This window comes from Antennarius striatus, chromosome 23 (genome assembly GCF_040054535.1).
Source record: "Antennarius striatus isolate MH-2024 chromosome 23, ASM4005453v1, whole genome shotgun sequence".
Classification (NCBI taxonomy): Eukaryota; Metazoa; Chordata; class Actinopteri; order Lophiiformes; family Antennariidae; genus Antennarius; species Antennarius striatus.
Window position 1 is genome coordinate 12584187 of NC_090798.1, and position 143544 is coordinate 12727730.

At 41.2% G+C, this 143544-nt stretch overlaps 10 protein-coding genes and 2 non-coding genes across 72 annotated transcripts in view; 9 read left to right on the forward strand and 3 right to left on the reverse strand.

The window, feature by feature from the left end:
- Window positions 1-8773: 8773 nt before the first annotated feature.
- On the forward strand, window positions 8774-22116 carry LOC137590878 (mucin-2-like). Of its 6 annotated transcripts, XM_068308705.1 has the most exons (37): window positions 8774-9221; window positions 9338-9402; window positions 9521-9699; window positions 9933-9974; window positions 10066-10110; window positions 10200-10244; window positions 10333-11420; window positions 11537-11601; window positions 11720-11898; window positions 12132-12173; window positions 12265-12309; window positions 12399-12443; window positions 12532-13619; window positions 13736-13800; window positions 13919-14097; window positions 14331-14372; window positions 14464-14508; window positions 14598-14642; window positions 14731-15812; window positions 15929-15993; window positions 16111-16289; window positions 16533-16574; window positions 16666-16710; window positions 16800-16844; window positions 16933-18017; window positions 18139-18203; window positions 18321-18499; window positions 18744-18785; window positions 18871-18915; window positions 19004-19638; window positions 19754-19818; window positions 19934-20112; window positions 20348-20389; window positions 20537-20685; window positions 20860-20924; window positions 21023-21171; window positions 21256-22116. In XM_068308705.1, the coding sequence occupies exons 1-37, from the start codon at window positions 8793-8795 to the stop codon at window positions 21348-21350; spliced, it is 7986 nt and encodes a 2661-aa protein (XP_068164806.1). In that variant the 5' UTR covers window positions 8774-8792; the 3' UTR covers window positions 21351-22116. The 6 variants fall into 6 exon arrangements, with proteins under 6 accessions (XP_068164806.1, XP_068164807.1, XP_068164810.1 ...); XM_068308706.1 differs by lacking the exon at window positions 16666-16710; XM_068308709.1 differs by lacking the exon at window positions 14464-14508.
- Window positions 22117-23857: 1741 nt separating this feature from the next.
- Window positions 23858-32774, forward strand: LOC137590760 (uncharacterized). Of its 50 annotated transcripts, none has more exons than XM_068308490.1 (21): window positions 23858-23981; window positions 24793-24858; window positions 24980-25923; window positions 26013-26077; window positions 26196-26374; window positions 28779-28814; window positions 28900-28935; window positions 29021-29056; window positions 29142-29177; window positions 29263-29298; window positions 29384-29419; window positions 29505-29540; window positions 29630-29665; window positions 29751-29786; window positions 29872-29907; window positions 29997-30032; window positions 30118-30156; window positions 30552-30694; window positions 30847-30908; window positions 31008-31156; window positions 31241-32774. In XM_068308490.1, the coding sequence occupies exons 2-21, from the start codon at window positions 24816-24818 to the stop codon at window positions 31333-31335; spliced, it is 2115 nt and encodes a 704-aa protein (XP_068164591.1). In that variant the 5' UTR covers window positions 23858-23981; window positions 24793-24815; the 3' UTR covers window positions 31336-32774. The 50 variants fall into 50 exon arrangements, with proteins under 50 accessions (XP_068164591.1, XP_068164597.1, XP_068164596.1 ...); XM_068308491.1 differs by having other exon boundaries at window positions 23895-23981; window positions 24799-24858; XM_068308496.1 differs by lacking the exon at window positions 29997-30032.
- A 5789-nt stretch (window positions 32775-38563) lies between these two features.
- On the forward strand, window positions 38564-42595 carry LOC137590820 (uncharacterized). The gene is made up of 10 exons (XM_068308617.1): window positions 38564-38685; window positions 39407-39463; window positions 39565-39812; window positions 39927-39991; window positions 40062-40234; window positions 40345-40392; window positions 40523-40641; window positions 41023-41084; window positions 41184-41332; window positions 41417-42595. Exons 2-10 carry the CDS (start codon window positions 39430-39432, stop codon window positions 41509-41511), a joined length of 993 nt encoding a protein of 330 aa, XP_068164718.1. The 5' UTR covers window positions 38564-38685; window positions 39407-39429; the 3' UTR covers window positions 41512-42595.
- Window positions 42596-55365: 12770 nt separating this feature from the next.
- Window positions 55366-59676, forward strand: LOC137590578 (uncharacterized). Its single transcript, XM_068308245.1, has 10 exons — window positions 55366-55501; window positions 56326-56385; window positions 56488-56660; window positions 56778-56842; window positions 56956-57125; window positions 57363-57392; window positions 57831-57934; window positions 58108-58172; window positions 58260-58408; window positions 58493-59676. The coding sequence occupies exons 2-10, from the start codon at window positions 56343-56345 to the stop codon at window positions 58585-58587; spliced, it is 894 nt and encodes a 297-aa protein (XP_068164346.1). The 5' UTR covers window positions 55366-55501; window positions 56326-56342; the 3' UTR covers window positions 58588-59676.
- Window positions 59677-68482: 8806 nt separating this feature from the next.
- Window positions 68483-97627, forward strand: LOC137590993 (uncharacterized protein DDB_G0283357-like). The gene is made up of 20 exons (XM_068308848.1): window positions 68483-68870; window positions 80285-80647; window positions 80924-81286; window positions 81563-81951; window positions 82162-82553; window positions 83109-83229; window positions 83440-83868; window positions 84079-84470; window positions 85026-85146; window positions 85357-85759; window positions 86036-86387; window positions 86805-87037; window positions 87314-87702; window positions 87913-88315; window positions 88592-88954; window positions 89231-89593; window positions 89870-90232; window positions 96218-96408; window positions 97010-97071; window positions 97399-97627. The coding sequence occupies exons 1-20, from the start codon at window positions 68483-68485 to the stop codon at window positions 97625-97627; spliced, it is 6309 nt and encodes a 2102-aa protein (XP_068164949.1).
- A 12081-nt stretch (window positions 97628-109708) lies between these two features.
- LOC137590920 (claudin domain-containing protein 1-like) lies at window positions 109709-113734 on the forward strand. The gene is made up of 4 exons (XM_068308781.1): window positions 109709-110219; window positions 111498-111605; window positions 111683-111820; window positions 112131-113734. The coding sequence occupies exons 1-4, from the start codon at window positions 109928-109930 to the stop codon at window positions 112349-112351; spliced, it is 759 nt and encodes a 252-aa protein (XP_068164882.1). The 5' UTR covers window positions 109709-109927; the 3' UTR covers window positions 112352-113734.
- A 130-nt stretch (window positions 113735-113864) lies between these two features.
- LOC137590918 (N-acyl-aromatic-L-amino acid amidohydrolase (carboxylate-forming) B-like) lies at window positions 113865-119062 on the reverse strand. Of its 4 annotated transcripts, none has more exons than XM_068308779.1 (7): window positions 119023-119062; window positions 117239-117494; window positions 116958-117153; window positions 116761-116854; window positions 116559-116666; window positions 116373-116485; window positions 113865-114299 (listed from the first exon to the last, which is right to left on the reverse strand). In XM_068308779.1, the coding sequence occupies exons 2-7, from the start codon at window positions 117481-117483 to the stop codon at window positions 114075-114077; spliced, it is 981 nt and encodes a 326-aa protein (XP_068164880.1). In that variant the 5' UTR covers window positions 117484-117494; window positions 119023-119062; the 3' UTR covers window positions 113865-114074. The 4 variants fall into 4 exon arrangements, with proteins under 4 accessions (XP_068164880.1, XP_068164881.1, XP_068164879.1 ...); XM_068308780.1 differs by lacking the exon at window positions 119023-119062 and adding an exon at window positions 118065-118345; XM_068308778.1 differs by lacking the exon at window positions 119023-119062 and adding an exon at window positions 117814-118046.
- Window positions 119063-119559: 497 nt separating this feature from the next.
- Window positions 119560-128543, reverse strand: LOC137590775 (oxysterol-binding protein 1-like). Of its 2 annotated transcripts, XM_068308556.1 has the most exons (17): window positions 128175-128543; window positions 127138-127308; window positions 126813-127021; window positions 126500-126668; window positions 126143-126254; window positions 125870-126053; window positions 124977-125094; window positions 124766-124823; window positions 124499-124663; window positions 122879-123124; window positions 122440-122560; window positions 122148-122251; window positions 121970-122065; window positions 121697-121884; window positions 121378-121613; window positions 121212-121250; window positions 119560-121125 (listed from the first exon to the last, which is right to left on the reverse strand). In XM_068308556.1, the coding sequence occupies exons 2-17, from the start codon at window positions 127269-127271 to the stop codon at window positions 120983-120985; spliced, it is 2322 nt and encodes a 773-aa protein (XP_068164657.1). In that variant the 5' UTR covers window positions 127272-127308; window positions 128175-128543; the 3' UTR covers window positions 119560-120982. The 2 variants fall into 2 exon arrangements, with proteins under 2 accessions (XP_068164657.1, XP_068164658.1); XM_068308557.1 differs by lacking the exon at window positions 121212-121250 and having other exon boundaries at window positions 128175-128537.
- Window positions 128544-129077: 534 nt separating this feature from the next.
- On the reverse strand, window positions 129078-129165 carry trnar-ucu (transfer RNA arginine (anticodon UCU)). The gene is given in 2 exon segments: window positions 129078-129113; window positions 129129-129165. It is a non-coding gene; the product is annotated as a tRNA-Arg (tRNA).
- Window positions 129166-129666: 501 nt separating this feature from the next.
- coro1b (coronin, actin binding protein, 1B) lies at window positions 129667-135523 on the forward strand. Its single transcript, XM_068308246.1, has 12 exons — window positions 129667-129963; window positions 130049-130198; window positions 130953-131158; window positions 131360-131482; window positions 131566-131695; window positions 132218-132399; window positions 132489-132608; window positions 132939-133043; window positions 133135-133280; window positions 133697-133754; window positions 133860-134189; window positions 134265-135523. The coding sequence occupies exons 3-12, from the start codon at window positions 130955-130957 to the stop codon at window positions 134385-134387; spliced, it is 1521 nt and encodes a 506-aa protein (XP_068164347.1). The 5' UTR covers window positions 129667-129963; window positions 130049-130198; window positions 130953-130954; the 3' UTR covers window positions 134388-135523.
- Window positions 135524-139560: 4037 nt separating this feature from the next.
- trnaa-cgc (transfer RNA alanine (anticodon CGC)) lies at window positions 139561-139632 on the forward strand. Its single transcript has one exon. It is a non-coding gene; the product is annotated as a tRNA-Ala (tRNA).
- A 280-nt stretch (window positions 139633-139912) lies between these two features.
- dtx4a (deltex 4, E3 ubiquitin ligase a) overlaps window positions 139913-143544 on the forward strand; it is a 9186-nt gene continuing 5554 nt past the window's right edge. The window contains exons 1-3 of one of the 3 annotated variants that reach the window (XM_068307986.1): window positions 139913-140105; window positions 140691-140905; window positions 141839-143030. In XM_068307986.1, the coding sequence (XP_068164087.1) occupies window positions 140698-140905; window positions 141839-143030 (1400 nt within the window). In that variant the 5' untranslated portion in view covers window positions 139913-140105; window positions 140691-140697. Of the gene's footprint in view, window positions 140106-140127; window positions 140406-140583; window positions 140906-141838; window positions 143031-143544 lie in introns of those variants that run through there. The other 2 variants (XM_068307987.1, XM_068307988.1) reach the window with 2 other exon arrangements.

Here is a 143544-nt window from a genome sequence, read left to right on the forward strand (position 1 = left end):
TCGAAGGTTCAACAGAAGGATCGGCTGTCATCGAAGGTTCAACAGAAGGATCAACTGACATCGAAGGTTCAACAGAAGGATCGGCTGACACCGAAGGTTCAACAGAAGGATCAACTGACACCGAAGGTTCAACAGAAGGATCAACTGACATCGAAAGTTCAACAGAGGGATCGGTTGACATCGAAGGTTCAACAGAAGGATCGGCTGACATCGAAGGTTCAACAGAAGGATCAACTGACACCGAAGGTTCAACAGTAGGATCAACTGGCATCGAAGGTTCAACAGACGGATCGGCTGAAACCGGAGAATCAATAGAAGGATCGGCAGACAATGGAAGTTCAACAGAAGGATCGTCTGACATCGAAGGTTCAACAGAAGGATCTGTTGACATCGAAGGTTCAACAGAAGGATCGGCTGATAACGGCAGTACAGCGGAAGGATCGGCTGACGTCGAAGGTTCAACAGAAGGATCGGCTGACACCGAAAGTTCAACAGAAGGATCAACTGACATCGAAGGTTCAACAGAAGGTTCGGCTGAAACCGGAGAATCAATAGAAGGATCGGCAGACAATGGAGGTTCAACAGAAGGATCGTTTGACATCGAAGGTTCAACAGAAGGATCAACTGACATTGAAGGATCAACTGACGTCGAAGGTTCAACAGAAGGATCATTTGACATCGAAGGTTCAACAGAAGGATCGGCTGAGACTGAAGGTTCAACAGACGTCGAAGGTTCAACAGAAGGATCGTTGGACATCGAAGGTTCAACAGAAGGATCATTTGACATCGAAGGTTCAACAGAAGGATCGGCTGACACTGAAGGTTCAACAGAAGGATCAACTGACATCGAAAGTTCAACAGAGGGATCGGTTGACATCGAAGGTTCAACAGAAGGATCAACTGACACCGAAGGTTCAACAGAAGGATCAACTGACATCGAAGGTTCAACAGACGAATCGGCTGAAACCGGAGAATCAATAGAAGGATCGGCAGACAATGGAAGTTCAACAGAAGGATCGTCTGACATCGAAGGTTCAACAGAAGGATCTGTTGACATCGAAGGTTCAACAGAAGGATCGGCTGATAACGGAAGTACAGTGGAAGGATCGGCTGACGTCGAAGGTTCAACAGAAGGATCAACTGACATCGAAGGTTCAACAGAAGGATCGGCTGACACCGAAGGTTCAACAGAAGGATCAACTGACACCGAAGGTTCAACAGAAGGATCGGCTGACACCGAAAGTTCAACAGAAGGATCAACTGACATCGAAGGTTCAACAGAAGGTTCGGCTGAAACCGGAGAATCAATAGAAGGATCGGCAGACAATGGAGGTTCAACAGAAGGATCGTTTGACATCGAAGGTTCAACAGAAGTATCAACTGACGTCGAAGGTTCAACAGAAGGATCATTTGACATCGAAGGTTCAACAGAAGGATCGGCTGAGACTGAAGGTTCAACAGACGTCGAAGGTTCAACAGAAGGATCGTTGGACATCGAAGGTTCAACAGAAGGATCTGTAGACATCGAAGGTTCAACAGAAGGATCGGCTGATAACGGAAGTACAGCGGAAGGATCGGCAGACACTGAAGGTTCAACAGAAGCATCGTCTGACATCGAAGGTTCAACAGAAGGATCGGCTGACATCGAAGGTTCAACAGAAGGATCAACTGACGTCGAAGGTTCAACAGAAGGATCGGCTGACATTGAAGGATCAACTGACGTTGAAGGTTCAACAGAAGGATCGGTTGACATTGAAGGTTCAACAGAAGGATCGACTGACATCGAAGGTTCAACAGAAGGATCATTTGACATCGAAGGTTCAACAGAAGGATCGGCTGACACTGAAGGTTCAACAGAAGGATCAATTGACGTCGAAGGTTCAACAGAAGGATCGGCGGATAACGGAAGCACAGCGGAAGCATCGGCTGACACTGAAGGTTCAACAGAAGGATCAACTGATATCGAAAGTTCAACAGAGGGATCGGTTGACATCGAAAGTTCAACAGAAGGATCAACTGACATCGAAGGTTCAACAGAAGGATCGGCTGACACAGCAGGTTCAACAGAAGGATCAACTGACACCGAAGGTTCAACAGAAGGATCAACTGACATCGAAAGTTCAACAGAGGGATCGGTTGACATCGAAGGTTCAACAGAAGGATCGGCTGACATCGAAGGTTCAACAGAAGGATCAACTGACACCGAAGGTTCAACAGAAGGATCAACTGACATTGAAGGATCAACTGACGTCGAAGGTTCAACAGAAGGATCATTTGACATCGAAGGTTCAACAGAAGGATTGGCTGAGACTGAAGGTTCAACAATCGTCGAAGGTTCAACAGAAGGATCGTTGGAAATCGAAGGTTCAACAGAAGGATCTGTAGACACTGAAGGTTCAACAGAAGGATCGTCTGACATCGAAGGTTCAACAGAAGGATCGGCTGACATCGAAGGTTCAACAGAAGGATCAACTGATATCGAAGGTTCAACAGAAGGATCAACTGACGTCGAAGGTTCAACAGAAGGATCGGCTGACATTGAAGGATCAACTGACGTTGAAGGTTCAACAGAAGGATCGGTTGACATTGAAGGTTCAACAGAAGGATCATTTGACATCGAAGGTTCAACAGAAGGATCGGCTGACACTGAAGGTTCAACAGAAGGATCAATTGACGTCGAAGGTTCAACAGAAGGATCGGCTGATAACGGAAGTTCAACAGAAGGATCAACTGACATCGAAGGTTCAACAGAAGGTTCGGCTGAAACCGGAGAATCAATAGAAGGATCGGCAGACAATGGAGGTTCAACAGAAGGATCGTTTGACATCGAAGGTTCAACAGAAGGATCAACTGACATTGAAGGATCAACTGACGTCGAAGGTTCAACAGAAGGATCATTTGACATCGAAGGTTCAACAGAAGGATCGGCTGAGACTGAAGGTTCAACAGACGTCGAAGGTTCAACAGAAGGATCGTTGGACATCGAAGGTTCAACAGAAGGATCATTTGACATCGAAGGTTCAACAGAAGGATCGGCTGACACTGAAGGTTCAACAGAAGGATCAACTGACATCGAAAGTTCAACAGAGGGATCGGTTGACATCGAAGGTTCAACAGAAGGATCAACTGACACCGAAGGTTCAACAGAAGGATCAACTGACATCGAAGGTTCAACAGATGAATCGGCTGAAACCGGAGAATCAATAGAAGGATCGGCAGACAATGGAAGTTCAACAGAAGGATCGTCTGACATCGAAGGTTCAACAGAAGGATCTGTTGACATCGAAGGTTCAACAGAAGGATCGGCTGATAACGGAAGTACAGTGGAAGGATCGGCTGACGTCGAAGGTTCAACAGAAGGATCAACTGACATCGAAGGTTCAACAGAAGGATCGGCTGACACCGAAGGTTCAACAGAAGGATCGGCTGACACTGAAGGTTCAACAGAAGGATCAATTGACGTCGAAGGTTCAACAGAAGGATCGGCGGATAACGGAAGCACAGCGGAAGCATCGGCTGACACTGAAGGTTCAACAGAAGGATCAACTGATATCGAAAGTTCAACAGAGGGATCGGTTGACATCGAAAGTTCAACAGAAGGATCAACTGACATCGAAGGTTCAACAGAAGGATCGGCTGACACAGCAGGTTCAACAGAAGGATCAACTGACACCGAAGGTTCAACAGAAGGATCAACTGACATCGAAAGTTCAACAGAGGGATCGGTTGACATCGAAGGTTCAACAGAAGGATCGGCTGACATCGAAGGTTCAACAGAAGGATCAACTGACACCGAAGGTTCAACAGAAGGATCAACTGACATTGAAGGATCAACTGACGTCGAAGGTTCAACAGAAGGATCATTTGACATCGAAGGTTCAACAGAAGGATTGGCTGAGACTGAAGGTTCAACAATCGTCGAAGGTTCAACAGAAGGATCGTTGGAAATCGAAGGTTCAACAGAAGGATCTGTAGACACTGAAGGTTCAACAGAAGGATCGTCTGACATCGAAGGTTCAACAGAAGGATCGGCTGACATCGAAGGTTCAACAGAAGGATCAACTGATATCGAAGGTTCAACAGAAGGATCAACTGACGTCGAAGGTTCAACAGAAGGATCGGCTGACATTGAAGGATCAACTGACGTTGAAGGTTCAACAGAAGGATCGGTTGACATTGAAGGTTCAACAGAAGGATCATTTGACATCGAAGGTTCAACAGAAGGATCGGCTGACACTGAAGGTTCAACAGAAGGATCAATTGACGTCGAAGGTTCAACAGAAGGATCGGCTGATAACGGAAGTTCAACAGAAGGATCAACTGACATCGAAGGTTCAACAGAAGGTTCGGCTGAAACCGGAGAATCAATAGAAGGATCGGCAGACAATGGAGGTTCAACAGAAGGATCGTTTGACATCGAAGGTTCAACAGAAGGATCAACTGACATTGAAGGATCAACTGACGTCGAAGGTTCAACAGAAGGATCATTTGACATCGAAGGTTCAACAGAAGGATCGGCTGAGACTGAAGGTTCAACAGACGTCGAAGGTTCAACAGAAGGATCGTTGGACATCGAAGGTTCAACAGAAGGATCATTTGACATCGAAGGTTCAACAGAAGGATCGGCTGACACTGAAGGTTCAACAGAAGGATCAACTGACATCGAAAGTTCAACAGAGGGATCGGTTGACATCGAAGGTTCAACAGAAGGATCAACTGACACCGAAGGTTCAACAGAAGGATCAACTGACATCGAAGGTTCAACAGATGAATCGGCTGAAACCGGAGAATCAATAGAAGGATCGGCAGACAATGGAAGTTCAACAGAAGGATCGTCTGACATCGAAGGTTCAACAGAAGGATCTGTTGACATCGAAGGTTCAACAGAAGGATCGGCTGATAACGGAAGTACAGTGGAAGGATCGGCTGACGTCGAAGGTTCAACAGAAGGATCAACTGACATCGAAGGTTCAACAGAAGGATCGGCTGACACCGAAGGTTCAACAGAAGGATCAACTGACACCGAAGGTTCAACAGAAGGATCGGCTGACACCGAAAGTTCAACAGAAGGATCAACTGACATCGAAGGTTCAACAGAAGGTTCGGCTGAAACCGGAGAATCAATAGAAGGATCGGCAGACAATGGAGGTTCAACAGAAGGATCGTTTGACATCGAAGGTTCAACAGAAGGATCAACTGACGTCGAAGGTTCAACAGAAGGATCATTTGACATCGAAGGTTCAACAGAAGGATCGGCTGAGACTGAAGGTTCAACAGACGTCGAAGGTTCAACAGAAGGATCGTTGGACATCGAAGGTTCAACAGAAGGATCTGTAGACATCGAAGGTTCAACAGAAGGATCGGCTGATAACGGAAGTACAGCGGAAGGATCGGCAGACACTGAAGGTTCAACAGAAGCATCGTCTGACATCGAAGGTTCAACAGAAGGATCGGCTGACATCGAAGGTTCAACAGAAGGATCAACTGACGTCGAAGGTTCAACAGAAGGATCGGCTGACATTGAAGGATCAACTGACGTTGAAGGTTCAACAGAAGGATCGGTTGACATTGAAGGTTCAACAGAAGGATCGACTGACATCGAAGGTTCAACAGAAGGATCATTTGACATCGAAGGTTCAACAGAAGGATCGGCTGACACTGAAGGTTCAACAGAAGGATCAATTGACGTCGAAGGTTCAACAGAAGGATCGGCGGATAACGGAAGCACAGCGGAAGCATCGGCTGACACTGAAGGTTCAACAGAAGGATCAACTGATATCGAAAGTTCAACAGAGGGATCGGTTGACATCGAAAGTTCAACAGAAGGATCAACTGACATCGAAGGTTCAACAGAAGGATCGGCTGACACCGAAGGTTCAACAGAAGGATCAACTGACACCGAAGGTTCAACAGAAGGATCAACTGACATCGAAAGTTCAACAGAGGGATCGGTTGACATCGAAAGTTCAACAGAAGGATCAACTGACATCGAAGGTTCAACAGAAGGATCGGCTGACACCGAAGGTTCAACAGAAGGATCAACTGACACCGAAGGTTCAACAGAAGGATCAACTGACACCGAAGGTTCAACAGAAGGATCAACTGACGTTGAAGGTTCAACAGAAGGATCTGTTGACATCGAAGGTTCAACAGAAGGATCGGCTGATAACGGAAGTACAGCGGAAGGATCGGCTGACACTGAAGGTTCAACAGAAGGATCAACTGACATCGAAAGTTCAACTGAGGGATCGGTTGACATCGAAGGTTCAACAGAAGGATCGGCTGACATCGAAGGTTCAACAGAAGGATCAACTGACATCGAAGGTTCAACAGAAGGATCGGCTGACACCGAAGGTTCAACACAAGGATCAACTGACACCGAAGGTTCAACAGAAGGATCAACTGACACCGAAGGTTCAACAGAAGGATCGGCTGACACTGAAGGTTCAACAGAAGGATCAACTGACACCGAAGGTTCAACAGAAGGATCGGCTGACACCGAAGGTTCAACAGAAGGATCAACTGACACCGAAGGTTCCACCGAAGAGTCAGCTGATGCCGAAGCTTCAACTGAAGGATTAAGAACATCAACTGAGCAACCAACAACCACAGGAGACTCAACAACATCAGCTGAGGGATCACCAACGGCAAGAGTCTCAACAACATCAACTGATGGATCAACTACCATCAGTACAACTGAACTATCAACAACAAGCCTTGTGTCAGAAACAACTGGTGGATCAACTACAACAACAAATGATGAATCAATTGACACCAGTCCCACCTCTGTCACTGATGTTTTAACTACAAGTCAAGAATCAACAACAATCAGTGAATCAATAATAGATACTGGCTCTACCACCACCTTGGTCACAACTACTACTACCACTCCAGCTCCCCCATTGGCTGTGGTAATTGCAGTAGTTTTGATAGTTCCATTTGAACCAGCACTCGAGGATCCAAACAGCCAACAGTTCCAGCAGCTTGAAGCTGTAATTGTAAATGATGTAAGTGGAATATTTTACCAATACTCATTTAGGAAGGTGCATTGAGGAAGTTTCAAATTTTTAGTTATTAATTGGAAAATACTGGATCTCTTCACCTTTCTGATTCTTTCACGCAGTTCACAATCGTCTACAGGAGTCGTTATGGCGATGTGTTTCTACGCATTATTGTCGTAGGGTTCAGGTAACACCTAAATTTGATAAGTCCTACTGTTTTGCTTCATGGCTTGCAGTCATGAATTTCCTTCATTTATTTAAACGATGACATCCTCTGCAATGATAAAAACATTTTTCATACAGACCAGTTGTGACCGGTAGACGAATGGCTGGAACTGAAGCAATAGTGGAGGTAGTGTTGAACAACACTGCACCATCTGATCAAATACCAACGCCTGATGATGTTGCACAAACCTTAGTTAATGCATCTAACGACGGTACCTTGAACATCTCTATTGATGCCAGCTCAGTCACTGTAATAGGTAAGTTATGAAGGGGCTGACACTTCATTCCTGTCGCTGTTGGACCAACAATCTGTCTCTCATGATCTATCTTTGTGTCATAACAGTCGAGGTTTTTATGGGATTTGTGTTTGTGTTTGGGTCAACTGAATGAACAAATGCCTCAATTAGAAATATGAATAGTTGGTACCATATTTTCAGCTGACTTTCTATTTACCATATTTTTTTATTTCATTCCATCTTTATTTTTTAATTCTTTTGTTTTTAACAGCTTTGACTACAACTTCAGCTCCCACGACCAATGCAACAACTGGTAAGTAAACTGTAACCGGTTACTTCACACCAGACGTTTAATTTTTTCACCATCGTTCTTTATATTGTTCAATCTTTATTTGTTTTTACAGCATCAAGTTTCCTAACTTCCGTTCCGACAACCAATACAACTACTGGTAAGTAAACGGTAACCTTATATTTGAATCTAACTTTAATAATTGTAGCATAGCTCTTTATATTGTTCAATCTGTATTTGTTTTTACAGCATCTACTTTGACAACTCCAGTTCAAACAACTAATGCAACAACTCGTAAGTAAACTGCAACTTTATACTTTCATCTAACTTTTATTTTTTCACCATAGTTTTTTATATTGTTCAATCTTTATTTGTTTTACAGGTTTAACCGAAGGACCGGCTGACACCGGAGTATCAACTGTAGGATTAACAACATCAGCTGAGGGACAAACAACCACAGGAGACTCAACAACACCAACTGATGGATCAACTGCCAACGAAACTTCAAGTACAACTGAACTATCAACAACAAGCCTTGTGTCAGAAACAACTGGTGGATCAACTACAACAACAAATGATGAATCAATTGACACCAGTCCCACCTCTGTCACTGAAGTTTTAACTACAAGTCAAGAATCAACAACAATCAGTGAATCAACAACAGATACTCTTATTTCTAGTCCTCTCACCACTGCTACCACTGCCATTGGGAATACTGTTACTCCTATTCCTATTTCTACCTCTACCAGTAATGAGGTTATCACTACCAGTGCCAGTACAAATATGTCTACTCCCTCTTCTGCCGCTAATGTCACCACTATGAGTAATATTCTGATGACTGATACTTCTACTCTTCCTATTACTACTAATGCTACCACTGCCAGTACAAGTACCAATATTACTACTCTTCCTTCTACCTCTAGTACAATTAATGAGACTACTGCTAGTGTCAGCACCAATACTACTACTTCTACGGATACTACTACGACCTCTGTTAGTGCCAATAGTACTACTGATATCAGTACTAAGAGTAATACCACCATGACTACTACCAGAACTACTTCTACTCCTACCATTAATGCTAACATTTCAAGCACTCCTGCTAATACTACTCCTCCTACTACTACTACTACCACTAATGATACCACTGCTAATGCCACTACCAATACTACTACTACTTCTACTACAACCTCTGTTAGTATCGATACTACTGCCACTACTATTAATAACATGACCATTATTCCCACTCCTCCTTCCACATCTACTATCACTAATGCAAACAGTAATATTTCAACCACTACAACCACCACCACTAGCTCTACCACCACCTTGGTCACAACTACTACTACCACTCCAGCTCCCCCAGTGGCTGTGGTAATTGCAGTAGTTTTGATAGTTCCATTTGAGCCAGCACTCGAGGATCCAAACAGCCAACAGTTCCAGCAGCTTGAAGCTGTAATTGTAAATGATGTAAGTGGGATATTTTACCAATACTCATTTAGGAAGGTGCATTGAGGAAGTTTCAAATTTTTAGTTATTAATTGGAAAATACTGGATCTCTTCACCTTTCTGATTCTTTCACGCAGTTCACAATCGTCTACAGGAGGCGTTTTGGCGTTGTGTTTCTACGCGTTATTGTCGTAGGGTTCAGGTAACACCTAACATCTTAAAATTCCTACCTTTTTGCTTCATGGCTTGTAGTCATGAATTTTATGCATTAATTTTAAACAATGACATCATCTGCAATGATAAAAACATTTTTCATACAGACCAGTTGTGACAGGTAGACGAATGGTTGGAACTGAAGCAATAGTGGAGGTAGTGTTGAACAACACTGCACCATCTGATCAAATACCAACGCCTGATGATGTTGCACAAACCTTAGTTAATGCATCTAACGACGGTACCTTGAACGTCTCTATTGATGCCAGCTCAGTCAGTGTAATAGGTAAGTTATGAAGGGGCTGACACTTCATTCCTGTCGCTGTTGGACCAACAATCTGTCTCTCATGATCTATCTTTGTTTTTATGGGATTTGGGTTTGGGTTTGGGTCAACTGAATGAACAAATGCTTCAATTAGAAATATGAATAGTTGGTACCATATTTTCAGCTGACTTTCTATTTACCACATTTTTTAATTTCATTCCATCTTTAATTTTTAATTCTTTTGTTTTTAACAGCTTTGACTACAACTTCAGCTCCCACGACCAATGCAACAACTGGTAAGTAAACTGTAACCGGTTACTTCACACCAGACGTTTAATTTTTTCACCATCGTTCTTAATATTGTTCAATCTTTATTTGTTTTTACAGCATCAAATTTCCTAACTTCCATTCCGACAACCAATACAACTACTGGTAAGTAAACAGTAACCTTATATTTGAATCTAACTTTAATAATTGTAGCATAGCTCTTTATATTGTTCAATCTGTATTTGTTTTTACAGCATCTACTTTGACAACTCCAGTTCAAACAACTAATGCAACAACTCGTAAGTAAACTGTAACTTTATACTTTCATCTAACTTTTATTTTTTCACCATAGTTTTTTATATTGTTCAATCTTTATTTGTTTTACAGGTTTAACCGAAGGACCGGCTGACACCGGAGTATCAACTGTAGGATTAACAACATCAGCTGAGGGACAAACAACCACAGGAGACTCAACAACACCAACTGATGGATCAACTGCCAACGAAACTTCAAGTACAACTGAACTATCAACAACAAGCCTTGTGTCAGAAACAACTGGTGGATCAACTACAACAACAAATGATGAATCAATTGACACCAGTCCCACCTCTGTCACTGAAGTTTTAACTACAAGTCAAGAATCAACAACAATCAGTGAATCAACAACAGATACTCTTATTTCTAGTCCTCTCACCACTGCTACCACTGCCATTGGGAATACTGTTACTCCTATTCCTATTTCTACCTCTACCAGTAATGAGGTTATCACTACCAGTGCCAGTACAAATATGTCTACTCCCTCTTCTGCCGCTAATGTCACCACTATGAGTAATATTCTGATGACTGATACTTCTACTCTTCCTATTACTACTAATGCTACCACTGCCAGTACAAGTACCAATATTACTACTCTTCCTTCTACCTCTAGTACAATTAATGAGACTACTGCTAGTGTCAGCACCAATACTACTACTTCTACGGATACTACTACGACCTCTGTTAGTGCCAATAGTACTACTGATATCAGTACTACGAGTAATACCACCATGACTACTACCAGAACTACTTCTACTCCTACCATTAATGCTAACATTTCAAGCACTCCTGCTAATACTACTCCTCCTACTACTACTACTACCACTAATGATACCACTGCTAATGCCACTACCAATACTACTACTACTTCTACTACAACCTCTGTTAGTATCGATACTACTGCCACTACTATTAATAACATGACCATTATTCCCACTCCTCCTTCCACATCTACTATCACTAATGCAAACAGTAATATTTCAACCACTACAACCACCACCACTAGCTCTACCACCACCTTGGTCACAACTACTACTACCACTCCAGCTCCCCCAGTGGCTGTGGTAATTGCAGTAGTTTTGATAGTTCCATTTGAGCCAGCACTCGAGGATCCAAACAGCCAACAGTTCCAGCAGCTTGAAGCTGTAATTGTAAATGATGTAAGTGGGATATTTTACCAATACTCATTTAGGAAGGTGCATTGAGGAAGTTTCAAATTTTTAGTTATTAATTGGAAAATACTGGATCTCTTCACCTTTCTGATTCTTTCACGCAGTTCACAATCGTCTACAGGAGGCGTTTTGGCGTTGTGTTTCTACGCGTTATTGTCGTAGGGTTCAGGTAACACCTAACATCTTAAAATTCCTACCTTTTTGCTTCATGGCTTGTAGTCATGAATTTTATGCATTAATTTTAAACAATGACATCATCTGCAATGATAAAAACATTTTTCATACAGACCAGTTGTGACAGGTAGACGAATGGTTGGAACTGAAGCAATAGTGGAGGTAGTGTTGAACAACACTGCACCATCTGATCAAATACCAACGCCTGATGATGTTGCACAAACCTTAGTTAATGCATCTAACGACGGTACCTTGAACGTCTCTATTGATGCCAGCTCAGTCAGTGTAATAGGTAAGTTATGAAGGGGCTGACACTTCATTCCTGTCGCTGTTGGACCAACAATCTGTCTCTCATGATCTATCTTTGTTTTTATGGGATTTGGGTTTGGGTTTGGGTCAACTGAATGAACAAATGCTTCAATTAGAAATATGAATAGTTGGTACCATATTTTCAGCTGACTTTCTATTTACCACATTTTTTAATTTCATTCCATCTTTAATTTTTAATTCTTTTGTTTTTAACAGCTTTGACTACAACTTCAGCTCCCACGACCAATGCAACAACTGGTAAGTAAACTGTAACCGGTTACTTCACACCAGACGTTTAATTTTTTCACCATCGTTCTTAATATTGTTCAATCTTTATTTGTTTTTACAGCATCAAATTTCCTAACTTCCATTCCGACAACCAATACAACTACTGGTAAGTAAACAGTAACCTTATATTTGAATCTAACTTTAATAATTGTAGCATAGCTCTTTATATTGTTCAATCTGTATTTGTTTTTACAGCATCTACTTTGACAACTCCAGTTCAAACAACTAATGCAACAACTCGTAAGTAAACTGTAACTTTATACTTTCATCTAACTTTTATTTTTTCACCATAGTTTTTTATATTGTTCAATCTTTATTTGTTTTACAGGTTTAACCGAAGGACCGGCTGACACCGGAGTATCAACTGTAGGATTAACAACATCAGCTGAGGGACAAACAACCACAGGAGACTCAACAACACCAACTGATGGATCAACTGCCAACGAAACTTCAAGTACAACTGAACTATCAACAACAAGCCTTGTGTCAGAAACAACTGGTGGATCAACTACAACAACAAATGATGAATCAATTGACACCAGTCCCACCTCTGTCACTGAAGTTTTAACTACAAGTCAAGAATCAACAACAATCAGTGAATCAACAACAGATACTCTTATTTCTAGTCCTCTCACCACTGCTACCACTGCCATTGGGAATACTGTTACTCCTATTCCTATTTCTACCTCTACCAGTAATGAGGTTATCACTACCAGTGCCAGTACAAATATGTCTACTCCCTCTTCTGCCGCTAATGTCACCACTATGAGTAATATTCTGATGACTGATACTTCTACTCTTCCTATTACTACTAATGCTACCACTGCCAGTACAAGTACCAATATTACTACTCTTCCTTCTACCTCTAGTACAATTAATGAGACTACTGCTAGTGTCAGCACCAATACTACTACTTCTACGGATACTACTACGACCTCTGTTAGTGCCAATAGTACTACTGATATCAGTACTACGAGTAATACCACCATGACTACTACCAGAACTACTTCTACTCCTACCATTAATGCTAACATTTCAAGCACTCCTGCTAATACTACTCCTCCTACTACTACTACTACCACTAATGATACCACTGCTAATGCCACTACCAATACTACTACTACTTCTACTACAACCTCTGTTAGTATCGATACTACTGCCACTACTATTAATAACATGACCATTATTCCCACTCCTCCTTCCACATCTACTATCACTAATGCAAACAGTAATATTTCAACCACTACAACCACCACCACTAGCTCTACCACCACCTTGGTCACAACTACTACTACCACTCCAGCTCCCCCAGTGGCTGTGGTAATTGCAGTAGTTTTGATAGTTCCATTTGAGCCAGCACTCGAGGATCCAAACAGCCAACAGTTCCAGCAGCTTGAAGCTGTAATTGTAAATGATGTAAGTGGGATATTTTACCAATACTCATTTAGGAAGGTGCATTGAGGAAGTTTCAAATTTTTAGTTATTAATTGGAAAATACTGGATCTCTTCACCTTTCTGATTCTTTCACGCAGTTCACAATCGTCTACAGGAGGCGTTTTGGCGTTGTGTTTCTACGCGTTATTGTCGTAGGGTTCAGGTAACACCTAACATCTTAAAATTCCTACCTTTTTGCTTCATGGCTTGTAGTCATGAATTTTATGCATTAATTTTAAACAATGACATCATCTGCAATGATAAAAACATTTTTCATACAGACCAGTTGTGACAGGTAGACGAATGGTTGGAACTGAAGCAATAGTGGAGGTAGTGTTGAACAACACTGCACCATCTGATCAAATACCAACGCCTGATGATGTTGCACAAACCTTAGTTAATGCATCTAACGACGGTACCTTGAACGTCTCTATTGATGCCAGCTCAGTCAGTGTAATAGGTAAGTTATGAAGGGGCTGACACTTCATTCCTGTCGCTGTTGGACCAACAATCTGTCTCTCATGATCTATCTTTGTTTTTATGGGATTTGGGTTTGGGTTTGGGTCAACTGAATGAACAAATGCTTCAATTAGAAATATGAATAGTTGGTACCATATTTTCAGCTGACTTTCTATTTACCACATTTTTTAATTTCATTCCATCTTTAATTTTTAATTCTTTTGTTTTTAACAGCTTTGACTACAACTTCAGCTCCCACGACCAATGCAACAACTGGTAAGTAAACTGTAACCGGTTACTTCACACCAGACGTTTAATTTTTTCACCATCGTTCTTAATATTGTTCAATCTTTATTTGTTTTTACAGCATCAAATTTCCTAACTTCCATTCCGACAACCAATACAACTACTGGTAAGTAAACAGTAACCTTATATTTGAATCTAACTTTAATAATTGTAGCATAGCTCTTTATATTGTTCAATCTGTATTTGTTTTTACAGCATCTACTTTGACAACTCCAGTTCAAACAACTAATGCAACAACTCGTAAGTAAACTGTAACTTTATACTTTCATCTAACTTTTATTTTTTCACCATAGTTTTTTATATTGTTCAATCTTTATTTGTTTTACAGGTTTAACCGAAGGACCGGCTGACACCGGAGTATCAACTGTAGGATTAACAACATCAGCTGAGGGACAAACAACCACAGGAGACTCAACAACACCAACTGATGGATCAACTGCCAACGAAACTTCAAGTACAACTGAACTATCAACAACAAGCCTTGTGTCAGAAACAACTGGTGGATCAACTACAACAACAAATGATGAATCAATTGACACCAGTCCCACCTCTGTCACTGAAGTTTTAACTACAAGTCAAGAATCAACAACAATCAGTGAATCAACAACAGATACTCTTATTTCTAGTCCTCTCACCACTGCTACCACTGCCATTGGGAATACTGTTACTCCTATTCCTATTTCTACCTCTACCAGTAATGAGGTTATCACTACCAGTACAAATATGTCTACTCCCTCTACTGCCGCTAATGTCACCACTATGAGTAATATTCTGATGACTGATACTTCTACTCTTCCTATTACTACCAATGCTACCACTGCCAGTACAAGTACCAATATTACTACTCTTCCTTCTACTTCTAGTACAATTAATGAGACTACTGCTAGTGTCAGCACCAATACTACTACTTCTACAGATACTACTACGACTTCTGTTAGTGCCAATAGTACTACTGATATTAGTACTACGAGTAATACCACCATGACTACTACCAGAACTACTTCTACTCCTACCATTAATGCTAACATTTCAAGCACTCCTGCTAATACTACTCCTACTACTACTACCACTAATGATACCACTGCTAATGCCACTACCAATACTACTACAACTACTACTACATCTACTACAACCTCTGTTAGTATCGATACTACTGCCACTACTATTAATAACATGACCATTATTCCCACTCCTCCTTCCACATCTACTATCACTAATGCAAACAGTAATATTTCAACCACTACAACCACCACTAGCTCTACCACCACCTTGGTCACAACTACTACTACCACTCCAGCTCCCCCAGTGGCTGTGGTAATTGCAGTAGTTTTGATAGTTCCATTTGAACCAGCACTCGAGGATCCAAACAGCCAACAGTTCCAGCAGCTTGAAGCTGTAATTGTAAATGATGTAAGTGGAATATTTTACCAATACTCATTTAGGAAGGTGCATTGAGGAAGTTTCAAATTTTTAGTTATTAATTGGAAAATACTGGATCTCTTCACCTTTCTGATTCTTTCACGCAGTTCACAATCGTCTACAGGAGTCGTTATGGCGATGTGTTTCTACGCATTATTGTCGTAGGGTTCAGGTAACACCTAAATTTGATAAGTCCTACTGTTTTACTTCATGGCTTGCAGTCATGAATTTCATCTATTAATTTTAAACAATGACATAATCTGCAATGATAAAAATATTTTTCATACAGACCAGTTGTGACCGGTAGACGAATGGCTGGAACTGAAGCAATAGTGGAGGTAGTGTTGAACAACACTGCACCATCTGATCAAATGCCAACGACTGATGATGTTGCACAAACCTTAGTTAATGCATCTAACGACGGTACCTTGAACGTCTCTATTGATGCCAGCTCAGTCAGTGCAATAGGTAAGTTATGAAGGGGCTGACACTTCATTCCTGTCGCTGTTGGACCAACAATCTGTCTCTCATGATCTATCTTTGTGTCATAACAGTCGAGGTTTTTATGGGATTTGTGTTTGGGTCAACTGAATGAACAAATGCCTCAATTAGAAATATGAATAGTTGGTACCATATTTTCAGCTGACTTTCTATTTACACATTTTTTAATTTCATTCCATCTTTATTTTTTAATTCTTTGGTGTTTAACAGCTTTGACTACAACTTCAGCTCCCACGACCAATGCAACAACTGGTAAGTAAACTGTAACCGGTTACTTCACACCAGACGTTTAATTTTTTCACCATCGTTCTTTATATTGTTCAATCTTTATTTGTTTTTGCAGCATCAAGTTTCCTAACTTCAGTTCCGACAACCAATACAACTACTGGTAAGTAAACAGTAACCTTATATTTGAATCTAACTTTAATAATTGTAGCATAGCTCTTTATATTGTTCAATCTGTATTTGTTTTTACAGCATCTACTTTGACAACTCCAGTTCAAACAACTAATGCAACAACTCGTAAGTAAACTGTAACTTTATACTTTCATCTAACTTTTATTTTTTCCCCATAGTTTTTTATATTGTTCAATCTTTATTTGTTTTACAGGTTTAACCGAAGGACCGGCTGACACCGGAGTATCAACTGTAGGATTAACAACATCAGCTGAGGGACAAACAACCACAGGAGACTCAACAACACCAACTGATGGATCAACTGCCAACGAAACTTCAAGTACAACTGAACTATCAACAACAAGCCTTGTGTCAGAAACAACCGGTGGATCAACTACAACAACAAATGATGAATCAATTGACACCAGTCCCACCTCTGTCACTGAAGTTTTAACTACAAGTCAAGAATCAACAACAATCAGTGAATCAACAACAGATACTCTTATTTCTAGTCCTCTCACCACTGCTACCACTGCCATTGGGAATACTGTTACTCCTATTCCTATTTCTACCTCTACCAGTAATGAGGTTATCACTACCAGTACAAATATGTCTACTCCCTCTACTGCCGCTAATGTCACCACTATGAGTAATATTCTGATGACTGATACTTCTACTCTTCCTATTACTACCAATGCTACCACTGCCAGTACAAGTACCAATATTACTACTCTTCCTTCTACTTCTAGTACAATTAATGAGACTACTGCTAGTGTCAGCACCAATACTACTACTTCTACGGATACTACTACGACTTCTGTTAGTGCCAATAGTACTACTGATATCAGTACTACGAGTAATACCACCATGACTACTACCAGAACTACTTCTACTCCTACCATTAATGCTAACATTTCAAGCACTCCTGCTAATACTACTCCTACTACTACTACCACTAATGATACCACTGCTAATGCCACTACCAATACTACTACAACTACTACTACATCTACTACAACCTCTGTTAGTATCGTTACTACTGCCACTACTATTAATAACATGACCATTATTCCCACTGCTCCTTCCACATCTACTATCACTAATGCAAACAGTAATATTTCAACCACTACAACCACCACCACTAGCTCTACCACCACCTTGGTCACAACTACTACTACCACTCCAGCTCCCCCAGTGGCTGTGGTAATTGCAGTAGTTTTGATAGTTCCATTTGAACCAGCACTCGAGGATCCAAACAGCCAACAGTTCCAGCAGCTTGAAGCTGTAATTGTAAATGATGTAAGTTGAATATTTTACCAATACTCATTTAGGAAGGTGCATTGAGGAAGTTTAACATTCTTAGATCTTAATCGGAAAATACTGGATGTTTTCACATCTCCTTTCTGATTCTTTCACGCAGTTCACAATCGTCTACAGGAGTCGTTATGGCGATGTGTTTCTACGCATTATTGTCGTAGGGTTCAGGTAACACCTAAATTTGATAAGTCCTACTGTTTTACTTCATGGCTTGCAGTCATGAATTTCATCTATTAATTTTAAACAATGACATAATCTGCAATGATAAAAATATTTTTCATACAGACCAGTTGTGACCGGTAGACGAATGGCTGGAACTGAAGCAATAGTGGAGGTAGTGTTGAACAACACTGCACCATCTGATCAAATGCCAACGACTGATGATGTTGCACAAACCTTAGTTAATGCATCTAACGACGGTACCTTGAACGTCTCTATTGATGCCAGCTCAGTCAGTGTAATAGGTAAGTTATGAAGGGGCTGACACTTCATTCCTGTCGCTGGTGGACCAACAATCTGTCTCTCATGATCTATCTTTGTGTCATAACAGTCGAGGTTTTTATGGGATTTGTGTTTGGGTCAACTGAATGAACAAATGCCTCAATTAGAAATATGAATAGTTGGTACCATATTTTCAGCTGACTTTCTATTTACCACATTTTTTAATTTCATTCCATCTTTATTTTTTAATTCTTTTGTGTTTAACAGCTTTGACTACAACTTCAGCTCCCACGACCAATGCAACAACTGGTAAGTAAACGGTAACCTTATATTTGAATTTAACTTTAATAATTTTAGCATAGCTCTTTATATTGTTCAATCTTTGTTTTTACAGCATCTACTTTAACAACTCCAGTTCAAACAACTAATGCAACAACTCGTAAGTAAACTGAAACGTTATACTTTCATCTAACTTTTATTTTTTCACCATAGTTCTTTATATTGTTCAATCTTTATTTGTTTTACAGGTTTAACCGAAGGACCGGCTGACACCGGAGTATCAACTGTAGGATTAACAACATCAGCTGAGGGACAAACAACCACAGGAGACTCAACAACACCAACTGATGGATCAACTGCCAACGAAGCTTCAAGTACAACTGAACTATCAACAACAAGCCTTGTGTCAGAAACAGAAACTACTGATATTAGTACTACGAGTAATGCCACCACGACTACTACCAGAACTACTTCTACTCCTACCATTAATGCTAACATTTCAAGCACTCCTGCTAATACTACTCCTCCTACTACTACCACTAATGATACCACTGCTAATGCCACTACCAATACTACTACAACTACTACTACTTCTGCTACAACCTCTGTTAGTACCAATACTACTGCCACTACTATTAATAATGTTACCATTATTCCCACTCCTCCTTCCACATCTACTATCACTAATGCAAACAGTAATATTTCAACCACTACAACCACCACCACTAGCTCTACCACCACCTTGGTCACAACTACTACTACCACTCCAGCTCCCCCAGTGGCTGTGGTAATTGCAGTAGTTTTGATAGTTCCATTTGAACCAGCACTCGAGGATCCAAACAGCCAACAGTTCCAGCAGCTTGAAGCTGTAATTGTAAATGACGTAAGTGGAATATTTTACCAATACTCTTAGGTGCGATGAGAAAGTTTAACATTCTTAGATCTTAATCGGAAAATACTGGATGTTTTCACATCTCCTTTCTGATTCTTTCACGCAGTTCACAATCGTCTACAGGAGTCGTTATGGCGATGTGTTTCTACGCATTATTGTCGTAGGGTTCAGGTAACACCTAAATTTGATAAGTCCTACTGTTATACTTCATGGCTTGCAGTCATGAATTTCCTTCATTATTTAAACGATGACATCATCTGCAATGATAAAAACATTTTTCATACAGACCAGTTGTGACCGGTAGACGAATGGTTGGAACTGAAGCAATAGTGGAGGTAGTGTTGAACAACACTGCACCATCTGATCAAATACCAACGACTGATGATGTTGCACAAACCTTAGTTAGTGCATCTAACGACGGTACCTTGAACATCTCTATTGATGCCAGCTCAGTCAGTGTAATAGGTAAGTTATGAAGGGGCTGACACTTCATTCCTGTCGCTGTTGGACCAACAATCTGTCTCTCATGATCTATCTTTGTTTTTATGGGATTTGTGTTTGGGTTCGGGTCAACTGAATGAACAAATGCCTCAATTAGAAATATGAGTACTTGATGCCATATGTTCAGCTGACTTTCTTCTATTTACTGTATTTTTCATTTCATTCCATCTTTATTTGTTAATCCTTTTGTTTTTAACAGTTTTGACTACAACTTCAGCTCCCACAACCAATGCAACAACTGGTAAGTAAACTATAACCGGTCACTTCACTCCAGTGGTCGTTACATCAAAGAAATGATATCTGTCTATTGTTCAGTATCAAAAATGTTCTGATTTTTTTTGTTTGTGTGTGTGTGTGTTTTTTTTTACTTTCTGTAAAATGTGTACAGCCACAACAACTTCATTTACTCCTACAACAGCTGTGGCTACCACACAGATTCTGGTGATTTTCACGTCTCTTGGGGAGTCATTCACAGTAGACTTATTGAATCCATCATCTCCAGCATTTATGAGTCGATCCTCACTGATAGAGACAACAGTAAGTCTCTCTCCTATAAAATATCAGGAGTCCTATTTCATTGATAATGTTTATCAAGATATATATAATGCCACAGTCAAGAGTCTACATATAATAAATTTGTCAAAATTGTGGAGACTCAGTAATCCATCACACCAAGGTTACTGTAACAATAATTTTATTGTTTCTCTGCAGCTTAAACCTTTCTATGATGCGGCATTCCCATCATCATTCATCTCGTTGATTGTCCTTGAATTCAGGTAACAATTTATTTCGTAATGTCAAGATGAAATAAGCGTTAGAGTTTGTCAAATGTTTTTACATTGATCATCAAATTTTGTCATGTTTCCTTTTGCAGAAATGGTTCAATTATTAATGAGATGGGACTTGAATTTGTGCCTGACCTTGTTCCCAATATCAATGACATTACAAATGTTTTGATCAACGCGTCTTCAAACATCACAGCCTTCAACATCTCCGTCTCCTCCATCACTGTGAATGGCACAGGTAAACAACACTGAATGCTACTTGATCAATAACGTACAGTAATACTGATCTGATCACTAAAGCAATGTTTCCTTTTCTCAACAGTTATAAGTGTTTCCAGTGGAGTGAGTCACAAAATCAGCCTCATCACTGCATCCTTCTTTGTGCTGTTGTCATGGTTACTGTCAAGCCAGCATTAGCATCTGTTTCCATGAGAAACCCCATCAGAAAAGGGGAGCTATCACTGCTATGAAGACGGACTTCATATACCCAAGAAGACCTCTGAGGACTACAACTGTCATGAAGCTTGTGTAGAACTTTCATTATTAAATTCTGTGTTAGTTATGACCACACACTGACAACAAAGGTTGATCAGAACGACACATTTATCCTCTATTGTGGGGTTAACATGTCAGTCAGCCCATCGGTGAAGAAGATTCCTCCTTTGGAGAATTGAAACAAAAGAATACAATAAAAAAAACCCAAGCAGAACTGAGATTTATTCCCTCAGAACAACAAGGAACAATGCAAACATAATCTGGCTTCTTGTACACAACTTTCATAAAGTGTTCAATGTAATGCCATGGATGACTATCCAGTGATGTTTGATAATTATATCTGCATAAAGTTTCATGCACATCAATCTTCTCTAAGGTTATCTAGTGCACAAATGAGACATCTATTAGACTGAATGGTTGATTCAAAACAACAATGTACCAAAATAAAATATTTTCAATGTGATATGTAATGTATGAGTTTGGTTGATGATGTGTCGTAATGAGAGAGATGTTTTTGATTCAGGGGACGGGAATTTTACAAGCCAATGGCTTCTATCCGTCAACCTTTTTTTTTCTTTTCCGATGTTGTTGTTGATGTTCCAAAACTGATTCAAGTGAAGTCTGCTGTAACATAACATGTCTGGAAAGATAAAAATACACTGACTAATTAAATTAAAAAAATCTATAGTTTTGCACAGTGTGAGAAAAATTCTGTTTCTATAAAATATGTATATACTCCCTGAGGGTTACCTTAAGAAGAAGAAGAAATGTACTGTACTTTATTTATCTCCCCAAATGAGCGGCTTGTGAGCGGCTTGTGGATTTTAAAAGAACTTATTTTCAAAGGAGGACTTTTTAATGTGAGACATCTTACAGGGGCAACAGTGAAGAACAAGTTTATCACAGCTAAAATCTCCACCCTTGGGCATGTGGGGGAGGTTTGTGGACCCATCTTTGAAGATGTTGCTGCTCTGTCCTCCACGGTGGCCGTGTCCTCAGTGAGGCTCATTGACAATCTACTGAGAAGATGGAAGAGCCCACTCACCGCACAGCAACTGACTTTGATCAGTTTTTATTCTACAGGTCTTTTAAATCCAAGACCTGTCGAGGCTCAGTGACAGTGATGGAAAAAAAAAATCTACAAACTGATGGTTAAAATTTTAAACAAAGACAAACTTAAAGATCGGGCTCACACACCATGGAGGGTTCACCTTCGTCTGGCACCGGGTGTGAACCCTTCATGGGAGTCTTTCTACAAGCCACCGTTTACCAAAAAGGTTGGAGATCTCCAATGGAGGGTTTTCCTGGACTGTCAGAGGCTCACAAGTCAGTTCCTGCTTTTTGAGAGAAATTTTTTTTTACAGATTTTGGAACTCAGTGTTCGATGATTTTGCGTAAAATAAATTATTGAGAAAATTCAAAGCTTTTAAGCACGCCTTATGGTGCATAAAATACAATAATTTTTCTTTTTTGTGAAGAAATGTGCTTTTAAAAACCGGAAAAAAGTGTTTTTCTTTCAAAAAATCCTTCTTTCTAACGTTCTTTCTCTATCTTTTCCCTCTCATTGCAGATTCTGTCTTCCTCACTTTGTGTATTTTCCCTCCATTGTAATTGATAACTCAACCCCTGATTTGGTCTCACCTGTTTACCCCTACCTGGTTTACCAATCATACACACTTGAGAATCATCTCGAGTGTTTTTCTTGGCACCAGTTTTTGTTTCCTTTTTGAGAGCAGATTTTATTCCTCACTATGAGTGTTTTTGTCGGTCAACTTTGTGTTAAAATAAAAGTATTTGTTCTGCGGGTTGTGCAGTTCCAACCCTGTGCCCCTCATGTTCCAACAGATTTGTCAAACTGATTGTTCAGATTGTCAGCTCAGTTGTACATACTGCTCCAAAAAGAAATGTGAACCAGATACTATCAGCATCATGGATTGTTGCATCAAGGACTGTCAAAGTGAGCTATGCACCGGATGGCTTCTTGTGTTATTTCTCGCATGTCTGTGGGGTGGTTAGACCAGTTATTCGCCCAGATTTCTTTTTTTTCTTGCTTCTTTTTACAGACAATGCTGATAACAAATCAGCAAAATGTTTCTTCAGTTCATGAAGATAAAAAAAAAAACCTGAAGAGAAACATAACATTTAATATATATTTATTACAATGTAGCACACAGTTCTAGAACTGTGTACCTACAGTATGTCACTTCTCTTAGGTTGACCCCAGTTTTCTTTCATGACTTCCTGGTCGGTTTTTTTTTTTCTTGTCTGCCTTCAGATTGTGTGTTTACAAGAAGTGAAACCTTTTCAGGTGAAATGAAAATATCAGTCAGGACAGACCAATGACTGTATCTGGCTTCTTTTATGGTGATGATGTCACAACATATCATTCTGGTTTCTGCCTATATATTAGGCTCAAACAAATGTGCACTGGGATTGGGTAACAGGAAGATGTTGGACGGACACTATTAAAGAATTTAGTGAAATCTGGAAACACTATCGCTGAACTGATATCTTCTTATTTTTTATTTTTTTTTATTTCAAGTATTAGTTTTGGTGAGTAATTTTCTCTCATTATATTTGATATAGAGATAATTTATTGAACACAAAACTTTACACTGTGATGTTTTCATCATACAATGTGGGTTTTTTGGGGGGGTTTTGACCGTTTTGTGATCTATTTCTTTTTGGACTGTAATTAGGTGTTGTGTGTCTGTAGTCTTTCAATTGTATTCATATAAGGCTGTGAAGAAACTCAAAAACAATGGCAATTTATGTTGTTCTTTCGTCATGGATTTTTGAAGTATAAAATATTTTCTAATGAATTATTATGCAAATTAGTAATTTTCTTGAATACTGAATGAAAACCGAATGGCCCAAAACTTTTTTAGAAAAATATTAATTGAAAACAAGATTTTTTTCTCATATATTTTGGTTACCACAATTAACTTTCTGTTAGTTTTGTTTTGACATATTATAACTGATATTTCAAAAGGCCACATAAAAAGAACAGCAACTCATACATGCTTTTTTTTGTTTGTTACTGCTGTGTCGCTGGCGCTGCACAGCAAGCCGGTTGCGGGTTTGAGTCCCGCTCTGTGCGGGGTTTGCATGTTCTCCCCGTGTCTGATTTTTCTTGATACTTCATGGTTTCTAAGGTTCTGTAGAACTTCAAGAAGAAGAATAAATGTCATTCACACTGGTATATAAAACATTTTAAATGGACTGAAAGATGAAATTGAAAAGCAAATATTCTTGTTCATGTTCCAGATTTATAAAATGATAGATTTGCTTAAAAATTAAAATATTTTAAGATTTTTGCCGTTCATATACTTTGTTAATAATTGAGTCAATGTCCTGTCAAAAGTTGCAGGTTCAAAAGTTGACAAAATGGGTGTTGGACCAAAGTTATCAATTTGGCTAATACTTACAGGTAAGTTAGTTTTTAATGAATAACAAAATAAAGACTTGAAAGTGTCAATAATGCTCTGGAAAGTTAATTTACAAAAGGATGTTATATTAAACAATTCAGTCCCTCTGTTCTTTACCCACAGTCACTGTTGGGCTTCATTTTATAAAGGAAACACAAGCCTCAGATTGGTCAGGTGACACCGAGGGTTCAACTTCAGGGTCAGATGACACAGAAGGTTCAACTTCAGGGTCAGATGACACAGAGGGTTCAACTTCAGGGTCAGGTGACGCCGAAGGTTCAACTGAAGGATTAACAACATCAACTATGGGACCAACAACCACAGGAGACTCAACAACACCAACTGATGGATCAACTGCCAACGAAGCTTCAAGTACAACTGAACTATCAACAACAAGCCTTGTGTCAGAAACAACTGGTGGATCAACTACAACAACAAATGATGAATCAATTGACACCAGTCCCACCTCTGTCACTGAAGTTTTAACTGCAAGTCAAGAATCAACAACAATCAGTGAATCAACAACAGATACTCTTATTTCTAGTCCTCTCACCACTGCTACCACTGCCATTGGGAATACTGTTACTCCTATTCCTATTTCTACCTCTACCAGTAATGATGTTATCACTACCAGTACAGATATGTCTACTCCCTCTACTGCCACTAATGTCACCACTATGAGTAATATTCTGATTACTGATACTTCTACTCTTCCTATTACTACCAATTCTACCACTGCCAGTACCAATACCAATACTGCTACTACTAATACAACTTCAGCCTCTGTTAGTATTTCTAGTGGCACTAGTATTGGTACTGTCAGTAATGCAACCATTATTCCCATTTCTCCTACCACATCTATTATCACTAATGCAAACAGTAATATTTCAACCACTACAACCACCACCACTAGCTCTACCACCACCTTGATCCCAACTACTACTACCACCCCAGCTCCCCCAGTGGCTGTGGTAATTGCAGTAGTTTTGATAGTTCCATTTGAACCAGCACTCGAGGATCCAAACAGCCAACAGTTCCAGCAGCTTGAAGCTGTGATTGTAAGAGATGTAAGTGCAATGTTTTATAAATACTCATAGGTGCGATGAGAAAGTTTGACATTCTTAGTTCACATCTCCTTTCTGATTCTTTCACGCAGTTCACAATCGTCTACAGGAGTCGTTATGGCGATGTGTTTCTACGCATTATTGTCGTAGGGTTCAGGTAACACCTAAAATTTTATAAGTCCTACTGTTTTGCTTCATGGCTTGCAGTCATGAATTTCATGCATTAATTTCAACAATGACATCATCTGCAATGATAAAAACATTTTTTCATACAGACCAGTTGTGACCGGTAGACGAATGGCTGGAACTGAAGCAATAGTGGAGGTAGTGTTGAACAACACTGCACCATCTGATCAAATACCAACGACTGATGATGTTGCACAAACCTTAGTTAATGCATCTAACGACGGTACCTTGAACGTCTCTATTGACGCCAGCTCAGTCAGTGTAATAGGTAAGTTATGAAGGGGCTGACACTTCATTCCTGTCGCTGTTGGACAAACTGTCTCTTGTCTGTCTTTTTGTTATGACTGTTGAGGTTTTTCAAAGGTTTATGTTTATCCTAAGCGGCACGGTGGCACAGTGGGTAGTGCTGTCACTGCTCTGTGGAGAGTTAGCATGTTCTCCCTGTGTCTTTGTTGGTTCTCTCCGGGTTGTCCGGCTTCCTCCCACCTCCAAATTGACCGTAGGTATGAGTGTGTGAGTGCATGTTTGTCTGCGTGTCTGTGTGGCTCCGCGGTGCACTGGTGTCGCGCCCGGAGTTTCCCCCACCTTACGTCCTAAGTCAGCTGGGATAGGCTCCAGCTCCCTACGACAAAGGATGTAGCAGTCGTGAAAATGAATGAATGAATGTCTTTGACCTAAGTGTGGGTCAACTGGGGTTATTGTCGTGCGGTACAAAGAATATTTTGAGTATCTCTTCAATCCTGCTATCATGTCTTCCACTGAGGAAGCAGATGTCTCAGAGGTGGACTTGTCCATCACAAGAGCTTAAGTCACCGAGGTGGTTGCCAAACTCTTTTATGGCAAGGCACTAGGGTTGAATGAGATTCTGAGTACCTCAAGTCTCTGGATATGCAGGGATTGTCTTAGTTGAAACATTTCTTTAACATTGCATGTCGGCTGTAGACAGTACCTTTTGATTGGCAGACCAACATGGTGGTCCCTCTTTTCAAAAAAGGGGACAGGAGGGTGCGTTACAACTCTAGTGGAATCACACTGTTCAGCCTTCCAAGGAAAGTCTATTCCAGGGTACTAAAGAGGAGGATAAGACCGATAGTTGAACCTCGAATTCAGGGGAAGCGATGTGGTTTTCGTCCCAGTTGTGGAACACTGGACCGGCTCTACATTCTCCAGCGAGTGCACCATGGTTTGTGCGAGTTTGACCAACCAGTCCATGTATACGTTGTGGATCTGGAGAGGGTGTTCAACCATGGCACCTCATGGTATATTGTGGGGAGTGCCTGGGAGTATGGGGTTTGGGGTCCTTTGCTGAGGATTGTCCAATCTCTGACTGAAGCAAGCACTTAGTTCACATTGATAGCAGTAAGTCAAACCTGTTCCAGATGTCTTTGGACTTTGGCAGAGCTGGCCTTTATCACAGGTTCTGTTCATGATCTTTATGGACAGAATTTCTAGGTGCAGCCAGAGATCTGGGACTGTCCAGTTTGGGGACCAAAGGATTTCATTTCTGCTTTTCGGACATGGTGTTGTCCTATTGGCTGTATATCATCAAACCTTCATCAAACCTGGATCTCCAGCATGCACCGGGGCACTTTGCAGCTGAGCGCAATGCAGGTAGGACGAGGATCAGCACCTCCAAATCTGAGGCCATGGTTCTCGACTGGAAAAACGTGGTCTGCCCTCTCCAGGTTGGTGGGGAGTTTTTGCCCCAAGTGCAGGAGTTTAAGTATCTTGGGGTCTTATGAGTGAGGAAAGGACGGAACTTGACATTGAGAGATGGATTGGTGCAGCTTCTGCAGTGGAATCGTATGTGTCGGTCAATCTATGTTCCTCTTCTCCCCGAGGACAAGACTCGGGATACAAGCAGCCGAAATGAGTTTCCTTAGTAGAGTGGCTGGGTGTACCCTTAGAGATAGGGAGAAGAGCTCAGACACCAGGGAGGAGCGGAGCAAGCTGAGGTGACTCGGGCAACTGTTCCAGAGGCCTCCTGATGCCTCACTGGGGAGAAGTTCCTCCTACCGGGAGGAGGCCCCTGGGAAGACCAGGGACATGCTGGAGGGACTATGTCTCTTGGTTGGCCTGGAAACACCTCGGGAGAGGGGATTATGTACATCCGCATTGAGATAAGAGGTTGAAGAAACAAGAAAACAAACCGTTGTGTCTGACGAAGCCGAAATGGCTCCGTGTGTTTGGAACAGATGAATGCAAAGACAAAAGCCGATTTGGCGTTACGGTTCGGCTATCCGGGTAGACGCCGGCTTCGTGAGTTCAGTCCTAGTGAATTAAGGATCGGGGTTCCCCACACGACAGCGTGAGGTCCGTCACAATCAAAGAATATACGCCACCATATTTGACAAAGTCAAAACAGCAACGTGAGAGACATGGACAAATGTGAAGACCAGAGCTAACTCGGCTAGCAGCAGATGCCGGAAGCATGACAGCATGAGGTTTTCAAGTGAGCTTATTCAAATACATACATGGGAAGATATTCTCTTGTTTTTTACAGAAACAACTTTGACCACAGCTTCAGCTCCCACAACCAATGCACAACTGGTCGTGGGAAGTCGGAAGTTGTTTAGTAAACTGTAAATGGTCACTTCATGCCAGACTTTGATTTAAATTTCATTTTTTCACCTTAGTACTTTATATTGTTCAATCTTCATTTGTTTTTACAGCATTAACTCCAGCTCCAACAACCAATGCAACTAATTGTAAGTAAACTGTAACTTTATATGTTCATCTAACTTTTGTTTTTTCACTATAGTACTTTATATTGTTCAATCTTTGTTTTTACAGCATCGACTCCAGCTCCAACAACCAACGCAACTAATTGTAAGTAAACTGTAACTTTATATGTTCATCTAACTTTTGTTTTTTCACTATAGTACTTTATACTGTTCAATCTTTGTTTTTACAGCATCGACTCCAGCTCCAACAACCAACGCAACTATTTGTAAGTAAACTGTAACTTTATATGTTCATCTAACTTTTGTTTTTTCACTATAGTACTTTATATTGTTCAATCTTTGTTTTTACAGCATCGACTCCAGCTCCAACAACCAACGCAACTAATTGTAAGTAAACTGTAACTTTATATGTTCATCTAACTTTTGTTTTTTCACTATAGTACTTTATACTGTTCAATCTTTGTTTTTACAGCATCGACTCCAGCTCCAACAACCAACGCAACTATTTGTAAGTAAACTGTAACTTTATATGTTCATCTAACTTTTGTTTTTTCACTATAGTACTTTATACTGTTCAATCTTTGTTTTTACAGCATCGACTCCAGCTCCAACAACCAACGCAACTAATTGTAAGTAAACTGTAACTTTATATGTTCATCTAACTTTTGTTTTTTCACTATAGTACTTTATACTGTTCAATCTTTGTTTTTACAGCATCGACTCCAGCTCCAACAACCAATGCAACTAATTGTAAGTAAACTGTAACTTTATATGTTCATCTAACTTTTGTTTTTTCAATATAGTACTTTATATTGTTCAATCTTCATTTGTTTTTACAGCATTAACTCCAGCTCCAACAACCAATGCAACTAATTGTAAGTAAACTGTAACTTTATATGTTCATCTAACTTTTGTTTTTTCACTATAGTACTTTATATTGTTCAATCTTTGTTTTTACAGCATCGACTCCAGCTCCAACAACCAACGCAACTAATTGTAAGTAAACTGTAACTTTATATGTTCATCTAACTTTTGTTTTTTCACTATAGTACTTTATACTGTTCAATCTTTGTTTTTACAGCATCGACTCCAGCTCCAACAACCAACGCAACTAATTGTAAGTAAACTGTAACTTTATATGTTCATCTAACTTTTGTTTTTTCAATATAGTACTTTATATTGTTCAATCTTCATTTGTTTTTACAGCATTAACTCCAGCTCCAACAACCAATGCAACTAATTGTGAGTAAACTGTAACTTTATATGTTCATCTAACTTTTGTTTTTTCACTATAGTACTTTATACTGTTCAATCTTTGTTTTTACAGCATCAAGTTTGCCAACTGTAGCTCCAACAACAAATACTCGTAAGTAAACTGTAGCTGGTCACTTCACTCCAGTGGTCATTACAGCAAAGAACTACACCGTTGATATCTGTCCTATCTCTTGTTGCATATCAAAAATGTTCTGATTTTTCTGTGGGTTCGTTTTAAGTTTGGTCAGCTGTTAAGAAAATTAAATGTCTATGAAAAACAAAAATGTAAACTCAAGACATTTCTAAATTATATTCATTGTTCATAGTGTTCCAATCTTTTTGTTTTACACAATGACTGTGTCAGTGCCAACCAACAACATATCGGCAACAACAACTGTTGCACCAGCTGCAAGTTCAACAACAACAGCTCCATTGTCTGTGTAAAACGTTTCCCGAAAACTTTTTTAATGTTAAATTTTTTTTAAATTTTCTTTAAAATGTCTACAGCCACAACAACTTCATCCACAACGGCTGTGGCTACCACAGAAATTCCATTTTCTTTCACGTCTCTTGGGGAGACATTCACAGCAGACTTAATGAATCCGTCATCTCCAGCGTTTATGGCCCGAGCCATGACGATAACCACAGAAGTAAGTCTCTCTCATGCAAAATGTCAGGAGTCCTAGTTCATTAATAATCTTTATCAAGATATATATCATGCCACAGTCAAGAGCCTACATATAATTAATTTAAATGTCAGTTCTTAGTCTGTGCTTACAATTACTTTCTTTTGTTCCTGCAGCTTGAACCTTTCTATGATGATGCGTTCCCATCATTCATGTCCTTGAATGTCGCTGGATTCAGGTAATAATTTTATTTCACAATGTCATGATGAAATAAGCTTTAGTGTTTGTAAAATATTCCTACATCCCTGGTAAAATTTTGTCATGTTTCCTTTTGCAGAAATGGTTCAATTATTAATGACTTACTGGTGGCATTTTCGGCTGGTAATGTTCCCAATATCATGGACATCGCAAATGTTTTGATCAACGCGTCTTCAAACATCACAGCCTTCAACATCTCCGTCTCCTCCATCACTGTGAATGGCACAGGTAAACAACACTGAACGCTACTTGATCAATAACGTACAGTAATACTGATCTGATCACTAAAGCAATGTTTCCTTTTCTCATCAGTTGTAAGTGTTTCCAGTGGAGTGAGTCACAAAATCAGCCTCATCACTGCATCCTTCTTTGTGCTGTTGTCATGGCTACTGTCAGGCCAGCATTAACATCTGTGTTTCCATGAGAAACCCCTTCAGAAAATGAGATCTATCACTGCTATGAAGACGGACTTCAAATACCCAAGAAGACCTCTGAGGACTACAACTGTCATGAAGCTTGTGAACAACTTTCATTATTAAATTCTGTGTTACCTATTACCACACACTGACAAAGAAGGTTGACCAGAACGACACATGTATTCACCATTGATAACGTACTGTAGAATTCTTTATTGTGGGTTTGAGATCTCAGACATCCCATTGGTGATATCTAACATAGCTTGGAATACTGAAGCAAAAAGAAAATCTCGCTGACTTTAACTCCTTCAGAATAACAGGAACGATGCAAACATAATCTGGCTTCTTGAACTATGTTGATATACAGGTAGTCATCGATTCCAAAGGTTGTACATAAGGTGCATGTTCTTAAGTCATTATTTATTAAATTGAAATCTATAATCACAATTTGACGTCATTTAAATGTCATTACTACTACTAATATGAAACTGCTATTCCATAAGATTTACCAGAAACAATAACACATAGTAAAATACAATATAGGTACAGGTTGTTTTGAGCTAAGTCGTCCTTGATTTGAAGAAAAAAACCCACAGAAAAATAAAAATCAAGTTTATGTTATTTCACATAGCTTTACGGCCACAAATATCGAAATTGTAAAATCACTGGTGATTCATGCGATTGCTTTGAATTCAGATTAGTTAATAAATAAAGCATGTATCTATCTAATTTACTTTAGACTTTTGCTCCCTATAAGTCCGTCCTTGAGGAGGATAAGAATCAAACGCTTCAGGGAACTCTCGACCAATTTTTAAGCGCATCCAACAGCTAGAGTCAGATGTTGATGTTGCTGATCCATAAACCACCAAATTGAATGTATTTATTGGTAAATTTAAAAGAAATTAGTTTTTAATATTGCAAAAATAATAATGATTCCTGTATTTGCTTTGTAACCTTAAAGAGACTTTTATTTTATCATTTATTCATAACTTAAGCGTCCGTGATGTATGGTAAATTCATCAAATTATATTAGCAATTTTTTAAATTTCTTTTCTGAACTATAATAGGAAACATATTGATTTTTAAGCTTCAAATAGATTCCTGTTAACCACATATTATTGAAAAAATATCAGGCTTGTGGCAGAAAAGGGAACTACAGTAGTTGGATATGACGGCGCGTAGTTGTTCGTATCTATGAATGCTTGTAAGTCGGATGTTCCTATGTTGAGGACTACCTGTATTTAACATGATTTACATTAAACATGAAGGCAAGTCCTTTCAAGCTCATGGAAATCAGGTAAGATTACATTACAATGTTTATTAAACTGACAATGGAAAGTCACAATTTTCATTCATTACATATTATGTACTTTTGCATTGTATGAGATAAATACTAACCCCCCCCCCACCCATGATAACCATGGTATAAATGTTTACAAATCATTTATTTTCTTATGAACACACTGTATGACACAACCTCCTGCTATTTCTGTATGATATAAGAAGAGAAACACCCATGTAGACACAAGCCGGGGGGGTTGGTGCTGACTTTGTGAACATGTTCAACCTGCAACTCTCTACAAATCACCATTGTTGTGTTGAATGTGAGCATATGTATGACGTATTGTACTACCACAGGTGGCCATGAAATACGCTGAATAAACAGTAATGTGTTTTTTGAAAAAAGGAAGACTATATATGGCATGACATGGTTAAAATATGGTATATAACCCTCAAGAAGAAAAGCCACAACTTCATAAAGTTAACATGTAAGCTCATGGAGGCGAGCCAAAGGTGGCGCACAAAGGAACTTAGTAAGTCTACCCTGGGGTACCCTCAGGTGGTGAAGACCTGCTTGATGAAGAGTGTGAGAGAAGAGGATGCAGAAGACAAGGTTAGATGGGTGCTGTGGCGATCCCTAAAGGGAAAAGCCCAAAGGAGATTTTTTTTTATTTTTGCAAAACCACTTTAATCACATTCAAACATTTTACAATTTTACATTAGATGAAACTTCAAAAACACTAAACACTAAAAAACACTAAAAACCAATAAACAAAAGGAAATACAATATAAAAATTAGTACATTTTAACAGGAAGTTTGCAAAAGTGAGGTGGTCATCAACTAAAGTGCATAGGACATTTTTGTGACACCAGATGTTCCTAAAGTTATGCAGTTCTTTTGTCAATTTATAGAAACCAAATTCTAGTTTTAAGCGACATCTGATGTTACAGCAGAAAACAGGAGCTGCTTCTTGAACAGTATTGTTTTCAGTTCTCCTCTTCCTGGTCACAGAAATTGTGAGTTTTGCCTCTCCAGAAATAAAATTTAAAAGCTGCCACTTTCTCTGATTCGATCTATTGTACCCAGCACAGTAGATTAATTTCCTGATACTAAAATTTTCACTGAACAGATTAAAAACATTCGTCAGAAGAGTGAAGAGCACTGAAGTCTCCCACACTCACTGAAAGCATGAAAGACTGTCTCCTGAAGGGGACAGAAGGGACACTGGCTGGACACCGCAGGGTTAAAAACAGAGATAAAGCATTGAACCGATGCACCATGTAAAATCCTCCACTGGAGGTCGGCTGGTTTTTTCTTGAGGGGGGGTTTGTACAGAAGTCTCCACTGTGGGTCAGGTCCATTTCCCGTCATCCTGCTGGCCCAGGTAGTGGGGGCTCTGTCACACAGGCTTCTCTTGTTCATTACTTTTACACATTGTCTGTACAGTATTTTTTTGTTGGCCGTGTGCAGGCTGATCTGTCGTTCATCTCCGAGGAGAGGACCCTCCAGTTCTCCAAACAGGGGACTGATGTGGACCTCAGGGAAAGGGTCTTTGCTGTCCGGTACAGTCCCTGTACTATAGTCCAGGAGGAGGCCTCTCTCCTTCCCGGAGAGTCTTTGCCTCCACAGTTGTAGCCCCCCCTGAGCCCCCCTGGTGGACTGGATGTTCAGCAGGGAGCTCACAGCCTGGACATCCCCCAACGCAGGCCCGGCGTTGTCCACCAGCTGCTGGAGGGTCATTGTCCTGGTTCTGCAAAGCGCTGCAGACAGCCCAGGTGTGGCTCCACTGCAGACGTCCAGCCTGGCCCCATGCACTAGTGGTTCCTTCAGGAACCAGAACAGAGTCAGAGCTTTTTCCTGGGCTGCTTTTAAATAGGGCCCACGACTTAAAAACACCACGATAAAACGGAGGCAAACCATTTAACTTTAGAAGCTTAGAGACCATTAAAAACAGAGCAGCATCCAGGTCCAAGTGGCTCACACGTCTGAAGATGCAGCCGGCCACCTCTCTCCACCTCAGATCCGCTGGTCCGGTCAGAAACCGCTGGATGAACTGTAATCTGAACGTGGCTGTTCTGCTAGCCAGGTGGATGAGGCCCTGTCCCCCCTCCTCTCTTGATAAAGACAACACTCCTTGAGGCACCCAATGCAGCCCATCCCAGAAAAGTTAACAAGTTTGGTCTGGATCTGGGCTAACCCTGATGGGGGGTCCATTCAGGCCAAGCGGTGCCACAGCTGTGAGGCCACCAGGTTGTTTATCAGTAAAACTCGACCTCTGTACGACATTCTGGGGAGCAACCATTTCCATTCTTTAAGTTTCTCTTCTATTTTTTCAATGACGCCCCCCCAGTTCTTCCTGGTTGTTGTCTCATTTCCCAGGTACACACCGAGATATTTGAGACCATCAGTCTTCCAACACAAGTTTTGAGGAAGAACCAGGAGGTTGCCATGCTGCTCACCAACAGCAAGGGCTTCACTTTGGCTCCAGTTTACTTTTGCAGTAGTTAAAACATTGAATGAGTTTGTCAAACCCACCAGAACATCAACATCCCTCTGGTTTTTGATAAGAACAACAACATCATCAGCATAGTCAGATAAAAGACTGCTCTCTCTAACACCAGGTAAAATCAAACCGTCGATGCTTTTGCGGATTCTACAGAGGAGGGGTTCCAGAGAGAGTACATAGAGCATCCCAGACAGGGCACAGCCCTGCCGGATGCCCCGGTGCACCCTGAAGGGGGCACACAAACTGCCGTTTTATATATATATATATATATATATATATATATAGTATATAGTATAGTATATATATAGTATACTCTCAACGTCACTGTACAACAACCGGATCTTGGCAATAAACACGGCGCTGAACCCAAACTTCTCCATAGTTTTCCAGAGGAAGCTGTGCTCAAAAGGAGAAGAAGAAGAAGCTCCTTTGTTCAACTGCTTGCTGATGGGGAACAGTATTTACTGCTTCTATAAAATATATGTACTCCATTAGCATCGGTTTAGAAATGTAGGTTGTTTCTGTTTTGACTCAACATAATACCGTTATTGTGTTAGTGTAGAATGGGATGCAATGTTAAAAAGCATGTATTGACATAATATTTAATATAATGTACCTGTTCCGTACAGTCCTAGACAAATGTCTTTACCTCTATGTCACCTTTCTCAGGTTGACCCTTGTTTTCTTTCCGGACTTCCTGGTTTGTTTCTATTTTAATCTTGTCTGCCTTCAGAACCTGGTCCGTATCGCCCTCAACCTGTTCAACTTCCTCTAAAACCACTGGCTTTGTTGTTTGAGGTACTACAATGATTTGCATTTCCACACCTTTGGGTAACTGTTACTCAGCACTTTCCTGTCTCCATCGATGCTTTTGCTGAGTTTGGAGAGGGAGGTATTCCCCCTTGATTTTTGTATCTGTTAATGTCTGTACCTTTTATAGAATGTGCTTTAATACATTAGAGATGTATTAAAGTCCTGTGATTAACATTTTCGTGACGATGGTGGAAAAAATCTGGATCTTTGATGTTCAGGCATCACCTGAAGAACGTTAATCATGGATTAAAGATCGATTCATCCAGTGACAGGTCTGAGATTATGTTTTAATCTGACAGTTATCCCCACTCCCACAGAAAGAATGTGATCATGTCAGTCAGATCAGGATGTGCCAATGCTAAGTTTACATTTTAAACTACAGAAGCATGTATCACACTATACTACTGAACTATTACTACTTTACCTTATATAAAATTTAAGATTTTGAGGGTTCGAATTACTTTAAACGCAGATGCAAGTGTCCTTTAATCAAACATGATGAACTGATCATCACGATGAACACCTGGATGGTGGGTAAATTATGTGATTAGTGTTGAGGTTACAACACGTCATTCATAATTCGTCATAACACATTCGTCATAGTAATAAATATAACCTGGGCATCTTCAAAAACATTAAACACTCAAAAACACTAAAAACCAATAAACAAAAGGAAATACAATATAAAAATTAGTACATTATAACAGGAAGTTTGCAAAAGTGAGGTGGTCATCAACTAAAGTGCATAGGACATTTTTGTGACACCAGATGTTCCTAAAGTTATTCAGGTCTTTTGTCAATTTATAGAAACCAAATTCTAGTTTTAAGCGACATCTGATGTTACAGCAGAAAACAGGAGCTGCTTCTGGAACAGTATTGTTTTCAGTTCTCCTGTTCCTGGTCACAGAAATTGCGAGTTTTGCCTCCCCAGAGATAACATTTAAAAGCTGCCACTTTCTCCGATTCGATCTATTGTACCCAGCACCGTAGATGGATTTCCTGGTACTAAAATTTTCACTGAATGAATTAAAAACATTCGTTAGAAGAGTGAAGAGCACTGAAGTCTCCCACACCCACTGAAAGCATGACAGACTGTCTCCTGAAGGGGACAGAAGGGACACTGGCTGGACACCGCAGGGTTAAAAACAGAGATAAAGCATTGGAACCGATGGCACCATGTAAAATCCTCCACTGGAGGTCGGCTGTTTTTTTTCTTGAGGGGGGGTTTGTACAGAAGTCTCCACTGTGGGTCAGGTCCACTTCCTGTCATCCTGTTGGCCCAGGTAGTGGGGGCTCTGTCACACAGGCTTCTCTTGTTGATCACTTTTACACATTGTCTGTACAGTATTTTTTTGTTGGCCGTGTGCAGGCTGATCTGTCGTTCATCTCCGAGGAGAGGACCCTCCAGTTCTCCAAACAGGGGACTGATGAGGACCTCAGGGAAAGGGTCTTTGCTGTCCGGTACAGTCCCTGTACTATAGTCCAGGAGGAGGCCTCTCTCCTTCCCGAAGAGTCTTTGCCTCCACAGTTGTAGCCCCCCCTGAGCCCCCCTGGTGGACTGGATGTTCAGCAGGGAGCTCACAGCCTGGACATCCCCCAACGCAGGCCCGGCGTTGTCCACCAGCTGCTGGAGGGTCCTGGTTCTGCAAAGCGCTGCAGACAGCCCAGGTGTGGCTCCACTGCAGACATCCAGCCTGGCTCCATGCACTAGTGGTTCCTTCAGGAACCAGAACAGAGTCAGAGCTTTTTCCTGGGCTGCCTTTAAATAGGGCCCATGACTTAAAGACACCATGATAAAACGGAGGGAAACCGTTTAGAGTCCATTAAAACCAGTGCAGCATCCAGGACCCTTGTTTTCTTTCCGGACTTCCTGGTTTGTTTCTATTTTAATCTTGTCTGCCTTCAGAACCTGGTCCGTATCGCCCTCAACCTGTTCAACTTCCTCTAAAACCACTGGCTTTGTTGTTTGAGGTACTACAATGATTTGCATTTCCACACCTTTGGGTAACTGTTACTCAGCACTTTCCTGTCTCCATCAATGCTTTTGCTGAGTTTGGAGAGGGAGGTATTCCCCCTTGATTTTTGTATCTGTTAATGTCTGTACCTTTTATAGAATGTGTTTTAATACATTAGAGATGTATTAAAGTCCTGTGATTAACATTTTCGTGACGATGGCGGAAAAAATCTACATCTTTTATGTTCAGGCATCACCTGAAGAACGTTAATCATGGATTAAAGATCGATTCATCCAGTGACAGGTCTGAGATTATGTTTTAATCTGACAGTTATCCCCACTCCCACAGAAAGAATGTGATCATGTCAGTCAGATCAGGATGTGCCAATGCTAAATTTACATTTTAAACTACAGAAGCATGTATCACACTATACTACTGAACTATTACTACTTTACCTTATATAAAATTTAAGATTTTGAGGGTTCGGATTACTTTAAACGCAGATGCAAGTGTCCTTTAATCAAACATGATGAACTGATCATCACGATGAACACCTGGATGGTGGGTAAATTATGTGATTAGTGTTGAGGTTACAACACGTCATTCAGGTTCATAGTAATAAATATAACCTGGGCATCTGTCATCGTAGATGAGCACCAGGACCGAGTAGCAAGAAGTCCTTGGACAAACTCGATTAAAGAAAGAAGTGAAATCTGGAAACACTATAACTGAACTGATATCTTCTTACTTATTTCATTTTTAATTTTTTTCAAGTATTGCTCTTGGTAAGTACTTTTCTTTCTTCAAATGTGATATAGAAGGAATTGATTAAATAGAAAATGTTATACTGTGAGGTTTTCATTTTACAGGTGTTTTTTTGGAAATATACCTTATTAGATTGTAATCACGTGTTGTGTGTATTGATCCATACTAATGCTATGACACAAAAAAAACATATTATGTTGTTCATTAGTCTTGGAGTTTTGCAATATAAATTTTTTTTAATGAATTATCATTATAATTATCATTTATCATTTATTTATCATTATCATCATAATCATCATCATAATATTTATTATCATCATTTATCATTATCATTATCATCAATGATTATCATCATTAACATTTGTAGTTTTTATAAATGCTAAATGGAATCAAATAGCGAAACATGTTCACTGAAATAAAATAATAATTTCTCATGTATATCTTTACTACTGAAATTACTTCATTGTACTGTTATTTTGACATATGATAATAGATGATTTATGAGGACACATAAGCAGAAAAACAACTTGTTTTTGGTTTGATTCAGACATTAAATGTTAACCTTTTTAATCAGTTTTGATTTGTTTGCTCAAAACCACTCTATGTACTGAGAATAAATTTTCTCTATAAATGTAGTGTTTTTTCTCGATAATTCATGCATAAATAAGAACAATAAATGGCATTCATCCATATAAAACATTTTGACTGGACTGAAACATGAAAATAGTGTCTTGTCAAAAGTTGCAGGTTCAAAAGTTGACAAAATGGGTGTTGGAACAATTTGGCTACTACTTACAGGTAAGTTATGTTTCACTAAATAACAAAATAAAGACGTGAAGATGTCAATAGTGCTCCAGAGAATGATTGTAAAACACATGTTCCTCTTTTTCTTACCACAGTTGCTGTTGGACTCCAATTTATAATTCAAACACAAGCCATATTTGGAGATTCAAGGATTGATGGATCAACTGATGGATCAACAGATGGATCAACTGAAGGATCAACAGATGTTGACGAAACTCCTCTGACTCCACCTCCTGAATTAGCTGTGGAACTTAGTTTTACTTTGAAACATGAATTCGTACCAGAACTCGATAACAGAAGCAGTCAAGAGTATATGGATCTAGTAAACATAGTTGAAAGCGAGGTAAGAAATGTTTTACCAGTACTCATAGGTGTGATGATAAAGTTTAACATTTTTGGTTGCTATTTGGAAAACATTGATTTTTAAAAATATTTTTTCTGTGTTTCCTTCATGCAGTGTGGAGACATCCTTAGAGAAGCTTTTGGCTGTGCGTTTATGGAGTGTATTGCTCGGTGTTTCAGGTAACATCTGCATGTTATTTCAACAATAATATCATCTATCACACTAATACCAGATGCATTTTTGATACAGACCAGCTTTAGTCTGGATACAAACGACTCAAACCCAAGTGGTTGTGACGGTTGTGCTGAAGAGTTCTGCATCCGCAGATCTAATTCCAACAACTTCTCAAGTTTTACAAGCCGTAATCGATGGAGCAAACAATACCAACTCTACTATTCTCAGCGGCTCAGTCGTAGTAATAGGTTTGTCAACAGCAGCCTTGCTTCCTGTCGCTGCAGTTCAGTTTGTCTCTCATTACCTGTCATTGTTTCATGACTGTTGAGGTTTTTACATTTTACTTTTGTTTTTTCAGCAACAACTTTGACCACAACTCCAGCTCCCCCTACCAGTACAACGACTGGTAAGTAAACTGTAACTGGGGCCACACGTACTCTATTTGTCAAGCAGATCAAGTCACAATGACTTTTTCCCATTTTTCATGTTTCTGTTTTAATTTTTCTTTTTACTATCTACAACCACAATGACTTCAGCTGTTACTCCCATGGCAATCCCATTGTCTTTCACGTCTCGTGGGGAGACATTCACAGCAGGCTTAATGGATTCATCGTCTCCAGTATTTATGGCTCGAGATGTACTGATAGTGACGTCAGTAAGTCTCTCTCGTGCAAAATATCAGGGGTCCTAAGTCACTGATCACATTTATCAAGATACATCTCATGTCACAGTCAAGAGTCTACATATAGTTGATTTAAATGTCAGTGTCTGTACTTGTGTATTCTGTCTGGGCTGCAGACAAGATAAGCAACAGCGTGGGGGTTGAGGTTACAGCTGAGAGCCGAGAACTCATCTTCAATAAATGGCCTTTTCTAATTTTTCCATATATATAAGGCGCACTTTTGATTTTTGAGAAAGTTAAAGGCTTTTAGGTGCGCCTGATAAGGCGGAATATACTGTAATAACTTTAAAAGTCAGACTTGTGATGACTGAATAATCAGACACATCAAAGTTACTTTCTTTTTTTTTCCTGTAGCTTGAACCTGTCTACAACAACACATTCCCATCATTCATGTCCTTGAATGTCACTGGATTCAGGTAAAAATTTTATTTTATGAAGTCATGATGAAATAAGCTTTAGAGTTTGTAAAATATTCCTACAAAATTGATAAAATTTTGTCATTTTTCCTTTTGCAGAAATGGTTCAATTATTAATGACTTACTAATGCTATTTTCGGCTGGTAATGTTCCTAATATCACGGACATCGCAAATGTTTTGATCAACGCATCTTCAAACATCACAGCCTTCAACATCTCCGTCTCCTCCATCACTGTGAATGGCACAGGTAAACAACACTGAACGCTGCTTGATCAATAACGTACAATAATACTGATCTGATCACTAAAGCAATGTTTCCTTTTCTCATCAGTTGTAAGTGTTTCCAGTGGAGTGAGTCACAAAATCAGCCTCATCACTGCATCCTTCTTTGTGCTGTTGTCATGGCTACTGTCTAGCCAGCATTAGCATCTGTTTCCATGAGAAACCCCATCAGAAAAGGGGAGCTATCACTGCTATGAAGACGGACTTCATATACCCAAGAAGACCTCTGAGGACTACAACTTCATCAACAACGTCATGAAGCTTGTGAAGAACTTTCATCTTTAAATTCTCTGTTAATCGTTCTGGTCAACCTTTGTTGACCAGAACGACACATGTATTCACCGGTGATAACTTTCTCTAGAATTCTTTATTGTAGGGTTGACATCTCAGACATCCCATCGGTGAAGACGACACCAAACATCCCTTTGGAATACTGAAACAAAAAAATCTCAAAACAATCAGTACTGGCATTAATTTCTCCAGAACAACAGAAACGGTGCAAACATTATTTGGTTTCTTGAACTATAGTTCATTCATTCATCTTCTAAACCAGCTTCATCCGCTGTCATGGGTCGCTGGTTGCTGACTATCTTGAGCTATTTGCGATATATTTCAAGTTCATACAAATCAAGATTAATTACATCAATGTCAGTGTTAGTCCACTTGAAAGTTAATTAAATTGATAATGGAAAGAGTTGTCGCAACTTTTATGAAATGTTCAATATTTTAATGCCATGGAGGACTATTCTAAGAAAATATAGCACAAGATAGGACGCGCGCCATGACAGCGGAAGTGACTCAATCGTAGACATCGGGGTGAATCCATATCAGCGCCGTTATATAAATATACGGCAAGCGACAACATAGCAAGCCGACATTATTACATTTATTTATCAAGAAATCATCTATGCTTTTGCACAATGTGAAAAAAAATGCTGCTATGATGTTATGATATGAAAGCTTATGAATTATTTATGTGAGATGAATACACTAAATCGATTTAAACGTGCTCCGTTACTTTTTGTCCACATCTTAGATAAATTAGTTACTTGGATTAGTTCTTAAAACAAAAAGTTTTGGACATGCCAAACTAACAGATGTTATGAAATAAATCCTAAGTGGTGCTTCTTTGTTGAACTTAATGCTGATGGGAGAACAATATAATCTGTGCCTTTGATATAAATATACTCAATGAGTGTCACCTTAGAAATGTACAATGTTTCTGTTTTCATTTATCATCACACAATCAATGTGTTAGTGTCTTAAGTTTATCATCAGAGGTTTAGGTACTGCATGTTTCTTTGCATTAAAGGGACTTGATATACTTCAGTCAGTCTAACCATGAGTCATTATTTCCATCTATCCATCTAAAATACCTTTTTCACCAGTAATTTGACAATAATATCCCTATAGACCCCCATAATATTCATGATGTAAATGTGTATGAGTTATTTATTTTATGTGAATACGCTAAATGAATTTAAATGTGCCCCTCTCCTTTTTTTTTTCTTTTTTTTTTACAATCTGAGAAAAATTATTCTTAAATTAGTTACTTGGATTATCTCTTAAAACTCAAATACTTGGAAATGCCAAAATAACAAAAAGCCTTACCGTTTCTATAAAATATATATACTCGCTGAGCGTCATCTTCGGAATGTATGATGTTTGAGTTTTCAGTTATGATAGCACTATCATTTAGTGTTTTAATTAACTGACTTAATCAATTGAGATCATTATTTTTATTTGTTTAGTTTATTTTATTTTCGGACATGTTATAACAACAGACGTCTCACGTTTATTACGCTTACATCAAAAAACAACATTTGAAAAAAAAAAAAGGGCTGACGGGTAGAAGCAGTTTGGCTTGTGAAATTCCCGTCTCCCAGAATTAACAAACACCTCTGTCATTATATTATGTTGTCAACCAATTCATAAATTAAATTTACAATATTTTCCACACTATAAGGCACACTGGATGATAAGGTGCACCTTTAAAGAATTCTTTATCTTATAATTTATTTCATATTTAAGGTGCACCGGATTATAAGACACACTGTAGGTTTATGAGAAAAATGTAGCCACAAGAGGACACAAGCCAGTGTCTTATCATGCCGGTCCCAAGCCCGGATAAATACAGAGGGTTGTGTCAGGAAGGGCATCCGACGTAAAACTTCTGCCAAATCAAACATGCAAATCAAACCTATGACTTCCATACCGGATCGGTCGAGGCCCGGGTTAACAACGACCGCCATCGGTGCTGTTCACCTACAGGGTGCCGGTGGAAATTGGACTACTGTTGGTCGAAGAAGGAGAGGAGGAAAGTCTGTTCGTAGGAGGAGAGAGGAGCGCCAAGAGTATAGGACTGAGAGTAGGGACGTTAAATGTTGGAACTATGACAGGAAAAGGTAGAGAGTTGGTTGACATGATGCAGAGGAGGAAGGTAGACATACTGTGTGTCCAGGAGACCAGGTGGAAAGGTAGCAAGGCTAGAAGTTTAGGAGCAGGGTTCAAGTTGTTCTATCATGGTGTAGATGGGAAGAGAAATGGAGGAGGAGTTATCTTGAAGGAGGAGTTTGTCAGGAATGTCCTGGAGGTAAAAAGAGTGTCAGATAGAGTGATGAGTCTGAAGCTAGAAATAGAAGGTGTGATGTTCAATGTTGTTAGCGGGTATGCTCCACAGGTAGGATGTGAGCTGGAGGAGAAGGAGAAATTCTGGTCGGACTTTGATGAAGTGATGCAGAGCATGCCTAGAAGTGAGAGAGTTGTCATTGGTGCAGACTTCAATGGATATGTTGGTGCAGGAAACAGAGGTGATGAGGAGGTGATGGGCAGGTTTGGTATCCATGAGAGGAACGCAGAAGGACAGATGGTAGTTGACTTTGCAAAAAGGATGTAAATGGCTGTAGTGAATACTTTCTTCCAGAAGAGGCAGGAACATAGAGTGACCTATAAGAGTGGTGGTAGGAGCACACAGGTAGACTACATCTTGTGTAGACGGTGTAACCTGAAAGAGATCAGTGACTGTAAAGTAGTGGTAGGTGAGAGTGTAGCCAAACAGCATAGGATGGTGGTGTGTAGGATGACTGGTGGTGAGGAAGATGAAGAGGACAAAAACAGAGCAGAAGACGAAATGGTGGAAGCTGAAAAAGGAAGAGTGTTGCATGACTTTCAGGAAGGAGTTCAGACAGGCTCTGGGGGGTCAGGAGGTGCTTCCAGATGACTGGACAACTACAGCTAATGTGATCAGGGAGACAGGTAGGAGAGTACTTGGTGTGTCATCTGGAAGGAAAGTAGATAAGGAGACTTGGTGGTGGAATGAGGAGGTACAGGAGTGTATACAGAGAAAGAGGTTAGCTAAGAAGAAGTGGGACACTGAGAGGACTGAGGAGAGTAGACAGGAGTACAGGGAGATGCAGCGTAAGGTGAAGGTAGAGGTAGCAAAGGCCAAACAAGAAGCTTATGTTGACTTGTATGCTAGGTTGGACAGTAAGGAGGGAGAGACTGATCTATACAGGTTGGCAAGACAGAGAGACAGAGATGGGAAGGACGTGCAGCAGGTTAGGGTGATTAAGGATAGAGATGGAAGTCTATTGACAGGTGCCAGTAGTGTGATGGGAAGATGGAAAGAGTACTTTGAAGAGTTGATGAACGTGGAAAATGAGAGAGAACAAAGACTAGAAGAGGTGACTGTTGTGGACCAGGAAGTAGCAAAGATTAGTCAGGATGAAGTGAGGAGGGCATTGAAGAGGATGAAGAGTGGAAAGGCAGTCGGTCCTGATGATATACCTGTAGAGGTATGGAAGTGTCTAGGAGAGGTGGCGGTAGAGTTTCTGACTGGGTTGTTCAACAGGATCTTAGATAGTGAGAAGATGCCTGAGGAATGGAGGAGAAGTGTGCTGGTGCCCATTTTTAAGAACAAGGGAGATGTGCACATCATGTGGACAGCACATGTTAGAGGTTTTGGAGATAAAGTCAGAGAGACCAGACTGAGGCCCCGTCCACACGTTGACAGATTTTGTTGTGTTTACGCCTTCCGTCCACACAACAACGCAGATATCTGGAACGAAAACGCAGCTTTTCAAAAATGCTAGCCGAGGTGGATTTTTTTTAAAAACGCTGGGTCTGCGTTGTCTTGTGGACGGTTGTATCCGCAACTTTTTAAAAACAATGACATCTTGCCTGCGACAAAAAAACGCTGTCGTGTGGACGGGAATCATTTTCAATGCGTTTTTAAAAAGTTGCGTTTTCAAAAAAATTCCGTTATCGTGTGGGCGGGGCCTCAGATGGTTTGGACATGTCCAGAGGAGAGATAGTGAATATATTGGTAGAAGGATGCTGAGTTTTGAACTGCCAGGCAGGAGGTCTAGAGGAAGACCAAAGAGGAGGTTTATGGATGTAATGAGGGAAGACATGAAGGTAGTTGGTGTGAGAGAAGAGGATGAGAAGACAGGGTTAGATGGAGGCAATTGATTCGCTGTGGTGACCCCTGAAGGGAAAAGCCCAAAGGAGAAGAAGAAGAAGTAGGTTTATGAGAAAATTATAGGCTTTTAGGTGCACTTTATAGTTCAGAAAATACTGTATTTTGGTACATTGCTGTTTTTAACTTCCCAGCCACTACAGAGTCTCTCAGTTATTATCAGTAGGTCTTCATGTCCCCATCAATGTAGTCACAACATATTACATCCACCGAACTCTTCTTCCACCGTCTCAGAGTGACCCTGAGCATGCTCACAATATAATTTTCCCCAGGAACAACAAGTTTTGTTAGAATTACAGATGATGAAGACAAGAAGTTGAGTTAGCCAGTGTTCTTACAGTCTCCGCACACAGTATTATGATGAGTCACGCTCTGCGCGGTGTTTACATGCTCTCCCCGAGTCCGCGTGGGTTCTCTCCGGGTTCTCCGGCTTCCTCCCACCTCCAAAAACACACGCTGCAGGTCAACTGGCCAATCCAAATTGCCCGTCGGTGTGAGTGTGAGCTTGCATGTTTGTCTGTGTCTGTGTGGCTCCGCGTTGCACCGGCGTCGCGCCTGGAGTTTCCCCCACCTCACACCCTAAGTCAACTGGGATAGGCTCCCCGCAATAGCGGATAAAGCGTTGCAAAGGAAAGTGGAAGGATGATTTGTGTGCACTCTATAATGAGCATTGTGAACAGGTCTTATAGCTTATAGCTTTTCTTATAGGAAAAGTGTGTTAGAAGCTATGGAGGTGATCTCACACTACAGGATTGTGAAACAAAGCGATGGTGGATCCACAAAGAGGGGATTGCAGCTGAAGTCAGAGTTTCGAGAACCGCCACGAAGAGACGTGTGCAAAATGTGGTTCCAGCTGTTGCATGCCTTGTGTCAAGGTATGCAACAGACAGCATCATACGTGACTCGCCACACCGCATTGCTATGAAGCGTATCAGTCTGAAGTCATGTTCTAATAGATAAATAGATAGATACTTGAATAACCCCAGAGGAAATTGCACATATCCACTGCTCAAGGATTTTCTGAGATACTGAATTGAAATATATCAGTCTGTGTATAATGAATTGACATAATATACAATAGTTTCCCTTTTTAAATGGAATTACTGAAATAAATAAACTTTCATGATATTCTAATTATATGACCAGCACCTGTACACTGTGCATTTGGTCCCTGCTCGGAATTTTGCAAAGATGTGGATAGAATGACAGGAATGCCAAAAAGGCCAAAGGAACTCAGAGCGAACTGTTCACTCAGTTTGAGATTTGACGAGTTAGTTTGACAAGACGTAAAATCTTAATCTATAGATTGTTAATGTTAGGCCGTTAGCATTAGGATGCATCCTCTTGCTATGTTGGCGTGATCAGTCCTGTAAACTAATGAGGACATCTTCATCATCTTCATCTTCCACATCATTGGCTGGCAAAGAAAATGAAATGTTTCATGTCTTTTTAAGTTTGTATTCAATGTGAACCCTTACCTGAACCCTAAATCCAAGTATTTTGACAAATCGCACCCTCTTCCCACCTATGGTGTAACTACTATTAAGCACTATGTTCCTATCAATTATCATGCTGAGTTGGGGAAGAGAGAGCCATCCCCTCGATTTTTGTATCTGTACGTTTAGCAGTTACCACTCCCACAAAAAGAATGTGTTTATGGCATAAAAGGGAATGCCTGCGCTACATTTGCATTTCAAGCTACAGTGACATATATGACACAAACCACAACATTTTTACGACTCTACTTTTCGCAAACCTTTTGAAGGGTGTTGTTTACTTTAAAAGCAGATGCACCAGGATCCTTTAACCAAACATTTATTTATGGAAAAGATGGAATGGTGAACATTTGGAATTCAGTCTATATGTGCACTATATGTGACAAAATGTGTTGAAAATGTGTCATTCTGCTTCGTGGTAATATATTAGACCGCAGATGAGCACCAGAATCAGGTAACAAGAAGCAGTTGAAGAATTAAGTCAAATCTGGATATACTGTCTTTTCATTTTTAATTTATTTCAAGTCTTACTTTTTGGTAAGTAATTTTCTCTCTTCATATGTGACATAAAGGTAATTTAAACGTGTTTTTTTCCGACATTTTCTAATATTCCTCTTTAGATCTTACGAAATTTCTCTCTAAATCCATACTAATGCTATGATGAAAAAACGCAATGACATATTTTGTTCATCATGCTCTGATTTTTGCAATAGAATATATTATTTTTACTGAATTATTAAACACATTTCTGATTTTTTGAATGCTGAATAAAAACCAAACATTTTAAATGGACTGAAACATAAAAACGAAAGGCAAACACTCTTGTTTATGTTATATATTTTGAAAACAATGTAATTACTTAAAAATCTAACATTTTAAGATGTTTACTGTTTATGTATTTAGTGAATGACTCGCTGTCCTGTCAAAATTTGTAGGTTCAAAAGTTGACAAAATGGGTGTTGGACCAAAGTTATCAATTTGGCTAATACTTACAGGTAAGTTAGTTTTCAAGAAATAACAAAATAAAGACTTGAAAGTGTCAATATTGCTCCAGAAAATTAATGTTAAACACAATTCCCTCTGTTCTGTACCCACAGTCACTGTTGGACTTCATTTTGCAGTGGAAATAAAAGCCATAACTGGAGATATGTTTAAAGATTCAACTGAAGGATCAGCTGAGGGATCAGCTGAAGGATCAGCTGAGGGATCAGCTGAGGGATCAGCTGAAGGATCAGCTGAAGGATCAGCTGAAGGATCAGCTGAAGGATCAGCTGAGGGATCAGCTGAAGGATCAGCTGAAGGATCAGCTGAAGGATCAGCTGAAGGATCAGGAAATATTGAGGAAACTACTCCAACTCCCACAACCAATGCAATGACTTGTAAGTAAAGTGTAACTGGTCGCTTCACACCAATGGTCTTTACAGCAAAGAAGTACACCATTTATCAATGGTGTATCTGTCCAATCTCTCACTGAGTGTCAAGAATGTTCTGATTCTTCTGTGGGTGTTGTTTGTCCTCAAGTTTGGTCGTAAAAATGTGAACTCAAGACATTTCTACTTCATATTTATTGTTGATTGTGTTCCATTGTTTTCCTTTTTTCTTCAAGACGATCAAGCCACGGTGATGTCTGCACCAACAACTGGTGCACCAACAACAGGTCCATTGTTTGTATAAAATGTTTGCTGATTACTCTGATTTTTATTCAAATTTCTTGAGATTTAATATCAATGAGATTGCAAGTTTTACGAGCCGTAGTCGATGGAGCAAACAATACCAACTCTACTTTCTCGCCACCTCAGGTATGTTAACAGGAGCCTTGATTCCTGTCGCTGTAGGGCAAACAGTTTGTCTCTCATTACCTATCATTGTTTCACGACTCTTGAGGTTTATATAAGGATTGTAAATCCATCCTAAGTTTATGACAGGGTGTCCAGAGAGGAACTGTGGTATTGTATGAGGAAGTTTGGAGTGGCAGAGAAGTATGTTAGAGCGGTGCAGGACATGTATGAGGACTGTAAGACAGTGGTGAGGTGTGTGTAGGTGTGACAGAGGAGTTCAAGGTGGAGGTGGGACTGCATCAGGGATCAGCTCTGAGCCCCTTCTTGTTGCTATGGTGATGGACAGGCTGACAGACGAGGTTAGACAGGAATCTCCATGGACTATGATGTTTGTAGATGACATTGTGATCTGCAGTGAGAGCAGGGAACAGGTGGAGGAGAAGCTAGAGAGGTGGAGGTTTGTCCTGGAAAGGAGAGGAATGAAGGTTAGCCGCAGTAAGACAGAGTACATGTGTGTGAATGAGAGGGACCCAAGTGGAAGAGTGAGGTTACAGGGAGAAGAGATCAAGAAGGGGGAGGATTTGAAGTACTTAGGGTCAACAGTCCAGAGCAATGGAGAGTCTGGAAAAGAGGTGAAGAAGCGTGTCCAGGCAGGATGGAACGGGTGGAGGAAAGTGTCAGGTGTGATGTGTGATAGAAGAGTTTCAGCTAAAATGAAAGGAAAGGTGTACAAAACTGTGGTGAGACCAGCGATGTTGTTTGGTCTAGAGACAGTGTCCCTGAGGAAAAGACAGGAGACAGAGCTGGAGGTAGCAGAGATGAAGATGCTGAGGTTCTCTCTGGGAGTGACCAGGAAGGATAGGATCAGGAATGAGTCCATCAGAGGGACAGCACATGTTAGAGGTTCTGGAGATAAAGTCAGAGAGGCCAGACTGAGATGGTTTGGACATGTCCAGAGGAGAGATAGTGAATATATTGGTAGAAGGATGCTGAGTTTTGAACTGCCAGGCAGGAGGCCTAGAGGAAGACCAAAGAGGAGGTTTATGGATGTAGTGAAAGAGGACATGAAGGTAGTTGGTGTGAGAGAAGAGGATTCAAAGGACAGGGCTAGATGGAGGAAATTGATTCGCTGTGGCGACCCCTGAAGGGAAAAGCCGAAAGGAAAGAAGAAGAAGAAGAAGTTCATCCTAAGTTTGTGCCAACTGAATGAAGAAATGCCTCAATTGGAAATATAAATAGTTGAGGCCAGAGATTAATTTTGTCAACAGCGGCGTTCATGTTCATCACCTGCTACTGCTGTGCATGTGGTGACTGAGCAGGTGGGGTTAAGTAGACAAGGTGTTCCAAGTTACTTGATGCCATCTCATCTCCACCTTGCAGGACACAGAGCAAACACACAGGACCCTAGAAGGGCCAAAGCCCTGGGGCCACCACACGTACTCTATTTGTCAAGCTGATCAAGTCAAAATGACTTTTTCCCCAGACTTTATGTTTCTGTTTTAATTTATTTTTTACTTGCTACAATGACTTCAGCTACAACGGCTGTTGCTCCCATGGAAATCCCATTGTCTTTCACGTCTCTTGGGGAGACATTCACAGCAGACTTAATGGATCCATCGTCTCCAGCATTTATGGCTCGAGCCATGTTGATGGAGACATCAGTAAGTCTGTCCTGTACAAAATATCAGGAGTCCTAAATCCTAAGTTAGACTGGTGATGACTGAATAATCACACACATCAAAGTTACAATTACTGTCTTTGTCCCTGCAGCTTGAACCTTTGTACGACACATCATTGTTTATCAAGATGTATATCATGCCACAGTCAAGAGTCGACATATTATAAATTTAAATGTCAGTGTCTGGACTTACAGACACTGACATTTAAATTAAAGTACAGTAATACTGATCTGATCACTAAAGTAATGTTTCCTTTTCTCACCAGTTGTAAGTGTTTCCAGTGGAGTGAGTCACAAAATCAGCCTCATCACTGCATCCTTCTTTGTGCTGTTGTCATGGCTACTGTCAAGCCAGCATTAACATCTGTGTTTCCATGAGAAACCCCATCAGAAAATGAGATCTATCACTGCTATGAAGACGGACTTCATATACCCAAGAAGACCTCTGAGGAATACAACTGTCATGAAGCTTGTGAAGAACTTTCATCTTTAAATTCTCTGTTAGTTATTACCACACACTGACAGCAAAGGTTGACCAGAACGACACATGTATTCACCAGTGATAATTTTCTCTAGAGTTCTTTATTGTAGGGTTGACATCTCAGACATCCCATCGGTGAAGTAGAGAAGTAGACACCTAAAATCCTTTGAAATACTGAAACAAAAAACAAAACAAAAAAAACACAATCAGTACTGGCATTAATTTCTCCATAAGAACAGAAACGATGCAAATATAATTTGGTTTCTTGAACTGTAGTCCATTCATTCGTCTTCTAAACCCGCTTCTTCTGCTGTCATGGGTCGCTGGGTGCTGGACTATCTTGAGGTATAGTGATATATTTACAATGATTTACATTAAGTGGTTTGAAGTTCATATAAACCAATATTAAAAAGGCAGTCACAGACTGCAACATCCCGTGACACCCCCTGAATTACAAATTTTATCCTGACCCATGGCGGATAAAGCGGTTCAGAAGAGGAACGAATGAAGGAATACTTGCATAAGTGAAAGATCAAAGCGATTGTTCTGACCTACTGTCATTGATCAAAGCACTAGCTTTGATCAATGATCTTGCTCACACCCGCCTTCTCCCTTGTCTTTCTATTTTATCCGGTTCCTGAGTGTACAAAAGTTAAAGTTTGACCTTGACCTATTTTTCCCCAAGGTCAAGATCATCATTTTCATCAAAAATGTTGGTGAACTGGTCAGTGTTGTGCCATGGAGGACTATCCAGTGATGTTTTATAACTATATACACTATAAGGCGCGCCTAAAAACATTTAATTTTCTCAAAAACTGAAAGTGTTATAATCCAGTGAGCCTTATTCTGAATATAAAAACAGTTTTAAAATAGGCCATTCATTGAACGTGCGCCTTATAGTCCAGTGCGCCTTATAGTGCAGAAAATACTGTATACATAGGAAATGGAGTGTATTTTCTTGATAATTACTTCATTTTTTCCAATCTTCTGTACACCAATAACAATGATGACTGTCATTCACACTGTGGAATATTCAATATCTTAAATGGGCCCACATAAAAATTTAAAGGGAAATATTCTACCATATCGGCCCTCTGAGGCCATGTTCACGTGAAGCCGGGTATTTCCAGAAAGGAGTATATTTTCCTACGGGCAGACCTATCGTTCACGTGACAATGCATATTTCAATCACAAAAATGATTGTCTTTGAAAACGGCCGTTGTGCGTCTGCGTGTGGACGGCTGTAACCAGGGTTTTGGGCTGTGATACATCTTGCCTGCATGACATCGGTTATCTATTTTCCGATAGATAACCGCTCCACGCCAAAGACATGTGGACACTTTTTGACACTTTAAAATTTGTTTGTCTTTTTTTTTACTAGAATCATAACATTTATATATTGTGTAAATTTCTCGATCGCCCCGTCTCAATTTTTGTTGCTGTTGTCTTTTTATAACAAATGCACCTGGGTGGAGGGATAGTCTTCATCTCGTTGTCCATGTAAACCTGTTTATATGTACAATGACAATAAAATTGACTGATTGATTCATTGATTGATTGACTGATTCATTCATTCACATTCCCCCGTCAAAGACATCGATCAGCAAGCCAGTGAGTTACCTCCAATTTTAACTTACAGTATTTTTCACACTATTAGGCGCACCTAAAAGCTTTTAATTTTCTCAAAAACCAACAATGCACCTTATAATCCAGTGTGCCCTACACATGGAGAAAGGTTTAAAATAGGCCATTCATTGAAGGTGCGTCTTATAGTCCAGAAAATACTGTAGATGAAAGAAAAAACTGTGAAAATGGGTGGAGGAGCTGAGGGTGGAGACAACAGAAAACCACACCCAATGGGACGAGGACTTCGCATTTTCAAAGTGCGTTCCACCTGCTTGCTTCACTTCTTTTTTGGCCGGTCCTCATTATGCTTGTAGAGAGCAGGTGGAACGTTTGTTGTTTTCTTTCCCACCTCTCCCTCCCCGACTGAAATACCCCCCACCCCTTTAAAGGAATATCTCATCTTATCCTTAACAACACTGATTGTTTTAGTGTCTTAAATAAATTACATAAGTAATTGAGATCATCATCAGAAGTTGAAAACAGCCGTTCATGATGCTTATGAAAAAAAATTCTGTCAGTCCTGTGTGATTATTGTGAAATTTGTTTTTTGTGAATAAAAGTGCTTTTTAAAAATAAAAAAAAACTTTTTTTCCTTCTCTCCCTCCCTCCCTCCCTCCCTCTCTCCCTCCCTCTCTCTCTCTCTCTCTCTCTTTCTTTCTTTAGCTGCTCATTCTGTTCTCGCAGAGAAGCTATTTTTCACTGCTTCCAAGACTGTGCGAGACTCGAAAATCGGTTCCTGTTTTTAGAGGGAATCTTTCTCTCGGTCGGTCTCGTTTTCGACAAACATTTATATGTTAATGGTCTTAAGTCAAAAAAAGTATTTGCAGATTTTAAACTTTCTTCGGAGCCAAGGAAAGATGGCAGTTTATTTAGGCAGAAGAAAAAAGGTTGAAGGTTCGTGTGACTGCAGTGCAGAAGACATTTTACAAAGAATTTGTCAAACAGGAATCAGAATCGATTTTAACTATTTCAGAGCCATGAATGATTTAGACATGTCTTTTGTCTTATGTTCTGTGTTGAGTGAGAAACTTGGTATAATTCATGTATATTTTGTTTAGATTCTTTATTATTCTCTTACTACTTTTTGTTTTTTAATCGTGAATTCCTTTTTTGTGTTAATCTCTTAGATTTAGTGTCAGTGTGATTGCTTTATAATTGGGGTCTTGTGAATAAACGTGCTTTTAAAAATTAAAATCAAAATCTTTTTCTTTTTAGAGCACATTCTGATCTTCCCTTGGGAGTGTTTTTGTTGGTTAGCTCTGAGTTCTAATAAAATTATTTGTTCAGTGAGTTCCGTGCAGTTCAATCCCTGTGCCAAGAATGTTCCAACAGGTTTGTCACACTGATTGTTCAGAGTATGCGCAGCAGACAACAGCTGTGAAGTGAACAAACATCCTCTTGTAGAAATGTCAACCAGATTATTATCAATCTCACGGATTGTTATACGTATAAAGGATTTGTCATGTTCCATCTCACATGCCTGTGGTGGTTAGACCAGTTACAGTAGATCTTCTACACAAATACGCTAAAGGATTACTTTTATCATTGTATGTACTTATATTAAATATTATATTTAATATACTGTAGTGTACCCCACAGTTCTATAAGTGTGTCTTTCCATATGTTACGTTTCTCAGGTTGACCCCGGTTTTCTTTCAAGACTTCCTGGTTTGTTTGTTTTTTTAATCTTGTATATTTCCCGCAATGTCAGCTTCCTATAAGTCCGCTGGCTTTGTTGTTTCTGAAACAACAAGGACATGTTCTGCCAACAAACCATTTCTTCCCACCTGTTATTAAGCACTTTGCCCTTCCCATCAATGATTTTTGCTCAGTTTGGAGAGACGTAATCCTCTTGATTTTTGAATTCCTGTATTTGTTTTGTGATGTGTGTTGATAAAAGATAGAATCCATTGTCTCTATGTATTTTAATACATCACACACGGTAGAAAATTCCTGTGTTCAACACCGTTCTCAAAAATCCAAGTGTGTTATGTTCATGCTTCACCTGAAGAATGTTAGACATGGCTTTGTGATCTTAAGGTCCAGGGGACAGAGGTCTGTGAACATGTCTTCATCTGACAGTGATTACCACTCCCATAAAAAGAATGTATTGCTGTCAGTCAGAACAGGGAATGCCAAGGATAAATCTACACAAGAGTGACATATATCAAACTATAATAACGCATTTTTTTACTACTTTTAAATTTAATTTTAATTTTGAAGGGTGCCGTTTCCCTAAAATGCAGGTGCACCAAGGGGTGCTTTGACCGAACAGGTACTGATGGAAAAGATGAACTGATGAAGCACTCAAATGGAATGCAGTCAAAACCAGTTAGAATTGACTAATGACCGCATCTGACAATGATTCTTTCACCATCTTTCTTTGTGTTCGGTGTTGATGTCATAACACGTCATACTGGGTCGTGGTGATATATTAAGCCGAACATTTGCCATCAGAGATGAGAACCAGGATCGAGTAACAACAACCTGTTGGAGGGAAGCAATTACAAAAAAATCAAGTGGCATCTGGAAACGCTAGAATTAAAGTGATATCTTCGTATTTATTTCATTTTTAAATTATTTCAAGGATTGCTTTCGGTAAGTAATTTTCTCTCCTCCTCATCATCATCAAAATGTTACACTGTGATGTTTTTATTTTACAACATGACTGTTTTCGTAATTTTTCTTCTTAGACTGTTATTAGATGTTGTGTGTGTGTATATTTTTAAATTCATCCATACTAATGCTAAGACAATAAAAGTAAATGACATATTATGCTTTTCATTAGTCTTGGATTTTTTGCAGGAATAAATTTTTTTCTAAAAAATTATTAAACACATGCTGAATGAAACCAAATAGCCACGGAAATGAAAGAATTTCTTTTTTACACATTTATGGATCACCGCGATTAACTTTTCATTACTTTTGTTTTTTGAAAGATGATAATGTAGATTTTATAAGGACACATGAACAGAACAACTCCTTTATTTTGTGTTTGTTCTTCACTGTTCTATCATCTCATATCACTGTTATACAAGATTCAGACATTAAGGGTTACCATTTTTAGTAAGTTTTGATTTTGTTTGCTCAAAACTACCACATGTACTGGGAATTCTTTTTCTTTATAAAAGCGGTGCCTTTTCATGATAATTACTTCATGCTTTCCAAGCTTTGGTAGAACATCAATGAGAACAATGAATGTCATTCAGCCTGTGATGTATAAAGTATTTTAAGTAGCTTAAACATGAAATTGAAAGGCTAATACTCTTGTTCATTTCATATATTTGGAAAGCGATATAACTGCTTGTAAATCAATTTCCTCTGGGATTATTAAAGTATCTATCTATCTAAATCAAATATTTTGAAGATATTTGCTGTTCATATACTTCATGAGTGAGTCACTCTCCTGTCAAAATTTGCAGGTTCAAAACTTGACAAAATGGGTGTTGGACCACAGTTATCAATTTGGCTACTACTTACAGGTAAGTTAGTGTTTAATAAATAACAAAATAAAGACGTGAAAGTGTCAATAGTGCTCCAGAAAATGGATGTGAAGCACAAGTTCCTCTGCTCTTTACCCACAGTCACTGTTGGACTTTGTTTTATAACGGAAACACGAGCACAATCAGGTGACGGTGATGAAGAAGCTACTCCAACTGTGGGAGTTCGTTTAGGTTTGACTGAACCATTTACTCCAGACCTCAATAACCCAAACAGCGCAGCATATATGGCACTGGAAATGACGGTTGTAAATGAAGTAAGTACAGTGTTTTACCAATTCTCATATTTGGGATAAGAAAGTTCAAAATAATCTTAGTTTTTATTTGGAAATTACTGAATCTTCTTACATTTGCTCTGTCTTTCCTTCATTCAGTGCACAATAATCTGCGCAAACGCTTTAGGTAATGCGTTTGACGTGTGTCTTCTTCGGCGCTTCAGGTATCATCAGTCCTACTGTTTTACTTTACATGGCTTGTAGTCATTAATTTCAGGCATTTATTTCAACAATGACATCATCTGTAATAATAAAAAGAGTTGTGTTTCTGATACAGGGAGGTTTCGGCCGTGACACGAGAATCTACTACTGCAGCAGATATGGCGGTTCAGCTGGACAGTTCTATACCAGTAAGTCAACTCCCAACGGCTGACACTGTTGCAAACGCCATAGTCGAAGGAGCAGCCAATTCCTCCTTGATCGACCCCAGCTCAGTGGTAATAACAGGTATGTTCAGAGGAGTCGTCATTCCTGTCGCTGTAGAAGAAACTGTCTGTCTCTCCTTGTCATCTATGATTGTTATCAATGACTGTTGAGGTTTTGATGGGGTTTACGTTGATCCTAAGTTTGGGTCAACTGAATGAACAAATGCTTTAATTAGAAATATGAATAGTGGACACCAGACTTTTATCTAACTTTTCACCATATTTCTCTATGTCATTCTATCTTCATTTGTTTTTACAGCTGTAAGTTTCCCAACTCCAGCAACTACTGGTAAGTAAAGCGTAAACTGTCCTCTTGTTGAGTGTCAAGAATGTTCGGATTTTTCTGTTAGTCTTTTTTAATCAGACCAACTTTTTTTTCTTTTCTTTTTTCTAAAGTTTGGTCAGCTGCAGTTAAGAAAAGTTAATTTCTATTAAAAAACACAAAAGTAAACTCAAGACATTTCTAATTTTCTTAGTCATTGTTCACGGCCGACTTGTTGGCCACAACACGAGAGGAAGACATAGATGGGGCGGCTCCAAAGCTAACCAGTTTAACACATTCAACAGTAAATACTGGGATGGGGTGTGGACGTCAGTGTCAGGAACAGGGCGGCGGCGGCGACCGGGGGGGAAGGGGGTGTTTGACAGGAATAGGGAGGTGTTCACTTTCTCAACAACTACTACTGCTATTCAATGTTGTTTTACTTTTTTTTACTTGCTACCACAGGAATCCCATTGTCTTTCACGTCTGTTGGGGAGACATTCACAACAGACTTGATGGATCTAACAACTCCAGCATCTATGGCCCGAGCCATTCTGATAACGACAACAGTAAGTCTCTCTCATGCAAAATGTCCTAATTCATTGATAATGTTCATCAAGATGTAAATCATGTCACAGTTAAGAGTCTACATATGATCAATTTAGATGTCATTGTGGTGGAGAGTGAATAATCAGACACACCAAAGTTCCTGTATTTACCATTACTTTCTTGTTTTCTACAGCTTGAACCTTTCTACAACGAGTCATTCCCATCATCATTCCAGTCCATGAATGTCACTGGATTCAGGTAATAATTTTATTTGATAATGTCGAGATGGAATAAGCTTTGAAATATTCAAATCTTGATCATATTTTGTCATTTTTCCTTTTGCAGAAATGGTTCAATTATTAATGACTTACTAATGCAATTTTCGGCTGGTAATGTTCCCAATATCACGGACATCGCAAATGTTTTGGTCAACGCATCTTCAAACATCACAGCCTTCAACATCTCCGTCTCCTCCATCACTGTGAATGGCACAGGTAAACAACACTGAATGCTGCTTGATCAATAACGTACAATAATACTGATCTGATCACTAAAGCAATGTTTCCTTTTCTCATCAGCTATAAGTGTTTCCAGTGGAGTGAGTCACAATATCAGCCTCATCACTGCATCCTTCTTTGTGCTGTTGTCATGGCTACTGTCAAGCCAGCATTAGCATCTGTTTCCATGAGAAACCCCATCAGAAAATGAGATCTATCACTGCTATGAAGACGGACTTCATATACCCAAGAAGACCTCTGAGGACTACAACTGTCATGAAGCTTGTGAACAACTTTCATTATTAAATTCTGTGTGACCACACTCTGAAAACAAAGGTTTACTAGAACGACACATTTATTCACCATTGATAACTTTTCTTTATTGTGGGGTTGACAGCTCAGCCCATCGGTGAAGACGACACCAAACATCCTTTGGAGAATTGAAACAAACAAACAAAACTCATCGCGGACATTAATTCCTTCAGAATAACAAAAACCATACAAACACAATTTGACTTCTTGAACTTCAGTGATATATTTAAAATAATTTACATTAAGTCCTTTCAAGTTCATAGAAACAAAGATTAATTATGTTTTCAGTGTTAATCCACGTGACAGTTCATTAAATGGACTATGGAAAGAGTTGTCACAATTTTCATGAAGTGTTCAATGTTGTAATGCCATGGATGACTATCCATTAATGTTTTATAATTGTATCAACAGAAAGTTTCATAAACATCTCTCTTCTGTAAGGTTATCTATACTTTTTGCACAATGTGAGAAAAATACTAGACTCCTATGATAACATGATATAAAAGCTCACAAATTATTTATTTTAAACGAATACACTAAATAGATTTAAACATGCTCCTCCCCTTTTTTTGTCCACATCTGAGAAAAATAATTCTTAAATTTGTTACTTGAATTCATAAAACATAAAACAAGGATTGTACATGCCAAACTAATAGAGCAACAAATGTAAATCCCAAATGATGCTTCTTTGTTAAACTGCATGCTGATGGGGGAACAATATTAACTATTCCTATAATAGAAATATACTCAACAAGCATTCCCTTAGAAATGTACAATGTTTCTGTTGTCATTTTTTATCGCGCTATCAATGTGTTAGTGTCTTAAGTTTATCATCAGAGGTTGAAAAGGACCAAAATTCATATTGTAAATTTGAATGAAAAAGCATTGGATTTATTTAGTGTATTCTGTCTGTACTGCAGGTTTGTTGCAATAAAGGGACTTGATATATTTCAGTTAATCCAACACTGAGTCATTATTTCCTTCTATATCACTTTTTCTAAACTTTTATTTCTCTAACGCTGCTCTGCCTTTGCCAACTACGGCTTCTGCTGCTAGACTCTCCTCTGTCTCTTCCTCTATTTACTCTATTTACTACAAAAACACAATGCAGCTCCCTCTGTCCTTCTCTGCACTTCTCGATCAACGTCCTTAAAGCAAACACTGCATCTGTAGTACTCTTTTTTGGCATGAAACCATACTGCTGCTCACAAATGTTCACTTCTGCCCTTAGTCTAGCTTCAGCTACTCTCTCCCATAACTTCATTGTATGGCTCATCAGCTTTATTCTTTTGTAGTCGCCACAACTCTGCACATCTCCCTTGTTCTTAAAAATGGGCACCAGGATGCCTAGTTTTGAACTGCCAAGCAAGAGACCAAAGAGGAGGTTTATGGATGTAGTGAAAGAGGACATGAAGGTAGTTGGTGTGAGAGAAGTGGATGCAGAAGACAGGGTTAGATGGAGGCAACTGATTCGCTGTGGCGACCCCTGAAGGGAAAAGCCCAAAGGAAAAGAAGAAGACTGCTCCAAATGCCTTATGTTCAGCTATACCTCGTCCTCCATTAGCGAATCAGGGATTTGTTTAAAGTGTAGCTTTGTTTTTGCACTTGAGGCGAGGCTCAGTAAGGTTGAGAAGTGACTTTGCTCCATCGAGCATAGGCATAGCGCCGTAGCCAATAGCCCTCAGGCAGGTTTAGCTGAAGCGGAACGCACTGGGGTATCTTCGCAGCTAGTAGGCCCAGCTAGTGCCTGCCCTAGTGTAGCATCGCAGATAGTAGGCCCCGCTAGCGCAAGCCCTAGCTGCCATCCATCTATCCTTAAGTCTGTTCATCTGCACATGTATAAAATACATTTGTTCAGCAGTTATAATTTGACAATTATATCCTGGCCTATGGGAAACCTTGGCACATGTTTAGGTGCTCCCCAGTCTTCCCACCACAAGAAGACCTGCAGCAATCAATGCCAGTTCACAGGGACCAGTGTTTCAGAATCAAAATACTATACTGATCCCTGAGAGGGAAATTGCCTTTTGTTCCAGCCACCCAGCTCCAGAAAGTACCACACTGTTCTGAACTTTTTTTATTTTTTATGTTTTATATGTGTTGAATTCCTAGGTATCAAGATCTTGATGTCCATTCCCTGGATATTCACCAGTGTAACTGGGCAGAGAGCTCTTCTGTGGAAATCCGCCACCAGCTCTTTGGTTTTTCCAGTGTTGATCTGGGGGCACTTCCTCCGGTACCAGTCCACAAAGTCCTGGGCCAGTTCTCTGTACTCCCTGTGGTCGCCATCTCTGATGAGAAAATCGTCAGGGAACTTCTGCAGGTGACAGATGGGAGAGTTGCGGAGAAGTCTGCAGTGTAGAGGGTGAAGAGGAAAGGAGCCAGGACCGTTCCCTGCAGGTTCCCGTGCTGCAAACAACCACGTTTGACACATCAACTCAGGTCCTGACTAGCTGTGGGTGGTTGGTGAGAAAGTCCAAAATCTGTCTGTGAAGTGATGGTCCAACCCGGTGTTCTCAAACTTGTCCTTCAGACGTTCTGGATGTATCGTGTTGAAGGCACTGGAGAAATGATTCTCACAGTGCTCCTAGGTTTCTGCAGGTGAGATGGGGCTCGGTGTTGGAGGAAGACGACTACATGATGATGCCTGGAGGAAGATGACTCCTCAGAAATTTTCTCACTATCTAAGATCCTGTTGAACAACCCAGTCAGAAACTCTACCGCCACCTCTCCTAGACACTTCCAAACCTCCACAGGTATATCATCAGGACCAAGTGCCTTTCCACTCTTCATCCTCTTCAATGCCCTCCTCACTTCATCAGGTCTAATCTTTGGTACTACTACACTCATCACTGATTACTCACAGTTAATGCGTTTCAGGACCATCCGTGAAAAACAAAAAAATTTTCACACTTCCTAAATTTTTGTCGATATGCTTCTGGGACTAACTCATAAACACGAAGGACAGTGGCTTTCATAATACTGTAATTTAAGCTATCCTCAATTGACACACTTCCACAGCTTTACCGACCAGCAGATCCAGCTCAGACTCTCTATGAATAATAAGAACTATTAATGAGACTCATTGTCTTGGTGGTTTTGGTCCTTTGTTTTCTGCTCCGACAGGAATATAAGTATCTGGACTCTCCACCAGTTAGTGAGAACTGAAGTAAGCTCTTGGATGAGAGGTAAAACATCTTCAACCAACCTAAAGCAAGTCTAGTTTAATCAATTTTTTTCTCTTATTGACTTACCTTGACCTGGATGAACATTCAAAGACATGCTTGACAATAGTAGCAAAATCCCGATGTGTGGTGTTGATGCCTCACCTGATGAATATTAGACATGGCATGGTGATCTTTATGTCCAGGGACAGAGGTCTAGGAAAGTGTTTTCATTTGACAATGATCACATCTCGTTTGAGAAGAATGTGTTTATGTCAGGTAGAACAGGAAGTACCTCAAATAAATCTGAATTCTATGCTACAATGGCAGATATATAACAACCACCACATTGTTACTACTCTACTTTTCACACGACCTTCAATTACATTTGCAAGGTGTTGATTATTTAAAATTTGCAGGTGCACCAGTGTCCTTTAACCAAACATGTATTTATGTAAAAAGACAAACTGATGAACACTTGAGTGGAATGCAATCAAAACCACTCAGAATAGACTAAAGAACGTATGTGACAATGAATCGTTCACAATCTTTCTTTGTGTTCAGTGTTGATGTCACAACACGTCATTCTGGTTCGTGGTAATATATTCGACCTAAACATTTGTCATCACAGATGAGCACCAGGATCGTGTAACGAGTAGCTTCTGGTAAAATAAAAATTAAAAACTGAAGTAAAATCTGGAAACACTACCACTGAGCTGATATATTCCTACTCATTTGAATTTATTTTACGTATTGCTTTTGGTGAGTATTATTTCTTCTATAAATTACTTCTACAGGTAAATTATTAAAAATAATCAAATGGACCTGATTTAGTCCATTTTTTACTAAATGTGTTTTTGTAGTTACTTTTGTAAAATATATTTTTAAAATCTTTATTGGGTGTTGTGTGTGTAGTCTTTTAATTTAATTCATACTATGACAACATATCATCTTGTTCATCAATCTCACATTTTTGCAGTATAAAATCTTTTTAATTGAATTACACATTAGTGATTTTTTGAAAGATGAATGAAAACAAACATCCAAAATATTTTTATTTGCCCCAAATTACTACATGTACTGACAAATTCATTCCTTTAAAAATGTTGTGTATTTTCTTTATAATTATTTCATGCTTCCCAATCTTCTGTAGAACATCAATAAGAGTGATGTCATTGATACTGTGGTATTTAAAAATTTTTAAATGAACTGAAACGTGAAGCTGTTACAGATTTAGAAAACAATACAACTGCTTAAATGAAAAAAAAATTAGATGTTTGCTTTTCATATACTTTGTGAGTGAATCACTTTCCTGTCAAGACTTGCAGGTTCAAAGGTTGACAAAATGGGTGTTGGACCAAAGTTATCAAATTGGTTGATACTTACAGGTAAGTTTTTTTTTTAAATAAAGAAGATAAAAAAGTGAACGTGTCAATAGTGCTCCAGAAAATGTATGTTTAAAAAGACAATCCAGTCCCTCTGTTCTTTACCCACAGTCACTGTTGGGCTTCATTTTATAACAACCACACAAAGCATACCGACAGAAATGCCTGAAACAACAAGAGACTCAACATCAAATGATGGATCAACTACCACAGGAGAAACTACAACATCAACCAATGGAACAACTACTCCTGGAGACTCAACAACATCAACCAATGGAACAACTACCCCTGGAGACTCAACAATATCAACCAATGGAACAACTACCCCTGGAGACTCAACAACATCAACCAATGGAACAACTACCCCTGGAGACTCAACAACATCAACCAATGGAACAACTACCCCTGGAGACTCAACAACATCAACCAATGGAACAACTACCCCTGGAGACTCAACAACGTCAACCAATGGTTCAACTGCCACCGAAGCTACAACTACAACTGAAGTATCAACAACAAATTCTATGTCGGAAGAAACTCCTGGATCAACTGCAACAGGTACTTCAGCAACAACATGAATCAACAGCAACTGGACCTTAAATATTATCTGAATGTTCATAACAACTGACAAATACTGTGGCATTGACAGTATTAACAACAGTGCATCATCCACAATTACAAGTTCAACAACAACAGGTCCATTGTTGGTATTTAAAACTCTGCCGGATGCTGTGATTTTTTTTTCCATATATTTTTTTTTCATGTACTGTAGTACTATTTTTCTAATTGCCACAGCCACAATGACTTCTGCAACCACCAGTACAGCATCATTGACTCCTGCAACGACCGTAGCTACCACAACAAGGCGTTTGACTTTCAGATCTGATGGGGAGACATTCACCAATGACTTAATGAATTCATCATCGCCAGCATTTATTGAACGAGCCTCAAAGATGAAGGAAATAGTAAGTGTCTACCATGGAGAGACAACCTGAGTAAACTGTCTAAACCTAATTAGTTGATCATGTTCAAGAAGATATATATAATATCACAGTATTACTGCAAAACTACCAACTTTCATTTACCGAGCGGTTTCCATAACATCAGCATTTATACACATTTTCCACCATAAGTCTACATACTTACATACTTACAATTACTTTCTTGGTTCTCTGCAGCTTCAACCTGTCTACAGGGCAGCATTTGACTCTTTTGAGTCTTTGGAAGTCGTTTTATTCAGGTAATAATTTAATTTAATGATATCATGTTGAAATATTTGTAACTGCAGGGCATTTGTAGTAAATTCACACATTTTTAATCAAACTTTGGTGTTTCCTTTTGCAGAAATGGTTCAATCATCAATGACATCAATGTCATATTTCAATCTTCTGTTGCTGACAGTGGCAATGGGATTGCAAATGTTTTGATCAATGCTTCGTCAAACATCACAGCCTTCAACATCGACACCACTTCCATTTCTGTAACCGAAGTTTCAACCGCAACTCAAGGATCAACAGCGACAACTCAAGCAACAAGCGCCAATACTCTTAGTCCTCCTCTCACTGTTACCACCAATGAGTCCATTATCATTGCTAACACTCCTACCCCTCTTTCTACCCCAACCAGTAATAATGCTACCATTACCAGTTCTAATACAATTATGTCCACTCCCCCCATGGGGACTAATGTCACCCCTACCAGTAGTAATACGACAACTCCTGCAACGACCGTAGCTACCACAACAAGACTTTTGACTTTCAGATCTGATGGGGAGACATTCACCAATGACTTAATGAATTCATCATCGCCAGCATTTATTGAACGAGCCTCAAAGATGAAGGAAATAGTAAGTGTCTACTATGGAGAGACAACCTGAGCAAACAAAGTCAAAGTCAGCTTTATTGTCAAATGAACCATATACAGTATGCATGACATACAGCACAGATGAAATTGCAGTCTTCTCTGACCCACAGCAAACAGGCAGTACAACAGGAAGTACAACAGGCAGTACAACAGGCATTACAACAGGCATTACAACAGGCATTACAACACAGTTAGTAGAACAGCACAAACTGTCTAAACCTAATTACTTGATCATATTCAACAAGATAAATATCATGTCATAGTATTATTTCAAAACTACCAACTTTCATTCACCGATCCAGTTTCCATAACGTCAGCATTTATTCACGATTTTCACCCAGAGTCTACGTAGTAAATGTAAACATCAGAGAATGATGAAGAGTGAATAATCAAACACAACTAAGTTCCTGTACAGTAATCCCTCATGCATTCACGCATCAACACGTGTGACTTCACCTCACCACGGACTTTTAGTAGGTAGTCACGTGATACCGTACGCGCATTCTATTGGCTGGCCGTATCCGGAAGTGCGCTACATTCCGTGAGTCTAGGAACGCAACGCGCTTCTGTGAGACACAAAAGTGCTTTAAACAGTCTATAGGAGTGAAGGAAAAGGTCATACAGATAGAAGGTGATTTAATATGAGTATGGGGAGGGTTCATAAACGTTTAAATTACCATAAGTAATAAGATAAATATTTTCTCACTATATCGCGGAATTCGTTATTCGCATGTGGTTTCTGGAACACATCAACTACAAGGAACGACGGCGCACTGTATTTACAATTACTTTCTTGGTTCTCTGCAGCTTCAACCTCTCTTCAGGGCAGCATTTGACTCTTTTGAGTCCTTGGAAGTCGTTTCATTCAGGTAATAACTTAATTTAATGATATCATGTTGAAATATTGTTAACTGTAGGGCATTTGTAGTAAATTCACACATTTTTAATCAAACTTTGGTGTTTCCTTTTGCAGAAATGGTTCAATCATCAATGACATCAATGTCATATTTCAATCTTCTGTTGCTGACAGTGGCAATGGGATTGCAAATGTTTTGATCAATGCTTCGTCAAACATCACAGCCTTCAACATCGACACCACTTCCATTTCTGTAACCGAAGTTTCAACCGCAACTCAAGGATCAACAGCGACAACTCAAGCAACAAGCGCCAATACTCTTAGTCCTCCTCTCACTGTTACCACCAATGAGTCCATTATCATTGCTAACACTCCTACCCTTCTTTCTACCCCAACCAGTTATAATGCTACCATTACCAGTTCTAATACAATTATGTCCACTCCCCCCATGGGGACTAATGCCACCCCTACCAGTATTAATACGGCAACTCCTGCAACGACCGTAGCTACCACAACAAGACTTTTGACTTTCAGATCTGATGGGGAGACATTCACCAATGACTTAATGATTTCATCATCGCCAGCATTTATTGAACGAGCCTCAAAGATGAAGGAAATAGTAAGTGTCTACTATGGAGAGACAACCTGAGCAAACTGTCTAAACCTAATTAATGATCATGTTCAACAAGATATATACCATGTCACAGTTTAACAGCAAAAGTAACAACTTTCATTCGCCGATCCAGGATCCACAACTTCAGTATTTTTTCTTGTTTTTCACCCAACATCTATGTAGTAAATGTAATGAATGGTGGAGTTTGAATAATCAGACACACCAAAGTTCCTGTGCTTACAACTACTTTGTTTTTCTGCAGATTGAACCTTTCTACACCGTAGCATTCCCATCATCATTCATGTCCTTGAATGTCATTGGATTCAGGTAATAATTTCATTTGATAATGTCAAAATGAAATAAGCTTTAGAGTTTGTCAGATATTCCTATATCTCTCATCAAATGTTGTGCTGTTTCCTTTGCAGAAATGGTTCAATTATTAATGAAATGGGACTTGAATTTGTATCCGGACTTGTTCCCAATATCACCGAGATTGCAAATGTTTTGCTTGATGCATCTTCAAACATCACAGCCTTCAACATCTCCGTCTCCTCCATCACTGTGAATGGCACAGGTAAACAACACTGAATGCTACTTGATCAATAACGTACAGTAATACTGATCTGATCACTAAAGCAATGTTTCCTTTTCTCAACAGTTATAAGTGTTTCCAGTGGAGTGAGTCACAAAATCAGCCTCATCACTGCATCCTTCTTTGTGCTGTTGTCATGGTTACTGTCAAGCCAGCATTAGCATCTGTTTCCATGAGAAACCCCATCAGAAAAGGGGAGCTATCGCCGCTATGAAGACGGACTTCAAATACCCAAGAAGACCTCTGAGGACTACAACTGTCATGAAGCTTGTGAAGAACTTTCATCTTTAAATTCTCTGTTGACTTGAACGACACATGTACTCACCATTGATAACTTTCTCTAGAATTCTTTACTGTAGGGTTGACATCTCAGACATCCCATTGGTGAAGACGACACCTGACATCCTGAATTCCTTCAGAACAACAGGAACGATGCAAACATAATTTGGCATCTTGAAAGATAGTGATGAGTCTAAAATGATTTATAATTACTTTTCAAGTTCACTAAAACCAAAATTAATTACATTATAGTCAGTGTTAGTCGATGTAGAGTATATTAAACTAGCTGATGCTCATTTGTTAAACTGCATGCTGATGGGGGAACAATTTAAACTATTCCTATAAAATACATATACCGTACTCAATGGAGCATCCCCTTAGACGTGTACAATATTTTTGTTTTCATTTATTTTCACATGATCAATGTGTTAGTGGCTTAAGATTATCATCAGTTTGAAAATCAAAATTCAAAATTCATGTTAATAATGATTTTTTTAAATTAATTGTGCATTATTTCTGTACTGCAGGTTTGTTACATTAAAGACACTAAATATATATCAGTCAGTCCAACCCTGAGTCATTATTTACTCATATCTATCAAGCTATCAATCATTACATTACATTAAGATACATTACACATGTGTAAAATGTCTGTTCAGCATCATGAACTTGTGCACCGCTGCAGCTCTTGGCTGTAAGTCTCCTGTGCTCAGAATATTCTGTAATAAAGCTTCGAAGGACTGTTCATCGTCTGCAGAGATCTCATTATAATTAGATAAGTATTTGTTATATAAACAAACTTCCGGCTTTCAATGAGAGCAGACGTCTTTTCTTCTGTCTTTCGTTGTTGCTAACTTTGCTATCTCTCTCGAACTCGTACTGGATAAACACTCACTAACTCTCACTGACTCCTTCAAAATGCGAAAGGAAAAGGGAAATCCGAGGAGTCTGAGAATAAACATGAGAATAAAAATAAGAAAGAAACCCTTGAACAGCTGGCTTCTGGGATGGATGAGCTCCAGAGAACTGTGATGCTAAGGAGTGACTTCGAAAAGTTCAACAGGGAACTTGATAAGAAGCTGGAAGAAAAGCTGAAACTGATAAATAACCGAATGCAAAAAGTGGAGGATGACATGGAAAAAGTGCAGAAAGGAGCGGAGCAAGGACAACAAAGAATGGAGGAATTCGGACAAAGCATTCGAATAAATGATGTGATCATCACCAGCATCAAACTTAAACCAAGAAATTACGCTCATGCCATGACCAGAGGAGAGGAAACTGAACACAGCACTGATTATGAGTCTGTGGAACAACAGGTGATTACTCAACTGAGGAACCTGGAGATTAACATCGACCCAGAACAGATTGAGACATGTTACCCATCACCATCTGGAGGTAGGAGACCACCTACAGTGCTGATAAAATTCAACAATCATAAACACAAGATAGCTCTTCTGAAACAAGGCTTCAAACTGAAAGGAGAAAATGTCTGCATTAACGAGACTGTCACTAGAAGAAGGCTGATATCGCTAAAAAAGCTCGACAACTGAAGAAGAATGGGCTGATGGACAACACCTGGACCAACACCTGGACCAACGACTGGACCAACACCTGGACCAACACCTGGACCAACACCTGGACCAACAACTGGACCAACACCTGGTCCAAACCTGGACCAACACCTGGACCAACACCTGGACCAACGACTGAACCAACACCTGCAGGATCTTCATCAGAACAAAGGGGCTTTCTCCAGACCAGATGAAAACAATGGTGATCAGGAGTGCAGAGGAGTTGGCGAAAATATGATCAATAAAGACGGACAAGAGTTGTTACTACACCAGAGATCAGTACAACAGAGTCACTTCAATAGTGGAGCTCTACGATTTTGGACACGTCAAGTATTTCATGGAACAGTCAAAAAAACCAACATCATTGATGTCAGAAACACGGACTAATGAACAAAAAAACAACCATTGGTGATAACATGGGATAACATTAACTTAAGACTTTAAAGAGCATGTTGATATCTTTTGACAATATAATAGCATGTATAACTGTTAAAGTTTTTGCAACAAACTGGTTAATTCTTGTATGAACACCGTCTGCTGAAAGAGGTGAATATGATCATTACATTCTTGTGGAGAACACTGGTAAGGTCAACATCTAGGGTCTATTTCACGAAGGCAGGGTTAACCTACCCTGAGGTAAACCTGTGGTTCTGGGTTGCTTTACCCTGAACTTTGAAAAACCAGGGATTTCGGTTTCACAAACGCGGTTCAGGGTTAGTTTTCCTAACCCCGAGTAAATTGACCCGCAGTTTAACAGACACGACAACTTGAAAAAAAGCCATCATCAATGGAGCCCCGATTCATCGATTCACCATGACGACGGACGAGACGCACCGCCACGCTTTACGGAAGTCGGAGTAGAGATTTTAATTTATGAATAGAAAGACTTTGAGGACATTTTCAGAAGAAACAGAACAGCGTTGCAGCTGCAAAGAAGAGCGACATGTCGTGGGAGTGAATCGCTGCTCAAGTCGATGCGGAAGTTCTAAGTCCGTTGCACTCACGGTAAAAATACGGAAGTAAACGGCTTCAAGAATAGTTTATTACTTTATTTTATTTAGGTGTGATCCAGTGGGGGGAGAAGGGCACGTCAGCAGCTGAGAATGAAGTATAAAAACATCGTTCACATGGGTCAGACTTCATCATCTTGTTATGGATCCTCCTCATCCTCATTATGTTTGGTATTGTACAGTAAATATTAAGTGGACGTTTGACTGTTCAGTTGTTTTATCACCAACATAACGCTCTTTTCACGCACATAAATGCGCTCTCATCTATATCAGGTTCTGTTAAATAATGAAATACATTAAAACGTTTTATTGTTGTGTAGATAAAACAGTCAATCGGCATATGAACGTTACAAAAACAGTTGAGAAGGATATTCACACCATTGCGTACACCGATATTATCTAAGACCTGAAATCAAGAGCTGACATTAGCTCGTTTGATACAGTCATAGCAAAAGCTGCTTTAGTTCATACAACAGTGGTCGTGACATTGTACTGCTTATAACCGCTTTAAGGTATTCCAGGTTTTATTTTCTGTCTGTTTTAGTCACATGATACACACAGGAGTTAATATTGATTAAAAAAAAGAAAGAAATTAACAAGAAATTGAAGAAAACAAAGGTGGGATAATATTTTATGTTACTGATTGTTCTCTTCCCATTCTGGTGGAATACGGAGTGACATTTATCCTCTACTTACGTATTAACAGATTCTCATCCCTTTTTAAAGAGAACTGATAAAGAGAACTGTCCGACAGGATATGACGGGACATCTGAACGCGATACAAAAAAAAATTAAAATCTCTGTGAATTAGAAACTCCATCAAGGGGCTCCTCGTCAAACGGACATGCTATGTTCACCTCTGAAATACGGAGTTATTTATTAACCCTTACTTTAGTCAGACTCTCCGTCTCACAGAACCAGGAAATGAAGCCGCACAAGCGGCGGTGAAAGGGGGCGGAGTCAGAGGAAACCCTGGGTTTGTGGAATGAAACCTGCTCCCGACCAGGTTAAGTTCAGAGAGTCTGTTACTATGGTAACAAACCCAGAGGTTCAGTTCACGTCATGAAACAGGTCAGGGTTACTGCTCTAACTCTGGGTTAACTTACCTCCCTTTGTGAAAATGAAAGCCCTGGTTTCTAAACGTACGTCTAAACGTAGTCCGTTGGACTCACGGTACAATTACGCAATTACGGAGGTAAACGGCTTGAATAATAGTTTATTATTTTATCAGATGCAATCCAGCGGGGGAGAAGCGCACATGTCAACAGCTGAGAACGAAGTTTAAATACATCGTTCAAACAGGTCAGACTTCTGCATCATCTCGTTAGGGATCCTCCTCTTCCTCATTATAACATAATGACATTGTACAGTAAATAATAAGTGGACTTTAGGCTTTTCAGTTGTTTTATCGCCAACAGAATGCTCCTGTCACACACATAAATGTGCTCTCATCTTTAGGCATTCCATGTTTAATTCTCTGTGTCTTTTAGTCAAATAATACATAATTGATAAAAAGAAAAAGAAATTAACAGGAAATTGAAGTAAAGAGAGGTGGTCAAATATTTTCTGTTACCGATTGTTCCTATTGGTTAACATTCTGGTGCGATACAGAGTGACATTTAGCCTCCACTGAAGGATCAACACGTTCTCATCCGTTTCTAACAGAACAAGCTGGACAGTCCTTCACATCCAACGTACAGATAGAGGCTCAGTGAACACCAGTGGTTCTTTCTGTGGCATTCATGTGCAACTGTATGTTCTGATGTCCTCCTCATGTATTTCCAGCTATTTGTTACAGAAGTTTATCCAATTCACATTCTATGAAATACAGACAACAGATAAAAAATGGTTTCTTTGGACCTCCAGATTAGGAGGGCAGATTTGAACATACAAATACAACGTTAGAGGTGGGTGTTGTTCACAAGTGAATCATGTTGAATATCAGAATGTTCACCACTAAAATGATCTAAGAAATAACTTTGTATTTATAAATAATTAAGATGACCAAATGAAATGTATATGGTATGTTTTTATTGCCCGCTGTGGTGATGGTGAGTTACACAGACTCTGAAATGATTCTGGCAGATGGAGTCACTGCTCTGTCACCCTGGATAGCTGGCAGGTGGACGGGGTCATCATCGGGGTGTTTAGTTTGTGGGGTAGGGTGCTGTTCTCCTCTGATAGCGGCAATACTACTATGAAGAACAGAACTGCATCACAGGTCCTCTCAGGAATCATCCTGAGGTGTCATGGACACTGGAAACGGCCTTTCAGCAGAACTATGGTCATCTCCACCCGGGCTCTCGTCCTGCGGTGAACCCATGTGAAGTTCTGTTGGGGACCTGGGTTAGTAAGGGGTCAGCAGCCTCGGTTGGCATGGGTAACCCCTGTCCCCCAGAAAACAACCATCAGACTCCTGTGATGGAAAGTAGATTCATTAGAGTGGATTAAACGATGGAGACAAGTGGATTATTGTGCTGATCTTTAGTTACTGCATTAGTCTGTTGCTCAGGTGAGACTCATCATACACCTGTGAGTCAGGAACCGATCAGGACCGCCCCGTCTCCACATCAGTATGCTATGCTTGTTCTGGAGGGTTCTGTTGGGTGTCTGTTAAAGCTCCTTGAAATGTCTGCTGAAGTGATTAGGCGCTATTTAAATAAAGGTAGAAAATGTAGTTTGCAGCATCACATGTGATCTGGACAGATGTTAGTTTTGTTTATGATGCAGTCTTTAACGTGTAGAAACAGTAGTCAATGTACTTGTACCTGCATATATTTGCTGTGAATGGACATCCTCTTCACATCATCACCTTCATTATGTGAGGGAGCCTTGATGGGAATGTGGGTACCATCTATGGCAGCGGATTACATTGGGACATCCCAAAGAAATTAATGTCTGGGATGGCAGCACAATATCATTAAGAGAACAGACTTTCACATTAATCAGATTTCTACATCGTTCACCTGCAGTCCTGTGGAACTCCTCCTTGATGATCCTGACGGGTTTCTCTCCAGGGAAATAGAAACACTGGGGTCAAAGTTTAAAGGCGAGGCGCACTGAGCATCTCCCACATTATATAGGAGAATTACCGTGGACATCTGAACGCGGTACAAACATATTTAATTCTCTGTGAATGAATGCTGAAACTCCATCAAGGGGCTCCACGTCAAACGGACATGACATGTTCACCTCTAAAACACCTCTGAAATACGGAGTTATTTATTAACCCTTACTTCGGTCAGACTCTCCGTCTCACAGAACCAGGAAATGAAGCCGCGCGAGCGGCGGTGAAAGGGGGCGGAGTCAAAAGAAACCTTGGGTTTGTGGAATGAAACCTGCTCCCGACCAGGTTATGTTCAGAGAGTCTGTTACTGCGGTAACAAACCAAGAGGTTCACTTTACCTCGCTACGTGAAACAAGCCAGGGTTACTGCTCTAACTCTGGGTTAAGTTACCCCCCTTTGTGAAACCGAGAACCGTGATTTCAGGGTTAACTTACTCTGGGTTACCACTGCACCTGCTTTGTGACACGGCCCCTCCTCCAGACCAGGCTAGCTTCAGAGTCTGTTACTGTGGTAACAAACCAAGAGGTTTACGTTGTGACACAGGCTAGGTTTACTCCTCTGACTCTGGGTTAAGTTACCTCCCTTTGTGACACCGCAAGCCCTGGTTTTCCCTGATTTCAGGGTTAACTTACCCAGGTTTTCCACTAAACCGGCTTTGTGAAACGGACCCCTAGTTTGACTATCCATGATGTTAACAAACCTTGTGTTCCTAGGAAGAACGTAAACATGGTTATACTCTAGGGTAAAAGGCTAATATCTGGAAGTGGATAAGGGTATGAACGTCTGTCAACATTCAATGTATGAGCTATTATTGGATTTCTCCTCAACCCATGCATGGTTTGAATTGGTTTAAGAAAAACGGAACCCCACTACAACGGAATTCAGTCTATATGCGTGCTGTATGTGGCAATGAATCGTTCACAATCTTTCTGCAGCCTTCCCCAGCTCGCTTAGTGCATGAAGCAGGGGACACTCCGGGCGTGACGCCAGTGCACTGCAGAGTCACATAAAGACAGCGCTACCCACTGCGCTATTGTTAAATGGATTGAGTGTTTTACAGCAGGTATGTACCAGGTTGGTTAAAGGCAGTTTGACTCTGACTTACTATTTCCTTGTAATTATCTGTCTGCCTTTCTGTCCACCCACACGCACTCATCATTCAACATCATTATCTGATGATGGTGGCAAAAATCCAGGTGCAATTTTCATTTCTCACCTGAGGAATGTCAGACATGGCATTGTGATCTTAACATTCCGGGGACGGAGGGCTGTGAACATGTCTTCATCTGACAGTGTTCATCACTGCCTTGAAAAGAATGCATTTACGTCACGCCAATGCTAAATTTAGATTCTAAGCTGCAGTGACATACATCAAACAAAATACCTTTACACTTTTAACAAAACAAGGGTGCTCTTTACTTAAAATAAAGATGCACCAGTATTATGTAAGTAAATGAGTTGGGGGGGATCATCCCCCCTCTGGTTTTGACGTCTCTGCTTAATCACATCTTTACTGATGAGCGCAACAGAATGAATGTGTCCTTACTGAACAGTCTTCTTTTCTTTGTTGTTATTGGCTCAGTTTGTTCCTCCATTCATTCGTTTGTTTTGTTTGTTCGTTCCTGCTCAGAGGTTCACAGACATGTGGAGGAAAGAAAGACGAAATGCTGCAGATGACGTGACAACAGGAACAACGAAAAAGCCCCATGACGTCTGACATCAGAGCAAACAGCTCACTTAGTCTGAGATGTGTTGAGTCACAAAAGGAAATGTTTCATGTTGTTTTTATTTTTAATTTAATTTTTAATTTTTATTTTTTAAGTTTATATTAACTATAAATGTTCAACTAGTTGGAATTTAGGCTTGTAGGTCCTACCATTAACCTAAAAAAAAATTAGTGCATATTTTTTCAAGATTGAAAAAAAACACCTCCTCTTCTGTTGTTGTTGTTTTTTTTTTTGACAAATTGCAAACATTGATTGATGTTGAAGTTGATCTATGAACACTTGAATGGACAATAAATCAAAACATCATTCTGGTTTGTGCAAATATATTACACAGAAAGATTTATGTGTTATAAAGTAACACTGTTAAAGTAAAGCAGTAGCAGACATTTGTCTAGCTATGCAGTAGCGCCCCCAGCAGGTCAGTAATTGTAACAAGACACAGCAATTTGTCATCAGAGATGACAGATGATCGCTAGCATGAGGAAAAAAAGAACCCAGACGGGTGCAGTTAAAGAATCAAGTGAAATCCAGAAATATTATCATTGAACTGATATATTCTTATCCATATATGTATATATGTATATATGTGTGTGTGTATATATATATACAGTATATATTATTTTATTTATTTATGTATTTTTTCATATTTGATATTGAGGTCTTCTTTAGAAAAATGTGATTTCTTTAGATATTTTTGTGTAATATTTCTTTTTATAATGTTATTAAATGGTGTGTGTACACATTCTTAAACTCATCCATTCTAATGCCACGACAAAAAACCAAAATGACATTTTATGTTGTTCCTTACTCTCGGATTTTGGTAAAATATTTTCCACTGAATTGTTAAGCACCTTAGTTATTTTTTGAATGCTGAATAAAACCAAATGGTATTTTGACTAACATGTTATCTGAAATGAAAGAATTCTCTTTTTTAATACATATACGGGTAACAGCAATTACTTTTTTCACACTTTTGATTTAATACATAAAAATCTACATCAGGCCACTATTTTTAGGTAGCTTTGATTTGTTTGCATAAAACATGTACTAAGCTTTTTTTTTTTTTAGAAATACCTTTTCTTTTGTTTGTTTTGTCTTTTGTTGTCTCCTGTTGACCTCAACTTGGGGGAGTAGTTGGACGGTGGAAGGACACTGATATGTCTTCCAGCGGTTAAACACTGCTGGTGGATTTGGAGGTGAGTCTGTGACACCCATGAATGCGTGATCACATTATGTGATTAAATTGCTGCAGCTTTATATGGTTTTTGTAAGAACCCCGTCGGTTGAGTTCATTTATTTATTTATTGAGAATGAATTCCTGCGTTCGCCACAAGGCGGAGCTCTCCCCTTCAGTTCAGTACGGAGAAGAGAGAAATGAACACCTCACCGTTACCTGTGGTGACATTTCTTGTTTGTTACAGATCAGTAACGGGTGAAATGTCAGGTTTGATGTCTTAAAGCAGGTGTGTCAAACTCATTTTCACAGAGGGCCACATCAGCATCATGGCTGTCCTCAAAGCGCCGGATGTAACATATAAACGTAACTAAATGTAAAGTAAAATAAATGTAACTACTCCTTAATATTAAATAACTCTGAATTTATTATTAATTCAAGTTACAAACATTACAGTAGGACAGGAAAAGTATGTTTGATTGCTGCTCTGCTTTAACATAAATATTTTTAATTTGTCAGGTTATTAAACCCACAGAACTCAATCAAGGAACATAAATAATAATTAAATAAGAACATAAATACACTGTTTATGTTAAATAATTAGTTGCTATAACTAATATTCTTATTCGTCCTTTTTTTATATAAATTAATTTGTGACTTGTAAGACAATCAGTCACAAACACAAATGGCTTTAGTATATTCATAATAATTGGACTTTTATACTTTTTTATAATGGATAACATACTACAAAATATGATCAATAATTTAAAGATAGGGATACATTTGTGACATGTGTTACAAGGTGCAGGGCACTTTTACAAAATATGGTTATTACATAAAGATGCTAAGTGAAAACAACACATTTTGTCATGTTATCCAAATACATTGTCATAGAAATTGTGCAACATCACCCCGCTCCATCACCACTTCACTAAGACTCAATATTAATGTGTTATCGGAAGCCGGTCACACTGGTGGTTCTTTCAACAATGACATTAGTGGAATGCAGCAGCACCTTATTTCATAGCACAAAAGAAGGGAGTGTGCTCCAATATTCAGCCAATGACAGCATTATCTATTCTTCCTGTTTGGCTTGTTCTTTTCTATGGTGTCAATATATTTGTGATAAATGCTTCACGTCATTTGTATTTACTCTATTCCAACATATAAGGACCCAACACATGCAGACCGTCACATGTTGTGAACGCTTTAGAAAGTCACAGATGAAATACAGACACTCATATTTTTCGCGAAGCATCTCAAACAGGAAAAGGGATCGTTTCCTTTTCATCCTCAATCTTTTCATTTAGGGTGAGTACAAGTTTAAATCCATTAATGTCAGTTTTCAACATTTGTACAGTGTTTTTTCCAACGTGGGTCTGTGTGTTTAATGTTTTAAAACTAGTGAAACTTCACCTGTTAAAAAAAAACGTGTGACTTTAATTGGAATTTTCTGTTACAAATATTAGCAAATGCATTTTCAAAATCAGAAAAACTCTATTGATCCAAGTGGGGATTCAGGAATTTCTGTATCAAAAAATCTGACGTAACAACTGCTTTCAATATGTAGGAAAAAAATCACAATATTCTGTATTATATACACTATTTTGACTGGTGGAACTTCATCACTTTTCGCTCTTTAGTTAAATTATCACAAGTAATAAAGAGGAAAGTGTGATATTGCAGGAATTTGACACTAGAATATGTAAAATTATCTTTGGGATAGGTCGGATGATGTTCTTACAGGTTACAAGTCCAAGTCAACGATAGTGTATTACAAATTTCCATGTACGATACGTGATGATGTCAATAACGGCATTGACATTAACACTGATACTTTGATAAGTTAAAATTGAATTATGCATATCTATATACATATAATAAGAATGTCTGCTTGAAAACTTTAGAGTGTCATTGGAGGTCATGACAAATCTTCTATTGTTATATTTCTCAAAAAAATTTCAATATTATGAAGAAAATCAAATAACCCAAACATCAAATCCTTTAATGAAAGATTAACCTTGGATCAAAGCTGACAAATGGATTGAACCATACGTTCGCTATCAATTTCATTCGATATATCCAAATATGTAATTATATAATCACTGCACCTTGTCCCTTTTCTTTTATTTGTCTCTGCTCCATTACCTCTTTACTAAAACTCTGTTTGTCAAACTTGTCACGGGGGTGAAGTATTGTCTTCGGTAGAATGCACGGTACCCTTGTTTCACAGGACAAAAGAAGGTAAAATGCATTGGAGGAAAATGACATTGATGAATTCTGCATTTTGTAAAATGTGTTTGCTCACACTGTAACAACATTTCTGTAAATAGTATGACCTGTGAGTCACATCATGATACTTAACTCCATTATATGACGGACCTCACGTGTACCGTCAAATAAACTGGGTGTTTAAAATACTGATGTGAACTGGGCTCAACATAGAAAACAGTTTAATTCTTTGTTTGTTCTTAAAAACAAACATCTCAAGCACATTGAACAGGGGAAATTTACATTGAATGAAATTAAATTTAATGAAATTTTCAGATTTTTTTTTTTAATGGTCTGTGGCTATTTTTGCCCATTGAAGTGCCAGTTTGGAGGCTGATTCTATCTGCCATCTCCAGTGAGAAACAAATGTGGGGGAGAATGAACCGTGGTAAATGTAATAATTATATTTATTTTTATTCTTAGTGATTAAAAATGTTGAAATAAATAAGAATGTTTAAGATCAAATTCATTTAGATGAGATGTATGGATGCAAAATGAGTGCTTTCTCTTGTTTTTATTGTGCTTTGTTGATGCTGTCATATTTTGTGAAACTCTAATGTCAATTTTACGCTCTTGTGCAAACCACAGGACACGTTATCACCGTGAGCAAAAGAACAATTTGGATCAAAATTTTTCACAGGATGCTTCTTTTGCTAAGTCTCTGTATCTTTGATTTATAGATTCACGAGAAATCATCATGGGAATTAAATGGATATCGGCAATTTTATTAATTCTAATAGGTAAGCTGAAAGAGTAACAACAATTGCCTCCACAGAGTGTTCATATACAGTAATACACAAGAAAATGTAGAGAATGACACACAGGTACTTGTAGGCTGTTTGTCATTACAAATGAACTATGGTTGGTTTACAAAAACCAGAAAACACCACATGAGGAGATTATGAAACTGTGTTATATATATATATATATATATACATACCTAACATCTCATGATTGCATTATATGGAATTGCATAATATTATTCGAAAACAAAACGCATTTCAAAATTAACCTTTCTTGTATTTGTTTCGGTGATTAACAGTAGTTTTTCCAGATTTGAAGAGAATTACTGCAATTGAGCTGGAAACCACCAATGCTAAAAGGGAACCAACTATAGAAGAATCAAATTTATTGTCAACAACAGGGACAGATGAACTAACAGCAAATGTGACAACTGTGACGACAAATATCTCAAAAGAAGTAATAACTACAGATGTGATGGAAATATCAATGTCAGACACATTTCCTCACACACAAATGGAAGACTGGCAGAAAACACCTGGTCCTACAACACAAACATCAGGAAAGACCACGACTGAGTCAATGAAAAGCATAACTGACATGACAACGACAACAAAAGCAATGGACACGACAGTAACAACGAATCTGATAACAACAGAAGAAGAAAAAACTACGCCTGTTCCATCAGCATCAGAAACAACAACTCTTGAAAAAGAACCTAATACAGTGGCAGTCGAATCACTGACTTCATTCGCAAGTGTGACGACCACAGCGCGAAAAAACAGCCAGGTTCCAATATCAACAGCACGCACGTCACCTACGTTGACCACAACCAAAGCAGAAACATCTCAACCCGCTATTACTGTCACATCTCATGAAATTACACCGACTGTGACAACAACCAGCAGGGGCTCAACAGCACATGCTCCTACATCAAGAACCACAGCAACACCAACCTCAGGTTTCAGCACGGTAACGGTGGCAACTACTCAAGTCACGTCAACACCAGCACGCACAACGACACCTAAGTTGACCACAAATATAGCAGAAACATCACAACCAGCTGAAACTAACACATCTCCCAAAATAACCCTAACAATAAGCGAGGAGACAACTACACCTCATCCTACAGAGCAGACAACAATGAAAGCTTCCCCTGGTTCAACGCAAAGCTCAAGTTCAACAGCAGCACCTAGTCCCCCAACAAGGACAACTGCTACTACCTCAACTTTGCTCACAACACTTGAGGAAACAACAAAGCCTGCTCCATCAACAATGGAAACAACAACCGCAGAACACATAACAGCATCTCCTCCATCAACATCTCAAACAACAACCGTGGAAACAACAACCCCACGTACTACAGTTGTATCATCAGAACAAACAACCCCAGCCGTCGCCACTGCACGGCTCACAACTGGTATAGCTTCGTCAACGACTACACGCACAATGACGTCTACGTTGACCACAACCAAAGCAGAAACATCTCAACCCGCTATTACTGTCACATCTCCAGAAATTTCACAGACTGTCACAACAACCAGCAGGGGCTCAACAGCACATGCTCCTACATCAAGAACCACAGCAACACTAACCTCAGGTTTCAGCACGGTAACGGAGGCAACTACTCAAGTCATGTCAACACCGGCACGCACAACGACACCTAAGTTGACCACAAATATAGCAGAAACATCACAACCAGCTGAAACTAACACATCTCCCAAAATAACCCTAACAATAAGCGAGGAGACAACTACACCTCATCCTACAGAGCAGACAACAATGAAAGCTTCCCCTGGTTCAACGCAAAGCTCAAGTTCAACAGCAGCACCTAGTCCCCCTACAAGGACAACTGCTACTACCTCAACTTTGCTCACAACACTTGAGGAAACAACAAAGCCTGCTCCATCAACAATGGAAACAACAACCACAGAACACACAACAGCATCTCCTCCATCAACATCTCAAACAACAACCGTGGAAACAACAACCCCACGTACCACAGTTGTATCATCAGAACAAACAACCCCAGCCGTCGCCACTGCACGGCTCACAACTGGTATAGCTTCGTCAACGACTACACGCACAATGACGTCTACGTTGACCACAACCAAAACAGAAACATCTCAACCCGCTATTACTGTCACATCTCCAGAAATTTCACCGACTGTGACAACAACCAGCAGGGGCTCAACAGCACATGCTCCTACATCAAGAACCACAGCAACACTAACCTCAGGTTTCAGCACGGTAACGGAGGCAACTACTCAAGTCATGTCAACACCGGCACGCACAACGACACCTAAGTTGACCACAACAATAGCAGAAACATCACAACCAGCTGAAACTAACACATCTCCCAAAATAACCCTAACAATAAGCGAGGAGACAACTACACCTCATCCTACAGAGCAGACAACAATGAAAGCTTCCCCTGGTTCAACGCAAAGCTCAAGTTCAACAGCAGCACCTAGTCCCCCTACAAGGACAACTGCTACTACCTCAACTTTGCTCACAACACTTGAGGAAACAACAAAGCCTGCTCCATCAACAATGGAAACAACAACCACAGAACACACAACAGCATCTGTTCCATCAACATCTCAAACAACAACCGTGGAAACAACAACCCCACGTACCACAGTTGTATCATCAGAACAAACAACCCCAACCGTCGCCACTGCACGGCTCACAACTGGTATAGCTTCGTCAACGACTACACGCACAATGACGTCTACGTTGACCACAACCAAAACAGAAACATCTCAACCCGCTATTACTGTCACATCTCCAGAAATTTCACCGACTGTGACAACAACCAGCAGGGGCTCAACAGCACATGCTCCTACATCAAGAACCACAGCAACACTAACCTCAGGTTTCAGCACGGTAATGGAGGCAACTACTCGAGTCATGTCAACACCGGCACGCACAACGACACCTAAATTGACCACAACAATAGCAGAAACATCACAACCAGCTGAAACTAACACATCTCCCAAAATAACCCTAACAATAAGCGAGGAGACAACTACACCTCATCCTACAGAGCAGACAACAAAGAAAACTTCCCGTGGTTCAACGCAAAGCTCAAGTTCAACAGCAGCACCTAGTCCCCCTACAAGGACAACTGCTACTACCTCAACTTTGCTCACAACACTTGGGGAAACAACAAAGCCTGCTCCATCAACAATGGAAACAACAACCACAGAACACACAACAGCATCTCCTCCATCAACATCTCAAAGTACAACCATGGAAACAACAACCCCACGTACTACAGTTGTATCATCAGAACAAACAACCCCAGCCGTCGCCACCGCACGGCTCACAACTGGTATAGCTTCGTCAACGACTACACGCACAATGACGTCTACGTTGACCACAACCAAAGCAGAAACATCTCAACCCGCTATTACTGTCACATCTCCAGAAATTTCACCGACTGTGACAACAACCAGCAGGGGCTCAACAGTACATGCTCCTACATCAAGAACCAGAGCAACACCAACCTCAGGTTTCAGCACGGTAAAGGTGGCAACTACTCAAGTCACGTCAACACCAGCACGCACAACGACACTTAAGTTGACCACAACAATAGCAGAAACATCACAACCAGCTGAAACTAACACATCTCCCAAAATAACCCTAACAATAAGCGAGGAGACAACTACACCTCATCCTACAGAGCAGACAACAATGAAAGCTTCCCCTGGTTCAACGCAAAGCTCAAGTTCAACAGCAGCACCTAGTCCCCCTACAAGGACAACTGCTACTACCTCAACTTTGCTCACAACACTTGGGGAAACAACAAAGCCTGCTCCATCAATAATGGAAACAACAACCACAGAACACACAACAGCATCTGTTCCATCAACATCTCAAACAACAACCGTGGAAACAATAACCCCACGTACTACAGTTGTATCATCAGAACAAACAACCCCAGCCGTCGCCACTGCACGGCTCACAACTGGTATAGCTTCGTCAACGACTACACGCACAATGACGTCTACGTTGACCACAACCAAAGCAGAAACATCTCAACCCGCTATTACTGTCACATCTCCAGAAATTTCACCGACTGTGACAACAACCAGCAGGGGCTCAACAGCACATGCTCCTACATCAAGAACCACAGCAACACTAACCTCAGGTTTCAGCACGGTAACGGAGGCAACTACTCAAGTCATGTCAACACCGGCACGCACAACGACACCTAAGTTGACCACAACAATAGCAGAAACATCACAACCAGCTGAAACTAACACATCTCCCAAAATAACCCTAACAATAAGCGAGGAGACAACTACACCTCATCCTACAGAGCAGACAACAATGAAAACTTCCCGTGGTTCAACGCAAAGCTCAAGTTCAACAGCAGCACCTAGTCCCCCTACAAGGACAACTGCTACTACCTCAACTTTGCTCACAACACTTGGGGAAACAACAAAGCCTGCTCCATCAACAATGGAAGCAACAACCACAGAACACACAACAGCATCTCCTCCATCAACATCTCAAAGTACAACCGTGGAAACAACAACCCCACGTACTACAGTTGTATCATCAGAACAAACAACCCCAGCCGTCGCCACTGCACGGCTCACAACTGGTATAGCTTCGTCAACGACTACACGCACAATGACGTCTACGTTGACCACAACCAAAACAGAAACATCTCAACCCGCTATTACTGTCACATCTCCAGAAATTTCACCGACTGTGACAACAACCAGCAGGGGCTCAACAGCACATGCTCCTACATCAAGAACCACAGCAACACTAACCTCAGGTTTCAGCACGGTAATGGAGGCAACTACTCGAGTCATGTCAACACCGGCACGCACAACGACACCTAAATTGACCACAACAATAGCAGAAACATCACAACCAGCTGAAACTAACACATCTCCCAAAATAACCCTAACAATAAGCGAGGAGACAACTACACCTCATCCTACAGAGCAGACAACAAAGAAAACTTCCCGTGGTTCAACGCAAAGCTCAAGTTCAACAGCAGCACCTAGTCCCCCTACAAGGACAACTGCTACTACCTCAACTTTGCTCACAACACTTGGGGAAACAACAAAGCCTGCTCCATCAATAATGGAAAGAACAACCACAGAAAGCACAACAGCATCTCCTCCATCAACATCTCAAAGTACAACCATGGAAACAACAACCCCACGTACTACAGTTGTATCATCAGAACAAACAACCCCAGCCGTCGCCACCGCACGGCTCACAACTGGTATAGCTTCGTCAACGACTACACGCACAATGACGTCTACGTTGACCACAACCAAAGCAGAAACATCTCAACCCGCTATTACTGTCACATCTCCAGAAATTTCACCGACTGTGACAACAACCAGCAGGGGCTCAACAGTACATGCTCCTACATCAAGAACCAGAGCAACACCAACCTCAGGTTTCAGCACGGTAAAGGTGGCAACTACTCAAGTCACGTCAACACCAGCACGCACAACGACACTTAAGTTGACCACAACAATAGCAGAAACATCACAACCAGCTGAAACTAACACATCTCCCAAAATAACCCTAACAATAAGCGAGGAGACAACTACACCTCATCCTACAGAGCAGACAACAATGAAAGCTTCCCCTGGTTCAACGCAAAGCTCAAGTTCAACAGCAGCACCTAGTCCCCCTACAAGGACAACTGCTACTACCTCAACTTTGCTCACAACACTTGGGGAAACAACAAAGCCTGCTCCATCAATAATGGAAACAACAACCACAGAACACACAACAGCATCTGTTCCATCAACATCTCAAACAACAACCGTGGAAACAATAACCCCACGTACTACAGTTGTATCATCAGAACAAACAACCCCAGCCGTCGCCACTGCACGGCTCACAACTGGTATAGCTTCGTCAACGACTACACGCACAATGACGTCTACGTTGACCACAACCAAAGCAGAAACATCTCAACCCGCTATTACTGTCACATCTCCAGAAATTTCACCGACTGTGACAACAACCAGCAGGGGCTCAACAGCACATGCTCCTACATCAAGAACCACAGCAACACTAACCTCAGGTTTCAGCACGGTAACGGAGGCAACTACTCAAGTCATGTCAACACCGGCACGCACAACGACACCTAAGTTGACCACAACAATAGCAGAAACATCACAACCAGCTGAAACTAACACATCTCCCAAAATAACCCTAACAATAAGCGAGGAGACAACTACACCTCATCCTACAGAGCAGACAACAATGAAAACTTCCCGTGGTTCAACGCAAAGCTCAAGTTCAACAGCAGCACCTAGTCCCCCTACAAGGACAACTGCTACTACCTCAACTTTGCTCACAACACTTGGGGAAACAACAAAGCCTGCTCCATCAACAATGGAAGCAACAACCACAGAACACACAACAGCATCTCCTCCATCAACATCTCAAAGTACAACCGTGGAAACAACAACCCCACGTACTACAGTTGTATCATCAGAACAAACAACCCCAGCCGTCGCCACTGCACGGCTCACAACTGGTATAGCTTCGTCAACGACTACACGCACAATGACGTCTACGTTGACCACAACCAAAGCAGAAACATCTCAACCCGCTATTACTGTCACATCTCCAGAAATTTCACCGACTGTGACAACAACCAGCAGGGGCTCAACAGCACATGCTCCTACATCAAGAACCACAGCAACACCAACCTCAGGTTTCAGCACGGTAACGGTGGCAACTACTCAAGTCACGTCAACACCGGCACGCACAACGACACCTAAGTTGACCACAACAATAGCAGAAACATCACAACCAGCTGAAACTAACACATCTCCCAAAATAACCCTAACAATAAGCGAGGAGACAACTACAACTCATCCTACAGAGCAGACAACAATGAAAGCTTCCCCTGGTTCAACGCAAAGCTCAAGTTCAACAGCAGCACCTAGTCCCCCTACAAGGACAACTGCTACTACCTCAACTTTGCTCACAACACTTGAGGAAACAACAAAGCCTGCTCCATCAACAATGGAAACAACAACCACAGAACACACAACAGCATCTCCTCCATCAACATTTCAAAGTACAACCGTGGAAACAACAACCCCACGTACTACAGTTGTATCATCAGAACAAACAACCCCAGCCGTCGCCACTGCACGGCTCACAACTGGTATAGCTTCGTCAACGACTACACGCACAATGACGTCTACGTTGACCACAACCAAAGCAGAAACATCTCAACCCGCTATTACTGTCACATCTCCAGAAATTTCACCGACTGTGACAACAACCAGCAGGGGCTCAACAGCACATGCTCCTACATCAAGAACCACAGCAACACTAACCTCAGGTTTCAGCACGGTAACGGAGGCAACTACTCGAGTCATGTCAACACCGGCACGCACAACGACACCTAAGTTGACCACAACAATAGCAGAAACATCACAACCAGCTGAAACTAACACATCTCCCAAAATAACCCTAACAATAAGCGAGGAGACAACTACACCTCATCCTACAGAGCAGACAACAATGAAAACTTCCCGTGGTTCAACGCAAAGCTCAAGTTCAACAGCAGCACCTAGTCCCCCTACAAGGACAACTGCTACTACCTCAACTTTGCTCACAACACTTGGGGAAACAACAAAGCCTGCTCCATCAATAATGGAAACAACAACCACAGAACACACAACAGCATCTGTTCCATCAACATCTCAAACAACAACCGTGGAGACAATAACCCCACGTACTACAGTTGTATCATCAGAACAAACAACCCCAGCCGTCGCCACTGCACGGCTCACAACTGGTATAGCTTCGTCAACGACTACACGCACAATGACGTCTACGTTGACCACAACCAAAGCAGAAACATCTCAACCCGCTATTACTGTCACATCTCCAGAAATTTCACCGACTGTGACAACAACCAGCAGGGGCTCAACAGCACATGCTCCTACATCAAGAACCACAGCAACACTAACCTCAGGTTTCAGCACGGTAACGGAGGCAACTACTCAAGTCATGTCAACACCGGCACGCACAACGACACCTAAGTTGACCACAACAATAGCAGAAACATCACAACCAGCTGAAACTAACACATCTCCCAAAATAACCCTAACAATAAGCGAGGAGACAACTACAACTCATCCTACAGAGCAGACAACAATGAAAGCTTCCCCTGGTTCAACGCAAAGCTCAAGTTCAACAGCAGCACCTAGTCCCCCTACAAGGACAACTGCTACTACCTCAACTTTGCTCACAACACTTGAGGAAACAACAAAGCCTGCTCCATCAACAATGGAAACAACAACCACAGAACACACAACAGGATCTGTTCCATCAACATCTCAAACAACAACCGTGGAAACAACAACCCCACGTACCACAGTTGTATCATCAGAACAAACAACCCCAACCGTCGCCACTGCACGGCTCACAACTGGTATAGCTTCGTCAACGACTACACGCACAATGACGTCTACGTTGACCACAACCAAAACAGAAACATCTCAACCCGCTATTACTGTCACATCTCCAGAAATTTCACCGACTGTGATAACAACCAGCAGGGGCTCAACAGCACATGCTCCTACATCAAGAACCACAGCAACACTAACCTCAGGTTTCAGCACGGTAATGGAGGCAACTACTCGAGTCATGTCAACACCGGCACGCACAACGACACCTAAGTTGACCACAACAATAGCAGAAACATCACAACCAGCTGAAACTAACACATCTCCCAAAATAACCCTAACAATAAGCGAGGAGACAACTACACCTCATCCTACAGAGCAGACAACAAAGAAAACTTCCCGTGGTTCAACGCAAAGCTCAAGTTCAACAGCAGCACCTAGTCCCCCTACAAGGACAACTGCTACTACCTCAACTTTGCTCACAACACTTGGGGAAACAACAAAGCCTGCTCCATCAACAATGGAAACAACAACCACAGAACACACAACAGCATCTCCTCCATCAACATCTCAAAGTACAACCGTGGAAACAACAACCCCACGTACTACAGTTGTATCATCAGAACAAACAACCCCAGCCGTCGCCACTGCACGGCTCACAACTGGTATAGCTTCGTCAACGACTACACGCACAATGACGTCTACGTTGACCACAACCAAAGCAGAAACATCTCAACCCGCTATTACTGTCACATCTCCAGAAATTTCACCGACTGTGACAACAACCAGCAGGGGCTCAACAGCACATGCTCCTACATCAAGAACCAGAGCAACACTAACCTCAGGTTTCAGCACGGTAACGGTGGCAACTACTCAAGTCACGTCAACACCGGCACGCACAACGACACCTAAGTTGACCACAACAATAGCAGAAACATCACAACCAGCTGAAACTAACACATCTCCCAAAATAACCCTAACAATAAGCGAGGAGACAACTACACCTCATCCTACAGAGCAGACAACAATGAAAGCTTCCCCTGGTTCAACGCAAAGCTCAAGTTCAACAGCAGCACCTAGTCCCCCTACAAGGACAACTGCTACTACCTCAACTTTGCTCACAACACTTGAGGAAACAACAAAGCCTGCTCCATCAACAATGGAAACAACAACCACAGAACACACAACAGCATCTCCTCCATCAACATCTCAAAGTACAACCGTGGAAACAACAACCCCACGTACTACAGTTGTATCATCAGAACAAACAACCCCAGCCGTCGCCACTGCACGGCTCACAACTGGTATAGCTTCGTCAACGACTACACGCACAATGACGTCTACGTTGACCACAACCAAAGCAGAAACATCTCAACCCGCTATTACTGTCACATCTCCAGAAATTTCACCGACTGTGACAACAACCAGCAGGGGCTCAACAGCACATGCTCCTACATCAAGAACCACAGCAACACTAACCTCAGGTTTCAGCACGGTAACGGAGGCAACTACTCAAGTCATGTCAACACCGGCACGCACAACGACACCTGAGTTGACCACAACAATAGCAGAAACATCACAACCAGCTGAAACTAACACATCTCCCAAAATAACCCTAACAATAAGCGAGGAGACAACTACACCTCATCCTACAGAGCAGACAACAATGAAAGCTTCCCCTGGTTCAACGCAAAGCTCAAGTTCAACAGCAGCACCTAGTCCCCCTACAAGGACAACTGCTACTACCTCAACTTTGCTCACAACACTTGAGGAAACAACAAAGCCTGCTCCATCAACAATGGAAACAACAACCACAGAACACACAACAGCATCTGTTCCATCAACATCTCAAACAACAACCGTGGAAACAACAACCCCACGTACCACAGTTGTATCATCAGAACAAACAACCCCAGCCGTCGCCACTGCACGGCTCACAACTGGTATAGCTTCGTCAACGACTACACGCACAATGACGTCTACGTTGACCACAACCAAAACAGAAACATCTCAACCCGCTATTACTGTCACATCTCCAGAAATTTCACCGACTGTGACAACAACCAGCAGGGGCTCAACAGCACATGCTCCTACATCAAGAACCACAGCAACACTAACCTCAGGTTTCAGCACGGTAACGGAGGCAACTACTCAAGTCATGTCAACACCGGCACGCGCAACGACACCTAAGTTGACCACAACAATAGCAGAAACATCACAACCAGCTGAAACTAACACATCTCCCAAAATAACCCTAACAATAAGCGAGGAGACAACTACACCTCATCCTACAGAGCAGACAACAATGAAAGCTTCCCCTGGTTCAACGCAAAGCTCAAGTTCAACAGCAGCACCTAGTCCCCCTACAAGGACAACTGCTACTACCTCAACTTTGCTCACAACACTTGAGGAAACAACAAAGCCTGCTCCATCAACAATGGAAACAACAACCACAGAACACACAACAGCATCTGTTCCATCAACATCTCAAACAACAACCGTGGAAACAACAACCCCACGTACCACAGTTGTATCATCAGAACAAACAACCCCAGCCGTCGCCACTGCACGGCTCACAACTGGTATAGCTTCGTCAACGACTACACGCACAATGACGTCTACGTTGACCACAACCAAAACAGAAACATCTCAACCCGCTATTACTGTCACATCTCCAGAAATTTCACCGACTGTGACAACAACCAGCAGGGGCTCAACAGCACATGCTCCTACATCAAGAACCACAGCAACACTAACCTCAGGTTTCAGCACGGTAACGGAGGCAACTACTCAAGTCATGTCAACACCGGCACGCACAACGACACCTAAGTTGACCACAACAATAGCAGAAACATCACAACCAGCTGAAACTAACACATATCCCAAAATAACCCTAACAATAAGCGAGGAGACAACTACACCTCATCCTACAGAGCAGACAACAATGAAAGCTTCCCCTGGTTCAACGCAAAGCTCAAGTTCAACAGCAGCACCTAGTCCCCCTACAAGGACAACTGCTACTACCTCAACTTTGCTCACAACACTTGAGGAAACAACAAAGCCTGCTCCATCAATAATGGAAACAACAACCACAGAACACACAACAGCATCTGTTCCATCAACATCTCAAACAACAACCGTGGAAACAACAACCCCACGTACTACAGTTGTATCATCAGAACAAACAACCCCAGCCGTCACCACTGCACGGCTCATAACTGGTATAGCTTCGTCAACGACTACACGCACTATGACGTCTACGTTGACCACAACCAAAGCAGAAACATCTCATCCCGCTATTACTGTCACATCTCATGAAATTACACCGACTGTGACAACAACCAGCAGGGGCTCAACAGCACGTGCTCCTACATCAGGAACAGAAGTCACAACAATAACCCCGGGTTCAGCACAAACACCAACCACAACGAAAACACCAGTTTTCACAACCACAGTAATGACAGCAAGAACAAGATTTAGTTCAACGCAAAGAGCTATTTCAACAACAACAGTCCCTACAGTGTCTAACACATCAATATCTCAATTAACATCTATAGACGCACCAAGACCACACAGTACAACATCAATCACACCTGGTTTGACAACGATACTGTTGGGAAAAACCCACACTGCAGCAACATCAAGTGTAGCTTCCACAAAAACCCATAGTTTCACAACAACCGCGGAACAAACATCACAACAAACACAAAAAGCTGTTTCGACAACAAAAACAGCATATAATGCTACAACAAGAATGGCAACATCCTGGACACATCCTGCTTCAGCAGCACCTGCTTCTCCTACCACTTCTCTGACAACAGAAACAAGAACATTTCCAACCATTGCACGTACCACTGTACCAACAACTGCCACACCTACAACCACTACGCTTGCAACCACCACATCTACAACTACTGCGCCAACAATATTAGTGTTCATCATAAGGGTGACTTTCAGATCTCTTCTCAGCATATTCACTGCTGATTTACTGGATCCATCATCTGCTGCTTTCATAAATCGAGCTACATTGATAGAGACACAGGTAAGTGTGACCAAGAAAAACACTGATGTTCCCCAATCTTAAAACTGAAATGCAACCAGAAAACCACATGTCCTGCAACAAGGAACTAACAATTTGCCATACTCAAGGGAAACAACATATAGCTTATGCACTATATATTTGAACACATATTTGTGGCACAATAAACAAAACATTCACTTGATTTATTCTGTAGACCCTTGTTTTAAATATTTTCCAAATATTTTGGTTTAAAATTGAAGTATAATTTATCAATGTATTGATTTATATTTCAAAATTCCAAATTGTACTTCTATTTTTCATAATTTTTGAGTACTGGTACCAAATTCAGACATTGAAATCACAGTTTAAATCAAGAACTGTAACATAAAATGACACAGATGTGGTCAGGTCAACCATTTGTTGGTACAAACAAATTCTTCATACCTGCAAGGTTGTGGTTAACTTGTAGATCCTGGACATACAGTGGTGGGACAATGGCAGTTTGTAAGTTTAGCATGTAAAGAATGAGTCCAGGGTTGTTCCACCCTTTAAAAATGTGCACAGCTATTTGTAACTGGTGTTCCCAGTAGAAGAGAGAAGGTGTCTACCCAAAGCTGGTGTAAAATCCTCAGACCAAGCCAAATCTAGACACCTTAGATTCTAGTGTTTGCAGTATAAAGTCATGCAGTTGGTAGTTTAAGGTCAACAGATGATGCCAAAAATTTCTGGAATTGTTCAAATAGGATTTGCTTCCTGTTTCTGCAGCTTGCACCTTTGTTTGAAAGGGAATTCCGTTCCTTCAGTTTCTTGGTGGTTGTGTCATTCAGGTAATTTATCCTTTCACAGTTTAAGCATCCTGGCTGAAACAGACATTTTAAGGAATACTTTTTGTTCCTCTTTCTGCAGACCGGGATCAGTCATCAGTGAAATAGAACTCAACTTTAACACATCTGCTCCTAACGACAGTAAGATTCGGAGCGTTTTCCTCAATGCAAATGTCACCGGCTTTGACATTGAAGCCTCGTCGATCATCGTGAACAGCACGTGTAAGCAATATTCAATTTGTCTTCGCAAGATTTCAAATGTAGCTTGACTATTTCTTCCTAAAGATAACATTTGGTTTTGGTTTCTGATCGTTTACAGCTTCAAGTGGAGTCAGCCACAAGATCAGTCTGGTCACTGCTACCTGCCTGACACTGTTGTCATGGTTACTGTCAAGTCAGCAATAGCATCAGCGCTGATTTCCATTTCAGATGACAACAGAATATGACCTAAGTTTGCATGAAAATGTTTTTTGATGTTGGTAAAAGCATTGTTGCAAGGTTAACTATCAGCTTGTGGATCCACCAATGTTAAGTTCAAAACCGTTAAAATAAAAAGACAAAAAAAGGAGCAACACTGTCTATTAACCAATTGAAACACGGACAGTCTTAGCCTTCTACCTATCATTGTACAAGTAAATTGTAAATAGAACATTTATCGATAGTTAAATGACGACAAGCAGCAATGAATTAAGTTTGTAAATGATGCACTTTCATGTCTCTTATTTATGCCAACTGTATTTATCAAGCAAAGCTGTATTCTGTGAGATTTCCTGTTGTTTTTAAAACTCGATCAAAACTTTAAAGCAGCTGAAATACAAAATCAGAATACACGTCTTCTCTTGTGTGACGTTTTTCATTTTGAATGTGTGAAAAGAAAACGCAATCAGGGAACGTCTTGGTAAACTGAGGCAATTAAGGTCAAGCCGGTCTAGCGCCGCCCTGTGGTGGGGGTGTGCGCCACAGAACACCAGACACGAAACAACACAGAATTCTTAACTATAGGCTCAATGGTTCCGATGCCTACTTCCTGTTTGGTTAAATGTAATCTATTCCATGCCACCAGTTACTTTCATTTTTTTTTAAAAACTTTTAAGTTAACTCTTCCGTCACTGATGACACGCCTTACTGTATTCCATCAGTCAAACTGAACTCACCCAGAAGTTGCGGTTCGTTAAAATTCCAGCAGGGGAAGATATTGGACATTTGTTGGTGTGATTAGATTTTCTCAAACAGCGACTCCTGCTTTGTATGAAAATTATAATAAGAGTGATTTCACTGGATAATTAAAATAGACGTTGAACAATATATAAATACCAGTCAATGTAGGAATCTCTGTATTTATCCATTAAAACTTACATATTAAATAAATTTTCATAGATAAAAAAAAAATACTAATGAAATATACTTTCATACAAATATACTTTTATACAAAAAAGAGGTGTTTTCAAAGCAACAGAATTCTTTAAATGCTGGGTTTTATTGATAGAGGAAGCTACACACGCATTTAGCTGGGTCTTAATAACCACTCTCGCTGACGTCACGCAGTAACAGTTGGGGGAACGCATCTGACTTTGGTTGGACTTCAGAAGTTGCGGTATTGATTCAGAGACACGCACATATTTTCAAGTGGAAATTTGCAGCCAAACTTCCTGCTCACCTTTTCCTCGTGATTGTCATCTGTCCGACGGACACGCCCTCCTCCTACGTCACCTTTTACGTTGATGTCTTTGGAGGACCCAGAGGGTCATCATTAATGTAGGAAAAATGTAAAACCATACATCAGATCTCGATGAGTGCATTGGACACGTATCAATATAAATTATCATTTGGGGGGGGGGATAATAGAAAAAAGGAAAATTCAGTAAAACACATTAGAGAAAATAAAGAAACCTGAAAGCGATGGGGTGAATAAATTGCTCAGTGCCAAAATGTATTAAAGGGAATAAAAAAGAAAAGATTGGTAGAGCAGGAAAGAGGGAGAGAAACGAGGAGGAGTGCGAGGGATGGGGGGAGAACTTCATCTTTTTTCTTAATTCAGAAGCCACTGCTAATTGTTCGTCTATAATAAACGCTATAAGAGAATTTGTATCGTGGCATTTAAAAAATATAAATTAATTTCAACACAAATAGGTCAAAACAATCAAAAGAAAAATAAGAATAATTGTTCCCAAGATGATTCCAAGGCAATTTAATTTGACGTTATCAATGAAAATAACCGATGCAGAAAAGAATAAACACAGTATATATGTAGAGAGAGATATTATATATAGTGGGTCTAAAATGATAGAGTTGGAATTGTTTAAACATTCCTGCTGATGGAATACAGGAGAAACTTGCTTGGCAGGACCGAAAAGGGGAGGATGCTGTTAAAATCAGTTCAAAAAATGTGACAGCTTTATGGCCCGGAGCACGGGTTCATTTTTGTCATTGTTAAAGTGGTGCGTTTCTGCACAAAAGTCCCAGATGTGACGTCACCTGGCAGTTTACCGTTCCTATATATTTAGAGAGCAATTAGCTGGGGGTTCAGACGTGGGTTACAAAATCACAGGAGGGAACTGATCTGAAGAGGCTCAGAAAATTAAAGCAGAGATTTATTCGATTCATCTTTGTCCATATTTCTATTTTTTGGTAAGTATTTTATGAATTATACTTTACTAATGACTGTATGACTTCTGCTTTACTAATTACTTTTGATTTCTACTTTTGTGCATGTGGCTTTGCGCATAATTAATGCGTTGGAAATTTAACTAGACGCTCATTTAATCTGGATGATATTCTATGGAGAAAGGAAATTTAAAGATGCTATAAACTCCATAAAAATATGCCATGAAAAATATTTATCATTGAGGTGTGAAGAAAGGGAAGAGTTTGGTTTTTCAATTCTGCGCATATTGTTGGTTGTGGACAGCTGAAATCTGCTCTTTGGTTGTTGTTTTTTAACGCTAAAAATACCCTAAAAAGTAAATAAAGCATAAATTTCCGCCATTGCTTTCTATTTATAAATGTACAAATAATTAATTATTTGCACATTTGATAAATTTCCACTTCATGAATTAGAGTTATTCTGGGGTGGAAAAAAATCTCCTGAGCTTTTCTGCGACTTCATCCATCATGAAGTGGAATTTTGGGCGTTTCTGAAAGTTTTGAATAGTTTCGGTCCAAAGCGGCTCCTCGCAGTTTACATTGACCAAACCCGCCCTGAGGTGTTTGTGACAGTCTGGAATGATCCTGGTCTGAAGGGAACATCTCACACCTGGATGGAGTTCCTCAGCTGGGTGTGTCCGTCAGGTATCCGTCATAGGAGAAGCAATCTGGGGCCCAATATTCCAATTTTTATTTATCTCACTGATCAAAATCGACTTGGATTTGAACCAGTTTGAACCCATTTGAACCAGTCCGTTCCAGCATCAGTCCTCAGTGGGAGTTTTGAGACTGACGCTGATCAAACTGGTTTAAAACGCACCAACCGCTCTCACTTTTTGCGCATTTATTTTTATTAATTTATTTTGTGTGATTTTTTTTTTCTCTCTGGTGAAAACTGTTGTGATACATTTCTTTTGCTTAAAACTCTGTATTCATAAATTTTAGAGACGTCAAAGAAGAGAGAATGACGGGCGGAAGGGTGACGTCATGTTTCCTGATTTTAATAGGTATGGCTGATTAAAGTGACACAAGATGCAGGTTATGACAAATTATTTCCAGTAGAATTAAAACACGATTTTTAGTATTTATTGTAGGTAAATATGATTACAATGTAATACAAATATAGGTATAATATAATTATAAAATATTCACTCACTTCGCAAGTGAATTTAAATATATAGTGTGAATCATAAAAAGAGAAATCATAACTATGATTTTTTTTTTTCTTGAGATATTCTTTCTGTTTTCTTTTCTTCCCCCACATCGACAGTTGCTCTGGATTTGGTGCAGAAAACAGCTGCACAAAGCACTCCGGAGGCTTCGACAGCCAATCCGACCACAGACGGGGCCGTCACACAGGTTCCGTTGACCTTCACGTCCCCCAACGATGTGTTTACGGACGACCTGTTGGACTCAACCTCTTCTGCTTTTCAAACCCGTGCAACAAACATCAAGAACTCGGTGAGAATCCATTAAAACAGAGACCTCAAGTCTCCATTCAAAGAATTTTTATTGACAATGACATCATTATTATGCAGTCAAAAACTCAGCAGCATGTACAGGAGGCTCCCTGCGGATTACAGTATTTTCCGCACTATAAGGTGCACCTAAAAGCCTTAAATTTTCTCAAAAACCAACAGTGCGCCTTATAGTCCAGTGCGCCTTATAGTCCAGTGCGCCTTATAGTGTGGAAAATACTGTAGTCATGAGAAATAACCCCTGGAGAGAAGGGAATAAAACCTGGAACGTGGAGAGCGGAGCGCCCAGATGCCCAGCGCATCATCACCTGTGCTAACTTTAACACTTTTAAATCTTAAAGTTAATTTTAAAAAATGCAAAAAAACAAAGTAAAAAATAATATGTAATGTTTTTTTCTGATTATTGACCTACCAGGGATTTACTTATACTGTAGTCTGGAGACGGGGCTGCCAAAGGCGCATCCCCAGGAAGATTTGCTCACCTCTCTATTTATAATCTAGTTTACTCTTTACATCTATAACTTGCTTTGACACAAAAAACAAGAAACCCTTTAACTAACACTTGAACAACTTCCTTCCTGCAGTTGGAACCTGTCTACTCAGCTGCCCATTCTAACTTTGACTCCGTGGATGTGACAGGATTCAGGTAATTCGTCGCACTTGTGATGCTACAATTTTTAAAAGTGTTGGTCCGGAACTGACTAACAGTTGAAATGTTGGCTTTCCTTCATGCAGTAGCGGATCCGTCATTAATTCCATGAACCTTAACTTTGTCGGTGGAACGGTCCCCACCAACACTGAGCTCCAGGACACCCTGACGAACGCGGCTTCATCCCTCACCGAGCTTGACATTGATACGAGCACAATCGTCGCAGGGGAATGTGAGGAATAAAAAGAAAATACATAATAATAATAATAATTACAAAGATATCCCAGCTATTTGTTCAATTATTTTATTTTTCTCCATTTTAAGCTACAACAGAAACTACTGCTGCTCCAGAAACAACTGCTCCCATGGAAACACCAACAACACCAATGGTTCAGCCAGACACCACCGCAGCCGTGACAACCGCAGCCGCGACAACCGCAGCCGCGACAACCGCAGCCGCGACAACCGCAGCCGCGACAACCGCAGCCGCGACAACCGCAGCCGCGACAACCGCAGCCGAGACAACCACTTCCGCCGCTATCGTGTCACGTGACTTGACTTATTCGTCTCCAAACGACATATTTACATCCGACTTGGAGGATTCATCGTCTCAAGGTTTTCAAGATCGAGCAAACATGATAACAGCAGCGGTAAATCAATCAATAATCAATCCAGAATTCATTGTTACAGTGTATTGATAAAGGATTGATTCCATAATTCCATTATTGATTTGTTGTTTTTCTACTTTTCTTGTGCAGGTTGAGCCGGTGTACCAAAGTGCGCACGAAAACTTCGACAGTCTGGACGTCGTGGCCTTCAGGTGATTTATTAAGACTTATGTGCTTACGCTTTCGGAATGGTGACTGAAAATTATATTTCAAACCTATTTTTTCTCTTTCAGGAGTGGATCAGTCATCAATGACCTCAGGCTTATGTTCAGAAACTCCTCCGCCATTCCCGAAAATGATGCACTTGCAAATACTTTAATCCAAGCGGCTGCAAACCTCACCGGCATCGACATTGATACTGACAGTATCGTCGTGACCTGTAAGCAATGCATGGTTAATCCACTGTTCTTCAAAGATTGATCATCTATTAGTCCAACTAATTTCTTGTTATTTTATTATCATTTAAAGCTTCTGGAATAAGCAGCAGGATCTGCCTGGTCACTACATCCCTGCCTCTTCTGTTGTCATGGCTACTAATGCAGCAATAGCATCCGTGCTGGAAACTTTGCACTGACTGCGAAACATTGCTGACGCTGGATTGAGTGTCTCTGTTGACACGTTCTGTAGGACCATCCAACATTCATCCAACTGGGGGAAAAAATGCAATGGAATTGTTTGTCTTTCACAATGATATTTAGATGTGGTTCCTAGATTTGGATGGTTTGTTCTAAATTGTAACATGTTGAAGCATCAATTGAAAGGCTGTTGTGTTTTGTTTTTTTTATTTTCTTATTCCAGTTATAATTATCTGAGCTTTCTTAACGGCATTTTGAGTTTCATGATTTGGGTTTCGCATCACAGCATCATTAGATTTCTGCAGACGAGGGGAGTCTAAAATTCAACATTTAAAGAATAAAGACTGGACTCTTCCTCAACAGCCTGGAAGCTATATATGTCATTTTATCAATGTCATGGTGTAAAGGGTAATGGTATACATGAATGTGTAAATTATTATTTATGCAAAATACATTTAAGTAATCAGTCACAACTGTTTTCTGTGAGTTCAACTGTAGGATGATGATCGGAATACTAAATTTCTGCATTTTTGATGAAACAATCACTTGTCTTGTTTTGCTGTTTCACTAAATCAGGATTAGAGATTAAAACATGGCCTTTTTTTTAGGAATAAACATCACAGATTAGAATCCAGAACCAGCTCTTACCTCTCTTACTTAATGGTGGATGATACAGACGAACAACACTTGTCTGAGCAATATCTAAGTATTCCATTTAATGTTACTCTTCAAACATCTTCAAACATTGGACACACAACATTCTCCTGTCCAGAATGTTTTGAGGTTCGGATATAACACATGTTACAACTACACTGTTATTTTCCTACACTCTTATCGAGTTTTTAAGACTCCTTCGTGTCTCACGAAAGTCCGAGACTCACGGAACGTAGCACACTTCCGAATGCCGTCAGCCGATAGAATGCGAGTACGGTATCACATGACTGCCTATAAAAATCCACGATAAAGTGAAGTCGCTAGCGTTGCTGCGCGAATGCACGAAGGTGTACTGTTGTTCAAATCCAACCACTGATTGAAGGAGTTGTAAGGACCAAATGGGCAAATACTCAACAATACTATTATCTGTAACAGGGGTACTAATGCGTATTTGACTTATTCATAAAAGGTAAGTAAAAATGATCTATCTACTACAAAACGCAGAACATATATCTATTCATAGATATATTGAGAATTCCTTTTATGCGCAATGTATGTTGGTGTACCTTGCATAATCACATGAGCCCATATTGCACAACACAATTATCTAAAAAATTTCAGTCTCAGCATCGTCCCTTAAAGGGACAGCACATGAATGTAGCGCCTGGCTCAAGCAAAGAAAAGTCTTGAAAGTGTTGGTCAAACTCTGACAGACAATTGTCAATCTGCTCTATATAGCATGAACTGTTGCTATCACACAGGCCTTCTCTTGCATCTCCAGCTCTGACGCCAGGTTCCGGAAGTCAGCTTTGAGGGAAATGTTGCATCTTTTATTTGAAAGCTTTGATTATTTATTAATTTGCTGAGTCAGCTGCTTCAACAAATGCCTCTTTTATCATCTCTCCATCTCGGAAGGACTTTTTGTTCTCAACCACGAACAACATTTTGGTTGCGGCTTCCACTTCTGAAGTTGGCTGTGACTGCTTTCCGGACAACTGTTTTTTTAGTTCTTTAACTTTTCTCTTTCTAAGCTTACTTTTTGGTGGAAAGTTAGTGTTAGAATAATGTATATAACTTAACCCATATTTATTCATTTACACTCTTATTCTTTGTATTGCATACCATGACCATATAAGTGTGTGTGTGTGTGTGTGTATGTGTGTGTGTGTGTGTGTGTGTGTGTGTGTGTGTGTGTGTGTGTGTGTGTGTGTGTGTGTGTGTGTGTGTGTGTGTGTGTGTGTGTGTGTGTGTGTGTGTGTGTGTGTGTGTGTGTGGGTGGGTGTGTGTGGGTGGGTGTCTTGCTATGAGAGGTTGCAGCCGACAAACTGCTGACAGCAGTGAACTTACTTTGAACAGCTGACAAGACGTGCATGGTTCCTGCTTCAAGGAGAGAATACAAAGGAAGAAGTTGATACTCTGTTGTGACATCATGTCATTGCTGCTGCCTGCCCCCCCCCCCCATCCCATAACACAGAATCCACACTGTAACCAGGGAACGTCCCAATGCAATAAAAACAGATGGGACGGCAGGGCTGGAGATTTGTAACTGAGCATATCTCTGTCTGTTCTCCTCTGGAGTAAGAAAACTCAACTGTTGTCTTCTCCTCTTTGTGTGTTTTCAATGTTCTCGGTTGTTAGAACCTGACAGTCAGCGCCGTAGTTTCTATGAACAGTCTGAAAATGACGCTCCACGTTTCCCTTCTTTGGTATTGAGATGGTAGACTAACAGATGAGGCAGGAAAAACTGAACACCGTGGATGCGTAGATGCTGACCCCCACCTTGTGAGCTGGATCACCAACTACCTGACAGACAGCCCCCAGTATGTTTGAATGGTTGACTGTCATTATAGGTGACCAGCACCACTGGGGCTCCACAGGGGACAGATGACACTGCAATTGTGGCAAGTATCAGGGAGGGGGAGTAGGGGGAGTACGGGAGAGTAGTGATAGACTTTGTTGAGTGGTGTCACTGGAATGAGCTCCAGATGAACATCTCCAAGTCTAAGGGCATGGAGCTTGACATCCAGCGGGCACCCCAGTCTTCAGTCAGTGGTCATCAAGGGAAGGGAGGTGGAGGTGGTAGGTCAGTACAAGTATCTGGGGCTGTAACAGGACAGCAAACTGGACTGGCCAACCAAATTTGTACGATGTGTGTACAAGAAGGACAGGGTAGGATGCACTTTCTGAGGAGGCTGGTCCTTAGACACTGCTCTAAGTTCCTTCAGATGTTCTACCGGTCTATCGTCTATCAAGTGTGCTGTCCTACACTATTGTGTGTTGAGGTGGTGGCACCAGAAAAAGGGATATGGAGCGCCTTAACAGACTCAGCTGGTTCTGTGGTCAGTCAGAGCCTGGACTCTGTGGGGACAGTTCTGGAGAGGAGGACCATGCCCAAGTCCAGAGTAATCCTGGGGAACACAAACCACCCCTGCACACCACCTCCTCCCCAGAGGAGCCCCCTCAGTGGTAGACTGCTTTTACCGAGCTCCTCAACAGAGAAACTTAGCACTTCACTTGTGCCCCACGCCAAGGGGAGAGTCTACATAACAAGTGGATGAATGGGAGGGAGGAGATAGACTGGAGATACACTTGTGGTGGAACCTGGGTTGATTGGATTCATGGGATTGGGAACTGGGATGATAATGTGTCTCACAATGATGATGATGTATGTACCTTGCCCAATTGTGGGCCTCCAGCTTGCTGCACATTCCTGATTTTTTTTTTAAAATAGATAATAAAATGTCAATAGATGCTCATCAATGATAAACTCACCAGTGAAAGGAGTTGATGGAAGAGAAGGGTGTTTGGGTTGGTTAAAGAAGAGTATTAGGGCTGGAGGAACTCTGCCAGTCGTTTCTCCGTGCTGCGTTTACCAAAGACATCACACCCCCTCAGAGAATTAGTCACACTCAAAACAATTTCACAATTCTCTCACATAATGCAGTGGGATTTCATGGAAGGTCTCACGATGACTTTTACCCATTTTCCTCAAATAAGGATCCTTTCATGGATCACTTTTCACTGCTCATTGGAAAATATGCATGTAGATGATATATTTGTATGTTCCCCCTGTGTCCATGTGGGTTCTCTCTGGGTTCTCCAACTTCCTCCACAAACATGCAATTTTGGTGTGAGTGGCTGTCTATTTAATTCAGTGTATTTTATTTTTGTATTTTGACGCCAATGTGCAGCTAATGTCCAAATTCCATGAATAAAGATTTTAAATATGGAACTCCACGTGACCTACTGTACTTTGTTTGACCTATGTCCATTCCGGCACCATTTAGACAATTTCTCAATATTTATTTTTGAACTTGCTCCACTTGTCAAACTTCTTTCAACGTACACATCGAAATGTGCCACTTACTCAGAACAAATGGAGGGCAAAATCCCATAATGCTGTGCAAAGATAACAAATGCCACTATATCCTGGGTTGTGGTTTGCTTTGCATCAAATTTGTCAAGCTGTTTCACAAAAATGTGTCACGTATGAACAACGTCATACGTGCCAACATATAAATGCCTTAAAATTTCGAACAATGACATTGTGTCAAACGTTTTCCTCATCAACTTGGTGAGCTGATCAAATATTAACGACACCAGAACTGTGGAATTTTGAGTTTTTCATTTTACATTTTTACAGTTGGGGTAAGTAAACTATTAAACTTTTAAATACTGACAACTGATTACCGTCCTATTAATTTATGAAACTAATTTATAGACAGATTTCCTTCCAGAGGATGTTTTTTGTTCATTTCAATGTGGTTATGATTTCTGCAGTTTGTCAGAACTCCACATAAATGCTGCTACATCGAAAAAAAAATTCACAGAAGAGAAGCAATAGTATTCTTTTTGCTTGAACGTATAAAATCTGTATAGCACGGGATGTAAATTGTTGCTTTAGACATTATTATAGTTTCACTACATTTTAAAAAAAACTAAAATAATGAAAACGACCAGGATAGTGACCATTGTCTTATTTTATAGATTCAAGGGAAGACCTGATGGGTTTTGGTTGGATCATATCAGTTTTCCTCATCTTAACAAGTAAGTAAGCTAAGACTATCCCTCTTATTTTGCTCTTCTATAAATTCTATTATTTTAACCACACCATGTTACTGGTGAGACCACCTGGAAAACTTCACGATTGTGAAATGAAATGAAGTAATGATTTGACGGAAAAGCCCTGGGTGTGTCGAGTCCAGGAAGTTGTCTTGGATTTATTTCAGGAAATTCATGAACAAGTCCAAGACGTTTTAATGACACCGTAATTCACAGGTGTCATGAAATCAAACTGACTGAATCAGTTGGCAAAGGTAATGAAAATTCTGTTTTATATTTCCTTGTCGATAGTTGCTTAGTTGCTTTGGTTCAGGTTGAGGTGATACTACCTGACCCGCCAACATCAAGAGCATCAACAACAAGCAATGTGACAACATTGAAAGAAACAGTCAATCCTAATTCTCCACTTGTCTCTGCAACAGCCTCACCTGAAATGACGACACCCGCAACTGTTGGGCCTGTCCCTTCTGCATCCACAACTGAGACGGCTGCTACTACTGCAAATCCTACTGCCACACCTACAACTGATGAACCTACAACCCATGAACCTACAACCGATGAACCTGCAACTGGTGAAACAACAACCGATGGACCTACAACCGGTGAAACTACAACTGATGAACCTACAGCCCATGAACCTACAACTGATGAACCTACAACCCATGAACCTACGATCAATGAACCTACAACTGATGAACCTACAACTGATGAACCTACAACTAATGAACCCACAATTGATGAACCTACAACTGATGAACCTACAACTGGTGAACCTACGATTGATGAACCTACAACTGATGAACCTACGATTGATGAACCTACAACTGATGAACCTACAAATGGCGAACCTACAACTGATGAACCTTCAACCGATAAACCTACGATTGATGAACCTACAACTGATGAACCTGCAACCCATGAACCTACAACCGGTGAACCTACGACTGGTGAACCTACAACTGATGGACCTACAACCGATGAAACTACAACTGATGAACCTACGATTGATGAACCTACAACTGATGAACCTACGATTGATGAACCTACAACTGGTGAACCTACAACCGATGAACCTACGATTGATGAACCTACAACCCATGAACCTACAACCCATGAACCTACGATTGATGAAACAACAACCGATGGACCTAGAACCGATGAAACTACAACTGATGAACCTACAACTGATGAACCTACAACTAATGAACCCACAATTGATGAACCTACAACTGATGAACCTACAACTGGTGAACCTACGATTGATGAACCTACAACTGATGAACCTACGATTGATGAACCTACAACTGATGAACCTACAAATGGTGAACCTACAACTGATGAACCTTCAACCGATGAACCTACGATTGATGAACCTACAACTGATGAACCTACAACTGATGAACCTACAACCGATGAACCTATGATTGAGGAACCTACAACCGATGAACCTACGATTGATGAACCTACAACTGATGAACCTACAACTGATGAACCTACAACCCATGAACCTACAACCGGTGAACCTACGACTGGTGAAACAACAACCAATGGACCTACAACCCATGAAACTACAACTGATGAACCTACAACTGATGAACCTACAACCCATGAACCTACAACCAGTGAACCTGCAACTGGTGAAACAACAACCGATGGACCTACAACCGGTGAAACTACAACTGATGAACCTACAGCCCATGAACCTACAACTGATGAACCTACAACCCATGAACCTACGATCGATGAACCTACAACTGATGAACCTACAACTGATGAACCTACGACTAATGAACCCACAATTGATGAACCTACAACTGATGAACCTACAACTGGTGAACCCACAATTGATGAACCTACAACTGAGGAACCTACAACTGGTGAACCTACGATTGATGAACCTACAACTGATGAACCTACGATTGATGAACCTACAACTGATGAACCTACAAACGGTGAACCTACAACTGATGAACCTTCAACCGATGAACCTACGATTGATGAACCTACAACTGATGAACCTACAACTGATGAACCTACAACCGATGAACCTATGATTGAGGAACCTACAACTGATGAACCTACGATTGATGAACCTACAACTGATGAACCTACAACTGATGAACCTACAACCCATGAACCTACAACCGGTGAACCTACGACTGGTGAAACAACAACCAATGGACCTACAACCCATGACACTACAACTGATGAACCTACAACTGATGAACCTACAACCCATGAACCTACAACCGGTGAACCTGCAACTGGTGAAACAACAACCGATGGACCTACAACCGGTGAAACTACAACTGATGAACCTACAACCCATGAACCTACAACTGATGAACCTACAACTAATGAACCCACAATTGATGAACCTACAACTGATGAACCTACAACTGGTGAACCTACGATTGATGAACCTACAACTGATGAACCTATGATTGATGAACCTACAACTGATGAACCTACAAATGGCGAACCTACAACTGATGAACCTTCAACCGATAAACCTACGATTGATGAACCTACAACTGATGAACCTACAACCCATGAACCTACAACCGGTGAACCTACGACTGGTGAAACAACAACTGATGAACCTACAACTGATGAACCTACAACTGATGAACCTACAACTAATGAACCCACAATTGATGAACCTACAACTGATGAACCTACAACTGGTGAACCTACGATTGATGAACCTACAACTGATGAACCTATGATTGATGAACCTACAACTGATGAACCTACAAATGGCGAACCTACAACTGATGAACCTTCAACCGATAAACCTACGATTGATGAACCTACAACTGATGAACCTACAACCCATGAACCTACAACCGGTGAACCTACGACTGGTGAAACAACAACCGATGGACCTACAACCGATGAAACTACAACTGATGAACCTACGATTGATGAACCTACAACTGATGAACCTACGATTGATGAACCTACATCTGGTGAACCTACAACCGATGAACCTACGATTGATGAACCTACAACCCATGAACCTACAACCGGTGAACCCACGACTGATGAACCTACAACTGATGAACCTACAACCGATGAACCTACGATTGATGAAACAACAACCGGTGGACCTAGAACCGATGAAACTACAACTGATGAACCTACAACTGATGAACCTACAACTAATGAACCCACAATTGATGAACCTACAACTGGTGAACCTACGATTGATGAACCTGCAACTGATGAACCTACGATTGATGAACCTACAACTAATGAACCTACAAATGGTGAACCTACAACTGATGAACCTTCAACCGATGAACCTACGATTGATGAACCTACAACTGATGAACCTTCAACCGGTGAACCTACGACTGGTGAAACAACAACCGATGAACCTACAACCGATGAAACTACAACTGATGAACCTACGATTGATGAACCTACAACTGATGAACCTACAAATGGTGAACCTACAACTGGTGAACCTACAACCGATGAACCTACGATTGATGAACATACAACTGGTGAAACAACAACCGATGGACCTACAACCGATGAAACTACAACTGATGAACCTATGATTGATGAACCTACAACTGATGAACCTACAAATGGTGAACCTACAACTGATGAACCTAAAACCGGTGAACCTACGACTGGTGAAACAACAACCGATGGACCTACAACCGATGAAACTACAACTGATGAACCTACGATTTATGAACCTACAACTGATGAACCTACAAATGGTGAACCTACAACTGGTGAACCTACAACCGATGAACCTACGATTGATGAACCTACAACTGGTGAAACAACAACCGATGGACCTACAACCGATGAAACTACAACTGATGAACCTACGATTGATGAACCTACAACTGATGAACCTACAATTGATGAACCTACAACTGGTGAACCTACAACCGATGAACCTACGATTGATGAACCTACAACCCATGAACCTACAACCGGTGAACCCACGATTGATGAACCTACAACTGATGAACCTACAACCGATGAACCTACAACTGATGAACCTACGATTGATGAACCTACGACTGGTGAAACAACAACTGCACCTACAAATACAACAGTAGTATCTTCCTCACCTGCTACACCAACAACTGCCCCTACGACTCACAGACCTCCAACCATTGCCCTCACTGTCGTTGCACCTGCAACAATTGCTCCTGCTACCGTTGCCTCAGCAACTGTTCCAGCTGAGTTTGTGGTGCTGATCCCAGTGAGGCTGACTTTCAGATCTCTTCTCAGCACGTTCACCAGTGACCTGCTGAATTCATCTTCTGAAGCCTTCCAGAACAGATCCTCACTGATAAGACGAGAGGTCAGTCTCCCCATGTTCCCCCCCCCCCGTTACCGTACTGCAGACGTCGTTTTAAATGCAATTCATTTCCTGTTTCTGCAGCTTGTCCCTCTGTTCAGAATGAATTTCCCCAACTTTTTGTCCTTGATTATTCAGTCATTCAGGTAATTCGCTCAAATACTTTAAGAATACTGACCTGAACGGGACATTTTAAAGAATAAATGTTTCTTTCCACAGACCGGGTTCAGTCATCAATGAAATGGACATCAACTTCAACGCTTCTGCCCCGAACACCAGCGTGATTACCAATGTTTTACTCAATGCAAACATCACCGGCTTTGACATTGAAGGCGCCTCCATCTTCACGAATGGCACATGTAAGAAATGCTGCAAAAACTTTCACGTTGCCCAACCGTTTGTTCCACTAATCTTTTGCTTCATTTTTCTCCCAATTCACAGCTTCAAATGGAGTGAGCCACAGGATCAGTCTCTTCCTCGCATTCTGCCTCACACTGTTGTCATGGCTGCTGTCAAGCCAGGATTAGCATTGGCATTAGCATCCGTGCTAATGCTGGTTCCATTTTAACTACCATCAGAACAAAACTACAGGCAGGAAAATCCACTTTGTCCTCAATAATAAATAAACCATCAACTTTTCTTGGGTTTGAGAGAATGATATAACCGACTTTAATCACGTGATCAAAAAAACTCATGACATATGACATATCAATAAGCCAGGTAATAGAAAACCATCTTTGCACTATGACTGTCTTTCTACATGTGAAATTTATGATTGTACTTTTCTTGATAAGGAAGACTATTTATCATGGCACATTCTGCCATGCATATTGTTTTTATTCTTATTTATATACTTAACATGTCATTCAAATCAAGTCTTTTCATGTAATAATTATGCAAAACTGCATTCTCATAGTTTCCTGTTCGCAATGACACAAATACAAAATATTTGACCAATCCAAATTGTCTCTTGTGTGATGTTTTGTATTTTTATCCGATAAGGATAAAGTTTAACAGAATTTGGCTTTAAATGAAACACCTTGGATGTTTACAAATGTTTAATCATCGACCTTTGACCTCACATCTCCAGAGTGAGCTGCTCTCTGTCTTTCAGGTCAGGTCGGGTTTGTCCAGGTTGAGACGACTCGACGTGACACGCCCTTTACTTTGGTAATGAAACTCTTTGTGTGAATGCTGTTTATTTCATATTTAATATTTAAATATATTTTTGTGAGAGAAGAGGATACAAAGGACGGGGTTAGATGGAGGCAATTGATTCGCTGTGGCGACCCCTGAAGGGAAAAGACGAAAGGAAAACAAACTGTTGTGTATTTTTCACCACAGTCGGTTGAGTTCTTCTTTGATCCTGACAAACAAAGCAGAATAAACATGTGACCTCCTTGGCGGAGATACTTTAGGAATCTTTCTTGCTGTGTGTTTTTACCTTCCGAGCAGGATGACGACAAATTTGAGCTACGGGAAAGTCTGTCATGGTGATGGTGTCTGATATCATCTGACAGCACATTTATTTTACAACACAGCAGTTCCTCATTCTTTTTTGAAACATGTAGGGGGAGAAGAGCTGGTTTAACTAGTTTAAAGTATTTGAGGACAAAAAAGTGAGAGACACACCTGAAATTTTTACATCCATTCAACATTCCTGAAGTCTGACTGGATTTTAAATTCAATATTTCATGAGTAATCCGAGGTCAGGAATGAATGTGATGGTGAAACAAATATTTTTGTCATTTTAACTGTATATTGAACTAAAATAAAAGTGAGAAATTGCGTTGGAATTTTTAAATATTGCTTTCCATCCAAAAAATAGATAATCAAACATCATATAGTTCGATTATATATAATAAACAGATTAACCTAAATAAGCTATTTGAACGTTTTCTCAATATATTGTCGTCTTTTGCATCATTCAGTATCAACTAAATCATTCAACGTGATTTTTTTTTTCCTATTGGCGGAACCGGAAGAGGAAAACACACAGATTACCGTGTTCACACCGCACACCATCCCGGATCAATCCACTAAACTCCAGGAAGGCATTTCACGTTAACGCCCGTTATATTATTCCAGTGCGGATTGGTGGTGGTGGTGTGTGTGTGTGTGTGTGTGTGTGTGTGTGTGTGTGTGTGTGTGTGTGTGTGTGTGTGTGTGTGTGTGTGTGTGTGTGTGTGTGTGTGTGTGTGTGTGTGTGTGTGTGTGTGTGTGTGTGTGTGTGTGTGTGTTGCCGTTCCTCCTTCAGCACCGCTCCACCCGTCCATCTGTGGAAGTGGGACAAGCCGACAGATGGCGCACCGGACGCGGCCTGCGGCGCGGCTGACGCGCCGTCCCGGCGCAGCGCGGTAGTTGCGCACGCAGGCGCTGGAATAAAGGCTGTCGTGATTGCGCGCAATATTATTTTGTGGATATCATTTTATTATTATTTTTTTATTACCATGTTCGAATGACTCGGATCGGACCCCTTTTTCAAGCAAACGCGTTGATGCGCGACGATCGGATTCCACCGGTTTAATCCCCCCCTGACGCGTCTCTGGAGCGGGGAAACAATGGTTGACAACCGCTACGCCACGGCTCTGGTCATCTCCTGCGTGCTGAGCGTCCTGGCCACCGTGTATCTGTCGGTGGCCGTCGGGACGCAGCACTGGTACCAGTACAGCAGCCCCACCGTGCGCGGGGAGGCCAACGTGTCCGAGCTGCGCTCCCTCTATGAGGAGTTCATGGATGGGGAGTTTGATGAGAAGACCTACAGCGACACCCTGTTCCGCCTCAACGGGACCGTGGGCCTGTGGTGGCGATGCGTGACCGTCCCCGAAAACGCGGTTTGGCACAGAGACCCCGGTAGGTGTTCAGAGCTGGGACCCACAGAACCCGTCTAAAGCCGTGCGTCATAACAGATGAAATCCTAACCAGGTGTTAGTCACTTACATCCGGCCTGAACGGACACCGCGTTGGGTCCGTGTGCACCAAAAAGCCTTTTATTTACTCAAAAACCAACGGTGCGCCTTATAATCCAGTGCGCGTTATAGTGCGGAAAATACTGTACTCGTGTACCTACTACCTACAAATCTGTTACAGAACACAAAGGTAGGAATCCATCATCTCTGGATTATGGATGGCATTAGTCCCTAGAAAACACAAAATTATTCTGGTTCAATGCAAACCCGTCATCGACGAGACAAATCTGACCTCATTTACAGGACAGGACGAAAGAAGAGGTGACAATCACACAAGCTGCCTGATGTCTGTGTAGGTTCTCAGTTAACCAGGTCATGGTTCTCCAAAGCTGTTTAAATCGATCCACTGGACATTAAGAAAGTTCTTGAAGACGTTTCGCTTCTCATTCAAGAGGCTTCTTCAGTTCCGAAGAACTGAGTCCTGAAGAACTGAAGAAGCCTCTTGGATGAGAGGCGAAATGTCTTCAAGAAACTTTATAAGAGTCCAGGGGATTGATTTGACCAGCTTTGCATAACACAAGCTGCCTGTTAAAATACTTGTTTACTGTTCAGAACTACTTGATGATAGAGAATGTTTGATTAGATCCAGATCTGAATATTCATTCATCAGATATTCCCACTAATTCTTAATTATTTCAGGGTTATTTATGAAGGTATATTCTATTTTTGCACATATCACATATGTTCATTTCCCCTGGGCTAGGGTCATGACAACATGTAATTCTTATCACTTTAGGAAAGAATGTTCCTTCAGGTGTCTCAGTTGAATCTTCAGCATCATTACAAATTCTAGACTTTCTAAGCCACTATAATGTAAGTTACCATTGGATGCACCAGATCTCAGCAGGTCGACTTTCTTTCGTCTGCGGTGAACGTGTCTGAGGATGGTAGAAAGTATTTTTTTTTTTTTTTTTTTTATTTTATATACTGGTTTGATCCCCGAAGGGAAATTAAGAAGCACACTCTAGCTACTGATTACAAACGCATGCATACATATATGTGAGTACAGGCCCCTGTATCACACACACACACAAAGGGGCCTGTAGGCATGCAGGGGAGGTAGAGTGGCAGGCAGCTCCTTCTTGGTATGCATGAATCAAAGGCCGATCTGAGGTTTTAGAACCGTCTGTTTGACTTTAATCACCTAAAAAACCTCTTTCAGACACCAAGATGGCGTTGGAGTGTCGAAGCTTCAGTCTACCTCAACAGTTCACGCCCAAATATAAAGAACCTGGAAACCACAACAGCGGGGAGGACATGCTGCGCACCTGTGAGTTCACCAAACGTTACTCTTCCCACCAGATTCTACAAACACATTAATTACAACCAATACTGATTCTTGGATAGATCTGTGGAGGAGCCAGTTTCTGCTGCCCCTGGTGTCTTTGGGTCTGGTGGTGTTAGCAGGGCTCACCGGGTTCTGCGCCTGCCTCTGTCGAAGCCTCGCTCCCACCCTGGGCATAGGCGTGCTCCACCTATTGGCTGGTAAGACGTCCGTTGGAGGACGGTCTTTGTCAAAGAAGCGCACGTCAACTTAACAGAATGTTATTGACAATTTTTTTAAGACTGTCTTTCCTTTGAAATCCTACACCATCTACCTTAACCTCGCCCTTCCATATGTGGTTACTTCCCTCTCTTGCATTGGTGTCATTCTCTGACTGTTATATAAGGTGCACCTGCATCCTTCAGCTTCAATCACCATTAAGTTGGACCTTAAAGACCTGAACCGTTGGGTAGTCGAGACAGGGAACACCGCCCGGACGTGGCCTAACTCTGCTCTTTCTGTCCCTTGCAGGTCTCTGCACCTTGGCCACAGTGTGCTGCTACCTGGCGGGGACCGACCTGCTCCACCGGGTGTCCGTGCTGCCCGATAAGGTGGACGGCTCTCTCGGCTGGTCGCTCTACTTGGCCCTCATTTCCTCGCCGCTTCACATGATGGCCGCCGCGCTGCTGGTGTGGGCGGCGCGCAGTCACAGTCAGAACTACTACCGTATGACGGCCTACCGGGTAGCATAGACCAACGTCTGGCTCCAGATCTCTACCCTACCCCACCCTTGACACAAAGATGCGTTTGATAATGATCTCAGAGGAGTGGGATGTGGGTTAATCTCCACCCGTGGATGGATTAAGTGCGAGTGCTATCTAGTGACGACACTATCTGATGCATTAGAAGATCAGATTTGATCTCTCTGGTGTAGGCGTGATGGAATTGGTTTAAAAGGTCAACCAGAAAGAGTTCAACATACACTTGATCAAGCTTACAGCTTGTGTCGCAATTTCGTATTAGATTAATTCCACTTAATACCTGACTTGTTCACACTGGAGAGCAGATTAAAGACTAGCAGGTTTGCCTACAAGTCAGCTGGAAACAGGTTCAGATGTAATCAGAATTGTTCCCGGAGAGAAAATCAATATCGTGAACAAAATCATTACAGTGTTTTCCGCACTGGATTATAAGGCGCACTGTCGGTTTGTGAAAAAATGAAAGACTTTTAGGTGCGCCTTATAGTGTGAAAAATACTGTACTCAAACAGGCTCAACCTGAACAGTGACGACTATATGATGATTGATTTTTTACATATTTAATGTTTTCCGTTGCAAAGTAAAGCTTGTTTTCTTGCGTATGGCTTGTAGTTACGTTCCCAGTGTTCTCAGTTAAATATCTACAACATACAAAAAGTTGAATTAATTTTTTTTTACATAGGTGCACCAAGACCCGACAGTGTCCTTTAGTTAGCCCGAGCCAATCCTGTCGTGAAACATTTAAACCCGGTGGGTCATAGATTGCACACGCGAACATAAAAAGTTCCAAAACAGGAGAGATTTTTGTAGAATTTTTTTAGATTTATTCTCTGAGGAATTCAGGAGAATGTCGAATTATGGCGAGTTACGAGGTTCAGGTTTCATTCCGGGAACCTGCTCATCCTTGTGACGGATTACGTGACTGTTACTGCAGATGTGTCGTGTTTCTCTTCATATTTATTTATTCAAGCTTTTTTTGTGCTGAATTGAAGCATAGTTTTGAACAATTTGACTTTTCTTTTGCAGAAAAAATATTTTGTTAAATCAAAATATCATTAGATGTAGTAGTTTTTCCACCATTTAATGCTTCTTTTGTTGCCCTTACATGCATATAATTATTTTAGTAATTTTCCTATGTAGCTGTTATTGAATTTAGATCTTTTCCTTTATTTTCTGGTCAATCATTTTCACCATTTCAGTCCAAATAGATTCAAGGGAAGGATTTATTTTTCCCCTGTTGTGAATGTGAATGTAATTCCATTGGAATTCCAATATTGCAGCTTATCACATTGTGATATTCCTTTGCACTTAAATTAGCGTTGAACATATCCTGAGTATTATTGTAGTAGACAGAAGTGAATTTCTATTTTTTGGATAGTATTTAAATATCATCAGAGTAAAATTATTTAAAAGTGAAAACATGTATTAGTATTTGTCCAGTAATAAAAGACGAAAACAAATTATCAGCAGTTATTTAGTTTCTTAAATCTAAAGAATGTATCTGAAATCATGAACCAGATTTTATTTGGCGTATTTTGAAGTTTTATCCTTGAATCTTCTGTAATGAAAACATAACAAACGTCATTGTGTGCTGGAATGTGCTGTTCAAGCTGAAACTCAATAATTGTAGGCTACGCTTCAGTGCTGTGTGAGAGTGTATTTACATATTGAAACCCACATTCAATAAAAGAACCATTTTTGTACAATTTACATGGAGTCATATCATGTTTTTGTGTCCCTCCTCCGTGCTCCTGCTCCGTCCGATGGCGGGAACCATGACGCTGTGTTTCCTCGCCAGTAGGAGGGCAATGTTTTTCTCGTAGTAGGCGCTCTCGTTGATGAAGAAAGGATAAAGGGATTCTTCGCCGTGATACCGCAGCGTTTCGCCAGAGAAGGTCTGGAACAGCGGGTCGTCAGGTCGGAGCAGGCAGAAGTCTCGGTCCTGTTGGAAAGGACGGGTCATTTTAGAAGTTTTTGATTTAAATTAAAATAAAAAGACACATCAGATCATTTGAAACCTGGGGAAATAAATCTAAAAGGATCCTTGTGGGGGGGGGGAAACAGCCTTTACGTTCATTAATGAGCCTTAGAGACGAGATTGACGATTTCTTTCATTATTGGTCAAAGCCAGGCTAGCAGCACCACACGTCTCCAGAGCTCATGCTACGTATCTTCTACGATCTTCTCAAGAATGTCTCAAGAACTTTCTATTATTAGAAGGTTGACAGTTCATTTAACTTCCTGGAGATTATATGACAAAATAACCCTGAGCGGCTCCTCGGGGATCCGTCAAATTCCTCACGGAGACGATGAAAGTTAACATCGTTTGGACTTTAGATCAATGTAATCCTGAATTACTGTGACTCAGGTATTTCAAAGTTTAACCAGGCTGGCGCTCAACAAGCAAAACATTGCAAAACCTTTGCACTCTACTGCGCAATGATTGAAACGTTCCACAGCTGAGTTATGAGTTAAATCCATAGGCGATTCCAGTTGAGACAGAAATGCCAGACTTGTTTACCCGTCAAGTCTCTGCGCGTAGATGTCTGCAATATATCTGGAATGTGTAACTGTTTCACCAACTGTCATGTAGTTTTTAAGACGATGCGACAGCTGCTGTATTTTTAATGATCTGCTATATATTCTGTTCAACACTCAGTAATAACACTCACTTTTAAACACAGGACGCGCCACTAATCACTCCATCTAGCCCTACGAACAGCCTGACAACATAATTACAGTCATTTGATGTATTTATACATAACAAGCTACTTAGATCACATGACTGCTGTCAAACCCATTTTAAACCCATGTTTTACAGATTAAAACACGACTCTGGATCTCAAACACGCCCAACTGTCTTTGAAAGTCCATTGACACAACATCATAATAATCAAGCTGTTGTACTTCCTGTACACTGCAGGTCATTGGAGGTCATTGGGTATCTGCAGAGTGATCAATCAAATCTGATCATTCATTTTTATTGTCATACAGAAACATCTGATCGTACCCAACAGTCGTTATCGATCACGTAAAACTCTCGTGAGTACTTCCTGTCTGACTAGCGCAGCGATAAGGAAGGTGTCAGGCTTAAGAATGAAGCCTTTCGGGCTCCAGTTTGACAAGAAGCGGCTGACATGTATCGGGGCGTCGGCTTCGACGGAACTGCAAACCCAGGTGTGTTCAGAAATAACACCTGAGATAAAGTCGCAGCCTAAAGCGACGCCGTCGATGTCATCGATGTGATTGATCGCACTTCAGTTGGATGTGGGTTCACAATAGAATCAAGAGCCGAACTGTTTTTATAAAACTTCATGCTCCTTTATTCAAATGCCACTTTAACTGACATTTCAAAACGCTTTAACAGACAGAAAAACCCAACAGAACGCTCCAGGGCAGTCATAAGAGACAGCGGTGGGGAAAACCTCTCGCATTGAGGAAGAAACCCTTGGCAGGACCCAAAACTCTTTTGGGCATCCATCCACCTTCATTGGTTGGGTGGAAAAGAAATACAATGAAGAGAAGGACAGGGTAAGAGAAAGAGAGAGACAGAGAGTCTTTATGGTGAAAGAGTTTTGATCTCCTTTACTTTCGATAAAAGGATAGAGAAGACAGAATTCTTTCATTTTTCCACCAGTATTCACACTGGAATGTGGCCTCATTGTTTCTGGTAATAACTTGGCTCAGAATTGTTTTGACCCGCTTGAGAAAGTTGCTTTTTATTTACTCAAGAATGTTTGAGATATATGGATATTGACAAAAAGACATCTGCGCTACTATCAGTTAAAAAAATCACGATGTGGGGCTGTTTTAACATCCGCTGCATGACATTCAGGTTTTAAAGCATCACAAGACTCCAACAATGTGACACATTTTTCAGAAGGAATGTCCAGGCTTGCTCAATAAAACACTGCCAAGCCACATTCTGTCCACCTTACAGGAGCCTCATAGGTAAACCGTTCGTTATTGCTGAAGCCAGAAGGCTTAACGTTGAGCTCGATGAAGTAGATTTTACCTGGAGTTGAGGATGAACGGCTGCTGTGATGTCGTGGGTCTCTGGGTCTCTTGGGTAGTCGATGTTTTGAACCACTGTGAACACGTCCACAGGTCCTCCTTCAAAGACAGTACCTGATGACAAAAGCAAAAACAGGTTTTCAACACATTTTCAAGAATGTAAAAGATAAATTGTGATTGGTATCACCTGAGTTAAAGAGTCGGACCCATTCCAGCATGTGCTGAACACCTAATTTCATTGTCGTATAGATGTTTGACCTCACCACCCCGTGAGGTTGAGGGCCAATCTCCATACCTATAGAAAACAAATTTTACATTTTAAATGTCACATTATTCAGTGTTCAGATATTTTTGTTAAAAATATGCAATGGTAAAACAAAAAATCCCACCAAATCCATGTTTTCCCACTGTATCAAGGGAATACGCTTCTTGCCCTGAGATGGCATAGTTCAGGTATCTCACTTGCATGTCTGGCATCTGCCTCTAAAAGGAACAAGTTGGACACAGCTTCAGATTTCCTGCATTATGAATCTTGTTATATATATTTGCTGAATTCTGGAAACGTGCAAGGTTCTTTCGGTCTCGCCTTCAGGTGTCTGAATATCTGCAGGCAGATCCAGTCGCTGTCAGAGTACGCAATGACGCACAGGCCCATGCAGGATGTGGTGTTGTGGAGGTCGCAAACGAGATCCACTGCCTCCGGACTCCCTTTAGGACCCAGCGTGGCGTTCAGCTCCTGGGCTCTGATGACCTCGTAGGGGCTCTCGTCTGATACGGGACCACTGGGAGACAGAGAGAGAATCTGATCACCACTCGCTGTGAATCGGGGTGGTAACCACTACCATCAGCTTCAACACGCTGCCTTACTAGAGGCTGGCATTGGTGAAACAGCGATTCAAGTCTCTGCTGACGTATCGGCGGCATTGCTGGGTAGCGAGCGGGTTGGAGATTAGCGTGGTCACCGACAAGGAGTTGTCCTCATCCTTGTCAGTCACTTTCTTGTTCGCCTTCAGCATCTCTCTCACCAAGTACACCCCAGACAGCTCATTGCCATGGGTACCTCCACAGACGGCAACCCGGGACAACCTTGGAAGACACACCACCTTGTCCATTTCCCTGAGAACTGGCAAAGACATCATCAAAATCCACCGTGGTGGGGAGCTGGATCCTACCCCAGCTGGCTAAGGGCGTGAGGCGGGGGACACTCGAGGCGCGACGCCCATGCGCCGCCGAGACACACAGAGAAACAGGAACACACTCACACACTACGGTCAATTTGGGACCAGCCAATTACCCTGAAGTGCATTTTTCAATTTCCATCCTCTGGAAACAACTTGTTTTTGCTTCCCTCAGTGGTGGGAATCACTTACAAGACTCTTGACGTGGATCTGTTGCAGATGACAAAGCAACCCAAGAAGAAATAGTGATATGCAAACCCTTACCTCCTTGATCCTTGCAGGAAAAGTTTATATTAAAACTAGTTTAAAGTCTGTCCTGAGTCTCTGAACTGGGTTCGAACAGGCTTCAGTCACAAATGGATTACCTAACGTCACACCCAACCCTTCCCTCTTTCTGAGCTGCTCTTCCACTCTCTCCCGGATCTTTCGCACAGTCTTCCTGACTCAGCATTCTCCCCCCCTTTCTCTCTCTATCTCTCTCTACAGGCGGTAGCTGTCTGTTCCACACCCCTCACCATCTCATTACCACTTCCTGTCACCCAGACTGCACTGCATCATCGTGAGGGCGTCCTCAGTGCATTGTGGCGTTGAGGGTTCCATCCTTGGCTCCAAACAGCTGTGAGGTCCAGAGACAGCTAAGACCCTCCACAACTTTCCACACCTCCCTGGTTCTCTCTGCCCTGTCTATGGGATGGCAGCTTCTAGGCTGCCTTTCAGAACATGGGAAAACAAACCTGCTGGCATAAAACAGCCGGTCCGTTAAAGAAACAGCCCCCACTACATCAGGGGTGTTCAAGCTCAAACAGACGCAGTTACAGTTCCCTCGAGCAATGTTGCAGAACACCAAAATGTCTCATTTGCATTGTCATTCAGGGAAGGATCCATCTGTATTTCCAATTTCAAAAAAATTGTAAAATGAAAGCAGTATTTCAAAATTAAATGCAAATCTCATTAAGTTTATTTGGCTAAAAAAAAAAGGTAGTTAAAGTACACAAATCCATGCTGACAATATATGATCAGACATCAGTGAAGGACATTTCTTTGTACAAGTATATTCTCTTTATAATTATTATACTGATGTTAAAGTCGTTATATTCTCCTGACAAAAGCTTCCAGAGAAGCTCCAGTGTGCATTTCTCTTATTAGTCCTCTTGCAAACACTGTGTAAAACATTCTCAATTTATTGCTGAACAATAGCTGAACGCATGTCTTCTTCTAACTGCAAAATCACGGATTAATAGATTACTTTATGATAGATTAGATAAAGTTAGATGCAATTTTTCAATCCCTTGAGAAAACATTAGAGGATTGAGAAGCTGTGAGAAAATGCGTGAGGATTTTAGAACTTTGATTTCCTGTGCTCAGTATATTTTTCTAAACAACAGTTAAACTGCAAGAATTAATAAAGTCATTTGGCTGATTTTATTTTATTTTATTTTATTTTTTGAATATTATTAGTTTTATTTGACCTACTTGTTTTCTGACAGCAGCCTTTCAACTCCGTATATTTCCGGTGTTTCTTGTCAAAATTAAAATGACGTCACTTTCGTATGCACGAATTCGATTGGCCGATGAGCAACACGTGTCTGTCAATTTATGTACATAGAACAGGTTGTTACTGTGCGTTACAGTAAAAACGTTCCGTTGAAATACATTAATTCACGAATTTATCCCAATTTTATTTTAATTTCCTATTCAATATGGAATATTTTTAGATGATGATGTGAAAGAATTTCATGTGATCCTAATTAATGTCGGTTAAATCTCATGTTATCTTTTAATAACATGAGATTGTATGTGTGAAATAAAATATTTTTTATTATAATTATAATTATGTTTTAATAATTATTTTAATAAATGCACAATTTCTATATGCAGGATGATTTGCTTTTTATTTCAAGTTTAACTGATATTTTATTAATGTTAAAAGATAAACGGCAACATTTTGTGGTCATTTGCATGAAGCCAAATTTGAATGTTAACTGAGCGCAAGCATATTAGTCATTCTGGTTAACATGCTAATGTTTATTGATTTATAATAGCGACCAAGTATTCTTTGGTTAAACCTTTATTTAAATCATAATTTAAAGAACATGAGGAAAAACTATGACATCACAGTATTTATTAAAGAATTTTTCTTTGTTAATACAAAATACTGAACAATGTCACGTCCCCTCAGCTAAGCATGGAAACTCCTTTTAGTGTGAAAATCAACAGTTCCCTTCCAATAATATGAGAAAACTGAAAATACAAGAAAAAAAAGCCACCTTACAATCATCAATACTATGACTTTCTATACATATAGAAAAATTGAAGTTATTTGTGATGCTTCTTTGTTTCTTTATTCTTCATTGTTAAGTACACTTACAGACATATTTATGAAATTCACACACACATTCACACACATCTTATGATTTTGGTGCCAAAATATACTTGCATATGTATGACATCTCCTCAGAAAACACCAAAACGTGACATTTTCACCACTGCGTTGCGTCCCTCTCAACAGACACACTAAAAAAAAGACACAAACAGTATCCCTATTGTTGGTCACCATTCATCACCCCCACAGAAACCTTATTCCAATCCAACGAAAACACATCAGGTCATTGTTTTAGAATAAAACTGCATATTAATGAATATCTTCTCTGCATTGGAACGGGTGTTTTGACATTTTTCCTTTAAAGTTTCAAAGAGACCAGCTACTAATTCCAGCATATCTGCTCCGCTGTGCTTGTGGATACGTGAGAGCATGTCGCTCATTTTTAGAGGCAGACAGAAATACAATTACGCTTTATGGTCAAAATTTCACACTTTTTTCTGTTCCCAAGAGCAAACTGCCCGGCGGCAGCGTTGTAAAGTGATGGAGGAGCAGATATGTAGTGATGCGGACAAAGAATGTGAATTACATTAAGACACCAACTCAAAGAGATAATCAAGAAATCCTTGCTAATGTCTCGAAGGCCACAAGTCGACATTTTAATGAAAGTCAAGATCATTATTTATATATAAATGTATATATTAACCAGGTCTTACCCCCTTCTTTGAGCATTCTTAAAGCACACGATGCTGTGAATGATTTAAAGTCTGCTACATGAACTCATAGGATGAACAGGAACTCTGTTACTTCACTTGAGCAGAGATTGAAAAGAAAGATTTACGTTTAGATTTGGAAGCACTGCCCGTTTTATTTCCCCCCGCCTTGTGCTCAGCATGACCTGGTCAGAACAGCCCCCGTCCAATCAGACGTCTTGACAGCAACCAGGAAACAAAGATGAGACAAACGGAGGTCAAAGAAGAAATCTTTCGCCCCCTGCTGGACATTTACAGCAAAGACTTCCATCTCTTGAAGCAGGGACGTCGCCGTGTGGACGTCCACCAGCAGAAATCAGTAGATCAGTCTCCTTAGAGCAACCTGCAGTCAACGCCAGGGTCAAAATATGTGTGGACAGCCTTCCCAGTAGCCGCGATCCTTGGTTTCCCAGTAGCCGCCCTTATAGATGTGGACGAGTTCGCCGGTGATTCGATCCTCGCAGCGCTCGAACCAAAGTGCCTGGTAGTTGTCGTGCGTTGTGCCTGAAAGACAAAAGGAAGGGTGTTAGTGAACACACCCGGGTGTGGGTAACAGGCGGCATGGGAGACAAAAAAAGAGGAGTACTTGCTTTTTAGGGAGGGGTCAGTAAGAGAATCCTCATCGACAGCTTTAGGAAGAAAAAAGGGGGGAATCACAGAGATTTTCTTTAACCCCTCAACTCCAAGATTTGCCCCATTAAAGGTAGAGAGGAACAAAGAGGAGGTAAAAAAGTAAAGAAGACTTGCGACTCTCACCTTCTTCCGATTGGCTGGGGGTGCGCTGGCTGGCCGCCTCCCTCTCTCTTTCCCGCCGAACGCTGCGCTGCTTCTCCTCCAACCTCTGCTTCTCGGCGTTGGCTTCGTCCCAGCGGCCGTCCTCCATCAGGCGCTGGTCGGGGCGGAGCCGGCTGTCCGTGGGCGCCACGCCCTCCTCCGGCTCGTTGAGGGTCAGCGCCAGCGCCGTGAAGTAGTACATGGTCTCTGCCCCCTCGCTGCGGCCCGAGAGAGGACGTAAAACAGGAGGTCACACACAGACGGGGACACAAACAGCTGACGTTGGAGTTGGGGTTCTCACGGTAACGGGTTCTTCCTCCAAACTTCTCTGGCTTTTAGCGTCTGATAGACGGTCTTCTGTTTGCCGTCGCCGCCGTTCTCCCCCCCCCGGCTGCTCTGCATCACCCTGGAGAACTCCATCTTCTCGTCCCACGTGCCCGAAAGCACGTAGTGCGCTTTGCCGTTCTTGTCCATGACCACGCCCGTCACCTGAGGACAGGATGGGTGGGGGCGGGGTTAAACGTCCGTCACCCACGACACCCATAGATGCAAAAGACGGGAGGATTCCCCTCACCTTCCTGGCCACATCTCTGGAGAAGTAGCTGTAAGGAGCGAACTTCAGGTGGCAGCGGTCTCCGGTGGTGTGGTTCACCACGTCGATCTCTCCAGACTGGAAGCGACAGAAGAAAAAATATTAATTAAAGAACATGAAAAAGAGTATTTTTACAATCAGCAGCTCCTTCTCCACTGACCTGATCGATCCACAGTTTCCCCACGATGATGTTGTGAACGGTGGTGGTGACTTTCTTCCACGTGTAGTGATTGTTGCCCTTTTCGAAAATTGCGTGAATCGTGCCTGAACGGAAAGACGTGAATCAAACGGAGGGGAAAGAAAACAATCCGTGTTTAACAGCTGGGAGGAAGTTCGTGAGGGTGTGACTCCCCCCGTTCCTCAGCCGTCAGTCTGTCTGACACCTCAAACCGTTCCTAGCTTCTCTGCTTTGTCCTGAATTCATCACCGTGTTGTCAGACGGAGACGCTCACCTAGAGGCATGATGGAGAGGTATTTGCCCCTGAACTTGCTGGCAACCGTGATTTCCTGTCTGAGAGTCCAGCCCCTGTTGGAGATCACATGATGCGCCGCTGCAGGGGGGTGGTGACTGACCTGTGAGGGAAGCAGAGACGATAATAAGGCGCACTGTAGGTTTTTGAGAAATTTAAAGGATTTTTGGTGCGTCTTATTTAATTTAATTAAATTAATTAAATTGACTTAATTAAATTGAATTAATTAAATTACACGTAATTAAATTAACTAAATTAATCAAATTTCATTATGGTGCGGAAAATACTGTAGTCCTTTTCAGGAATAGAAAAATTACTGCGTTTTATTTTTCCAGGCTTTTAGTCACGATTCTGTTCCCTCCAGCCTCTCTCGACACTCATCCCTCTACCCGTCGGGGTCGACGTTTCCCCCCCTCCTCACCTGCTCACAGAGGGAGCGGTAGCCGCTCTCTCTCCGGCGGTCCAGCTCGTAGGTCTCCCCCAGCAGGGGGTTGAAGGGCTTGCCCGTGCGGTGGACGGTGGTGGAGTAGGACGACACGGAGAAGGCGGCCACGTAACACATCTGCTCCAGCGTGCTCTGGCACTTGGAGGCCTTGTCCAGCAGCTCGTGGTATTCCAGGTCCTCGGACAGCCGCTGCAGCATGGAGATGGGCTCGTTGAAGTTCACCTGGGGGGGGGGGGGTAGGTTTATGTAGTCATACATTAAAAAAAAGAATTCAGTATTTTATGCACTATAAGGAGCACCTAAAAGCCTTAAATGTTCTCAAAAATAGACAGTGTGCCTGATAATCCAGTGCAATTTATAATCCAGTGCACTTTATAATCCAGTGCGCCTTATACTGCGGAAAATACTGTATATATTGATATGATCCACATTTGGAACATCTAGCAATATAAACCCAATCTACACTCTGATGTGAAACATTTTTTACACATTATATATACTGTGTGTGTATATTATAAATATATATATATATATATATATTATTTTATAGCTGCAGATACAGCGGCAGAAAATGAATGTATATAATTTATATTATATTTATATTATATACACATTATATATAATTAATATATGTATAAAGTAAATTAAAATTTAAAACATTTAAAATTTATATTATATATATAGAGAGAAATCCTCACTTCAAGATGCCCGGCTTCACAATATCGCAGATTTTAGTGGGTAGTCACGTGATACCGTACACGCATGCTATTGGCTGACAGCATCAGGAAGTGCGCTGCACTTCCAGGTATTAAAGAAACACTTTTCTTTAAAAGTGTTTTAAACAGAAGGTAATGAAGACAGAAGGTGGTTTAACATCAGTATGGGGAGGGTTCATAAACACTTAAATTAAAACATTTAAACTTCTCAGCTCAGTAATCTTAAACTGATGAACTATTTTTTATTATAAATCCATTGTTTTATGATTATTTGGTAACAAGAATTTAACGGAACAACAAACTAAATCACAGTCACGTCTTTGCATTCCGATGAAACAGACGTGACAAAATGAGACGACCGACTCGGTCTTCAGTCGGGATTGTGCGTTTTACGTCGTCGTACTTGTGTGACATTTACTCATCCCTCATAATTACGCTGCTCTGCATCCGGTACACGTTCCAGTCTGCAACCGGTCACGTGTAAATGCCACCCCCCTGTGAGTAAACTGGCTGGGGAAACCTTAAGGACTCAATAAACACCTGTGAGTGTTAGATTTATAGAGTCAGATCCTGTTTGACATTCAGGGAATGTCAAACACACTCTTAAAACCAACACCTGCAGTCTGTTTGCTATTTTAAGATAGCGCTCAAAGAATGCCGTCGATCCAGCGCCGCCGACACAAAGGGAACCTGTGTCTGGATTAAACCCGAGCCCCGAGCCGTGATGTGTTCACAGCAAACACACACACAAACACACACACACACACACACACACACACACACACACACACACACACCAGCTCTTTTAAGTCAATGTGCTTTTGTTCCAAGCACATGATGCAGGAGGTGTGACCGCCAAACGCTCCTTCTAAACACTCACAGGCATCGGAATCTTGGACAGCTCTTTCCCGATGCAGTTCTTCATGATGCTCCACAGGTTGAGGGAGTAGTTGGGTTTGTCCGGGATGCGTTTCCTCCTCTTCTTCAAGGGTACGAGCTCCTGAGAGGGAGATTCTGGGTTCAGCGCAAAGGGCTCCTCGTTCAGCTGCAGGAGCAGAAGACTCTGTCAGTTAGCTGTGAGATTAAATGTTGAATCCCATCCGTTTCCATTCAGAAATACACCGCCCTGTTTCAGAGTGAAACCTACCGACTGATCGTCGGAACACATTTCACTGTTGAAGCCACTGACGCTGCTGCTGGACCGTCTATAAGAGAGGAATCAATGAGATTCCATCAGTGCAGAGAAGCGTGTAAAACGACGCAGCACAAATTCTCAGAGAACTCAAACGCTACACACGAAACACAATTTACACACTATCGTTTTTACGACTTCCTGTGTCGTTAACGTGCGCACTGACTTGTGGAACTGGGGATCCGCCGGCACAGTGATGAACTCGGGCGCCTCCTCCATGGCATCGAAGAATTCATTGTCGTCATCCTCGTCGCTCGCCTCGCCTTTACCGGGTCTGGCCGCACCTTCAGGGGATGAAAACTCTCAAAAAGGGACATTTGGGCCCAAAAGGGACATTTTTGTTGTTTTGATGTGTTTCTCTCCCAATAAATCAGTCCGTTAAAAGACTAAATATATGAAATTTTGCTCGTAATTTTCTTTCATTTTTATTTTCTAAATTCTAAATGCTTGTCACTGGAAGTGTACAGAAAAGCAGATTTTCACTGTGTACACACAACACCTGATAGGGTCAAAAATGGTCCAATTGACTCCCATTATAACAACAAATTTTTCATATACTATAAGCATATACACATACTGTATATTTATACATTATATATGTATATGATATATATATCTATATACAATAATGCTGACATGTTATATAATGTTTTTCCATTCATCCAATGGGTGAATGAAAAAAAAATTATATATATATATATAAATGATATGTAAAAAATGTTTCACATCAGAGTGTAGATTTGATACTGTGCCCAAACTTTTGGAAATATTCCATATTTTGTGTTTTACCCATTGGAGGAAAAACAGATTTAATGGCATATTCCATACATCTATATAATAATAAAAAATATATAATGAACTTTTTATCTATGGATAGGTCTAAAGTAATGGAAAAGATCTGATGCATTGAAAGAAAATGTTTGTTTCTGTGTTACTTGTTTTTTTACACTTTTATGAGACGGCCCTTTTGTGACCTGATAAGGTAACGTGCGTAGCCTTTTTAATCGGTCCCGATGTGTTTCGTGCTGACTGTGTGCTCACAGGTGCAGGTGGTCTTACTTTTACTGTCTGCGGTGGCGTTAACCTGCGCCGCCCCTCTGAACGCTCGCTCCAGGTTGTTGTGCTGTTTGGCGAGTTGCTCTAAAGTCTCCTCCAGCCTCACCCGCTGCTCTCGCTCGGCCTGAAGGGCCTTCTGCCACCGTTTGCTGTGAGCCTGAGCCAACGACAGGAAGTCTCGGCACGCCTGGGCGGCACGAGCAAAGAAACCAAGTCAACTTTGATCAGTTAATCTGGATTCAGTTATTTTCCAGGTGATAAAATAGACGCGCTTACGTTAATCATAGCATTAGAGGTTATACGGAAAAGCGTGGCCCTCTCCGTCACCTGACGGATCTTATCCCCCGCCTCTCCGGTCAGACGCAAATTGTCCAGTTCTGATAAAGACCTGAAGGAGATATTAAAAAGAGACGGTGGAATAGATGATCCATTCAAGACGATTAAGCTTAATATCAATGCTTCTGTTCAAATGGTGCTTTACACCGAAAATTCCAACAGCATTTTGTCGTGATAATCTCAACAATAGCATTCGAAGACAATCTGGACGTCACATTCTTCGCTTCTAAGTCGAACGACAAGAGACCTGAAAAACCTGAGACTAAACAAAAACCAGCAGCAGGCTGGACGGCGGACCTCTGGAGGGCGGTGCCGTGCTTTGAGATGAGGTCGTTGCACGTGCTGAGATCCTCCACTTTGCTGCCTAACGTCCTCAGAGCGGACTGGACTTCTATATTCTGAGACCCGCCGCCTCGTCCGGGCGCGGCCCGTGGAGAGGTCGGAGAAAAGTCATCCCCCGAGTCGTCTGTTCAAAATAAAAAATAAAAAAACACAAAAAACAGCAGCGTTAAACAGGTTTGACTCGATGCCGATCTGTGACTCAGAGGACAAGCAGCTTCAACTGGAGACAACAAACGTTGGGGATTTTTTCGTCTGCTGGGTGCTTCACCTGACTCAGTCTGCATGCGAGCCGCTTTGGCTTTGGCGAGTTCCAGAGCGGTGATCCAGCGCTGGCGTTCCACCTCACAGCTAGCCTTCAGGTGGTACGTCTGCGCGCCGCCATTGGAGATGACGAAGTTGCAGGCGTCGTCCACGGTGATGGTCGCCGTGGCCAAGTTGATTGTGCCTCGACAGGTGTGGCCCATCTCTGCCTGCGTCCTAAAAATCAGAGTTTTGACACAAATAAGCATCTGATAACGTTATCAGCTGGGGTTTGGTCGCCCCTCCTAAAGGGAATTTTATCGATTACACAGTCAAGGATTTCTGTTTCATACCTGTAGTACGACAGAAGTCCATTACTCAGGACAAACCACCGCCGCTGATAACCCTTGATGTAGTTCGTCCACTTGAACACCCATCCTTTGTACGTGTCCCCAGGACTGGGAGCGGGGCTTTTGGGCTCCGACATCACAGCCCCCCAAAATCAAGAGACAGATTTGAGGAACCTTGAGGTGAAATGTAATAAATGAATAAAGTTATTCACTAATTTTTAGTGTTGCACACTCCATTCCATCATGCAAAAATGGGATATTTGTTGATTTTCTTAACATTAGTCCATGAAAAGAAGATTACGTGGCATCTAGTTGGACAACTGACAAATTCTTTCGGAGAAATTCAATCAAATATGTGAGAAATTCCTGTTCCAGCATTTTATTGTAAGAATTTGCTTTGGTTTATCAATATAATTTATTAATTATGGTAAATTTTAATATATCACCTAGCCCTTTAGACAAACGCGCTGCAAATGTCATTTTCTGATATTTATATAAATCATTTAAGATAACCTGTAGATTAAATCATTCCTTTAAAAAACAATGCGGGCAATATTCCAGTTAAAATGAGATTATCAAAGAAAACAATCAGTTCATCGACACTAATAAAAAATGGTTAATGATAAATATCTTTAAACACAGGGACATTATTAGTTAGTTGTGGTTCATGCTGATCCTTCATTGTTGTTTAACAGGTCAAAGATTAACTATAGGATCGATAGAGATTCACTGTTGACACAATTCCCAAAAAAAACTAGTTTTTAGCCTTAATAAGAGGTCAAAACATTGACTTTTAGTTTTTGATTCTTTCAATAACCTGAACATGTTTAGCTGCTTTAAGCTTTAAAAACTAGTCTTTAAAAACTAACACAAACAAAGGCGTCAAGTACACAAACACCAAATGACATGTTGCTGGAAGTTTAACATTACCAGCTGACATATGCATATTCAACACGAAGGCGCAACAAATTCCTCCGTAAAACTGTTGTTATCAGACCAAAAAGATTAAAAACGCACCGATGGTGAAGTTAAACGTTTACCTTGACGTGTCCCAAATTGTGAGATCTCGCAGAAGACACAGGACGAAGTCACGGCTAACTTTGACACCCATACGCTGTGGTGCGCAGCTAGCTTTAGAGGCTAACTAGCTAAGTAACCCAAACTGCAGGGTTATTAATGAAAACCACTGAACCGAAAATGTCCGTGACGACAGCAGTGTGCTTACAAAGGAAAGTCACACCAACGACTTTCATTATCATCCGTCATTCATCGTGTGTACAGTGTCCACTCCACAGCTGCGTGTGCCGATAACCTAAAGCTAGCAAGCTACACCTAACTAGCCTAACGTTAGCACATTGGTTCCACCCGGTGCAACATTATGTGGGCTCGTCTTGAAACAAACACCTTGCTCCTTCCTGTTCCTTATCGGCTGTGCAAAGTTTATATATTTCTGTACATATTTATTACAAAACAAAAAAACAATCGGCATTGTTTGTTTATTGCAAGTGAAAAATGTAAAATCCAAGAATTTGGTTTTTTTAAACAGCTTGTTTCTCATAAAAAATCGAATAGAGTTTATTTTTACTTTATGTTGCGAGAAAGATTTGGCTACTTTTGTCCAAATACACTCCAGTTGTACTGTGTTCATTACAAATATAATCAGTTACGAGTACATAACCATAATTTTTAAATATTAATTTTACTTACTAAAACTGCAATAAAATCTATTTTATTCATGTACGCATTCATATATGTTAACGTCTGCATACGCTGATGTTGACGTTGTTAACAGGCTAGCTCATTATATCGGGTGGGAAAAGTGTAAAACGTAATGCAAACTGAAATAAAAGATTCGTGATCATGGACATATTTCTCGAGCTTGTTCAAAAACAGGAGTGATTTGGTCGCTTGAGAACCATTCAGGCACGTGAAGAACGAAAAATCGACTCCGGTGGGACTCGAACCCACAACCTTTGAATCACTTCATGTGAACCTAGAAGTCCAATGCGCTATCCATTGCGCCACGGAGCCACCTGTTGATCATAGCGGTTTCACTAGTATATGAAAATATCACTGAACACAGTTTTTTTTTTATATATCTACTGTATGTGTATATATGATTTCTCTATGGTATAACATTACATAAATTCAAAAGATAAATAAATTCACAATAGATGAAAATATATCAATTAAATCATGAAGCTGTCGTGCGTCATATCAAACACTGGGTGGCATTAGAGCAAAAAAACATTTACACTATTACATATTACTGTACATATTTATATCCTTAGCTAATGTATACTTCTTCGGATGCACACTTATTGACTTCCCAATAAAAAAGAGCACATGTAGACATGCTTTGATTTGGAATTGACGCAAAAAAAAAAAGAAAATCCATTCATTTATGACAACAAATCCAACAACGGCAAGATACTGTTAATAAACCTTTCATTTAACTATAATAAAACCTCTGTAGCTAAAGAAACCGTAAGAATCAGAAAGTTTTTTAGGTATAACGCAAAATAAATTCAAATATATCATCTTCGATTTTAAGGTTTTCAACGGAGACCTAGCGATCCGGAAGTTAAGGGGAGACTCCTCTCTTGACTCCAGCGTATCTTTGATGCATCCTGCCAGGACCGGAACTGATCCCCGTCCATCGCTCCAAATCCAAACCAGTCGACCGTGAAGAAGGAGGGAGGCGAGAACAAGCCGAACTGTCTCCGCACCATCACCGCCTCCCACCGAGAACCAACTCGCATCCGTTTGTGAGGCTTACGCGTCGGTGCGGGACATGTTCTACAGGGCTGACATTTTACGACGTAAAAAGTGCGTAAATGCGGACAATCTCGGACTGGAGAACTGGTATTTACGTAAAAATCTCTCTGTTCCTAATGCACGTATTTTGGTGTAGGTCTACGCAATCTACGTAAACGCCTGTCTGGAGACAGGAGGGGATTAAGTTACTGCTCCCGGCGGCCGATCGTTCTATTGGACTCTTCCTGTCGCGGCCCCGAGGCCTCGGTGATCCTGTTCTCCCGTCAGGAGCCGCCTTAAAACCCAGGTAGGCTGCGCTGCTCTTACGCTCAAACATCCAGCTTCCCCATTTTACCGCGTTGTGGCGTAAAATACGTCCTTTGTTGCGCACGTCAAACCCTCATTCATCGCGGGGACAAAAGATCCACGAACAGAAGTGTGTGTGTGTGTGTGTGTGTGTGTGTGTGTGTGTGTGTGTGTGTGTGTGTGTGTGTGTGTGAGACTATTTTATGAGGGGAAAAAATAATATTTCTAGAAAATTGAACGCAGCTTCATCAAAAACATTAAATGCGAACCGTTCCAGCCGTGCGGGATTTGATCTATGATCCTTGCGCACGCATGACGATCAGAATAAATCATAAATGTGTACGTGGGTTTGATAAAGAAACGGGAGAATTTTGAACAAACTGTTCATGATAGTTTTTTTTTGTTTTTTTTTTGTTAGTTATTTTTAAAAATGACGGAACTGAGGCGGAAGTGAGCAGCTGGGAGGCTCATGGGAAATAAAAAATCCAAAATGAAACCTCCTTCATCTGCTGGATTATTATTACTTTGATAACTGTGGAGCGTAAAGCGCACTGCCCACACACACACACACACACACACACACACACACACACACACTAGTGTTGTAGTTTCATTGGGATCATGCCCTTTTGTCCAGGAAAGACTCCAACCATCAAAGAACTTGCCGGCTGCCTCTCTCCTCTCTTTTTTCCATTTTATGTATTTATTTATTCATTTATAATCACTTTATTTCCTTTTTTTTTTTCCCTCCCCAGCTATGTCTTTCCGGCGAGGTGTGGTCCGGCAGAGCAAGTTCCGCCACGTCTTCGCCCAGGCGTGGAAATCGGAGCACTGCCTGGACGACATCAGGGTGTCGCGCGTGACGTGGGACGGCCCCCTCTGCGCCGTCAATCCCAAATTCATCGCCGTCATCATCGAAGCCAGCGGAGGCGGGGCCTTCCTGGTGGTTCCGATGGGAAAGGTGCGATCGATATTTTATAAAGCCTGCGTGTCACTTCCTGTTTTTTCTACTCTTCTAAAAGCAAAACGTCAGCGTCTCCTTCACTTCCTGCTTCCTGTGTGGTTAATGGTTACGCTTACGAGGCGGAGAGTGGACGAAGGTCGTGTGTGAAAGCTTCTCAGACGTCATGATTGAAACTATCTCCCCCCCCCCCCACTTTAGAGCGGCCGGATCGATCAGTCCTGTCCGATGGTGAGCGGTCATGCCGGGCCGGTGCTGGACATCCAGTGGTCGCCTCACGACGACAACATCATCGCGAGCGCGTCAGAGGACCTGACAGTAAAGGTCGGTCAGCGGCTGTTCGCTGGAAGCTTTTAGCGCATCGATGGGCTAACAAAATGTTCTGTGTGCCCCCCCCCCGACTGAAGGTGTGGCAGATCCCCGACGGCGGCCTGACGTGTCCCATGACCGACCCCATCGTGACCCTGGAGGGACACTGCAAAAGAGTGGGGATTCTGGCCTGGCACCCGACGGCGTACAACATCCTCCTGACTGCAGGTGTGAAGCCACACCTCCAGCTCTGCTGGATCGTTTTGCATAAATTTGCATACAAGCAAAAAAACAACAACACAGGCGGCGTCGAAGCAGACGTGGGTTTGGATTCCCGTCCGCCTCGTTTTCCATGGCTGTTTTTGGACACGCTGTTCAAATCCTGCAGCTTCTAAACGATCCACAAACTAGATTTCCACGTCCAGACAGAAACTTGTCCGACCTGAAAGTCGTGTCTTTACTTTCTGCTGCGTCAGCGTGCAGGAAGGACCCAGAGACGAACGGCCGCGGAGGAAGAACGTCTCAGTGTAAAGACGTTTAATGATGCATTCTGGGTCAGAACTGATTTCAGGTTGGGTGAAGGAAACAAACGAAATCAAAACGTCGCCCCGCGACAGCAAATACACACCTTCAGACCTGTGTAAACATTGTTTTACTGCAGCGTTGGATAAATATCACCCAGCTAGTGTTTCTGAAGCTACATGATTGTAAAATCCACACGCCAACTCTGATGTTTCTTCCTCTTTCTAGGCTGCGATAACGTGATTTGCGTCTGGAACGTCGGCACGGAGGAGCTGCTCTACAAGCTGGACGACGCCCACCCTGACCTCATCTACAGCGTCTCCTGGAACAAGGACGGCAGCGCCGTCTGCACGGTCTGCAAAGACAAGGCCCTGCGCGTCATCGACCCGCGGAGGGGCGCCGTCCTCAAGGTCACTCCACTGTTTTATTTGCTACGCAAGAAGATGCTATCAAAGTCTACACGTTGCCATTGGTTACCGCCTTTTTGACATTCTCACAGGTGAAGGAGAGGGTCCACGAAGGCACCAGACCCATGAGGGCGGTGTTCCTGTCGGATGGGAAGATCCTGACCACGGGTTTTGACCGTATGAGCATGAGACAGCTGGCATTATGGGATACGGTACAACAACAAAAAATCTCTCATGGATTGTTCATCGCACCATCGGCTATAGCTGATTGTCCATCAAGTATTCATGTTTTTTCTAAAACTTGAAGGATCTTGTCGTAGATTAACAACTAAAAATAATTTTAAAAAATATGTAAAAAACATGGTAATAACAATAAGTTAAAGTAAATAATAAATAAGAATAATAACAATAAAAATAAATTAATAAAAAATAACATTAACAAAAAATAGACTGGAGTGGAAAAGTAATTTCCCCAAGAGGATAATAAAAAGCATGTTTCTTCTTCTGTTAATTTTTGTTTCAATGTTTTTTATATTCTACAGAAAGATCTCTCTAGCCCACTTGAGACGCAAGAGATTGACACGAGCAACGGGGTCCTTGTACCCTATTACGACCCCGACACGAACATGTTCTACCTGTGTGGGAAGGTAACGGTCTCACCTTTGCACGGCCGATGGTGAAATCTGTGCAGACTGTTTCATTTTCGTTCCATGAATTTGATCCTCTTCTGGCTTTCAGGGGGACAGCACCATCCGGTATTTTGAGGTGACCAACGAAACCCCTTATGTTCACTTCCTCAACTTATACAGCAGTAAAGAGCCTCAGAGAGGACTGGGCTTTCTTAGTAAAAGAGGAGTGGATGTCAACAAGTGTGAAATTGCCAGGTGAGGATATTTTGGTGTTTGATATGATATTTTATGAAATACAGCGGTACCTCTACGTACAAAATTAATTGGTTCTGAAAGAAATTTCGTAAGTAGAGACACGTTTTCCATGCAAATGCCCTAATCCGTTCCAAGCCCCCCCAAAATTCAGACAGAAATGATTTTTAAAGCATAAAAATGCATCAAAACATGTAACAAATACATGTTACGATTAGATTATTACACAACGAATGAGAGTTGTGCATAAAGTAAAAAAACAAAGAATAAAGAATAAAAAAGATGGTCATTTAAGTAGAAAATGTCGTAAGTAGAGACATTTGTAAGTAGAGGAACCGCTGTACAATAAAACATCGAGGGTCTTACAGCCTCTGTTTGTGGAACTCCAACTCGAACACTTATTTTCCGGCCCTCTGTAGGTTCTACAAACTCCATGAAAGGAAGGTGGAACCAATTTCTATGACTGTACCTCGGAAGGTAAGCCAAGCAAGAGAAGTACGACCATCGTAAAGATTACCACTTGAATAACTTGTCATTTACTAGTAATTAATGCACCTTTCTGTCTCCGTTTTGCCTTCCAAGTCAGATCTGTTTCAGGGAGACCTCTACCCGGACACGGCCGGGTTGGAGCCGGCTCTCCTGGCTGAGCAGTGGATCGCCGGGCAGGATGCGCCGCCGCTGTTGGTCTCTATGAGCGGCGGCTACACGGCACATCCGTCCAAACACAGGGACAACCTCCGAGTCAAAGCCCAGCTCGCCTCGCAGGACTCCGGGCCCGCCGCCGCCTCGCCTTCGGCCACAGCTCCCACACCGACATCTACCTCAACAGCCAAGGAGATGGAAGTGGAGGTGCCCCCGCCGAGGGTAGCGACGAAAGACACAGACGGGAACGCCGACAGGCCAACAAGAGAGGTGAGCGAACATCATACCGACCTCACCAATCGTCCTAAAGTCGTTTCCGACTGATCTTTTCAATCGTTTCTTTAGGAGGAGCTCCTGACCGAGCTGCTCGCCGAAATGAAGGCCCTTCGAGCCGTGGTCCTCGCTCAGTCCCAGAGGATCGAGGTGCTGGAGAAGCAGCTGGCTCGTATCGAGGACGGCGATGTATGAGAGCCAATACTTCCAGAGAACAGTCTTACTAAGTCCATAGACCATAGCCTTACTAGAATCAAGAGAACCTTAAGCTGTGTGAGAATATAGTGACTAACTGTGAATCAGGACGGCTTGTAACCATTTCAACTAAATTAGATCACTTGGTTTTTCCAATCGGACGGAGACGGGGGTGTCGTCTGCGTAGAGGGATTTCTGGCTTTGTACAGAGGAAAAGATGACGATGCTTTGGGCTTTACAAGACTATTAACTTTGAAGGTCTTTGTGGTATCGAATATCGCCTGAAGCATCATTTGAATGAAGGTCTACATATAAGATTGAAGTCATTAGGCACTTATGATTTTTGGTTTTTTCTTTTAAAGCAATCAGAAATGTAATCATTAGGGCTATAGCTGAAGCTGTCAAACTGATGTCCTCATACTCTTCCAGTCACCAACTCTTGGGTGACTTTTTGCTTTTTATATCTACTTTAATTACGGGATGCTGAAGGTGAACAGCTGGTACACACATCATGACTCTTTGACAGTGACACCTGTGTGAGTGTTAGCCAATGAGAGCGTAGTTGAACTTTTATTTGTGTCGTAAATTCCGTGTCGTCTCGTTAGTGGAAAGGTGAATCTTGAGTTTTTCATATCTCCTATCATGAGATCATGAGAGAGTAATGGCTGTCGTGTTCGTCCGCATTATCATCACGAAATGAACTATAACCAAAATACATCCTGATAACGGCTGAAGTGTCCTGTTTTGGGGGGTTTTTGTCCTGCTTTGGGGTTTTTTCTTTTGTTTTGGGGTTTTTTTTACTTTAACACGCCATTTGTTCTCAGATCTACTGTCCACGAAAGTGTTTCCATTCCCAAACAATAGGAAGTCGTACCGAGATGTGAAACATTTTTTTGTGTATGTGCTGATGTTAAAAAAAAGAGATGAGAAGGTTTTTGTAATTTTTTTTAAATTTTACTTTATATTTTGATGCATTTCTGTCACATGATCACGCAACAATGGTACATTCCACCGCAGACTCATTTAATTCTATTTCTTTATGCACTTCCTCTGAACCCAAGCTGTAAAATTAGTAGCAGGTTAAATGAGACTACATTGTGAAAATCTAATAAATATTCATTCCTCCTTTCCAGTAATTCTGTTACTTTTTACTTTCATGGATGCCGCAGTCGACATCTGTCTGTTCTTTGTGATCATTTCTAGGTTGTGTTTGAATTCTGTGCATATTGAACACAACTTTTGATACCAGAGGTATGCTCTTTAAAAAATGTTCCTCAAAATCTCACGTTTACCAATTAAAGGGAAACAATCTGCTGTGAACCGAAGGCGTTTGCAGCGTTCAGGGGGAACAGAACGGCGTGCAGATGTTTCACATTAACGCAACAGCCTCCATTTTTAGATGGAATTTATTGCACACTGGTGTTTTTAGTAGGTCATCCAAATAAACCGAGCCAAGAAAGAGGCTGTGTACGACACCGAAAGACCAGAAACTGCACGCGGCAACAGTTACAAGGTTACAAATAAGCTAAAACCATGGAACCAAACCTGTGGTCTTTAGCAAATGTTAAAATAATGGTGTGCATGTCTGCACTCAAGCACCACAGAGTGTAAAAGTGTGATGGGTGGTGGAGCACTGCAAACATGGCCAAAGAACATAAGGTACAAAATAATATGGAAGAGAAAAATAAAAAATTCCACTCACATTATTTTATAGCAAAATGATCTTTAAATCAATTTGTTCAGAATTTAAATTTTGGTAAATACATCAGCAGACAGGACCAGGAAGGGAAAACAGTGTTTGGTGTGACCTCCAGAAAAGACTTGGGTCAACTTTTTACTCAAACGTGAAGTTTTTGACAACAGTTGAATTATTATCCATCTATAAAGTGAGTTTGTGACTGTGAGGTTTAATTCCTCATGCTTGGAATCAAGAAGCTGATTCTAAGCATGTAATCAGCTTCTTTGAGTTCCCTTGAGTTCTATGAATTTGAATTATTTATTTCTGTCTCGTAACAAATGTAAAATTTTGTTAAAAAAAAAACCATTTGCTTGTTGATTCATTTGTTTTACTAAAACTCTTCCTGAAGCTCACATCGGCGACAGTTCATGGTGCAGGTAGAAATGTCTCGGGACATAAATAAACTGTTCTTAATCATGTATTTCTTTTACATCTGCTGCAACATCAAAGTGAAACATGATATTTTAAATCTGTATACCTTCCTCTTTACATACATACAGTATTTTACTATATTTTTATCTGTGCGTTTCACCACATCCTGCTAGATCACAATCTGCTCTCACATCCTTCGGCCCCCGCCTCTCTCGCCTCTCCTCACCACATTTCGTGCATCGGCCTCTTTCTGGTTGTGCGATGCTTTAACATCGATCCATCGACCCAACGGAGTCTGGACGTCACGTTCTGTCTGGGATTCAAACTGTCTCTTTAGACTCTCCTCCTCACAACTTGGGTAAATGCTGCACATTTATTTTTTTCTATACTTTTGTTAACTTTTATATTGTTATTATTAGTAACTCATCACCCAATAAATACTTCATGTTGTGCACATCACTATGAGTGATGAACTATGAGTATTGCAAACTGCAATTCACCAATATGTAGTAGGTCAGCTGTCCTCATGCATCCTACATTAACAGATGTAGTCTCATTATTAACATAGTTAATGTCACATGAAGCTTCCTCAGTGCAGCAGCGTGGAGCTGCTGAACTGACAGGAAACCAGCAGCTCAGCGACTGATGCTCGCTTCCTGTCAGCGCTGTGCAGACAGAACACATTCAAACCAGATGGAGACTTCCTGTCACGTCTCCAGTGCACATTGTGTAGGTAGAGCACAGCAAACTCTGAGCACCTGTCTGTTTTTCATTCATAATGCACGATGAATTTCTTTAGAATGTCATGGTAGAAGAAATATTTCAGAACAAAAAACAAGTTGGATTTTTTTTTTTTAATTGAAGCATTTCAAGTGAGTTAAAGCTGAAATAGATCAATTTAATTTTCCTCTTGTTGACCTGCTGGTGTGATATTTTTATACATGTCATTTATTTTGCACATTTTCTATCTAGATCCTGAATATAAATTTATGAATGGCTCTCCTGATGAAAAACTCGCTGCTGGTTTGAAAGTACAAGGAGGCTGCATCGTTCATTCAGTGACTGCCACACCGGGACACGGAGATTTTTCTACTCAGCAGGGGATTTTCTTAGAAGGTAAAGCACATTTCTGTGTGTAATCTGTCTGAGTGATGTAAGACTTAGTGTTTGGAGACACTGAGAGGAATTCTGGAACACTAGTAACAGAATAGAAGAGGATTATGACCTGGTTATAGTTAAAACCTAGAATGGGTTTAACTGAATTATTATTATTTAACATAAACATTGTATTTATATCTATATATATCTACTGTACACACACACACACACACACACACACACACACACACACACACACACACACACATATATATATATATATATATATATATATATATATATATAGAGAGAGAGAGAGAGAGAGAGAGAGAGAGAGAGAGAGAGAGCGAGAGAGAGAGAGAGAGATAATTTAATTATATTTATGTGTATTTTTTATGTTTACACTGTTTAAGTTTACACTACATTTTACACCTATCGCGCTTTACCTGTTTTCATTTGCTCCTTGGGGACTAATAAAGTTTTTTGAATTTGAATTTGAATTGATTGTTAATTTTTCTTAAAGTAAAATTGAGTATATAATGCACTGCAGAGACAGATTGATAACAAATTAATGTTAATTTATCTTATTTTAAATTTATCGTAGCTCAGCTTAGCATGTCACTAAATGTGACTGACTGTCAGCTCCGCCCCATACCTTCTGGAAACTTCACACCTACTGGATTGAGTTTTGCAAATACTGCAAATTTTAAAGGGGGACCTGCTGGAATATCTCAGATCTCTAAATCCTGATGCGTTGCCACGACAACTGAGCTAAAATTTCTCTTTCTTCACTTCAGGCGTGGTCGACTCTGGGAACATGCTGCCGTCTGATCGGACTGTGCTGACCCTCGTTTTCTGCCTTATATTTTTAATTCTGCTGCTGGTCTTCTTGTATAAGAAGCTGAACAGGGAGGCTGATGGAGAATTCACCATCAGGCGTTTGGTGTATAAGGAAGGGGGGGTCAGGGACAGGGTGAGAAGCGTGGTGTCGGCTCTGGAGGACCGTCTCGGGGTACAGCTGTGGCGTCGAAGTGATGCTGAAGAAGATGGAGAGGAAATGCAGGAGATCAAAGATGAGGAGGCGCAGGTGAAGGAGTGTCATGGGAGTGACGGCCAGGATGAGGGGAATGAAGAGGAGCGGCGTGAGGAGAGGAAAACAGGAAGTAATACTTCAGACGTGAGCTTGAGTTTGGAGAATTCAGAGGATCGGTCGGAGGTAAATAGAGGGATGGAGGAGAGAGAGGAGGAAAGGGAGGAGAGAGACACAGAAGACGATGAAGCCAGTGAACGGCGTGCGTTCTTGATAGATCTCAGGCAGCTGTCCGGAGACGCCATGTGGTCCGAAGGAGAGGGCGTGACCTGTGATGTGACCCCTTTGTAAGAACAGAGGAAAAGAAAGCTTGAAATAAAGAGAGGGAGAGGTTGTCACGGAATGAAAATAAATAAAATTAGTTATTAGTTTTTAAATGTACTGGAAGTAGATGAGAAATTAATCTAACGGTTGTATCATGTAAAACTGATCTGATCAGTGTTTGAATTAGAGTCTTTATTATTGTGTTCTTGTATGTTCTGAAATCATTTCACTGAATTGTGGCCTGTGTTTTTTAATGTTTTAAACATAAAATAAAAATAAAAACCACACATTTGTGTTCTGATTGTACATAGAGCTGAAACAAAAACCTGGAGAAATAAAGAAAAATTTAGATAAAAAAAAAACAAAACTCGTTCGCTATGAATAAACGAACTAATTGTATATTACTTTTTAAAAATTATTTAAATGAATCGTTAAAGAATATAAAGATGCTTCTAATTTTCGATGCCCCACTATATTTGTGAATTCTTACGAACTTTACTAACACAGGTGCTCCGGTTGGGGCGTTTTCAGCGAATTCAGGAAGTGACGTCAGCAGAGGCTCTTTGTGTGAGATGTATATTTAAGCCTGAGATGCGCGCGCATCAGTGTGCGGGGATGTAGCTCAGTGGTAGAGCGCGTGCTTCGCATGTACGAGGCCCCGGGTTCAAACCCCGGCATCTCCACTCGGCTTTTAATATTATTTATGTCGAACTTTCCGGTAATCGATGTAAACCAGGTGTGTGTGGTTACCGTCATTACAATGACTTAACAAAACACACAAAATCAACCAACATAAAAAATAAACGAACGGCGCGAAACACACTCGTCATTGGCCAGAGGAAGCGCTTGATCGAATCTGATTGGATGTTGGAAGGCCTTGGCGGAGTGGGCGTTCCCACGAAAAGCAAATACCACAAATGTATTTCCTCGACAAATGATTTCCAATAGTTTGACAAGAAATGTTCGATTAAGATGGATGGAAGCGAACTGGAGGGACAGCATTTTTTTTCTTTTAAAAACGGCTGAAATTAAGCTTATTTTTATTTATTATGTGACCGGAATTTCTGAATTGTACCTGAAGACAGATGACAGATGGGTCATAAAGCATCAATCTGTTCTACAAAGCTTGATTCGAAACAGGAGTCGATTCCATCCGGTAAATATTGCGGTTAATTTCCTTCCAAACACCAAAAAAATATTTCAAAAAAAAAATACACGCTTAGGCGCGCCGGTAAATTAGGAAACTAATTCGCGCCATGAGAATCCAAGTTGGCATTTTTCCTCTCTCAGCCTAACTTGATTGTATCGGAGAAATGATTTCAGCAGACGTCACTCGTCTGCATAGGAATAAAATGCAAGCATCCTGTAAAGCCTTTGCTCCCTGAAATGCTCCATTATCCTCACGGTGTCATGAATGGATCTAATTGCGGCGTAACCGACACTGCAGATATGGAAGGTACTTTGCATGGAATGCCATAATTTTGTATATATAAATATATATATATGAACAAAAAAATTATATATATAAATATATATGAAAAAAATATATTCATATATATATATATATATATATATAAAAGCACAGATAGGAGACACATCTGGGTTTCCTAACAGCCCAAAATGGATGCAGCGCGTCTGTGCGCAGGAATGCGCGTCGGAGGCGCGGAGCGGCATCTCGCCATGCCAGTTATCCCCGCGGTAACGGCTCCGTGTCGTTCCGTTTCATGTCTCATCCTTGCAGGAGTAGGATGTTACTAGCATCCGCCGTGGTGGTATGGGAATGGCTGAACGAGCACGGACGCTGGCGGCCCTACAGCCCGGCTGTCTGTCATCACATCGAGGCGGTCATCCGGAGCGACCCGCGGTGTGGTAGCGTCGTCCTCGGCCAGGTGGACTCACGCCTCTCGCCCTACATCATCGATCTGCATTCCATGCACCAGTTCCGACAGGATACAGGTGAGGAGAGGCCGTGGATGGAGGCCCTTTTTAACGCGCATGTGTGCCCATGTTATTTCTAAGAGCCTTTATTCTGATGCCTTTTGTTGATTTTCTGCAGTAATCCTGTTTTTAAGTGATAATCAGAAGATGTCAGCGTCGGATTGAGGTAATCTGGTAGGATCTGTGTTTGTGGATGAGGAGCTGCAGCTACAGCCACACACAATATGTCATGCGTGTAGAAAATGAGTTATATTCCAAATGTAAGAGTCTCTTTAAAGAGAAGACCAGCATCAGACAAAGGAACTGTCAGATGTCTCGCTCTGGCGGACACCCAAACGTTTCCCTTCTCTCTCAATATTGGCTGACAAAAAGCCTTTGTGCAGGTTGTTTTGAAACCCAGCAGAAGTTGAAATGGAAGTGGAAGGGGGGGGCAGTCTAAATAGGAGGTGTGGGGAGGGTGAGGAATGTCAGGAGTCTGAGGTCATTGATAAAACGGGGCTGATGGGAACAGACTTCCATGAAAGAGCTCCTCTGTGGGCGCGTTAAATGTCTCGGCACGGAATCGAGAGAATGTTGGGCTTTGCTTTTACTGTATTCTTTGGTTCCAACGACCGGAAGACAATCGGAATCGTCGAGTCTCACGTGAAGGAGTTGACCTGTGGAGACTGTAGGGGACGGAGACTGTAGGACGTCTCTGGGAAAGGACGGAAAAACCAGCCGGCTTTGGGTCAGATCAAAGCTGCCAGCCAATCAGAATTCAGAACACCGTGTGCTGTTACCAGGGGAAACCTGTTTGCCCAAATGTTTAGCAAGCAAACACAGACATGCTGAATTTGTTTGAGTGGCAGTGTAGCTGCCAGGGTGAGACGTCCACTTCCTGTTTCTGCGACGCTTCAGAAACAGGAAGTGGACGTTGCTCCTTACGGGGGTGTTGTCGCGATCCTTCCTCAGGTACCCTGCGACCGGTACGACGCAGCTTCTACGACCCCACCTCAGCGCCGGGCCAGGGCTGGTTGTGGGAGTGGGAGAACGACGCCGGCAGCTGGACGGCGTACGACACCGAGGTGGGCATCGCCATCCAGGCAGCGCGCGATCGCCAGCAGCCCTGGCTGGACCTGGCGCCGTTGGGGTTCTGCTACCTCATCGACTTCGAAAACATGACTCAGATCAACGGGCAGACTCAACGCTGCAGACGCATCCAGCGTCGCTCCGACCTAGCTTACCCGCTGGTGTCCGGGCCCCTGCCCAGATCCCACCACGCCTGGGGCCCCGTGTCCCTGCCCAGCCACGGGGGACTGCTCGGTGTGGATGTGTCCGGAGCGGGCGTGGGCTTCAGGACGAGCGGCGGCACCGGAAATGGGAGTGCCTACCCCAGCGGGGCGCTCCCCGCCTCGGCCATCACCTCCTTGGGGCAACCCTGTGCCTGTCAGCAGTGCATGCTGGTGTTGAGCGTTAAGGCGGGGGCCATGTCGACTGCTCACACTCTCGGTCGGAGACCGCCACAGACCAAGCCCCCTAGTCCCAAAATCAGCAGCCATCCTGTCCCAGGAGGGTCGTACTCGCTGACCCTCCCTCGGCCTCCTTCCTTATCGCGGTCATTTTCCCCCCACAGGACGTCCATAGTTGGGGCAACAGGTGGCTTCAGTGTAGGCGGGATGGGGGGAGCAGGAGGTGTGGGTATCATCGGGGGTGGTGGCGGTGGACTCGGCACGACCACCCTTGGTTTCAGAGGAGGTTTCCCCAACTCCCTGTCCCTCCTCGGCTCTGCCACCGCCGCCCTCTCCATCTCCTCCAACCGCCCCCCTCCCCCACCTCTCCCTCCCCCTCCGCCGCCACCCCCTCCGCCTGCTTCAACCCTCTCATCCACCGCCATCCCCACCGCCCAATCCTCTACCTCGTCCTCTCTTTCCGTTTCCTGCTCCGCATCCTCGATGCCAACCCCCGGCCCTCCCCTCATCTCCACAGCCGCCTCCAGCTGCACACCTTCGCCCTCCGCCCGGGTCCTGGGTCCGGTGTCGTCGTCCGGCGCCGCAGCCGCCGCCTGCGCTGCACCCCTGCCTCCGCGGTCCAGCCTGGCTGGGCTGAGCCGACCCGTCCTCCAACGCATCGCCATGGCTCAGTCACGCGCCCTTATTGCCTCTGGGTAGGTAGAAAAAGTGCATTTTAAATGAACTTTAGCTGCTGAATGTTAACAAACCAATGACAACAACCCATAACTGCCGAAAAGTTGACGTGACAACGAGATGATATTTCTACGTAGATGATATCGCTTGTTACCGTAACGTACACAAAACAAAAATGAGCAGAACCGAACAGGATACGTGAGAAAATCAGTTCAGACATGGATTTCTCATTGGTTTAAAGACCTCTGGCATGAGCTCTCATTAGGATTCATGAACCTCTAATCTTTGTGACAAAGTCCATCAGGCTCCTTCAGCTCCCGGGGAAAACAAAGGAGCATTCAGGACAAACAGGCCCAACTCTGGAAAGCTCTGTTATGTCGTCACCGCACACAAAATCTCATTTTCAGTTGTCAATTCGGAGCCTCAAAAAACATGTAGAAAACTCTGGAAATAATTTGTGGCTGTAAATATTTGTGTGTAAGCACCATAATAACTTAAATGTGTGCTTTAAACCACATCTGGAACAGTTCTGGA

Excerpts from the sequence above, each read along its gene's own strand:
- LOC137590878 (XM_068308705.1), top strand. The coding sequence starts at position 8,793 with ATGACTACTACCAGAACTACTTCTACTCCTACCATTAATGCTAACATT. Across the intron at positions 14,373-14,463 it reads CACGACCAATGCAACAACTG|CATCAAATTTCCTAACTTCC; the intron begins GTAAGTAAACTG and ends TTGTTTTTACAG. Across the intron at positions 18,786-18,870 it reads CACGACCAATGCAACAACTG|CATCTACTTTAACAACTCCA; the intron begins GTAAGTAAACGG and ends TTGTTTTTACAG.
- LOC137590760 (XM_068308490.1), top strand. The coding sequence starts at position 24,816 with ATGGGTGTTGGACCAAAGTTATCAATTTGGCTAATACTTACAG. Across the intron at positions 24,859-24,979 it reads AATTTGGCTAATACTTACAG|TCACTGTTGGGCTTCATTTT; the intron begins GTAAGTTAGTTT and ends CTTTACCCACAG. Across the intron at positions 30,695-30,846 it reads CCATGACGATAACCACAGAA|CTTGAACCTTTCTATGATGA; the intron begins GTAAGTCTCTCT and ends TTGTTCCTGCAG.
- LOC137590820 (XM_068308617.1), top strand. The coding sequence starts at position 39,430 with ATGGGTGTTGGAACAATTTGGCTACTACTTACAG. Across the intron at positions 39,464-39,564 it reads AATTTGGCTACTACTTACAG|TTGCTGTTGGACTCCAATTT; the intron begins GTAAGTTATGTT and ends TTCTTACCACAG. Across the intron at positions 40,642-41,022 it reads ATGTACTGATAGTGACGTCA|CTTGAACCTGTCTACAACAA; the intron begins GTAAGTCTCTCT and ends TTTTTCCTGTAG.
- LOC137590578 (XM_068308245.1), top strand. The coding sequence starts at position 56,343 with ATGGGTGTTGGACCACAGTTATCAATTTGGCTACTACTTACAG. Across the intron at positions 56,843-56,955 it reads TGTCTTCTTCGGCGCTTCAG|GGAGGTTTCGGCCGTGACAC; the intron begins GTATCATCAGTC and ends TTTCTGATACAG. Across the intron at positions 58,173-58,259 it reads ATGAATGTCACTGGATTCAG|AAATGGTTCAATTATTAATG; the intron begins GTAATAATTTTA and ends TTCCTTTTGCAG.
- LOC137590993 (XM_068308848.1), top strand. The coding sequence starts at position 68,483 with ATGGATGAGCTCCAGAGAACTGTGATGCTAAGGAGTGACTTCGAAAAG. Across the intron at positions 81,952-82,161 it reads GAGGCAACTACTCGAGTCAT|GACAACTGCTACTACCTCAA; the intron begins GTCAACACCGGC and ends TCCCCCTACAAG. Across the intron at positions 87,038-87,313 it reads TAACCTCAGGTTTCAGCACG|GAAACAACAAAGCCTGCTCC; the intron begins GTAACGGAGGCA and ends ACAACACTTGAG.
- LOC137590920 (XM_068308781.1), top strand. The coding sequence starts at position 109,928 with ATGGTTGACAACCGCTACGCCACGGCTCTGGTCATCTCCTGCGTGCTG. Across the intron at positions 111,606-111,682 it reads GGAGGACATGCTGCGCACCT|ATCTGTGGAGGAGCCAGTTT; the intron begins GTGAGTTCACCA and ends ATTCTTGGATAG. Across the intron at positions 111,821-112,130 it reads CGTGCTCCACCTATTGGCTG|GTCTCTGCACCTTGGCCACA; the intron begins GTAAGACGTCCG and ends TGTCCCTTGCAG.
- LOC137590918 (XM_068308777.1), bottom strand. The coding sequence starts at position 117,510 with ATGATGTCTTTGCCAGTTCTCAGGGAAATGGACAAGGTGGTGTGTCTT. Across the intron at positions 116,486-116,558 it reads GGTCCGACTCTTTAACTCAG|GTACTGTCTTTGAAGGAGGA; the intron begins GTGATACCAATC and ends TTTTGTCATCAG. Across the intron at positions 114,300-116,372 it reads CCGTTCATCCTCAACTCCAG|GACCGAGACTTCTGCCTGCT; the intron begins GTAAAATCTACT and ends CCTTTCCAACAG.
- LOC137590775 (XM_068308556.1), bottom strand. The coding sequence starts at position 127,271 with ATGTCGGAGCCCAAAAGCCCCGCTCCCAGTCCTGGGGACACGTACAAA. Across the intron at positions 127,022-127,137 it reads GGACTTCTGTCGTACTACAG|GACGCAGGCAGAGATGGGCC; the intron begins GTATGAAACAGA and ends TCTGATTTTTAG. Across the intron at positions 125,095-125,869 it reads CGCCACCGCAGACAGTAAAA|GTGCGGCCAGACCCGGTAAA; the intron begins GTAAGACCACCT and ends CATCCCCTGAAG.
- coro1b (XM_068308246.1), top strand. The coding sequence starts at position 130,955 with ATGTCTTTCCGGCGAGGTGTGGTCCGGCAGAGCAAGTTCCGCCACGTC. Across the intron at positions 131,159-131,359 it reads TGGTGGTTCCGATGGGAAAG|AGCGGCCGGATCGATCAGTC; the intron begins GTGCGATCGATA and ends CCCCCACTTTAG. Across the intron at positions 133,755-133,859 it reads CTATGACTGTACCTCGGAAG|TCAGATCTGTTTCAGGGAGA; the intron begins GTAAGCCAAGCA and ends TTGCCTTCCAAG.